The following is a 106621-nucleotide window of genomic DNA, read 5'->3' as shown; positions in this document are numbered from 1 at the left end:
GTGCATCAGAACCACCAATTGGAAGGTTGGTGGTTCAATCCGTGTCTGCTCCAGTCTGCATGCAAAGAGTATAATCTTGGCTAAGATATTAACCCCAGGTTTCTCTCCAGTCTGTCTATAAGAGTATAAATGCACGCAAATGTTGGACAGAAAGCACTTGCATAGAAAGAGCATAGAAAAAAGTCCTTGGGTGAATGAGGCAAGTTGTGTAAAGTGATCTGAGTGCTCAGAAAGAGTAGAAAAGCGCTATATAAGAACCAGTCCATTTAACATTTTCCATAGCTAACTAGCTGCTCTTTTTATGAACTTGTCTTGTACACATATATGAAATACAAAACCTATATGCAAAATAGTGTCAGACTTGAATGACACTGACCACTTTAAAAAACAAAACAAAACATCTACTTAAAAAAATGCAATTAAATGAACAAAAACGATAGAAGCAGAAGTAGAATATTTACTACCTCAAACTAGAAAGAACTGACAATGATGTGAAGTGTTTTGGGCCAATCTATAAAAAAAAAGACCAGCGAGTTAAAGGATGTCCTTGCCCCAAAATGTAGAATAGTGAGAGCATAGCCTGAAGCTGTGTCATGATGTATATTGTATAAAATAGACAGCTGTGTATTGTGACAGGGCATTCTTTAACTCCCTAGAGTGAGTGACAAAGCCATAGATTTCTCACAGGAACCTGCTGCTTAGGAGGGATGACAGCTACATGTTGTTGATAAAGCATGTGGAAGGGATCGCTAATAAGCTCCTCCAGATCAATAAATGACTGCATGCTGCAAATGAAACTGTAAATCTCATCAATGGTAGTTCATAATTCTTATGTCAAGCGCACATACTAGCTAACGTGCTTGCTGCTTATCGTAACCTCATGCATGTTAAATATGGGCCAAGGCTAAGGGTAGTATAATAACACAATTCTAACTTATATGATTGTATTAAAATGACAAAATATGGTACAAGTTTGTGCTGAAGTTTTCCCCGGGGAAGCTTTGACAAATAAATGAATAGTCACTTTATTTAGGGAAACTCTATCTTGATAGCAGGGCATGGCGTCTATTAGCTGAAGCATGAAAAACAGATTCTATGGCAAGCAGAAAAGCAAGATGCTTGATACATGAGTCTGATTAATCAAGCGCTACTCGCCTCGCTATATATGAAAAGAGAAAGAGTCCCATATTGAATGACAATGAGAGTTGTGTATTAAACTATCAGAACATGTTCTAACAAGGCGAAAACTTTAAAGTCACTCTGACACACATGGAGCTTACCCTTAAGACAGCACTGACATTGCGGTTTTACTTGTTATGTACTGACTTAATTGTGACTGGAAAGGAAACAAAAAAGTTTTAGGTTTCTACTATACCTTTGGTGGTACATATTAAATACTGACATGAAGCAGGCTCTCATTTTGCAAGATATCCATGCTGAGAGGGACTTTAATCCATTTTTTGCTCTTCCTAGAAAGACAAAAATTCCCTTTCAAGGATTTGAAAAACCTTTATTTAGGAAAAATCCGACCGAAAAGAATAAAGTGGAAGAAATCATGTTTTTTAAACCATCTTTAACCACTGTTACTCAGAGCTGTCCCACTTGGGACTATCCCTATGAGCTGTGGTCATGAAGTCTCAGAAGAACATCTCTGCCCTGTGGCTTTGTACTGACCAGCAGACCACGAACACAGCCAGGCAGTGGCTGGTCAGAACCCAGCCTTTCTGCATTTGACCACGCTAAGTTAGAACAATTATACCGCATGAAGCTTACCGCACTGTAGCAGTGCATATGTCATGCATTGTCCTTTCTTTGGTAATGCAGTATTTGTGATAAAACTTCTTTTGGCTTTCTGTTTTGTGGTGTAGGTCCTGGGTCCAAAGGCCAAATCTCTGGTGGGTAGCCATAAGTCACGTCTGGGTTTAGCACATTGCTGAGGCTGGCTGAGGTTTGCTGAGGAACCACAGCCTAATTCACCCAGCGCTGCGAGGAGACGGTCCGTCTGCAGCCCAGAGCCATGACCAGCCAGTGGCTTTACTGAGGGGCTGCACGCCAGAGATATTATCCCCTTTCCCTTATTATTATATCACCCCTCGTTTAGCCACCACCCCTCGTTCTTTTCGCTCTCATTTATGTCGGGGTTTTTTTTCCAGGTTAATTTGTTATTTAATATTCTATTTTTAAATTAAATGTAGTAGCACCTATAAACCTCCAGATCTCTTTGCTATCCAGGCACACTTTCTAGGTTGTGCTTTATCTAGTGCTGTAATAACACATCTGGCAGAGTTTCACTGCCAAATGGCAAGTGAGATAAATGTGTGTGTGAATATTTCACTCAAGTGCTTTACAATACTTGAAAAGATAATCCATTTTTAAGGAGAAAGGAGTGGGTGGGAGAGTTTAGGGTTTAAACAGCACAATAATCTCTCCATATCTGCCTCTCTACACGACACACTTTTTCCCCTGCCACTTACTGGAGATGTGGGGATGTGATAACTAAGAGTAAACATACTCGGGCTGCATGTTCCAGCACACACATGCAGACAGACACGCGCACACACACACACACACACACACACACACACACACACACACACACACACACACACACACACACACACACACACACACGAGCTACTTTCAAATCATTCCCTGGTGCCACCGCAGCTACTTTACAAATAATGGCCCCCATGTGTGCTCAGGGCTCCAAGCCTGTGTGAGGCAGGGGTCTGGGCTCTGTGCCCAGTCTGAAGCCCTGTCAAGATCACTGTAAATTTCTCCCTTTTTTCAGCAGCTGTAATTTAAGGGCCAGATGTACAGGAGACTGAGGACAGAGCCAGATAAACAGCTTGTTACATATTTCTTTACCATGTATACTGTTTTACATGGATATCCATATACCACAGTGAATTTGTTTTGGTAGTAGCAAATTTCTCTTCTGTCCAGATCTCGTGTTGACATGCAGTACCCACAGGACAGTCTGCTATGTAATATAATGCATGTCGTATTTATCTTGCATTATATCACTTGATGTCTGAGTTAGTGCCTTTTTACAAAGCAAAATCCATGCTCTGCCTGATTTAGCTGGTGATATTTATTTATGGATCTAAGCATCTAGAGATTTTTTTAACTTGCTGGAAAATACATAGTTTCGCACGTGTTGGGACTTAAAGCACACCACTGACATGTCAATAGGACAACACAAACTTTCACTAACAAAATCTTGTGTCATGACTATTATTAAAGAGGCCCCTTCACTGACAGAGCATTCTCCTTCCACTAATGGTCTCAGTTTCCTAGATCTGACAAATGCCCTGTGACATCCATAGAGACACTGGTATTGTAAACAGTGGGTGTTACCAGGGAAAATATTGTTAAATCCAGAAACTCCACCCTAATTGGGAATATAATGGAGAATGAAGGGACACCGCTGAACTAAGTGGGAGGCCTGACGAATGTGTGTAGACTGAATATGTAGGGGAATCTTTCATGTGTTTTGGCAAGGAGAGACAGCATACTGTTCAGGCCTTGTGTGAAAAGTCACATTTTATAAGTTAGTGTGATGAGGTCAGGTCATGGTGCTGCAGGTTATGGAACATTGTGGATCTGAGCAAGTAAACACAGGGGGAAGGTATACATATTTCTCAGCTCTAAAGTATGCTAATATGAAAATACATATAAATTTCTATTTATTTTTTAGACTTTATTAAAAGTTGGATGACTGACAAGTCCTTGATTGTTCACCCGACAGATTTGTGCTTAAGGCAATGAAAATGCTACCTAAATCATCCTTGAGCAGTGGGCTACCTTTTGACTGAGCTTTCACTTTGCTTGGTACCGTTAAATCTCTGGTTTGCTCTTACTTTTATCACACGTCACATCTTTGCTAATTCAGTTGCACTGGATTAGCACTGACAAACATTCTGATTCTGATTCTGATTATGAGACTTATTGAGTGCTGCAAGGACAAGCACCAGTATACCAGTAAAATCTGTGCAAATATTTCATGCTTTAAAAATATTTTCTGGATTCACCTATTCCTAATGCAGCTATTCACACTGACCACATAATTTCGCTGGAGTAATTTTCCCAGTTTATTTTTTGGCTCAATTTTTCATCTTTTATGGCAGTGTCTGTGTGTGACACATTTTTGCTTTGGGTCAATCAGCTCTCTAAAATTCTTTCTCTGCATCCTCAGATGTGGTCCCAACTGTGTTGACAAGAGCTCAAATTGCCCCCTTGACATCCTGAAATATGAAAGCGGTGGTGATACAGCTTCAACTCTGGGATCAAACCATCAAATCTTCCCTGCTGCGCCTTCTTGTAAGAATTCCATGGAAACCAGAATCTCTGTTTCCTTTTTTTTCTTGTTTAGAAACATCAGGATCAGCTCGTCATGACTTGACATCAATTTCATTTTTTTCACAGGGCAGTTTTTAAGAACACATTTTCAGCAAAAGCGCAACATTTTCAGCATGTGCACACTGTGCATGACAAGTTTGAATCAGAAAAATTCTGAATTTCGGTCGTGTTTCGTTTGCAACACGCTCAGTGTATAATGGCTTTGACTCAGAAAAATAAGCAGCTCTTCTGCCAATAGACATGTTTATGTTTAGGATGGTCATATGCTGCCAGTACCGCCCCTTTATCTGAATGTTCTTATAGCTAGATTGGGGTTGACTCATCAAATTTGTAGCCACCTTCAAGTGACTGCTTAGCTTTATTGACCATGTTAGGGTAAGTGAAGCCACATAAGGAAAATACATTCTGGGAATGATGAACTTGTTTCGTACAGGCCCCAACCATAGACATACGTAAAAACTGATCAATATTTCACATAGTGACTCACCCCTAGCGATTATGACAATAATCATAATGCTGTGTTGATATGTTAGTGTTGTTGGCAGTCAAACACTTTCTTATCCCAGGCTATCAAATGCTGATTTTTTTGTCGGATGCCTCTGGCATTGTACATACATGAAAGGTCTTTTTTAGCAATAATGGACTCAGAGAGCCAACTTTTTTTTTTCTTGGAAAGAGCACAAGTGCGCATAACAAGGTAGTGGTGTTGGCATAAATAAGAAGCATGTTAATGAGGCTCTTGGTGCCTTGAACTTTGTTTTCTGTTTTTTAGAGTTATGTTCATCGGCCGTTATGTTGCCTTCACTAACTAACTCAATTCACTAGCAAAAGCTAACTGGTTAGCTTATGAAATTATTATGACTAAGGTTAAAGGAGAACCATTACCAATATAAACTCTGCCTTTTGAAAAATTAGACACTAGAGTACACTCTTTGTTAAAAGGTGTCCCATCCAACCAACTAGTAATTTGGATATAAATGTAATCTTTAGAGCTTCTTTACCCTGAATGTGGAGTTTTGAAGTTTATGAAAATCCTTTCCACAGTCTCACATTACATACACAGAGTACACTTTCAAACATGATGATACAAACCCATTTGTAGTGTTCATCTGTGAATGTAATTGGCTGGCAGTTTTCCAGTTTTGAATATAATGGCAAACTTGCTTTAAACCAGATTCGTGCAAATAAAATCTTGGTATAAGTGAGTCATTATGATACCGTCAGTAGCAATTAGCTGCAGTTTCTGTAGTATAAACTTTACACACACACACACACACACACACATGCAGTAAAGCCACTGTCTTTCTGTCCAGTGTGTGCCATTCATAACATATTGCGTCCTTACAAACTACTCTGAGTGTGTCTTTGTGCATCCTGTAAAAATGGCCAGGCAGTCTGTGACCACACAGAGAGTAACAGCAGGAAGCCTACACGTCGCTGCCTAACAGATTTCGGAGAAAGGGAGCCTCATTTTCTCCTGATGTTGGCTTCACTCTTTATTTTTCTCTTTTTAGTATGGGCACTAATATTAGATCAGCCAAGACTGCTGCTCGATAGAAAATGCTTTATGCTTGTTAAAATAATTGCCCTCAGTTTTCCAACTCATAAAATTGCCTTTGTAATTTGGTGGGGAATGTATCTTCTGAAACAATCACTCTAATGCTAGAGCAATGGCAACAGTTTTAATTAGTAGCATTGAGTTTCCACAGAAATGAATCCTGGGTGCTGCACAGAGCAGTAATTGTTGAGGTAATAGTCTTATTAATTCTGCCACACTTACAGGGGCAAACAGCAGCTAGCCTCACCACACCAACACACACACACACACACACACACACACACAAATACCACCTTAGGGTTAATTTTTGGCATTACAAGTTGAGGGAATTCAAATTTGCTGAATACATGGATAATCATTTTTATAATCAGTTGCTGTTATTCTCACTATTGGGCCACTATGGAAACTTGCCATCAGATGCTGGCAGAGGTGCTTTAGTGCTTACAAAGGCCACGGCTCTGTTAGTCGTCCTGAAGAATTCCACCTAGAATTCCTTTGTGCCACAGGGCTTCTAGCTGTACACTAGTTGCTACAGAGGGCTTTCACAAGCTAGGACCCTATTGATGTAATCCCATAATCCTCCTGCACAGGGGTCTCGGGACTGCAGGAAGGAAGTAGGGTAGGGTGGTGTGCTTTAATTAAAATCTGAAAAGGCAAGTTGAGAAATTTAAGTAACTTGATAAAAGGAATATGTTTATGAGAAAAGTTGCCAGTGCTCGCACACTGAAATTTATAACAGCATATACATACAATGGTTGAGATGCATTTATGTAATACCTTTATACAAAGTAAATTTCTTACTGCGGATGTAAAACACACAGCTAAATTCTTAATGATTTGCTTATTTTCCTGAGAGAAATAGCAATAATGAAATAGTGCTGACACAGAATATTTAATTTAGGGTCGGGATTTAAAAGAATACTTGGTCCAGAATTGAATGTTGCAGGCCAACACTCAGAAGGTCTGTGTTTAATGAAAAGCCTACTCTTCAATACAAATCACCTTATTTACTTCTTCTGTCCCCTCTTGTTTTGTCTGATTTCATTCCTTTCACTTAGTCTGCATTATTGCCCCTTCTCCTGAGCTATTGATTTTGGTGAACATAGTTATTGCAACATGAAAACCTCCGAGTCTCCATCTAGTCATTGTGTTGTAGGCAGCAGACTGAAGAAAGAGTAACCAGTAACATCTCCAATTTACATTCACTTAGTTGGAAAACATTAATTTCTGTGTAGACAATCAATATCACTTACAGGATAATTGGAATGTTATTAATCTAGCAATATTCCTGTATAAATGTACTATAGCCTACTATGGTGCACGCAGAAAGGAAAGTAGTTTATTGTTTGGCCTTACTTTATGTTTGATGAAATATCTGCATGAAAACACATTAAAAATATAAAACTTTTACAGATCCATTTTGTGTGTTTTTAGTGCATTTGTTCTTAAGTCTGTACAGATTTTCCTTGATCCCTGCGATTCAGATAACGGAAAAATAAATAAATCCTGGTCCATAAAAAAATACAAATGTCAAAGAACTCCAAGAGCAGGCCACAGGAGCAAACTGGGGTTTTCTTGTAGCTGGAAGGAATGTTGGACCAACTCTAATCCACTCACAAAGGGACAGCAGGGTGAACATTGGATATTGCTTCTGTGGACCCCAGATTCACTTCCACTGTTATTTTTTTGGACTGGCTTACTTGTTGTTTTTCAATGAACAATATGTTTGTCTGTGTGTTAAGTCATGTAGAAGGAGGAATTTCACATGAGTACAGACCTCAAGTGTTCATGACAACATGAAACTTTATTTAAAAAGGCCTACAATGACAATAAAGTCTACAATGACAAATAATCTTCTGATCATTAAATTAACCCCATGCAACTTAGACGAAAAAAAGCCACACCACAAAATCTATCCCTTAGCAATCAGAATGGCTTCTGCACATGTTTTAAAATGAATAATATTGATAATCTGTTAATATATGGATTTAAATATGTATATATGTGAAGAAACTTGTATTTTATATGATACACACTACCTACTCAAGGCCAAATGCCACATCTTCATTCAGACTGAAATGCATCTTATCAGTGTACAGTGCATTTATCACATGATGCACACACTTGACCCGGACAAGAAGTTTTTTTTATTGACTGATAAAATCTAATTACATTTCAAAGGTTCCCAAAGCAGGTACAGCACGAGGAAACACCCCATTACAATCATGATATTGCAGCGTGTAGCTGCCTTTCAGTAGACAGTTCATAAGCAGGGATGACAGATTAAAGGAAAAACCACCAACTACTGTTAGAAAAGCTTCACTGTGTTTCACACAATTTGTCTCTGGAGCTCTACTGAGAATTAAACATGATCCTTTAATGATATTCTTTAATGTAATATTTTGGTGATGGTGAAGGAAAGCACTGTCTAACACATCTGCAAATTCTTGCATTGATGTTCACCTGTGTTGAAAGCTAATAAAAAAAAAACACTATACAGGGAGTACAGAATTATTAGGCAAATGAGTATTTTGTCCACTTCATCCTCTTCATGCATGTTGTCTTACTCCAAGCTGTATAGGCTCGAAAGCCTACTACCAATTAAGCATATTAGGTGATGTGCATCGCTGTAATGAGAAGGGGTGTGGTCTAATGACATCAACACCCTATATCAGGTGTGCATAATTATTAGGCAACTTCCTTTCCTTTGGCAAAATGGGTCAAAAGAAGGACTTGACAGGCTCAGAAAAGTCAAAAATAGTGAGATATCTTGCAGAGGGATGCAGCAGTCTCAAAATTGCAAAGCTTCTGAAGCGTGATCATCGAACAATCAAGCGTTTCATTCAAAATAGTCAACAGGGTCGCAAGAAGCGTGTGGAAAAACCAAGGCGCAAAATAACTGCCCATGAACTGAGAAAAGTCAAGCGTGCAGCTGCCAAGATGCCACTTGCCACCAGTTTGGCCATATTTCAGAGCTGCAACATCACTGGAGTGCCCAAAAGCACAAGGTGTGCAATACTCAGAGACATGGCCAAGGTAAGAAAGGCTGAAAGACGACCACCACTGAACAAGACACACAAGCTGAAACGTCAAGACTGGGCCAAGAAATATCTCAAGACTGATTTTTCTAAGGTTTTATGGACTGATGAAATGAGAGTGAGTCTTGATGGGCCAGATGGATGGGCCCGTGGCTGGATTGGTAAAGGGCAGAGAGCTCCAGTCCGACTCAGACGCCAGCAAGGTGGAGGTGGAGTACTGGTTTGGGCTGGTATCATCAAAGATGAGCTTGTGGGGCCTTTTCGGGTTGAGGATGGAGTCAAGCTCAACTCCCAGTCCTACTGCCAGTTTCTGGAAGACACCTTCTTCAAGCAGTGGTACAGGAAGAAGTCTGCATCCTTCAAGAAAAACATGATTTTCATGCAGGACAATGCTCCATCACACGCGTCCAAGTACTCCACAGCGTGGGTGGCAAGAAAGGGTATAAAAGAAGAAAAACTAATGACATGGCCACCTTGTTCACCTGATCTGAACCCCATTGAGAACCTGTGGTCCATCATCAAATGTGAGATTTACAAGGAGGGAAAACAGTACACCTCTCTGAACAGTGTCTGGGAGGCTGTGGTTGCTGCTGCACGCAATGTTGATGGTGAACAGATCAAAACACTGACAGAATCCATGGATGGCAGGCTTTTGAGTGTCCTTGCAAAGAAAGGTGGCTATATTGGTCGCTGATTTGTTTTTGTTTTGTTTTTGAATGTCAGAAATGTATATTTGTGAATGTGGAGATGTTATATTGGTTTCACTGGTAAAAATAAATAATTGAAATGGGTATATATTTGTTTTTTGTTAAGTTGCCTAATAATTATGCACAGTAATAGTCACCTGCACACACAGATATCCCCCTAAAATAGCTAAAACTAAAAACAAACTGAAAACTACTTTCAAAAACATTCAGCTTTGATATTAATGAGTTTTTTGGGTTCATTGAGAACATGGTTGTTGTTCAATAATAAAATTATTCCTCAAAAATACAACTTGCCTAATAATTCTGCACTCCCTGTAGTATATGATCATTTTTGCCCCATGGAAGTCCCATGGCATCACCATATTAGAAGAAACTGCACTGATAAGAAAAGAAATGTTTCACCCTACCATAAATCATTCTTCATATCAGTTTTCAGAGAACATTCCCTTCCTTTAATTTGTAAGCTTAAATACTTTTGTCTAGCATCATAAATTATTGATATATCTGGACTGTTGCCAAGCATCTCCCAACCACCATAGACAGTAGGGCCAGTGTCATCAGTTCAAACACTTAAGACAAGCTCTTTGTGGATGAAAGGCCACAATGGCCAAAAGAAATGTATCAGCAAAATGTGGCCTCAAATCTGACATATGAATGTCTCATTGAAACATTTTGGCTAACGTTTTATTGTAACACTGCCTAATGAGTCTATGGGGTAAAGAACCTTTGACTTAGCCAGGAACCCTTGTAATTACGTGTACTGCTGGATAGGTCTATTGTAATACAAAACTACATGACTACTTATTCCAAAGTCTATCAAACCAACAGCTAAAAGGATAATAGCTCGGCCTTAGAATGAAACATAGCTTAGCCATGGAATAAAAGATATTTAGTCCAATTGCTCTGCTGAATACAGAAACTACGTAAATCAAAAAGGTGTAAATTAAGAGATTTCTTAATTAACTGTGAATGTGAACCAGTTAATAAGACCAAGATGATTCCCCGGTGAGCAGGCTGGATTACTGCTGTAATCTCTTCTGTCACATATTGTGAAGCCCCAAATCTCCCCTTGCTCTAAGGAGCATTCAACCCGTCAGTTGAAATGAAAGAAGCCTTAACGAACACCTCTCCCACTCATGGAGCACTCACATCCACTTACTGTTTAACATGGGCTGTGTAGCTCATGCTGATGGCGTGTGCACTAAAACTGGGAAATCTGAGTCCGCTGAGGTGTAGAGTGATTCTTGTATTCCTTTAAAGAAAAGAAAAAAAACTTGCATTATTTTGCTTTTTATGTGTGTCTCTGTGTGTTAGGCACACTCTCAATGAGTAGAGTGTAAGTTCCTCTATTGAAATGGCACTCTCAAGTGGTTGCATTAAATTTACCATATTGGATAGTATATGCAAAACATGTGAAATAGCTTCAGAAAAAATTGCCATAATGAAAGATTACAGTTAGGTTTATTGTGAATTGAAGAAATACTGGCAGTATATTATTCCAAACCCCCAATGAAGTTGAGGGACTAAGGTTAGGCACCCTGTTTTTCTTTTGTATTATCATAAATCATAGTAGGCCTATTTAGTCATTCAGTACCACACTGTCCCCTGGGACCATAATCTGTTTACAGGAACACTACAGCTTTGCATAGTACTTTCAAATCCATACCAAATGCATTTTTAATTGGTAAATAAATGCAAAACGCATGCTAACAGGCAATTGTAGCAGTGCTCCTGAATGCTTAAATATGGTTCTAACCATGATGTTCACATTATGGATTTTGCATCACTGTGTGTTTCCAAGGTGATTTATAATCAGCCAAGCATCCAATCTCCATTGTAGCATAATGGAAGGTCTTGAACCAAGCTATGACTTCATCACATTTCCACATGAATATTGAAGATTTCACAGAGTCTCCAAATGAGAACCAGTTTAAGATTGTAATAACACATTGTACAGTAATTTTTAGCTATTACAATTACAATTTTTACTTCTTACAATAAAGTCCTTACTTTATCTTTGGTACATTGGAAAAAATGACTCACATGTGTAGTAAGTACATAGTAGTGCACTATACATGTGAGTGCTTTCTCTTTGTAGACAAATTCTTTAAAATACGCAACAATTACAAGAAGCAGAGCTTCATTCATAGGTAAGTATTTCCAGGTCTTAAATTAAAATAATATACTAATTAGGAAGTAAGCTCAAGTAGGTTATTGTTTTCTATGCTACTTAAGCAAATGCCATTAACCATCACCATTTCCATTCTCCCTTATGCACATTTTGTCCCCCCCATGCTTCTTTTATTCATGACATTGTCCACTGCTTTTCAATTAGGTGTTTTCTAGTTAGAGGATGATTTCTCATGCAGTCTGTCCTTCTTTTTTTTTTTTCTGTTGTGACTTAGTTAATTATTTTTAGCAGGACCAAGAGCATGGCTTAAAATGTGACTGCTGTTCCAGAGCCACCCAGTGATCAAAGGCCAAGGCACATCACCATGTGGTTGAGCACATGATTCTATTGCAGGTAAGGGAGTAAAGAACATAAACATCCATGTGATTGCACAGCAGTTAAAGCACTTGATAGCTAGATTGTGTTAAGGAAAAGGACATCAAGATATGTTTTTGTTTCTGGGTGTGAAAACCATGTCAGTCAATCTTCATTTAAACTGAAAAAGAAAAGCAAAGGAAAACATTTTGAGTTACTACAACTTTATACCTGTGATTTTAATGACGTTACTCTATCCATGGTTTTTAACCATCGCCAATTATATTGTGTAATGAGGGAACAATTTAGCAGTAAATTTCTTTGCAGGATTCAACAGCTCTGGCAGTCATCGAAGAGGATACTGTTTCTACGAATTAAGTCCAAAGGTGAAACATCCCCTTTTATCAACATAATTGAGGGTAATTAAGATAGGTATTTATATCATTGCAGCAATGGACAGTAGTTACCCAGACTTTATAGTTTAATGTCTTGCTTTGTTATTTAGACAATCAGATTTACAGTTAAAAAAAAAAACTCCAAAAATACCTTAGTGTACAGTTTCTTAGAAACTTTTAAAGAAGATTTGATAAGAAACTCCCATCAACCTTTGTCTCTGAGCATCAAAATTTTCAATCACTGAAAAAGGCTGATGGATTAGTTGTATGGACTTGTTGAGGTGTGTAGCCTTCATGGAGGAGCAGATGTTACAGGGTGGTACCCAACTTTTACAGATTGTTTCAACCCCTATTTATGTAACCTAAAGTGTATGATATTTGAAACATGGGTTTTGTGAGCTTTTGAGACCTCTACATCATCACTGTGGTTTTATTTCCCAAAAAACTAAATATATATTGTACAATAAAATGCACTTAGGCTACTTCTTTCCATCCTAACTCTTTCTTGGTGCTTTCATCCAGGCCCATGACAGCAACCAACATGTTGAAAACTTCTGCGGCAGTCTTTTGCAGTAAACACCCATGCCTGGCATCCCTTTTCCTTATACTCATGAACTGAGACTGTCAAATTGTCAAAGAGTTCTCACAGTATTCCTGGAGGCCAAAGTAATGCTATCTAGACTAAGTATCTGGTTAGATATTATATTTCCGATGGTCAGATGTTTAGGACAATAACCTGAGTTTTATCTGAATTTAAAAGCAGGAAATTAGACGTCACCCAGGTCTTTATGTCTTCCCTGCAGTTTAACTAATTGGTATGTGTTATCTGGCTTCATGGATAGATAAATTTGGGTATCATCTGCATGAAAATGTATGCTATGCCTTCAAATGATCCTGTCTAAGGAAATCACGAATAATGTAAACAGAATCGGTCCTAGCACGTAACCCTGTGGAACTCCATAATTAACTTATGTGAAGAGTACTTTTCTTTTATATGAGCAAATTGGAATCTATTAGATAGATATGATTCAAATAACTGCAGCACAGTACCTGTAATACCTACAGCATGCCCTAATTGCTGTAATAAAATATTATGGTTAACAGTGTCGAACGCGCTGAGGTCTAGCAGGACAAGCACAGAGATAACTTCACTGTCAGAGGCCATAAGAGTATCATTTGTAACCCTCATTACAGCCAATTAATAGAGATAGTTTGATCATATTTAAGAATGAAGCATTAATTAATGATAGGAGTTAGTTGAGCAGTCTTGTAGGAATGGGGTCTAAAAGACACACTGGTTGTTTAGAGGAAGCAATTATTGAAGTTAACTCATGAACATCAATTGGAGAGAAAGAGTCTAAATAAATGTAAATGGTATTGAAAGTAGCTGTACATAATGTTATAGCTGTGAGATGAGTAATTGTCTAAGCATTAAAATTTTATTTGTGAAGAAATGTATGAGTTAAGGTTAAAAGAATGCTTGGCCCAACACACCTGTGACTTTTTGTCAGCATGTCTACAGTACTAAAGAGAAACCTGGGGTCATTTTTTTTCTTTCAAAATGTTTTAGCTTTACAGAGGGCTTTTTTTAAGTGAGCAACAAACTATTTACCAGGCAAAATGAAGATTTTCGAATTAGTGTGATGCCATTTCCTCTTACAAGTTATCTGCTTTCCACAGTATCCAGAGTTATGTACAGTGAAGAAGTAAAATTATTAACAAGATAATCAACCTCTGTGGGAGTAGAGTTCATGTAGCTACTCTGCACTATGTTGTTGCATGGCATTGAAGAAAATAATAGTGAAGGAATTATATCCTTACACCTAGTTACAGCACTTTCTTAAAGACATCTACTATGATGAAATGTATCCCCCACTGCATAGCCCATTATTCTAAATTTAAATGTTATTAGGAAATTATCAGACAAAGGAGGGTTTTTGGGCTATACTGTTAAATGTTCATTTTTTACACTCTCAGCTTACCCAGAATTTTCCCACATTCCAAAATATGTATGGGTTTAGGTTAACTCGCAATTCCAAATTGACCATAGATGTGAATGTGAGCATAAATGGTTGTCTGTCTTTATGTTGTGATAAATTACAGACATGTCCAAGGTGTCACAGTTCACCCTGTGATATTTGGGATAGGCAGTATTGAATTGGATGGGTCAGAAAAGATGATGGAAGGACGGAAATTCTTTCATAGCAGATGAAAGACACAGACTACTTCAAGTGGATGTTGAGACACAATGTAGACAAACTTAGCAAGTCGGAGAAACTCAAAGTTCTCTGAAGCAGTTTATTGTTGTTGTTTTTGTTTGGGGGGATTTTTTTGTCCTAATATAGGACTGTTCAAGAACTTCGGTATTTAAGAACTGAAAAGATACAATATTCTTGATTTTCCTAACCTTAAGGACATGCTTATCTGAGTGCCTGTGATGGCTACGGTTTACATCATCTATGAACTCTTGCTGTTGACTGGAATCTAGTTCATCTGGTTGGTTCACCTAAACCAACAGTTGGCTAATTATTACAGACTTTCTGGATGGATAAATTAATACAGTACTTTTGCATCATAAGGGTGCCTTATTGTGAGCACAGGAAAAAATATTTTACATTCTAAATCCAGCAGGGAGATTGTCCTAAATTGAGTGATTATGAAGAAACCATTTCCTATCTATAAACATTTTATACGGTATTAAACTTGGAGCTGGAAGCTAAGGCTTTGGTTTTGCAAATCATGTTTTGGATTTCCTGCAATGTGGGTTCTTTTCTATTCAGATCTGTTTAGGGTTTCAACGTTTTTCTTATTCCAATTGACTTCTTATCTCTGAACCCTAGATGGGTTCCTGTGTACACTGTAAAAATCAATTTGTTGACTCGAGTTGACAAGGGGAAAAGGACAGTTCCTTTCCTGATCACAGTGCTTCAGTTTGCAATGGACAATTTGAGTGCGTTGACGCACAGCATCTACCATGTATGGTAGATGCTGTGCATCTACCATACATGGTAGATACACAGCAGTGACTGCGCTACACAGCCATCACTGAAGTGATTCTGTGAAGAAATAAGAAAAACAAAACCTTTCATTTGTATGGTTATCACCACAAAAAACAGTAAAAATACTTTTTGCTAAGGATAAAAAGATATTTGCTTTCCAGATTTAAATGTAAGCAGACATGGAGACACTATTAGAAAGGACACTGAATGACATTGCAAAGAAAGGAGAAAAACTAATGGATCTTTACTCAAGAAAAAAAATTATGTGTGAACAGAAAAAAATGAATATAAAGTAAATTTCGATTTCAATTTTAGCTTCAGCTCAGTAGCTTTTGGTTGTGTGTGATGAGGGCAGCTTGGCTTCTTAAAAAGAAAACAATAAAAATTGTGCTTTAAACATGTAAATGAACCAACTACTAGCTGATGAATCAGAATGGCTAACTGAAGGCTGAACAGTCAAGCTCCTGTCAGGTATCATAGCGGCTAAGATGAATAGGCACATGGCTCAATATATGAAAGGGCACACAAAGGAATTGGCCAGAATACCAGAGGAGCGAAACACTAGCTCCTGATAGACAGAACAGTCACCCAAGACTGCAAGGCCAGACTGACCAGTCTGTCCACTGCCTGGATTGATTACAAAAAGGCCTATGACTTAATGCCCCGGAATGCCTACAATTGTAAAAGACCAACAGGACCTTAAGAGCTTTCATCAGGAACTCAATGGGGATGTGGCGTACAACACAAGAGGCCAACTTCAAGCCAATAGCACAAGTCACCAGCAAGTGCGGGATTTAACAAGAAGATGCTCTGTTCCCACTACTGTTCTGCATAGGCCAGAACCCCCTCAGTGAGATTATTGAAAAGACTGGCTGTGGATACCAACTACAGAATGGAGCAATTGTCAGCCACCTTCTCTACATGGATGACATCAAGCTGTATGCCAAGAGTGAATGAGACATTAATTCACTAATCCACACCACCAGGATATACCGCAATGACTTCGGAATGTCATTTGGACAAGAGGTGTGTAATCGGATGATAGCAAAGAGCGCACTGCCAGAAGGCAACATTGCAGACATCGAGAACAGCTACAAGTACCTGGGAATTCCACAGGCAAATGGCAACCACAAAGAGGCTACTAGGAATGCTGCAATGACTAAGTACCTGCAGCGGTACCTAGCTGGGTCAGGCAAGTCCTTAAGAATCAGCTGAATGGGAAGAACAAGATCCGGGCTACCAACACCTATGCCCTGTCCATGATCAGGTACCTTGCTCTGAGCACAAGATCTGTAAAGGCCGGGATCTATCACACCAGGCAAGACCCCAGGTGCAGGCTGTGTAAAGATGCCTCTGAGACAATCCAGCACATAACAGCAGGGTGCAAGATGCTAGCAGGCAGGGCATACATGGAACGCCATAACCAGGTGGCCAGCGTAGTATACAGAAACATCTGTGCCGAATATGGCCTAGAAGTGCTGAGGTCAAAATGGGAGACGCCCCCTAGGGTGGTCGAAAATGACCGAGCTGAGATCCTGTGGGATTCAGATGGAGAAAATGGTCATGGCTAACCAACCAGACATAGTGGTGGTAGAGAGCAGAGGAAGATGACCGTAGTGATAGACGTAGCGATACTGAATGACAGCAACATCTGGAAGAAGGAACACGAGAAGATGGCAAGATATCAAGGGCTCACAGAAGAGCTTGAGAGATGTGGAGGGTGAAGACAACAGTGGTCTCAGTGGTAATTGGAGCACTAGGCCTCCTAGGACCTAGGACTCCCAAGGTAGGCGAGTGGCTCCAGCAGATCCCAGGAATAACATCGGAGATCTCTGTCCAGAAGAGTGCAGTCCTAGGAACAGCTAAGATACTGTGCAGGGCCCTCAAGCTCCCAGGCCTCTGGTAGAGGACCCAAGTGTGAAGCATACACCGCTTGCAGGGGGCAAGTGGAGAATGTTTTTAAAAATATAAATTGCTTTAGGAAATACAGTATAATATTTTGTGTATTTGGTTACATTTATATAATGTATAAGTCTTTTTGACATAATGTATTGACAAAAAACTAAGGTAAAATATTTCTGTTACTATTTAATATCATTGTTTATAAAAAAGTAAAATAACTATCACTTCACCATTTATTAACCGGGCATATAGTCTTATGTCATGAAACGGCTGTGGCAGGCAGGAGGAAGGACCCAAAAGCAGAACTCAAAACACGGGGATGAACTGAAGGAGGCTGCTTTATTGCAGTGGCATAACTTACATAAAAAATACTTACACAACCAAACCAAAACCTAGAAACATTGAACCAGTCACAACACACTGGGAAACTAGAGACAGCGAGCTCAGGGAGCACAACAAGAGAAACCCACACAGCATGAGGGGATGCCGCGACACTGACAGAGAGAAACACAGGGCTAAAATACACTAAGGGATAACGAGGGAATGGGACACAGGAGGAGAGCACAGCTGGGACTAATCACACTTGACCAGACTAAGGGGAGACAAGGCTAGAGATACAGACATGAGACAAGGGACCGTCAAATTAAAATGACATGAACACAAGGGGAGCACAGAGGACACGCAAACACTGGAAGAAAAATAACAAAAAAAAAAATCAGAAAACTCTAAAAATGAATAAACACAAAACATAAATACGCAGTCACAAGACTATGACATCTTATTTGAATTATCTCGCATAATGCAGTTTAGAAGTTTTTAAAGCAGTGGACAAAAACAAAGCTTCACCATTACCATTGGGACATTCACTTTCGTTCACCAGAATGTCACTCGGTGACAGGTCGCTGGCTCAGCGACCTGTCACCACAGACAGATTCTTGTCAAAATTCATGGACTGGGAAGAGAAATCCAGTTTTGCTGTGAAGTGAGCAAAAACCAGATACATTTACAACAATTGCATTTCAGCTGACTTTTGCTGGCTCAAAATGCAAAAGAACAATTTCTGCGGCACGAGGTGGAGTAGCAATGGTGTATGTAAGCTAAATATCTGCTGACGTTGGCTAAGTCGAAGGTTTTCGCAACTCAAAGCTAGCTTAGTAGCACTCAAATCTGTATTACCGATAATCCCATGTACCAGTGGCTGGGTACTCTTCTGAAGAGTACCCAGCCACTGGTACAGATATGTGGACGACACCTGGGTCAAAATCAAGACACAAGAAGTGGAATCCTTCACTGCGCACATTAACGCTGTGGATAAAAACATCAAGTTCACCAGGGAAGACACAAAGGACAACTGTTTGCCTTTCCTGGACTGCGCTGTGCACATTGAAGAGAACGGCAAACTCAACATCGAAGTTTACCGGAAGCCCACACACACGGACCAGTACCTCCTCTTTGACTCCCATCACCCTTTGGAACACAAACTTGGAGTAATTAGGACCCTACAACACCGGGCAGAACATGTTCCCTCTAAGCCTGAAGGAAAAATGAAGGAACACACACATGTAAAGGAAGCACTCAAAACGTGCGGCTATCCTAAATGGGCGTTCTTAAAGTCAGCAAAGAGGCACAGAAAAGAAGACCAGACACCAACGAGGGAGGATAAGAAGGACAGACGCAACAACATTGTCATCCCCTATGTAGCCGGTGTATCAGAAAAACTTAGGAGAGTTTTCTCCAAGCATGACATCCCGGTGCATTTCAGACCCAGCAACACGCTCAGACAAAAATTGGTTCACCCGAAAGACAAAACGCCAAAACACAGACTTAACAATGTGGTGTATGCTGTACAGTGCAGCGAGGAATGCCCAGACCTCTACATTGGAGAGACCAAACAGCCACTTCACAAGCGCATGGCACAACACAGAAGAGCCACCTCCACAGGACAAGACTCAGCAGTCCATCTGCATCTTAAGGATAAAGGACACTCTTTCGAGGATGCCAATGTTCACATTTTGGACAGAGAGGACAGATGGTTTGAAAGAGGAGTGAAAGAAGCCATCTATGTCCACTGTGAGCGACCATCTTTGAACAGAGGCGGGGGTTTACGACACCAACTCTCTGCCATCTATAATCCAGTTTTGAGATCCCTTCCCAGACGCCTTAACGCCCACTCACATCCTGGGCCATCTGACCTCAGGAATTCGCATGATAAGGTGGGGCCAGGTTTCACAATGAACACACCCGAAACTCTGGCTGATTGGGACCCACACCCAGTTTCACACCTTGGCTCAGGCGATTAGAAGATCATCAGGGGGTCCTTTTGTCCCTCTGTGGGGGGATACTCCCACTAGGTTTATATCTGGGACTCTCCACCATTTGACCTTAGAACTGAAGAAGCTTCTCGGATGAGAGGTGAAATGTCTTCAAGTAAACTTAAAGAAGTCCAGACGCTTTTCTTTGCAAGCTCCTTTGACTACGATGACCTGGATGACTGAGAACCTTCACAGACATATGTTACTCTGATTTATCTGACCACAGAACCATTTTCCAGTTTTTTTTTTCAGTCTATTTTAAATTTGGCTCAGAGAATCCGGTGACATTTTTGGATTATGTTCATATATGGTTTATTCTTTGCATGATACAGCTTTAACATCCATGTGTGGATAGCATGGTGAATTGTGTTTTTAGGCACAGGCATGTGCCATGTCCCATGCACACAGAGATTTCTCCAGATTCTCAAAATCCTTTGAAGATATTATGTTCTATAGATGACGAACTATCCAAAGTGTTTACAGTTTTATGTTAAGGAATATATTATTCTGAATTTGTTCCACAATCTGTAGACAGCGTTTTTGCAGATTGGCGAACCACTGCCCATCTTTATTTCTGAGGAACTGCCTAGTCTCGTTATATCCAGTCCTGTTACTGACCTGATCTAATCAGCTGCAAAATGTTCCTCCAGCTGTTTCTTTTCAGTACCACTTTTTGCTGTCACATCCCAACTGTTGCTGTCATCAATATAAGCTAATATTCTTTATGAAACAGTAAAATGTCTCAGTTTAAAAATTTGCTATTTAAACATCTGATACATTTTTCTGTGTTCTATTGTGAATAAACTATGGATTTGTGAGATTTGAAAATCATTACATTCTGTTTTATGTACATTTTGCGTCCTAGCTTTTGGAGGAATTGCGGTTATATCTAATTAAATCATATAGAATCAACAAAAATGTTTTAATATATTTATGCGCATTATATGTATTTGTAATTCCAGTCTTATGCAGATTACAAATGAGTGTGTTGTTTAGGTATGAAGGAGATAGTGATATGTCATGTGTAGACTGGCCAGCCGTAAATTAATGCAGCCCAAGATTTAAGATACTCTCCTTATCATGCTTTTATCACATTCTTATCAAAATATGAGCTCCTAAAGCCTCATGGGTGATCAATGAACATCCTTACTGCTACTGAAATAAACACAAGGGCATTCTGTGTTCTTTCTGCTGTTATCTTAACAAGTTATCACATGGTCATTAACCATTTATTTGGTCAGCAATCAAAAAGAAATGCTGTCTTTGAACTGGAAAACCCTGACATTTTTCTGAAATATTAATGACCAGTATTATTAACGCAAGTAACATTGCAATTAAATCAAGCTATTGCTAGCAGTGATAAAAAATTAGGCACAAAAACTGTACTAAATATTTGTACTCCATACACTGTATTATCACTGCACTACACTATACTGTACTCTATGACACCGTTCTGCGAAGAACCTGTTTGTGTCTTATCTGAAGCTATTTAAAGCTGATGTCAATCATGGGATTCTGGTAAATGATCAACCAGAGGGAGTGGACAGTGTAGTCAAACTGGTAAACAACCATAGAGAAACTTTTATTTTATGTAAATGTATTAAAATTCTGTGAAATCAAACCATCTATGTTGTACTTTTATTTTATGATATGCTTCTTACTACAGCCTATGTATATAAATCAGTTCACCCAAGTGTCTGAATGAATGCATATATATTTTAATTAAAAAGCTATTAGTTGTACTCAAGAGCAACTAGTACCTGCACCAATACCAAGAAATTAATTCAGTGATTAGACCTCATTTGTCAGAATATATATAGTATATACTTTTGACAAACCAGAGTAAACATATTCTCTTAATCTTTTTTAGTACATAATACTATACTAATAACTATAATGTCACAGATATAACTGCAAGAACTCCAGTGTCATGTTTACTTGCAAAGGGCAAATCTTCTTTGCTCTCGCTTTCTCTCTCTCTCTCTCTCTCTCTCTCTTTGTGCATGCATACATGCACGTGTGCGTGCGCGTGTGCCTGCATGCGTGTGTTTGTAGCAAAAAGGGTGGTAGGCAGCTTACACAGACCCAACAGCATATCACCTCATCTGTCAATCAAGCCACAGGGGAGGTGAAGGGTAAGGAGGAGACAGTCACGCTGCCTAATCATTTTGTAATCAAGCGTCAAAACAAAACAAAACAAAAAAAAATGTTTATCTGAACAATGCAGGCTGCTACCAGAGTTGACATGAATGTTTTTTTCTCCTGTGTCATTATGTCAGGGCTAATGGACAGCGGTAAGGAGGAGAGTTAATTACTTTTGACGACACTCCCTGCTAATTTACAATTTATATGAAGTCCCTTTTCTCCTCTGCTATCAGTTGACCAGTCAAGCTACAATGCTGCTGCTTGTATCAGAGTAATCAGAATATCTACAATATCTCTGTGCATATTGGAGCATTGTGGACACTTTTGCATTCTTTCTTATGAGTTTTTTAAGCTCTAACAGCGAGGTAGGAAGTGTGGCATTGTTCCATAGCAGAGGACAAAAATATTTGCATATTTACCCAACTTCACATCTTGTTCTCCTTACAATAAAACAGTCAGTTGTACCTAGCTGGACTCAAATAAATCTCCCAAGCAGTCACTGTTTATTTTATTTTATTTTATTTTTTTACCAACATGTTTTTGCCTTCTACCTTAAGCGGTGGCTCTTTCTCCCAGCACATCTTGGGAACACATCTGGTAATAACAGTGAAAGGACTGCTTATCAAAAACCAAACTGACCAACACACTAAGGCTGGTCTTCAGCTGCAGCACTGGGTTTCTTGCACCTAAGAAAAGCCTTTGATTGACAGACAGGCATTGAAAAGGTTCCTTCTGTGAAGAGAGGAATACTTTATTTCACTGTATGCGAGTGACACTTTTTCATCTAAGGATCAGTCGCAGCCTCTGTCACTTCTCTTTGCTTCTACTGTACTCGTGTTGACACTAGATGTTGAGAAGCCCAGGCCACTAATTTCCATTTCACGTCCACAACTTTTTCCTCACTCGGGACTTTGAACTCTGGACTCTCAGCGTAGCACTCACCGCAACCTTGGTTAAATGTTAATTTATCCTGCTTAAAACTTGTAAGAAATATTAACAAGTTAACTACTAGGTTAGGTCCTCTTGTATGCTCAGTACGTAGTGCATTACATCCTTTTAAATCCTTCTTACATTATTATATGTTATCATAATGGTAGCAGTCAACATACCTAATAGTAGTACTGGGCCTGATAAACGATGGCTCTCCTGACTGATAGATGTGGAAAGGCCAAAAGTGAAGAGGGACATTTTATTCTTGACCATCAATCTTACCAGGATCTGTGAACACTAAGGAGATGGTGGTAATTCATTTTAAAAGTGTCTCAACAGGGGTAAGAAAAGCCCTGAGGGGTGGTGATGGGTCCTCGCTCAATGATTGAGATCCTGAAAATGGAGCTGTTTTATGGGACTCTTAATGTAAAGAGGCAGGCAGTGCCACAGACACCTTGTTAGAGAAAAAAGAGGCAGGGGGTATTTAGTGGCTAACCTCTAAGGGGGCTTTAATTAACCACAGAGTAAATAATTTCAGTTTTCTATGTATGTATGCATGCATCTTTGAAAAAGGTGTGAAAAATAAATTCAACATATAAATGACAAATAAGTCATATATTTAGGTCTTCGTTTGAATGGTGACATCCATGAATTTTATAGGTCATAAATGATTACACAAGAAAGTTCCTAATATCTTCTCATAGACCACATGACAACTAATATTTGATCTTTGAGTCACAGAGAGACTAGAAAACCATTTGTTTTTTAAGTTGACATCACCTTATTGCCATGAGCAGTCAGTCAATCAGGTGTTGGTTCTTTCAGAAAAGGTTCTTAGAAATCAAGAGATTGATGGGCATTTGAGCATGACACCAATCAATCAGAAACGCAAGTCCTCTGTGTCACACTGTGCCATGTGCTTTTCTATGGGAGACAGGCAATCTCCCTGCATGCAAACAATGTCCCCAATTTGTCAGGAACACAATAACAGTCCTGGCAGACCCATTTGCATCACTGTGTGAACAACAAATGTCATTGATCACAATATTGATTATTTTGTTTTGAGAAAAGAGATGTCCCCAGAGAGCTTCTTAAGCAGTTGAATAATTGCATCCTTAAATTTATCTTATTTGACCTTTCTGAAGATATATACATTTTTAAAGCAGAACTGAGTAGCAGGAGGAGTGAAAATTGACATGGCTCTGAAGTAATAGCAAGTCATTTTTTATAAGAAGAAGGATTATGTTGAAATTGCAATTGAATTATTTCATTAGGACAATAGTTAACACCCGTTGCCATTGTGGATGACACATCTTTTATCTTATCACACAAGTCCTAAACCAACAAGGAAACTGGTTACCACTAAACATTTATGTAATACATTTGACTTCTTTAACCGTATACTGGCATAATAAAGAACAAGATTATACTGTGATCATATAAAGATTGAAGTTAGATAGAAGAAGTTAAAGATAAGCAGGTGCAGACTATGTCCTCTGGGCACTGGCTGACTGGCTAGATGGATGTAGGACTGTGTTTTGAGGAGGACATTGTTATATCCCTTTCTAGTTGAAATTGAAGTTGAAGAAGTTATATCTTGTGGCCTCATCAGTTCTGTAACCAGTCAGCAGAACAAATGATGCAGTCACACCACTTGTTTGAGTCAGCCAGCACTTAGGGTAACTCTCTAATTGAAGATGTACATCACACTGCAACAGTTGCATATCATTAACACACAGAACAAGGGCCAATTGATCATTAGTGCATCAATATGTAGTTTGCATAAAATTATTTCCTTTAAATAGTCTGTGTTTGAGGTGACGCAGGGTTGCCTCATCAATAATGTAAATGAGCCATTAGGGCATTAAGAGGCTGTCTGTGGGATAGACAGACCACCAGGCGTCAGTGAGTTAATATCCGATATAGCACTTCCTGCCACACAGGCCAGTGGCCAGCGGCTGGTCTGATTATACACAACGATTATACCTACCTAAAGCCTTGCCTTTTCTGGGCTAGAAACATGCTTTTTGGATTGTTACAGTTATATTTGGCAGTCCAGTTGGATTATGAAAGACAAAATATATTTTAACTTTGTAGACAAAGGAGCTTGCAAAGAAAACTTTGTAACTTTGTACTTCAGTTTCTTGATACCACTTTATCAAGCTTTAGCATAAGTGACTGTGTTACTTGTAACACAATCTGACACTGTTGCAAATAGAAAGCAATTAAAGATTATTATAGATGTGATAAACACCTGAAGAGAATTCCAACTGAAATATACAGAGCTCATCGCAGACCATGCACTTTGTGCTAGTGGCTGCCACCTGGTACTTTGAGACTCCCGGTTTTCTTCCCTGTCACTCTCCTTACTTTTCAATGTTTGCCAATAATAAGAAGTCAGATGATGTGAAGGGTGGGAGGAAATTTTAGAGTAGAAAAGGTTGTGTTGACTTTAGAATCTGTAGACACTGATATCAAAGTAATTCATGATATTATTGAGTGTTGCAGAGACATACTGTCAAAGTCTTTGTGGATTCAAAGCTGTGGCAACAGACAAAAAAATTAAACCTTTAGAAGTTTAAACTGTAAAGGACATGGTTAATGTATGGCATACTCCAAGGACAATAGTAGCAGGAAAAAAGAAAAGCCATTTGTTTTCACACTTGGGAAATTTCATCAGATGTGTAAATATTGAAGCAGATATTACTGTGTCAAAGTTACTGAGACTGGAACACAGAAAAAGTAAGTCGATTTTTATCCTCGCCTATTTATTTATTTATTTTTTAAATTTTTAGCATATAACCCTTTTAAAAATATGCCTCGGATCATATTTGGTTCCAGAAATCCAGTAACCAACATATAAGCATCATCTGTGCAAAGATTTATGTTTCTAAAGTGAAACAGTGAAAAACTACAGCCCTGTCAATACATGAATATCCAGACGTTGTACAAAAATGTCCAATTTTGGCACACAATTGGACACCATGCCAGTTGATTTTTTTAGGTATTAAAGAGCAGAAATTAATAAATGTTATTAACAGGCCTAATAATGCTTTTTTTAAAATATATTTTTGAAGAATTAACCACACATTTACATGGTAATGGCCCTTTTCTGCCGTGCGCATAGAGCGTTTGATTGGCCTCTGGCCCTTTAAACTCCGAGGGGCTGTAACTTTGGTTTCTTTTGGTCAATTTGCGTGATTGACACCTCTTTTTAATCGTTTGAGCCAATAGATTCAAAGTAACGATGCCACGTCACTTCAACCAATCAGACGTTGTAATGCCAAAACCCACGTGGGCCCAAATTTACTGCACGTGGCGTCTGTCCAGCCACGTGTCTGTAGGTGGGTCTAAAATGGAGGTTGTTGACGGAAAACGGCTCTGATGCGGCTAGGTAGGCATGGTAACTACTGGTAATCACGTGGCTACCGGCTACCAGTGAAAATAACGGAGGAAATCGGGACGGTAAGCCAGTTTCTGTCTTAGCGCATTTGTGCCGCTGTGTGTTTTTGTGGTCTTCTCTTGCGGCTCATTCAGTGAATTTTGGTCTAATCGTGGTGAAACTTGGTGTGTGGAGTCAGTGATAGCCCTGGAAGCTTATCTTATTAGCTTATCTTTAACCGGTTACATGAAGTCTGAAGAATTTCTGGTTCGGTTTTGTTTGTTTAGCGGACTTCTGCGCATTTACGTAACTGCTCATTTAATCACGACTTGTTTTCGGTGTGTTTGGTGGTTGTAGAAATGGTTTGTATGACATTTTAGCTGAGATTCTGAGGTTTCTGTGGATACCACACATGTCTGGACTTATATTTCTCATCCGTGTTATAACCGATTAAACGTGATCTCCTCCTTTTTGCCCCCGATACCGGGGGCGTGGGGCTTAAGTGGTTAACTTGTTGTGTGATTATTAACCAGAGACTGGTTATGTGCTACCAATGTTTATTAACAATGTGTGTGTTCAACATTAAACCTTGTATAGTTTTGCATACATTATTTTTAGTAATTCATATCATTTAGATGATAAACTCATGCACAACCATGCATCCATCTATATCAGTCTGCATCAGACTAATATAAATGTGGATGGTAATAACTAAAACAATTCGATCTTATGTCTTAGCTTGATTGAGCCACATCTTTACCTGCCATGCCACTCAGTGCCAATGCTCTGCCATCATCTCTGAATGCTAGCCCACGAGGGGGCTCGTTAGCCTACTATTACAGATGTGACAAGCACACCATAATAGCCCAATTATCCCAAAATGCCAAATTTCGCTCCAAAGGAGGAGTGTGTAGTGATTAATGGTGAACACTTAAGGGGAAGAGTTAGACAACGCTGATGGGTAGGAGAAAATATGTATCAGGCTGCCACCACTACAGATGCTTCCTCCCTCTTGACAACTGCAATTCATTTGAGATGCTATTAACATGCATAATTATGCTAATCAAGCAGTAATTAAGTGCCAATTCATCAGAGACCATTTTTTGTCTGTAATTTCATCAAGCTTGGCTGTTGGGGTTTGTTTTTTCCTGCATATATCTTTATACAATATTTCCCAAATGAGGCTCTCTCATTTTATCTAACAACCCCTTTGCTGTTTTTGAAGTTTGTAAACAGGAAGGATGTAATGTATCTTATTTCTAATGACACGGCTACATTACAAAGACATTTTTCTTTTTTTAATTAATGAAAATAATTTTATTATGTTAAGTGATAGTAGATGATTTTTGTTATGTGTTAATGTATAGGATTTTATGTAGTGACTGGCTGGCACACGGATTTTCTTTTTTAATCAGATTATCCTGATGATAACGTCCACCCCACCTGAAAACTGATACTTGTAGGCAGCAAGTGTGGGACTTTCCTCAAACTGCAGCGCTCCAATTTCAACAGCTTGCACCATAACATAAATCATATCAACCCTACAGCTACGGTTCCTAGATCTGAACGTAAAAACTCAAAGCATAATGAAAACTCACGCACAAATAGAAAACAAATGCAGTTGTGGCTCTAACCACCACATTCATAATAAAAGATGATGATGTTGTATGTGAAACCCTCCTACACAAAGGAGATTATCTTGTCACTGACAAGATAAGCAGTTTACGTGAAGCGCTAACTGGTATAGAGATTGCAAGAATCCCAGTGGGATGTCAAAACTTCCACTCAATGTTTTTTTAAGAAGTGGTTCGCTGATGAAATCTTAAAGCATTGAGAAGTTTGGTTTATTCAACCATTGACATGGTTGTTGATAATGTGAGCATTAAACCCATTCAAAAAACGTTTCTATAGTTACTACATCCTCATGAATTCATCCAGCATGAATTAGGCAGTCAGGCTTGCATATGTCTATGTGGCATGTTTTGTTTTTTTGTTTTTGAAAAAAACATGCCATGTACATAGAGTTGTATTAAATTGTATTTTTACATTTACAAAAAAAAATAACTCTAAATATGTCCCCTGTTGAATCTGGGTGACTCACTGTAATTAAAATGTGTTCATGTCAGTTAAATTTGAATTATATGTTGCTTCAACTCACTAAAATGTAAAGTTAGATTTTTGAACAACTTCTGCTGAGTTTCATAAATCTGAATTTCACAGTTGAGCGTACTCAGCATTGTACAATACATACCGTACATACTTTGTTACTGACATGACACTTTCAGTTCGCAACACTTCCAAGAGTGTTTACTGTCATTCCTTTCAGCACATTGTCAGCATTAACCTCCGGTGACTGATTTTTTTTCTTTGTGTCCTTGTTATTGGCCACTATGTACAAGAATAAATCAGTTTGCATAACTTCTAAGACAGCTCCCTGAAATGGGGAATCCCAGCTTGTGTACAGCTCATTTGCTCTGAACCAGTTTGCTTTTTTCAGAAGCTTTGAACAACAGATGAAAAGATGTAACTAACCATAAGAGTTTCAAAATATGATCCAGAGATTGTCTTGTACATCTATAGCAACAATTTAGTCTCAAGTAATTGTTTAATTGTTCACTAAACAAGATCCTCTCCTGAATTATTTTCTGTGTCTCTGTCCCTGCTTTGGAACACATTATCATTATGTCGTCTGAAGTACATGTGAAAGGTTATTTGCCATGGCATTCCTCTGTCTAGTTTCACCCTAAGAGTCAGACAGGTGTTCTCATTGGACATGAAAGCCTCTGGTGATGCATGTCAGTCTTGATCACCCATGATGATGGCTGGAGGTTAGGAAACTGTGTCTGTTCCCCTGTCATGGGAAGTCTTCTGAGTTTCAGCACTTTTATAACAGTTTTGAACAAAGATTTAGAAACTGAATGGTTTCTAAACGCTCCCTTTTCGGTCTCTTTTAAATCATTTGTTTAACCTCCGATTTACCTGGTTCATTTTTGCTCACACTCTCTCTGTCTTTGTGTGTGGGTGTGTGAGAGAGAGTGACAGAAAGAGAGAAAGATAGCAAGAGACAGAGAGAAGGGGGCGACTATTTCTAAAATGCTCGATTCTTTTTCTCTGCAGTCATTTATTTGAACCTACATGTTGACCCTTGTGTCATTCATGTCATCATCCCACAGGTTCTGACGTTTATTTGTACCAATGTGCAATGTTTATAGAACATGGAATAAATGAGAGTAGTCATTATGATATGATTCTAGAGTGTATTGCAAAACAAATGTTATATTGCTGATGTTATGTTTTAACAAAACTGGTATATTTTGTCCTTTACTCTCATATCTTCAGGCCAATAGAAATTGATATGAAACTTGGTCACATATATCTGCAGTATTTAGGTTAACAACAATCAATTAATGTAATAAAAATGATTTCAACTTTATCTAACAGTGCAACATAATCCATGCTTAATTGGTCTTAGGTCTTATCTTTATAATTGCCTAATATCATTGTCTAATCTTTCTTCTTTCTCTCAATGGGCCAGCCATATTTTTCAGGGAATGAAAATATAGTCCACCAACTAGGTATGACGTTCTGTGGGGGCTGGGTGGGGGGTGGGTGGGGAGGAATGGGCAGTGGGTGTCTTGGCTACCAATAAAAAGGCTCCTTTGGCGCCAAGGGGGCTGATCATAACCAAGCTCTTCTACTTCAGCTCCCCAAATCACATCCCATCATGTTTGTTTTGGACCACTACTGTCATAATTTCTTTGTGGTAAGTTCAGATCGTCTGCAGATAATTCAAGAAGATTTATAGCCACTGAAATTTGGGAGTAAATATTATAAAGAAAAATATAAGCCACATAGGACTCTTCCATGGGATGTACTCAGCATGGAAAGCAAACAGAGAGAAACAGCCTAGTTGATGGTGACTGGCTGTACAGGATGAGATGGGCTCTGAGGTTTGATGGGGCAGAAGAAGGCTCATGTAGACGGCTGGCTGCTCCTTTTGACGGCGTGTCATGGTTGGCTCGCAAGCTGCTCTGCCTCGTCTGGATGATGTAGTCATCATTGTGGCAGGCCTGTCAGAACAAACTGGTATGCTGGAGACAAATACAGCTTTAGTGGCTGGATGGAGAGTATACAACACATGCACCACCCTACTATTGAATATGTTCCCCAAACTGGCAAGCTGGTGGCAAGTTAATGACAGGAACGACCAGTGACATCACATAAAAACATGATTATGTTCCACTAAAGAGATCTTAGTGAGTCCATAGATCAAACAGACAGGGTGATGACTTAAAGCACTAATACGCTGGCTACTGGCATTACTTTTAGCAGGGGACTTGGCAACAGAATAAAAGTTTGCCTCTCTAATTTCAATGTTAAATGTTACCACAAAAGGGGCACAGAATAAATAAACCTTACTCGGAGCCACTCACACACAGAAATAAGCTGAGATGGATGACTGAAGGCTCAGGCATTGCCAAGGAGGAGTTCCATCACCAGTGCAGTGTTATATTTGTGATGTATTCAGATAACTTAACAGTCACAGTGGGAGAATAATGTGTAATCATTAGCAAAGGGTTTGCAAATTATTTATGTAATGTAAACCATGATAATTTACTAACACTTTTTTCCCCCCGCACTGCCATTAACAAGTAACTTGGAAACCAATAAATGTCGCAGATGCTTTCACTTAATTAAAACAATAGATATCATATTGCAAGGTAAGATGTCAGTCATACCACAGTCTCCTGCACATGGCAATTTACTGCTAACACATTATGAGGGAGGGTGACACAAATAATAGCTATTAAACTGTCAGCTAGTGCGGGCTGGATCACATTACTGAAATTAGCCTAAGATGCTCTATTATAAACAATGCCACCCTCTCTTAACACATGAATGCATACCACAGATAAGCTCACACGCATGCACGCACACTATACTGTGGAGAAAGTAGCATAAAATGACTGACGTAAGCATTGGACAAAAACTCAGAAATTCTAACCTTCCACAGGACACCAGGTCTGGTATTTGATTGATGAGGTGATATCCTCTCATGTTATTTGGATTGGTATAACAATTCATACAACTTTACATGCCATCCCCAGTGTAGGGAAGTACAGACATACTATAGCTCTTATAGTAAACTATCACCTGAGGCAGTGTCACTGAATTAATAAAAACAATATCAACCTTGAGAAATCCCTATAGCTCAAAATGTGAAAACTGAATGCAGTTTTCTTTCTGAATTCTTCTGAATCCTCTGTGCTGCACCTCACTGAGTCAACGTGAAGTTTCAGCGCTGCCAAGTTTGCCACATTGCAGCATGCACAGGCAACACTGACATCTGCTGGTTTTTAAAAAAAGCTAAAAAAAAAAAAATTATTTCAACATTTTCTAAGCATGAATGCTAAAAAGCTTTATGTCATAAACATTAGATACCTAATATGCATCATTATGAAAAAAAGTTTCTTTATCACTTTAACTTTAAATCTGTAATACCTGCTTTCTGAGTCCTCACTCCTGCATCCCTCTAATTTCCATTTAACATGGATCAATTGAGTGGTGTTACACTCTTGTCAGCAGGATTAATTTATTTATGAACCTGTCATTTATAATCATTGATCAGGGTGTTCTCTGTTAGAGAACTAATGATATGCAAAGGTAAAAGATTCACTAATTATTGTGTTTGGTCTAATTGAGGCTGTGTGCTTCTGCAGGAAGGTTAAGAGGGAAACTGACTGCTGCTCTGACTGCCAGCTCCAGAAATGCTGGCAGAATCCTAGTGAATTCCCTAGCTCTGCAACCGTGTGCAAACACACCAACACTGAGTCAGTTATTTAGCCTTTATTTGGAACTCTGACCAGCACTGTCACTTTCTAGGTCTCATTTAGAAAAAAGCAAGACAGAATTAGATGAATTTAGGCAGTTACTCATCACCTGTGAGCTGCTATATCACCACAGCCTTAGTTTGGTTGAACCTACAGATGAAGGCATAAATGTTGTTTAGTCATATAGCCATCGATGCATTCAATTCAATTTTATTCCATCAAAGTCAAACATTGTTAGCATCTTGATCTTCAAGATTAATAGACAATGGATTTCCCTTTTCCTAAGGTATTATTACAATTGTTTTGGGATGGGTGGTTCGTGAATCGGGGCGGGTCAGAAATAGTTGCCATGGAAACTTTACAGAGTTTCCATTTTATTTTATTCTGACTTTACAATAAAGCCACAGAACATTTTTCTGCGGATAACAGTTACTTCACAATGACTGCATATATTTACCCCTATATATGCTTTAGAGGATGCTTTAGAAAAAATACTTTAACTGTGTGAAAACTATAAAACTACTCCAATATAGAGAACATTAGTTCTTTGATGAATTTATTAAATCGTCAACAAAATCAAAACATACACTATTGCACCATTATCAGCTCCATTAAAACAAATATTCAGACTTTCTCCTGATATCAATTGTTTGTTTCTTATTAAAGTTTGACTGTTACTGGGCAGTCTTTAGTGTCTTTAAGTCTTTAAGTATCAGATGGCATCACAAATTATTGGAAACTGTGTGTGTTATGGATTTTTTTTTAAATTTTTTTTAAATATAATACAAGTTTTAATTACTGCAAATGAGGACAAAATTGGGGTTCTAGGTTCCCATAAACCAACAAGCCTTATTTGAAGCTGCAAAAAAATGTTTAATCAGATTTATGCAGAAGCCTTAAAGGTAACTTTAAACATTTTGAAGGTATCCGTTATTACACTGTACAAAAAAATCCACATGTGCAGCAAGAAAAGGTCATCATTATTCTTACTAAGTCTAAAGAAGTCTACATACAAAATAGTTGATAAAATGCTTAAAAGCAAAATTGTAAGCCTTGGAATTCCACTGTATAAGGAATGCAGAGTAGCTTTATTAAAACAATTCAAACACTGTCATTAATCATCACCTTCTTAAGATGAATATTATCTAATTAGATAAACAATTAACAATTGCTAAATACTGCATCACAGCCCTTTCAGCAAATCACAACGCAGATGCATCATGGGTAAATGTCTGCATTAGAATTTCCGCTGGATTTATGAAGTCACTTAGATATATGTGGAGTGGACAGCACGGCGTTCCATGCTTTATTTTAATTATTGTTTGGGGCCATTAGTTTGAGCTTTGATCCCCACTTGTTCCTCCCTCTCAGCCTGTCTGTCCAACCTGGGGCTGAGGCCCCTTTGTGCTGAAGATGGCAGGTGAGAAACTCCGTTTACTGTTAGTGCTCCACTGTCTATCGGGCAGATATAGTCCGCAGATTCATCAGGCTTCCTCTTTCTGAGGTGACTGAATTGAGTGAAGCCCAGCTTCTTCGGCTAAAAACACACAAAAAGGCCAATGTATTAACAAATAATGTTCATTATAGGCTGCATAGTATTTCACTGATTTAAATAGTGATCTTACCTTTACTTTTGCGGTTGTAGTGAGGGGCACATGGCCCGTAGCATTGCCATATTCTCGTTTCTCCTGCATGGCCTGAAGCCCAACCAGAGCAGAAAATGCAGTTGCGAGATGACGACGGAGCAAAGTCTTTTGCGGAGGAATATTTAAAAGCAGGGCCAAAGTCTCTGAGCTGAAGCGAGGCTCCAGAATCTATGTTTGCCAAAGATAAAGGCAACATAATGAACTCTCTGCTCACATCTAGTATAAGCACATACAACTGGTACGATCGCAAAGAAACGAATCACAAATTTACATGACTTACAATCAGTCCACCATGAACACCGCTGCCCCGTAGATTAGGAGCATACTCAGCTAGGTCAACTGCTCTCAGCCACTCCATCACACAATGGTTAGACCACTGCACTACTTCTGAAGGAGGAGGATGTTTCTAAAAGCAAAATTAAAAAAGAAAGTTAAAAAAAACACCTTCTATTATACATGTACGTGTGTAAAACTCATTCTAAGCAAATTAAAGAAATACATAAACAAATAGTCTTGAAGGCTTTTGAAAGCAGATATAAAATTAAATGCTTTATCTTGACAAATATTTGACAACTATTTGTCGCCATCTTGTGGGAAATGGATGCGATTACATCAGCCAGAGCATCACCTCCTAAATGTCTATAGAAGCTTGTTATATCTGAGCTTCAGCTGTTAAGGTTTCAACTGTTTTTTTGCAAAGAATACTGGATAACATGAAAAAGTAGAGTAATTGTTACATAAACTCAGGTGACAAAGGAAAGTGAAAAACAAAACAACACAATGTGTTGATTCTACAGCGCTCTGGAACTCTATTTGAGGGACACAGCTTTCAAAAGTCCTACCTCCTCCACAGGCCTACGTCGAAGACAGTTTGGGTTGAATTTATTGGCATGAAGCACATGAATTGCACACTTAATACTAAGATGGTGGAGTTGGCTGGTAACCTTTAGAGTCAAGAGATCATTCTGTCCGAACAGGAAAACAAAAAAGAAATATCAGCATGAGCACAGTAGAAAATCTGTCAATTCATTATAATGCACTTTTTAGGGTTTTAAGTTATATTAAAGCCAGATGAATGCATTTGCAGGCCACAAATTACAGAAAATCTAAAGCAGTATGTGTAAGAGTAATCCTTACCACTGTGAGATATTGTATCATCCGACCATCTATTCGAGCTTCATGGAACTGGTCTTTATACTGTGGCAATCCAATATCATCCAGCCAGCCTGAATTGGTGTGTAAAATTCAAAAAAGAATCCGTCAACTTCATTCATTCACTTTAATGTTTCTTCACATGTTTAAAGCATGTCCACTGGAACTGCTTAGTTAGAAGACATTTAAGAGTTTAGAGGGAAGGTTAAAATTGCATTTACAGTTACAGTTGTTTTTGTTTTCTTTGGTTTAATATTCTTGTTGGTATGGTATTTGTAGATCTGATTTACATGTGAACACATAAGCCTGAGAATTTGAAATAATTCCACACAAATAGTCTTACGGGTGACCCAGATGTGGTCCAGCTCTGAGGACTTCTCTATAACTTTAGTGGTGAATGCCCGCAGAGCGAGCTGCAACTTCTTCCTGTGCAGTGGATTCTTCATACCCATCTCCTGAGGTTACAAAGAACAGTTTGTCTTATCACACAAATACTGAGGTATTTTCATTTTTTCTACACGTGCAATTCTGATGAAGTCTAATATTTAGACATAAAAATGAATTTTAATTTATGATATGGAGTGTAACTGATTTCAAATTTTGAGATTTGTTTTTTTTATGTAAATAGCTTGTAAGGGGTTTATATTCTGACCTTCTCAAAATCCTGAGGTGTGGCAGACAGAAGTGTTTGTCCATTTTCAACCCACTGTCTGGAGAGACTAACGTACTGGCCCAATCCATAATCCTCTAGCCAGCCACACACCTGCTCCTTGGTCCACTGGCTGAATGGAATATTCATATCACTGATAGGAAAGAAGTTTTAAAAATGAACATTAAAAATTGTTATTTTATTAGGAGAAGTTTTTTTTTAATTGCCATATTTTCAAGTATTTATGGTAATTTTATTAAACAACGAATTAGCCAATAGTCGTGTTTCATTGTAGCCATTTGGGAAATGGTGATGAAGAGGATGTGGCATGAAAACCACAGCAGAATATTTTAAAACAGCAAATTACAAGGGTCAATTCAGAGATACATAACCCTTAAAATACTGTATTACAAGATCAGATAGAGTTTTACCGTGCTGAGTCAAATGACTCAGGGGTTCGGGTCAGTCTGGGACCAGCAGTCGCACGCAGTCCCCCTCTTCTAAATTGCCCAGAATCTGGATCTGTAGCGGGAAGGCCTCCAGACTGTGTTCTTCGAAGTCTGTGTGGAGAAGAGAAAATTATGTGACTAGAAACACTGCCAGTTATTAATTCTCAAAGTAATGTTTTTAAAATATACAGTTATGTTGAAAAGAAAGCTTTCAAGGTACTCTCTGCAGTCCTATGAAAGAGTAAGTACATCTCAACTGCTTCCATAGAAATTAAGAGGGCCAGTAACAGCCAGATGCTGTTTATCAAATGGATTGGACTAGCCGATCATCAACAAGTGTGAGCACCTCTGTAAAAGGGAAAAGTTTAGGTAGTTTGCTGGTCTACAGCAGTCATGTGCATTGATCACAAAATCTTCCCAGGAGTAGATGACCCAGCAATGGGTCAGACAATGCAATGTTACAGTCCTCCGTTCATAATATTCATATCAAAATTGTTAGAAGCAAGTGTCTTCTTTCTAAAAAGAACATGGAAACCAGCTTAGGTTTGCAAAGTTTCATCTGAACAAACCAAAAGAGCTGTGTTCTTTGGACAGACCCGAACAAAGTGGAGATGTTTGGTCAATGTTAAAGCCAAATACAGCATATCAGCACAAACAGCTCATAAAAACTGTCAAGCATTATTTTACCTTTGTAACCACAAGACCTGAGGAACTTGCATTTATTGAACTCCTCTGTACCGTAGGTATTCTACAGACAAATGTAATGGCATCTGTCTGAGACCTAAAGCTAAACCAAAAGTGAGTCATGCAACAGGACAATGACCCAACCACAGCAGCAAATTTCCAACAAAATGGCTGGAAAAAGAACAACAAATCAAGTTGCTGCAGTGGCCCAGCCAAAGTGCAGACCTTAACCTGACTAAACTACTGTGGTAAGACCTTTAGAGAGCTGTGCCCACAGGACTCAATGAACTAAAGCAACATTGTAAAGAAGAATGTGCCAAAATTCCTCAACAACAATGTGAAGTTATTGTTTCTTGTTTCAAATAATATACCAAATCACAGGGTGTACTTAGTTTCACAGGACTGCGAGAGTTTGATAAATCTTTTTTATGTGACTGGAAACAGTTATCATGTATTTTTTTTTAATCCAAAAAAGAAAACAGAATAGCAAAAACAGAATATATTGTAAATTTAATTGATCAATTCATTAACATCTTTTTCCAGTAACAGCTAAAAAAGTCTAAGTCTAAAAGTAAAGAAATAAGGCAGAGTGCATACAAGTATTTTTTTTATAAATATATGTACATTTAAGACATACATCCTATAAACCATTGGGTATATGCCATGTTCACATAATTTAATGTGTTAATATATCAATCAATCAATCATAAATGTCCAAATCAATCAAACTTTTTTTGCATTTCTTAGTTGTTGGTTTTTTTCCGACTATCTGGCAGTCATTTAGGTTAATGCACTGTGTATTTGATGTATTTATGTATGCTCCCAAACTCACTTTCCCCAGAGTCTCTTGAAGCTCCTGTTATTTTTCATGTATTCTGGTGAACCCACAGCTCGCTGGCCAGAATGAACAGGGGAAGTGTCACTTGAGGTGCTGTCATCACCTTTCTCTGGCTTTCCTTTGGGAGGATACAAAAACCACAGTAAATGTTATGTAAATTACAAAGTAAAAATATGATCCAAAGTGTCTTCTACATGGCCAGTTAAACCATAAAAAAATTAAAGATACATTTGAAAATTTGAGTTTATTCCGATAATATAAGCAGACAAAGCTCCACTGTAGTCCTGCCAAATAAATCACATTTGATTGATTGCCTCTATGGATGATTAAGCTGTTTCCTGTAATTTTTTCACGATCAGCGTTGAACTCCTGATGATGATGGTGGTGACTGAGTAAAAACCCATAAAAAGCTTTTTGTTTTTTTCCTACATTTTCATAGCAAAGAGGACATTAAGAGCAAAGTGGTGCCGGCTGCTACACAGTGGTCTATTCAGTAGAGAGACTCAGGATACAGGCCATTGAGTTCAGCAAATAATTCATCAGTTAATGCCCCATGAAAAAGAAAGGGATTAGAGGCTAAATTTTACAAGGTCTGATCTTTATGGTAGAGGTAGAGGCTACAGACAGCCATCTCACTCCAGCAGACTGCAGCAAAGAGAAATCAGGGTGGGGCTCAAGTTAAAATTGGTCAGTCGCGCTGTGGACGGGTGGAGCTGGGATGAATGTGGTCAATCAGAGCAAGAGAGAGGGCGTGCTCAGTATGAAAGTCTATACCATGATCCATCTGCTCTGTCAGGAGGCTCTGCAATTAGCTATGATCAAAAGTAGCCTGGTCGACATAAAGTGGTTTCCTCCAAATATGAATACCGCCTTTACTCATGGGAATTACAAGGCTATCGCCTTTTCCATAGAAATGGAGAACGGATTCTGCAGTACACCAAGGTTCATTACAGAACACCAGCCATTATATAATAAATAACCATAAGCAGCAGTCAGGAAAACTTGATTTAATATGCTGGGATTTACTTTGGCTTGAGTCTCCGTCTTCACTCCCAGCTGGAGACCTTTGACTCTGTATTTCACTGCTGCTGTCTCCGATCCCATTTTGTTCTGACAGAGAGGAATTCACAGGCAGCGTGTGACTTCTCATTTCACTCGGGCCAGTCTGGATGAACAGAGTAGATACAACCAGAAAAGACAGTGACTTTTCTAAATGATAAAAGAAATCTGTGAATATAGAGTAAATATAATTATAAATACATCTGTAAATGTATAATTAATTGTGATTCTCTTATGCGTTCATCAGAAACAGTATAGCAGATCTTAAACTATAAAAGAACTAAGCAGGGAAGCATTGTGAGCTAAAACATTGTTCATATGAATTGTATCACATTTTAAGAAATATACCTTTTGCGCAGTTCCATTTGTTATGTCATTCATGCTGCTTGATAAAGTCTGTACTTCTGATCTGTGAAGACAATCACAATCGATAAATTCAGTCCTCCTAAGAAATATGGGAATGATCCTTTAATGAAAAGCTGCTGCACTACCTGGAATCACTGTCTTTCTGGACTGATGAAATCGATGTCTGCTGGGATGCAGAACTGTTTGTCGAAGCCTGCGGTTAATAAACATTTTAATATACAATTAAAATAATTAGGCTGTGCTTATATTGAAATATTTAAGGAACTAATCGATCAGCTCTTTTGAGACCAGCAGATTTATTTTTTTGCACCCACTTCAGACTTCACATCCTCCGATTTTGCACTCGAGGTGTCACCATTCTTCATCAGACCCTGCTCTTCTTCTTCACTGCTGCTTGACAGGCTCCTGCCATTCGACAATGTGCGGACAGCAGATGGTGCTACAGTAGCAAAGAGAAGGATTTTGTATTCCACTCAAGCAGTAGAATCCATTTCTCTTTAAAACAATAACGCATGATGGGCTTCATCACACTGAAACGTCATAATATAAGCACAGCAAGGGAATGATAAAGCACAGAGTAAGCTGATTACCTTGCCTTGCGTTACTAGAGACCTCTCTGAACTGTCTGCACTGGTTCAGGAGCAGAGTGAGCTCTTCAATACGTCGGTCCTGCAGAAAACACGGTAACAAGTGTCCAAAGTCCATAAAACACAATTAAGATGTTTATTTAAGGTTAGGAAACACCCATATGGACTACCTGCTTCATCCAGTTACTGACCGATATACTGCACAAATGTTTTTCCTCCACCATATGGCCTTTAGATCAAAGTAATGGATAGAGATTGTGGTAACCAGCTGCATGGAGTGTGTGTTTTTTTGAAGTGGTGCCCATGCCCAGTTTTGCTATGGTTCTCTTAATGTAGCTCACTCCAAAATTAGGCTTGGCAGAATGAGGCCTGCTTAAGTGTGGCTTTTCCTGAAATGGCCTGCCTTAGGGTGTGGGTACGTGTGTGTCTTCGCTGGTGTGCCACATGTAAGTCAATGTCTGTGGGTCTTTAAAGTCGAAAATACACTTGGAGGGAGAATACAAAAGCCCCTCTGTGCTATAAATGGTTGAAGGGGTGTTGCCTCTTCAAATGACACAGCCCAAAAACTGTTACACTATAAGCTTAGAAGAAGCAGTGATGTTAGCATATCCATATACAGGCCAGTAGGACAGTAAACTGATGACAATGCAGATGGTAGCTTTTACGCTATAATCACAGCTGGGAAAGGACAGGTTTACAGGTCACCAGTAACATACCTTTTCATCATTGGCAGCTGCCAGTGATTTCATACCACTCCTAAGCCTCTGCAGTTCTTGATCTATAAGGAGAAACCCCAACACTGATTATAAATCTGTATAGGCTTCTGCTCGTGTCATATAAATTTTGATATGAATAGATCTTTTTAGTAGCATATAGTTATTTAGAAAACAAGGAAAGGCGCAAACACATAAATCAATGATTTATTCATCACGAGAGTTCTCCCAGCCATTTATTTTTAAATTCATCAAAGACTTTTTTAGCCATCAATCATAGTTTGAGTCTGTGACCACCTATTGTGAGAATATGATTAATACTGAGTTTTAGTGACATTCAGACTATCATTCATGTTTTTATTTCCTCTTGGATCTTTTTACTGTATTGGTCTTTTAACAGGTTTCAGTCAGAAAGCATTAAATAGACTTCAGATAGTGCAAAATGCAGCAGCCACACCTCTTGCAAGCACCCAGAAAACTGAACATATTGCATAAGTCTTAATGACTCCACACTACTGCCCAGTATTGATTTTAAGATTTTACTTATTAGCTTTAAAGCCCTTCATGGCCTGACCCCAGAATCTATACTCAAATTGCTCTTCCCATGCCGACCGGTGTGCAGCCTCAGATCCTCAGGCAGAACCTGTTTCCACCACACGCTCAAAGACAAAAAGCTATCAAGCGTGTCTTCTTTTAAATCACTTCTAAAGACTCATTTATAGCATAAGGCTTTTTCATAAATTTTATGCCTTTCGGGTCCCGTTCAAGAAAGGCATCAAGTGTAAAAACTCTGCCAAATTAAAAACTGCAGAGCCCCCCATTGTGTCACCCACTTGTGAATAATGGAGAAATAAAGTAGCTTCTTCTTAGTATAGAGTTTATATTTTTTTGATAATCAGTGGTTAGCTGCATCTTATTCTTTCAACTTCTGTTTTTTTTATGTTGCATTTGAAGTTATTTTTTTTACACTAGAATCACACTATTTCCTATTCTTATTTTTGATGTTGCACATTAATAAGTAAATTGTTATTGATATAATTATTGTTGCTGTTGTTGTTATTATTAGTTACAGACACATCTGGGCACGCAAACAAAGGCACTTTTGCTGCAGCGTTTGCAATCATATGGACAAGACTGCTAGTAAGTGACCATGATTGTACCAAGCACGTAGCCCAGAGAAGCAGTTATCTATGACAGACAAAAATATTATTTCTTCAGGAATCGATAAAGACAACAAAGAAGTGAAAGGGAGGAGAGATGCATCAAGTTATTGAGGAAACAAGCTGGTGATTGTCAAAACTGCCCCTCAGAGCAGAAGGAAATGAAAGATAATGAAACAGAGAAGCATGTCTGAAGAAGGGAAATAAATGAGAGATCAAAAGTAGACATGGCCAGTGGGTTTAGAACAATTTTCATTATGTACTGCTCAGGCTTACATTTGGTGTTTAGTCTCTTCCTGTACAACTCCTCTGAGAGAGAGAGAGACAGAAACTCATAAGACAGTTTACTTAGGGCTGAGACTGGCTTTTTCCATAGTTGTTACTTTAACTGAAAGTGCAAACAAGAGTCATTAACTGTGTCACCTATCAGGTTGGGTAACTTTGAGTGAGACGCTGTTGTTGGCAGGTTGGCTGAGGGCTTGAGGCTGGCAGCTTTGCTTACCTCTCTCTGTGCTCTCTGTGGTTAAAGAGGGTCTGGCCAGCAGCTGAGAGTGCAAGCTCTCAATCTCAGCGTTCTTACTGTGCAGGAGCTGCTGAAGGCTGCTGATCTCTGCCTGTGGGTAACACACAGCGAGAAATAAATGCCAGTAGATGACGTGTACTGTATGTGCTCTTTAAAGATTAACACCTAAAAATATTTCCACATTCATAAAAATAAGATGTATGTATGCATTTCAAGTTTAAGTGTCAGCACATGTCCTCGAGTGAAGCCCAAAACTTTTTTCCACCATTGCTTATATATGAAAACCCACAAGAAGGCACGTAAATATCACTTCTCTGATGTTTAGAGTACCAAATGTTAGGTCATTGCTATCTGGAGTTTATAGGTTGTTTTGAAGCAAGTTACAGAAGGAACACACAGATGGCAATAAAATTAACTCAGGCTGATCTGTTTGCCTGTGTTTTCTATCAGCATGCGTGTGGAAGCAAATGAGCAGTGGAAAATAAACTTCATATCTCAAATACTGATCAGGACATTTGGCCCAGATGCTAGTAACCAAAGATTCCACCTGAGAACTGCAAGGAAAAATGTTTCTATAAAATGTAGCATTTATTCATTATGCTATTCGGCAGGTTGCAATATGTTTTTGAATAAGAGAGTATATTAAATTACAATAATTATTGTCAGCCTCCCTTGAGAAATAAATGCTCTAAAGCCAGTCAAGGTGTAACTATACAGCTTGCCAATTACCATTTACAGCAGCTTGTCTGTTGTGAACAAATAGATCTATAAGGGAATTAGCAGACGTGCCCTTTGAAACCAGATTTGCAAGGAGAGCAAACAAGTTGACACCATAACAAGGCATATTTAGCATTTAGACGTGTATAGTTATTGTACCACAAACATAGCAAAAAAACACAGGGAGAGATGTAAAAATAATGGGAGTGGTAGAGATTTTATCATAATAGAGGACAAATGGTGAGAGCAAGTAAAAATGGGAAAAGTCTAAAAAGTTAATATCATTAAATCACTCCAAATTACAACAATAATGATTAAAGAGCTATTATTAGCTATATTTCTATCATGCTTTAACTTAGAAAGTAAAATAGCTTGCAGAGTTCCCAAATAAACATAGGTGTCTGAGAATGGGAGAACATGTGCAAAAAGGAATGACTCACTTAACTGGCAGGAACATCAGATTGGACAGCTTTTAGGAAAGCTGAGTGGATAGTTAGTGGTGGAATTTGGGCAGTGATGGTGTAGTGCAACGTCCACACAGCACATAAACCTGAACTTTCTTTTACCTTTGTTGCTTTGAGTTTCTTCTCGTACTGTAACTTCTGATCCTCCAGGTGTTCGACTTTGTCCTTGAGAATCCTGAGTTCCTTAAGCAAGCCCTGTAACAGAATGTGTGAGAAAATGAAAAAAAATTATTTTACTTTTTAAAAAGGATTTATTTATTTATTTTTTGTTTGTTTGTTTTTTTTCACACAAGACACAGCACACTAAATGCAGCTCTTAACCGTGTCAGGCACTTATTAGTTTTGCTGGTTTTTCTATAGCGACATAAATGCTGTTGAGGATGTTTGCTGAGCGGTTGTTTCATTTGCACCTAAACCTAAGGATCCCACACACCAGAGTAAGACAACGCATGCTGTACGCAACAAGTCATGCAAGTAAGCTATGCCTACACTTTCTCCTCCACAGTAGTACTTTTGCTCTGCATCTGAACTGCCCTCTTCCAGGGTAGTTGTGTTTCCATCGGCCCCGTTTGGAGCGTCCTCCAGTTTGTTCATTATCCCCGAGGTTTTGTCACAAGGCACCCACAGGTTTGAATCCTGGCTTTCAGAAGACTCAGCGGGGCACTCCACAGGAAGTCTGCTGTCATTTGGGATCTCCAGGGCCTTTTTCTCCTGGATCTTGCTATTGATTTCCTTCTGAAACTGATATATTTGCTCCTGCAGCTCACTAATGAAATTCACTACAGTCTGCCAGATGCAGTGGGAGAGAAAAAGATTGAGAGAAATGTTTAGAAAGAAAAGATTAACCTTTTCAACATTTTTTGATGTATTTCAGGTAGATATGTAGTCTTCAATAAATACATGTTTAAACCTTTGAAAAACATACGTCATTGGTTGGTTTCCCAGTGTCAGTCTCTTTTCAAACGGGCATTGCTAAGCAGTTGTGTATGAACATGGGCAGCTATTTATGTTGATCATAACTATATCGCCATTTTAAAAAAAATTGTTATTTGCAATGATACATTTCAGTAGGGGTGAATAATTCAGAGGTGATGCCTGTCAGTGTTCCTTCAGAAAGCAGCCAAGCAGCCAAGTTATGCTGGGACTGTGGACAGAGGAAGTCTCATTTGAGGTCCAGTACAGCGGATATGACAGATGATCCAGAGCGCCTTGATGGCTAAATTTAACTGTGAGCTTGCTGGCTCTACAGCAAGGAGGCATGTGTGGAAGCATGAATATGTGTGGGCATGTTTGTGTAGTAGAGGCAGCACGTGGGAGACCATTAAAGTACATTTTTTTCTACTCTATTTATTCTAAGCAGCTGGGAACGTTGGATTTAGAAAAGCAAGTGAGAATTAAAAACGTAACTGTAAATTAGTTAAAAACTGCAATCTGCTAAAACACATAGTGCTTTACTGTGGGTTTTTTTCCTGCTCAGAAATAACAACCTTTACAAAATTCAAAAGTCGTCAAATGATCTTTTTTCCAATATGGGGAGAAGGACCTACTCAACCAGTAGACACCACTAAGAATAAAATTCTCTGGGCCGAAGCCTACACACACTCATATTTGGCCTGTCATCCACCATGCCTGAAGTCTTCTAACCTGAGGACACAAAGAGTCTTTGACCAGGAGTGTTTTGACAGTAACTACATACATTACAGTATCCTGTCTAGTAACAGTCCTGCTTTCCCTGCTTTCTCTTTCTAAAGTCGACACTGAATGCTCAGAGGTCTATTGGTAACCTAACACAGTAGCCTTAAGCAAATACAGGATTCAGTTGAGACTGACAAAAAACATTAAACTCCTTGGATACTTTTTTTCCTGTAGACCTTTCCCAGGAACAACAGAGCTGGGCTTTGGTTAAATGTTTCCTTTCATCTGTCCAGAATGTGTTTACGGTCTTCCATAAAATCAGCAGCAGACTTCAAGGCTAGATCCATCAGAACACAAAGCAGATTTTTGTGTTTACCTCGTTATACCAGGAAGAGTTCAAGTTTCCAGGGACTGAAGTAAAGTAGAAGCTGATGAAGATTTTAGATAATCTAATTTCTCCTGTCCCCACCATTTACAAGGTGAAATGATTGATAGCCTACCAATTAAATTGAACAAGTGAATCAACTTTTGGTAGTGCTTAATATGGCTGCTTTTTACTTTTGGATATATATTATCCAAGAGAAAATGACAAAGTGTTACATTGCTGACTTAAAAAAGTACATTTAATTGGAGTGTAAATATCTGGTGATAGGAATTGTCCTGTTTAATTTAGTGAGAAGCCGTACCTCTGCTTTGTGCTGCCTTTCACCCCCATGGCCCTGTTTTCCTTCCATGTCTGCCAGCTTTAGTTTCAGGTAGGACACCTCCCCCATAAGACTCAGCTTCTGGTTCTCCAGTGATGCCCTATGCAGGAGTTCCTGTCATCAACAACATTCAGCAAGAGCATGAAGCAACACAAACAGACATACACAAATACATTATCCCCTTAATACTTACTGAACAAAGCCAACATTAAGCATGAGACACAGCGAACTACCAGCTCTGTAATGACAGTCCCTTCTGGTTTTAGAAGCTGTTTGAGAGGCTAAATATACACAACCCATGACCACTATTTATAATGCCCATTTCACAGCTCACTCAAAACACACAGCACTGGTGGAGAGAGTGTGAGAGAGAGAGAGGTGGCAAAAGCATGCCAAACATCCTTGAACAACATCAAAATAACTTAATATCTTCAACAGGTGCTTTTGTCCTGTAAACAGCTGCCTATCAAACCCAGTGCTAAGAGAGGCTGCCACTAAATGGTTCTGCGAAAGTCTGTGCTGAATGGCTGACAGGCTTGAGAGTCAAGCCAGACTATGCGGGCAGATGTATAACTAATTTGGTTGATGTCACGCAGGTGCTAAATCACTTAAAGCCTAGAAATAATCATCGGAGGCAGGCAAACTGTACGTATGGATACATCCATTTAAAAGGCTGACTTTGGAAAGTATCTGAAATTCTTCCAGAGTGCACATGGAAAATATTAGAGCTTTGTCACCAGAAAGAGATTTGCGGCTCAGGTCCAAAGCCTCATAATGACCATGTCTCCAAGAAACCATTCCCAGCTGCCCTTTGGTACTCTGCACACTCAGGCAGCATGGCACAGACAAGTAGACATTGCAAATCAAATTCACAGCTAATCAGGTAACTAAGAAACACTTCTGGCACTCTTGAAATTTGTCAGAACTGACTGAAACAGTAGAATGGAACTTGCACTGCATTATAAGAATAAAACATACTACCTTGTTCATTTTCCAGTGACTGCATGAAGTAAAGGAAACCAAAGTGTATTTCTTTCATGGATGCTGTGGTTTCAGTAAATTTTCATACGTCTATTCCATTCAGCGTTCTCTGCACTGTTTAAAAAGTCCTTGAAAGTATACACACTTGTACACTTGTAACTCTTAAAGGAGCACCACCTCATTTTCTTTTTTCTCCAGCCCATCTCTCCACCTTTTTCAGCTGTTCCTCCTTCCTCATTTGTTCCTTTCTTCGTCCCTTCCACCCTCCCTCTGTTGTTTTCTCTCTCTCTCTCTCTCTCTCTCTCTCTCTCTCTCTCTCTCTCTCTCTCTCTCTCTCTCTCTCTCTCGTCTCCTCTCCCTTTGTTTCTTTGTCTTTTAATGCCTGTTTGCAAGCAGTTCTGGTGGTTATAGATTAGGGGTGTGGCTACTCATGCTATGATCACCTGCCCAGCCAGACTAGTCTGGCCCTGCATGAACCAGACAGACATTCTGAGACGCTGTCCTGGAATGAGTCTGAGCGTCCTAAATATTTTGGTTGCTGGGGTAATCTGCAGCCAGATGCACTGGAATCTGAGCAAGGAATTTCTTTCCATGATGCTGAACTCATCCCAAATAACATTCTGAAGTTTATGAGAAAAAATTAATTAAATGATAGAGGGACAGTCTGAGGCCCTGTCCCAGTTAATTATATAGGGGTAACAGTATTGAAATAATAACTTTTCATACCTTATTTTGTTCCAGCAATAAAAGTCAAGTATTTAGTACAGAGAAGGATTTGACAAAAATGAGCATGATTTAAGGCCAGTTGAATACCTGCTGTAACATTTCCTCTGTGGAGTTGAGTTTGTGCCGATGCTCCATCAAAGAACTCTCTAAATCGCTGATCTTCACCCCCTGCGCTTCCACCTGGTCTGTCAGCACACTCACCTGTGTGTTTTTGTGAAGGTGGATGGAAAGATATTAGACATGAGGATGTGTTTTCTAAGCAAAGGCTGGAGAATAAAATGGTTTTAACATCGCTTAGATGCGAACTTTATCACACAAATACAGCCTGGGCCTAGCATTCTTCAGGATTCACATTTTCTCTTTTACTACAAAGTTTCTCACAGTGCACTATTTATTAATATCAGCTTTTCTCAGTTAATGACTGCTGCTCATTTTTGTTGACATTTCCACATCTGTGCCAGATCAAACTGTGTAAACATTTCCTTTTCAAAGAAATGAAGGTTTTTTTGTGCCGGGGTAGGTGCTTGCCACACTTCAGTGACTCCAGCAATTTCAGCAGAAACCAGGTTAAATTTAAATCTGCAGAGAAACTATTAAGGCCACATAATAGCTAATCATATGCCAAAAAGCTGGCCCAACCAGCCAACTAGAACGGATTTTCCAAAGAAATGTTTCATGCGCGGGCTGAAGAAACAAACAGGGCATCTGACTTCTCTCACACACACAACTACAGCACACGAAGGTGCTAGCCTCAACCTGTCTAAGACACACTTGCCGAGCAGTCTTGAGTGCTAAACACACCTACACATACACTGACAAACAGATCACACAGAACAAGACATTCAAGTGTTGTAACAGCACCAAACCCACTTTGAAACTGTTACTTCACCCACAAGTTGAACAAAAACAGAATTACGCAACATTTCCAACACAATGCTGAGACCTACCTTTGTCCTTTCACCTTCCTTCTCTCACCTCTCTTCTCTAACACTGCTATCTGATACGAGCGCTGATTAGATTTACTTCCTACTGAATGTGCGGTATCATGTGCCCATTTTCTTTTCTTTTTTTATGCAGAATCATACAGTGTGTAAGTGATTCAACTTTATTGTTAAATATGTTGCCAGTGCAACAACCTTTTCATAGGTCATATACATTTTATAAACAGAACCCAATGGAGATGTGTTCAAGATGCATGAAACAAGTGAAAAGCATCCAGAGAAATGCCTGTACCTGTAGAATTAGTGATTCTTTGTCTCCTTCCAGACGGGACAAACGCTCCTGGTAAGACTCACTGTTAGCGTTTGAATGGAGGTTTACCTTCAGAATAGAGGGCAGCAGTTAGGCTCACTAGTTACACTGCTAACTGAGAGTAGCAGCACAGTGGGTCAAATCTGTCTTCCAGCACACAACACACACACACACACACACACATACTTTGTATTGTGTCTAATGTGTGTAATGTGTGCAAAGACTGTAATAGGTTTAAAAGTTCTTATCTAGCATTAACATTTGTGTAGAACATTTTTTACCAGCTGATTACTGGGGGGAAGTGTTGGCTGACGCTGAGTTCTGTTTAGTCAGGGATAATTCAGAATATTTAGTGTACAAGGGCGGTAAAGAGCAAACAAGTGAACTCAAATTTCTCAAAGATCAAGCCTTTCAACAATACTCATAGGGACATTATATACTCCAGTTTAAAAAATCTGTACAAATAAACTCAAGCAGTTTGTGATAATTTATTTTTAAAAAAGTATAGTCTTTCAAATAGTCCATGCATCATATTTTTTTTAAACTATTTTAGCAGTATAATATTCGAATGTATTTAAATGTATTTACAGACTTCTTTTTTCTTTACCTGAAAGGATAATATATCAAAATAACATGTTGCTTACAGTCTTCTTGCTTCCTGGCCTGATTAATTGTGTTAAGTTAAAACAATACAACCCTGACATTTAGGTCATTCTCCTAATATATGTGTTGGGACAGGAACAAATTGTTAGGGTGCCTGGGTCGTCAACCCAGTGTTTTGTGTTTTTGGTTCTTTGATTTTGTTTATTTCATTATATTCTAGTTTTGTCTTATGGGTTATAGGATTATTCTTAGTTTAGGTTCTCTGTGTAGGTTTTGTTAGAGTTTTAGTGTTCTGATTTTCTGTCTGTGATCCATAGTTGCTGTCTCCCCTTCTGCTGTATCCCCATGTAAAGTCTGCGTCTCTGTGTTATGTTTCCTGTTTTACTTTGAAAGTCTGCATCTCTGTGTTATGTTTCCTGTTTTACTTTGAAAGTCTGTGTCTCATGTTATTGTATCAGGTTTTGCTTCCTTGGTCTCGTTAGCCCTGATTTGGCCCAGGTGTGTTTCCCTCCTGTTTCCCATTCCCTGATTGCTCCCTCTGTGTATTTAAGCCTTGTGTTTCTCTGTGTCAGTGTTGTGATCTACCCACATTTCATGCTGTTTGTTCTAGCCATCTGTCTGCCAGTTTAGGTTATTGTTATTTTCAGTTTAGTATTTGTATTCTCAGTTTTGGCAGTTCTCTGTTTGCCATCTAGCAATAAATCTGAGTTTGAGCTAACTTTCTTCCCCGAGTGTCTGCACATTGGATCCTCCTTGCCATCACTACTGCCTGCACACAGCCTCAACATGATACAAATAATGCCATGATAATGATATGAATGGTCTCCGTGTTGTTTAGATCTATACACAGCATTGAAACTTATCTCCAGGTGTTAAAAGTCCATATATGTTCTTTAAAAAATAGCATTACTGAAGCTATCTAAAGCTTCAAATCAGGATTATAGTTGATACATTCAGAAAAAAAAGACTTTTTGAGGCTATCTTGGGAGTAACTGGAAGAATAATAATTTCTTTTAACAGTGTTCAAAAGTGAGCAGTCATTTCTAGTTTTTGAATCTTTATGTTTTCATAGTTTTGATACAAATGTTATGTTGTTTTTTTATGCAAAAACAAGCTGAAAGTAACATTGCATTTTCACACAGTATTATGAACGTTAGTAATATCTATGCAAACATTTTTAGATCACCAATTTTCCCCTTGCAGATTCTTAAAAAATACCAAACATATGATTAGCTTGTAGGATTGGCATGAAAAGGATTCCTATAAGAATTCAGTAAGAATTCACCAAATGGGGGCAGTGATAAGTAATGACTTTAATGGAAGCAAGATGGTATGTGCTATCCAAAGACTCTATAGGTTAAAGAGTCAGGAAATGATCTCACCCTGTTTGTCCATTTATTATTCTCAAATAGTTTAACATATGACACAGAAGTAAGCTCACTAGTCAACCTCAGTTTGCTTCACTGTTAAAGATTGTGTAAAAGTGTTTTTTAGCTTCTTAAAAACACTTTTTGCAACCAACTTTTTTTAAACGGAACATTGAAAAATTGGAAGATTTTTTAACAGTCACACTTAAACTAAATGGAAAACATTTTTCTAATCACATACCAGATAAAGACATTTGGTATTTTTAATGCTTCATAGTCATTGCCCCCTTTTCTGCTCCACAAGGGACCTGTGTGTTTAAGACGGCATGTGTTCTGCAGCACACCTCCTTAGTTCAAAAACTAAACACATCTTCCCTCAAATTATCTACCATGGCAACGGCAATTATACTGTAAAAGCAACAACACTGCAAGAAAATAAACAAACAAGACCCTGCAATTTTGGTTCAGTATGAAAGTAAGAAGAGTGGACATGCAAGTGGAAAACATCTTACCTTTCTGAGCCAGGCAAAATGTTTGTAGAAATCAATATCATACTCCATTCTGCAGGCCCATTACACTGCAGGTCTGACTTTTAATGTTAAAAACTGAAAAAATTCAGCCCCTGGTAGAAACCAGAACACAAAATCCATAGCGTTTTAAAAGAATGGCTCTTTACTGTGCTGCACTCTCTATCTCCTACTTTTATAGAGTCTCCACATTGCAGTTGCAGAGTGTGCAGAGAGGATCTAGGTCCGTGTGGTTTGGAGTCTGGGCTGCCTGAGACTTTTAGAGCTGAGCTGAATAAGTCAAACTATGCCAGTTGGCTGTACTCCCTTTCTTTCTTCTTTTCCCTTTTTGTACTTCTTTTTAACTGCCCCTCTTTCCTTCTCCTGTTTCTCTAACACATGTACTCAAACTGCTACAGTGTTTACCACAACTCAGCATTTCTTCTGCATCTCATGTATGATCATTCATCTTTTTCTGCCCTGACTTCCTTTCTCTGGACTTCTCTCTGCTTGTCTCCAGTATTCTCTTGCACTGTCTTAAGTACCTTCCAGCCTAGCTAATTTTGTGGGGCTTCCTAAAGGGGAACAGGGGAGAGGAAACTTTTTGCCACACATGCTTGTCAGATGTGGTGGAGAGAAAGAAGTCAGTACAGGCAAAGCAGAAGGGGAGGGGGCGCTATAAGACACTGAAGGGGAACAAGAGCATAAAGTTTACAATATCGAACTTGAGCAGAAGCATAGTAAAAGAGGGCAAAAACTGTTGAAGGACAACTCAGACAACTACTGCAGAAAAGGAAATGAAGGAGATAAGGGAGAATTAAAAAAGAAAACAACAACAACCAAAAAACGTGAGCAGCTGCTTGTGCTTTAACCAGTAGCTCTGGATCTCATTAACAGTGCCATTTGCTAAAGATCCTGCTTCCAGCTCACTACTTCTTCACAGACAGGAAAAAGCCCTCCAGGTACTGATGGCCAGGATCAAAGACAGCCAAATCATGTAGCTAATAAAATCCATGTTCTTTGTAGCGCTAGTCCATGCCAAAATATTAGTATATTTATCAATGCAGTTCTCTTGTTGGACTAGAATTAGACATTAGCTTGTAAATATTTCATACTGAGGTATGGATTTGCATGCTAGGTGAGGTGTTATATAACTGTTATAGATGGGTTACAAACCTGGGAATCAGTACTCACCCCACCTCTTCCCAACCATTTTAATATAATATCTGCAGTATCATCAGATACTTGTTTCCTGAGAGCATCCTGTCCTTCCTCATTCCCCTGCCCCTCCAGCACTGCCCTGAGGGCCTCAGTCAGCTGAAGAGCCTTGAGGGCAGGATCCAAGGGTGGGGGAAGGGTCAACTGTTGACTGCATTCTGGAGACTGATAATCTTTGACATCTAACTGCATACGAGCACTGAACAGGCCTTCCCCCATTTTCCCTAGGGACACATGAAATCAATACTGTAACATTCACACAGCTTAATTATTTAACCATCCTACTAACTTCTTACAACTTCTTGGGTATTTGTCTTAGTACACAACTGATTAAGTCAAAGTTTCTAGGAAGCGCAAGTAAGAATAGTTCCAGAAATGACCTCTTGAGGGCACTAATATGCTCTCATGCAGCTTGCTGAATGTAAATAGCATCATACTTTGACTATGGCCACAAATTAGAGGTTCAGCATGTAGTAGCAGTTAGTGTAATCACCATGTCTAAACTGCAGAAAGTTGCTTTCCACATATAATATCTGAAGTTAAATTAAAGGGCAATAATACACTCAGGACATATGGCGGACGTGGGCAGATGTATACTTTGTAAATATTGGTTTCTGCTGACAGAGTGTGATTATTAGTTATTGCACGTGAAATGGTTTTTCGCTGAAGCATGATAATGATCGAGCCGTCACCTCTATTAATAGAGCCTTATTTTTTGACCCTTTGCAACAGCACCACTATGGCTGTGACAAAGAGCAGCGACTCAAATGTATCACCTCTGCTAGAAAACACAGTTGGGAAGAAGCCAAAATGTAAGTTGTGGTGTTTGAATTTAGTATGCTGTGAGATTTTCAAACCAAAGAGAAATATTAAAATTGCAAAAGTATGAGAAAGAATTAGCAAGACAATTGCAAAAAGAGGCAAAGCTGTTATCTCATAAAAATTAAAACTGTTTTCACTTTCTCTAGACTTGTCTCTCATGCTCTACAAATGCTTTAAAACTCTTTTATCTTTATCTTTAACTTGTTTTTCTACTTACTATGCAGAGATGTGAAGAACTCACACTCAAATCATGTGAATATATCTGGTTTTATGCAAGCCTGCAATTACAAACTGGGCAGTCTTTTGAATTTCAGATAACATAAGCAGGGACCTCTTACCAGCAATAATGTCATCCATTTGCTCCAGGGCAGCCTCCAACATATGGCTGGCATTCGATGCCATGGCAACACAGCGTCTTATAAAGAAGCAGGAGATCCTCACTCACTGGTATGACTGGAATGACTGAGGGTGAGAGATGATCAGCAGTATGGCAGAATGCTGCAGACTACTCCTCTTCCTTGTTGCACTTAGATCTTTTTACAGCAAACAGCTGAGTGACTTCCAAGTAAATAACCTCCTGAATGTGGCTTTTGGGTTTAAACTTTCCTCTCATTTTGTGACCAGAGCCTTACCCATTGTCAGTTCTGTTATCCACAAAAAGGCAGAGCTCATATTTAGAATAGTTCGTTGCTCTGTTTTCAGTGTTTGTTTGTGTATATTTTTGCTCTACAAAAGATATCTTTGAATTATTTCAATCGTGCTATAAAAAGTATAAAATCACCAATATTTGAATAAGTTCAAATTCAAACAGTTTTTTTTGTTTTGTTTTTTTAGCCACAGCTGAGCACATCAGCAATTTGGATCATAGTGACTAGTTTTGATTGACATTAATAACAGACGATATGATTCACAATTACACACATGGCCCAATGAAGCCAGTGAATCTGGAAAAAGCAGCAGCTGAGTGAGCAATTGCACCATTTGGAGTTTCAGTTTTGGTTATATTTCATTTAACTATTTGATGTCAGAGAGTTTTGACTGTCCCGTGGGATATCTGACATGTAATATTAGGATTTATTGCCACTCTCATCTAGCAAACCAGCATCAACAGCACAAGCCTGTTAAAAATATGTGCTCATAACCACATATATTATGATGAAGTGACAGGTTTTACTGGGGTAATGACACCCAAAGAAAACATGACTTTGTGCAGGAATGCTATTGCATGCATGTGACCCGATTTTATATTTTAAAATAATGTTCCTTTGTTTCAGTTTTACTAAACTCTATAAATAACAATGTTAAAGTCAAGTGCGCTAAGTTATTTATGAGCCTCTTACAGCTGAATTCAGAGAAAACAGGGGAAATTACACTGATTACATATATTGCAGCGTTTATTTTATTATATTTTATTTGATATTGCCACAAATCATGTTGTTCTTCCTTAGCTATTTTTCGTCTATGGTCGGTAACTACATCATTACCACCATAATTATATCGGATATAATCTAGCTTATTCAGATACTACGATTTACTTACTACCTGCCTTTCATATTTTATTTCTGTTTTTAAACTGTGCAATGTTATATACAAAATGGCCAACAGGGTGCATCACTAGGCAAGGAAAATATCTTTATATGGAGACATTCAGCACTTAAAAATGAAAAGAAAACGCTGAAATAACAAATCAAATTGAATTGGTTGAATTGAAGAGTTGTTGCACTGAATGTAACACAAATCCAGATCTAAGTCTCCTGTGGAACCAGCTCCCAGTCTGGGTTCAGGAGACAGACACTTTCTATACTTTTGAGAATATTTTCAAAGCTTACCCTGTGATGAAGCTTATTGTGATGTCTGGATTAGTTGACCCTGTAATGTTGCTATAGGCTTCTTGGGGAGTTTCTATAATGCACTAAGCATTTGTTTGCCACTCTTGTCTTTTCACTCTTGGTGCTTTTATATACCATAATTGCATGTCTTTGACTTTTGTGTCACTCCTGCAGTCTGTAGTCTGTTGTCCATGGTCTGTGTATGCTCGCTTCTTTTTCCACTCTCTCTCCAACAAAGCAGATGGCTACCCCTCCCTGAGCCTGGTTCTGCTGGAGTTCTTCTTTCCCACCATCTTTGCTCATGGGATCATTGGATCACTGGAGTTCTTTCTTAAATATTGTTGGAGGTTTACTTTAAAATATAAAACAGATAGCTATTGTTGTGAACTGATGCTGTATAAATAAAATTAAACTGATTGCAAGTATTCTGAAATTTGTGTATTTTATCATTTGCGATACAAAAATGCTCTTTTCAGCTCACAGACAAACCTCTATTCGTCTTACCACCTAATTAATCTATTCATCTATCTTGAGAAAACACATGCCCACTAAACAGTTGTTTTATCTCTTTTATTCACAGTGTAGGACTACATAGTTTCTAAGTTCCCAGACCTCAGGTAGATATTAGATGCTTGGAGATTTGAAAAACTTGCCTTAGGTTGCAAAACCTAACAAACCATGTTAATGCCCCTGGTCAAAAACACCATCCAAGTCCACAAAGAAATACAGAAATAAGGAACAAATTGAAATTTAAGTTTCTATTTTATTTTTTCACACAGATCTTAATGATTTCTACACTCACACTGTTATTTCTTATGAATCTGTTATGAAGGCAAAGACCTAAAAGTAATTTGTTTCATGATTTCGAATGGGCATCAAGACCTTGCCAAATAATAGAAAGCTTTCTTTTGGAGGACAAAGTCATCACTTGCTGAGCTTTGAAGTATTATCATGTAATTTCACAGCAAATTAAGTGAAAACTTCTCATTTCTAAACCTTCTAGTTTGTCTGCATCTTAAATTTTTTTGTAGGGTATGCAAACAGAATGTAAAGCTATAGCTAAGGTATGAAATTTTGTCCATTTTCTACAATGCATTTCTACAAATGATAGATCATTTTGTATTTTCTGTGTAGATAAAAACAATTAATTTCAGATTTCATTGATGATAAACGATTATTGGTTTCTATGTGCCTTAACAGGTCAGTTGTATAAGAAACCCTGGAATATACAGATTGTTTATTCCCAGCTTTGGTAACAAGAACACTGGAATGGGTTTTAAATAATTGCTTCACAGAAATTTGACTTGAGTCCAAATTTTATGCTTAATTTGCCAGTTATTAGACAATAACAAAGAGATGCAGAGGAGCTGCAGCACTGAATTTGTGCTGTGGACTCACTTAACCAAGTGAAAAACACCAGTCAGGTTTCAGTTTCTCTTTCACAGCGCAGAGAATTGATTGCCTTAAAGATCAACTACAAAGCCGTAGTCAGCTTGTGGGGTTTCATTGAGCAGGTCTTAACCCAGGAGATGAGCACAATTATTGCACTGAGGAAGATGGGAAATTCACAGAATAAAAGCTTGCACTAGAGCTTTGTTTATACGTATCTATCCCAGTCTTAAAACACAAACAGAACACAAAACTGAAAATGTTTCCTGAGGGCGAGATCATGACATTTTCTCTCAGTAACCCAAACTTCTATCTTTCAGGTTTATTGTTTTTGTTTTTTATCATCTCTCTGCTCAGTTGTTCCATATTTCTCCCTTTATGTTAATTACTTACCAGCAATGCAGTTGTGATCAAAGAGGATTAAGGAGCAGAAACTATGATAACTTACTAGATGTAGGTTGCATATATGGATAACCTGCACTGAACCTGCAATGAAAAAATATTTGCAATATCTATGTTTTTCCATAAATATTCTTTTTCTTTGCTATTACTGTGACTGTGCTATTTTATAATGTTTTACCCCACTTTTGTTATCAATCCCAATATTTCTGCAGTATTTTGTCTGTCCTGTCTCTTTCTTATTTTTCTCAGTGATTTAAAAATACAAATTATGTACATGTGATTTCAAATTAAAATGAAGTTTTGATCCTACAATCAATCCCGGACTCCAAGCATCCAGAATCAGGACAGACTGAGAAACCTACTGCTCCAAATCAGCTGTGGTGTGACTCTGAGGAAGAGGTTTCCAAACCTGGTGACAAATCTGTGCAAATCCAGCAGTGTGTAAGAAAGAGGGGAGGAGAGATGAGTCAGAAAGCACCAGATAAGAAATGTCAAGGAGAACAGCTGGAGAATAGATGGACTGTTCTGTCTTCTTAAGGGACTGGTAGGTTTAAAAGTTTCAAATAACTAGTTATCTATCCATAATCCAATTTTTAGTTATTTTTAAAGTAATGTCATGAAACTGATATTGTATCATTTTCAGTGGTAGAATAAGCACTCGGGTCCTATTTAAAAGCTTCAAGTATAAAGGGCACTGAAAAGTTGTACATTTAAACTGGTGGAAAAGTGTGTAAATGTTATTAGCAACATGCACTTGAAAAAAAAGTTATCATTCTGATCTTATTAGTTGTTAAGTTTTTCTTGTCTTCCTATATTCACCATGCTTAGTCTGTGTTTCTGTGATGTCTCCTGCATTTAGTTAGTTTTGTCTTTGTGTTTACTTTGGCCTACCAAGCTCATGTATCGTAGCCTCTGTCTCAGTGCTAGTTTCCTGTCTTATTTTGATAGTCTCTTGTTCTGTGTGTGTGCCCAAGTGTTTATCTTGTGTATTACCTGCTTAGATTACTTTTGAAACCTGCTTTTTTTCAGTCAACTGAATTTGCGGCCTCATATAATATAGGTTTGTTCAAGTCTATTAAATCTTGTCCTGGAGTCTGAATTTTGGGTCCAGATTTCCCACAACTATGACAATACACGTAAAATTTCTTAAAATGTGACAAAAGGCTGGTAATTTAAAGTTTTGTAAATTATATAATTTGACTTCGAATCTCTTTTTTCCTATTGTATGTTATTTCCTATGTATAAAAAAATCATAACTTTTTCACATATTTTAAAGTAAAATTTCTAAAAGAAAACAATTAGAAACTAAAAAATGTGTAATAACTTTGTTTGCCTTTTATAAAACATGGGTTTTTATTTATGCCTTATCTTTGCCTCAAAGCTTTAGATCCCTTACCCATACTGTCAGTGATGTGAAACACCCGCTTACCTCCTCTAAACTATTAGCATATGCACAGCATTGTTATTCAACTATGTTCACAAAACAAGTTCAAATTATCTTTTATTCCACAAGCCATCAAATTTCTAAACGTGAGTGACACATACGTTGCCAAATAGGTGAAAATCCTCCCTAAGATCCAAGGAGAGTGAAAGTCTCTGCACATTGTGTGCCTGTCTTTTTATGTTGATGTGCTTGTTTTTATGTGGTTGTATGAATGTCAGGTGACTTCTCTTGCAAGCCAAATTCCCTACTGGGGACAAATAAATGTATCTGTCTTTCTGTACTCAAAAATACAGTGTATCCATATTCTGAATGCATTTCTATCTTCACCTTGAGATCTTATGGTAACACAGGTTTTTATTAAAGGGTTAATGTGTTTCCTTTGTCCTCAAACAAAATACACAGTTTATATGTTTGGATTTACTTTTGTTCTTGGAAATTCACATAAAATAAAGAGTTTCTCAAGCTTTTGATGTCTGAGTACCAGTTTAGGGAGCCAGAATACGATTCAGGGTCACACAAGAAAAGTGCACACACTCAAGGCTTCCATTTAGCTCTTAATAAATTCTGTTCAGAAAGTGTCTGTATGTGTTGTCATTTTTGTGTTTAGAGTGTTTTAATCACTTGAGAGATCAGCTGTTACTTTTCTGTGGCTGTATTTTTTTAGTGTTAAAAAATTTTAGTCAGTTGTGATTGCTTCATTCTGTATCACCGATTCTCTACCATAGCATGACATAAACTGTGGATGAATGAGCTGCACAGTACTACATTCTTTCCCTTTCATGCTCAGAGACTGCATAAAATGTTATCAAAGGCTGCCACTGGACACAAGCAGTACTGAGGTAAGCTGCCTAGCTATAGAATAAAGATGGGGAAAAAGGCTGTGATTGTATGTAACAATCTTTTGAATATTTGTGGATTAGAATATGAAGGCTTTGAAGAGTCGAACCGCAGTAATTTAAATGTATATTTTTTTTAAGTGACTTAAGCAAACTGTACAAATGTTTTAATTATATAAAAATAAAAAAATAAATATGAAGCTAGATAGAAAATGAGTTTAGCAACCCTAAAAATCAAGACAACATCAGATATGGGATTTTTCAACTGAATCGCTTTTTATTCTGCTACAACATACTTTTAAATGCATGAACCAGCTGGGAGGATGACACTGTGTAGTTACTCGATTTCCTCTCAAATCCAAACAAATGCATTATAGGTTCATTGTTAATGTGTGTAGGTGTATACTCGGTTATCATCTATTTGTACAAAATGAAGCATCTTACCATATGAAGATAAGTAAAGATCAGGTTTTCTATCAGGCTGAACTTGTTTTCTAGTCAGTAGTTTGTAGTATGTAACATGCACTTGTAAGCCTCTTATTAAGTTTGTTTTTTAAACTTCTTCTATACATTTGGATGTAGTAGGAGGACTGACTTCAAGTGAAGGTTTCCATACTTTAGATGAAGCTGAAGTTTATTTTTGAATTTTGTTTTTAATTTACTGTCCTCGCATCTTGAAAAAGAAACAATAACAATATATGTCTAATATGACAGCTTTAGTTGACCAGGTGCAGCCAGAACCTTTGGATTAACATCTATGAAAAATATCCTGTTGAAATATTTTGAATCTGCCCTGTTGATATGGTTATTGACAGTTTACCATGCCACACGCAAGTCTTTGATGGCCTGTCTTGGTCTGTGATGTATGACTGTCTTTTTTTGTTTTTGAGATACTGTTCTCAGGGGCGCTACAAACCATCCATTTAATCCGGATGGGAAACATTATTATTATTAATACTCGATGCACAATTTTCCATGAATACAGTTTTGCATGTTTTGTAGTATTTTATTACTGCTTCTCCTAAGGGAATAGTTTGAGAAACTCTTTTCAAAAGACCACTCATGATTGTCAGCTAATAGTAAATACACAAAAACAAGAGGAATTTCATTAAAGGAGAAAAAAGAAAAACATGCTCACTCTCTCACTCTCACATCTACCTACCAACCTACTTACCAAAAATCCCCCCCCCCTTTTTTTTTTTTCTTTCTCATGTGGCTGTAATATTTTGATAAAATATTAATGTCCTTTCCTTCTGGCTGTTTTGAAATTAAAAATGCTTTGAGGATTATGCCTACCACTTTGATTTCTCTATTAAAACTGTGTTTTGCTCTATACAGCCTGAAGAATATATTCAGTGCATGTAATAATAAGGATACATAATAATAAAAGACAATAAAAGATTGTTTATTTGCTCTTAGAAATATTTCTTGTAATTTCTGTTGACTGGCAGAGCTAACCTTTTACCAGTGCGTGAAGTAAAGAAAATAACCGAAGCACTTTGGATACAGTGCCAGTCATAAGCCATTTAAGCAAATGAAATGAGAAAGGAGCTTAAGGGGACTGTCTGGAAACTGGTAATTATGTTTCCTTTGATTTTCAAGTTCCAGCTCACCGAGTGAGTCAGGCAACTTCCTGGATGCAGTTTACTGTTGTTTACTTCTCACCGATAAGTTATGGTACTAAATTGTGACAACACATCCGGTGAATATTGTAAAATTAAATCAGCTTTTCACTACAAAGCGAACAACATCAGATGTGCTTTGTGAAAAACATATTTTCAGTAGATTTCAGTAGATTCATAGTAGTTAGAAATCTGGCAAAGATGAACTACGAAACATGTCATTATTTATTTAATAAGAAATAAGACAAAATGCAGAAGCAGTGTGTGAAAAACTAAATACATGCTTTGTGCTTCCATAGGAATTAAGAAAAAAGTAGAAGTCAGGTGCACCTCTATATAGTTTTGACAGCTTTCTAGTCATCATCATGGGTGAAATCAGCAGTGATCTTAAGAGCTACATCATCCATTAGCATTGTAACTTTTACATAGAGGAAATCTATCTACAAAGAACATAGCATGGCTTAAGCTGCATCTGAACAAACTACAAGCGCTTTGGAAAAATGTTCTTTGGACAGATGAGACCAAATTGGAGACAGCATATCAGCGCAAACACTGCATACCAGCTGTCAATAGGAAAAAACAGATTTCCAAAAGTACAAGGGAAGTGTTTCTGGGGAGACAATAAGCCGACGGACCAGTTGCAGGAACCAATATGCTACCTATATGCTAAGAATTGTGCTGGGAGACACTTAAAAGAAGTGGAGGATCTATCGGTTTTGTGAGGAAAGAAAATATGAGAGGTAAGTGTGTTAGCCTAACTACTAATAGATAAACAAGGTTCAAGGTTCTTTATTTGTCACATGCATAGTTATACAAGTATAACACACAGTGAAATGTAACCTGACACGCTCCTCGACATGTGCAAAAACAGGGGGGGGGGGGGGTAGAGGAAGAACATTATACACTGTAAAATTCAAGTTTTTTGTATATGTTTATGTACATGTATATACCCCCCCCCCTCGAATGTCTCCCTAATTCTGAGGTCTCAAGGTTGGCAAGTATGGCCACCGTATCTTTGGAACCTTGTGTCATTAACTTGACCATGAACTCCTATGTATACGATAGTATTTTACAGCAAATGTCAGGTCATCACTCTGAAAGCCAAAACATAGCCAAAACTAAAACATTAATTAAGCCAAACATAAAAAAATCAGAAAATATAGAAAATGATTACTTACTACAAGTTATTGCTGTTAAAGGTGGTTCCATATGCTTCTAATTCATGGAGTGAACTATGTTTTTTATGTGCTGCATCTTCATTTTGGCTTCATTTTTGTTATAAATGATGAATGATAATAAACAATCTAATTGATTGTTGGTTGCCTTTATCTACTATTAAGACCCGATGAGGACTAGATATTTGTTTATTATGTCCTGATATGTAAAACCTTAAAAATAAAATAATATCCAAAACTTTAATGTGTTTGCATTAGCTTTTTGTCTTATATTTAGTGCTCTAAAACACTAATCTTAAACAGTAATAAAAAAGATATTCTACAAATAATATATTTTACTGTATACTGTTTAACACAGTTTTGCTCTTAATTTCATTATTTTGTTGTTTAACATATTAACCAGATGTGTTTTTTTTTTTTTTTTTTTTTAACCTTTTGTACTGTCTATATTGTCTATTTTGGTACTTAACGTTCTGTTTATTTCAACCTTCGTGTACAGCACTTTGTGACTGCCTGTCTCCGAAAAGCGCTTAATAAATAAACTTTACTTACTTACTTTATCTTGAAGAGCTAGTGTTGTGTACTATAGTTGCTAAAATGATAGAAATCTAGCATATTATGAAATTCTAATTCACATTCAAATTAACTGAATTGAAACTGATGAACATTTTTCTATGGAATAATTTTTATTCGTAACATTTAACATACTTTTACTTACAGGTATTTTGCCTAAAAATGAACTGTCACTGCACATCAACTGACAGAACAATACATCCTATTCAAAAAATAGAAACAAAAACCAACAAACAAATAGAAGATATCCCATCAAAACATGACCTCATGCACCAATTCACAACCAAAAAAAAGAACAGTATGGCAGCTCAACTGGTTGTAAGTACATTGTACAATTACAGACTCATCTCATTAAAACAAGTAACAAGACTATTAAAAAAAAAGAGCAATGAGTTTATAAACTCAGGAACAGCTCAGACCTAAAATATCTGCCTGTGCTGGTTCTTTTTCTTATGGAACATCATAGAAAAAAAACATCCATCTTTGCAGTCATTCAACATGCAACTGATCCAAAAGAGCAGAGCTCAAGACAGTTTGTGTCTTTCTTTTCCATAGGTATTAATGCATGTGTTTATTTTTTTATGCTAGGACCATATATGAGCAAAATTCAGTATCACATCTGCCCAAAGGTACATATAGCACAGCCTTCGGCTTATTTGAATTGTTGCTCATGGCTACGGAGAAGGAGGTGTCTTCAGAGAATTACAGGATCCTCCCTGGCTACTACCTGTGGTCCCCTGGTACTGCAAGAGAATAAAGCAGAAAGATTGCAATGATAGTTAGTGTAAAAGAAACAAACAAACAAAAAAAACCTCCATCTCTATTAGTCATATAAACAGATGTACGATGATATCAAATAAATCTAGAGCCAATCCTACCTTTTTATCTTGGAACAAATGTACTCACCACCTACAGAGCGATGAATTGGGCAGTGAAACAAACACTGTATGTCTGCCATTTCATTTTTTGATTTTTGGGAGGTCAGTTTATTTATGCATTCACTAAATTTTATTAGCATAGACGTATTTTCTATTGCACCCTTTTCTTGCCAAGTCCAAGTGAAAGGATAAAAGCTTTTATAGATAAAGTGGTTCATTTGGCATAGAAACACATAAACAGACCTGCATTTGAAACCTCACAGCATAAAAGTACAGTACTGTTTTGTGAGTAGCATGAGAATAAACTGACTCAAAATTGGGCAGGATAACTATGGTTTCTTTAGCATTCAGTGAATTTGGCATAGATACTTATTAGGTTGACCATCATTGTAAATGAACAAACTGAAGACTGATCATTAACTAAGAGCAATAAATGTTACATCGAAAGCAAAAAATAGAATTTTTGCCAGACACCATATTTCAGAAATCTGCTTATTGGCACTTGGGGAGTTTCATCCCTTGGGAAAACCAATCTTACTCCCCTTGCTGTTACCAGCTAAGGGAATGCTGCAAATCAGACATTTAAATGCTGTTTATTAACTTTTTATAACCCTTTGATCTCAGCTACAATGTCTATCTCCTCTGGAGAGGGCACAGAGTGTCATTTGCATGGAGGTTGGCCAAAGATTCTCAGTTGAGGTATGTATTTGTAACCTGTAAAACACAGTTTTGTCAAAGCAGTATTACTATCTGAGAAAATATTGTCAGATAACCTCAACAACTACATCATATTCAGTTTGTGAAAGGTAAACAGGTCTTACCACTGGGATATTCAAGAAATAATGTGTATCCATAGAGAGAAGGTTCAGTGTGCAGAAACTGATGGGTACATGAATACTTACCTTTGCTGCAGAAGAGGCAAAAGTGAAACGAAGAAGGAAAAATATAAAGCCTGGAGATATTTTTGTCAAAATTGAACCTACTGCCCCACAATGGCTCATGCACATTTTCAAGAGGCTTGGAGACTTTCCAAGTAAAGGACTTGTATGTTGAGTGCATCCACAGATGATGACTAATGTCACTGAAAAGCCTGTGACTAAACTTCGGCTGCTATTGGAACTTGAAAATTCATAGGTCATCCCAATCATTCTGTAGATGTAAAGGAATACCTAAAATGTATAGTAAATTCTAGTCACTATTACACTGTGTAAATACTCTTAACTTCCATGGGTTAAAATGGTCACGTCTGTTAATTATTATGACTTGAACAAGGGTTCAGTAGGTGTTTTGATATTGCTGGATAGAGGAGCACTGAACTTGCAGTGTGAATGTATGTATGAATGTAGTGAACTATCTTGGTTTATGAAGCTCTATGGATAAGTTCACATATAAGAAACTGAACACCCTTACCATTCACTCAATAGAAGTAGCTTAGACATTTCAAACTCACAATAGTTTCACTCCACACTAGAATAAAGTACGGCAATTAGTGCATGAGTTTTATCGGTGGCTTTAACCTGAAGGATATCTATTTTGCCATTCACAAAACATGCTGTATTGTGTCAGTGCTTTGTCCGCTATGTCTACCTTCCCTCTTCAACAGCTAAAACAAAAAAAGATTTGGGATAAATATTAGGAATATCATAATCTCAGAGACAATGGTATAAGGCCAAGTCATACTGGTAAATTACAAAGATGACTACAAGTTCTAAACTAGCTTGTATTTGTAGAAAAATAAACAATTTTACAGAAGGCGCTACATAGCTATGGAAACTTTGGCAGCCAATTTGATCTCTGGTGGAGCAGGTTATATTTTAGCCATCACACACAGATATGCAGTTTCACATAAAATAGCATCACCATCTGTGGACTTTTTGGAGAGAGCCACTTTCTTTTTCACTGAAAATGATTAAATCAGATATATAATGTTTTTGAGCTTTCTAGGCTTCTTGTCAATTCTGGCAATAAAGTGATTTCCATGAAATGGCAGACATCCTCTCTTTTTTTTACTTTGTTATAGCTTACAACCATATTCCCTTTACCACTGACCAAAAATCTTTTCACAGCCGCATTGTAACAACACACTTCAGTATCAGTGAATAGTAATGAGCTCAGTGTGCCTTAATAACTGGACAGTGATAAGCTTCCTACCCACTTACACTTTCTTTTTCTTTCATCTGTCAACTCTAACCTCAATTAATGATAAATATTTTTTTATCATTATGTTTATGTTATAAATATTTTATACTGCTTAAACTTCAGGAAGATGGCCCAACCGACCTGAATACCTCAAGCACCAGAAACCCAAGAAAGAGGAGGAACAGGAGGAACCATCAATGAAGGACAGGCCCCTGAATGGTATGTACCACTGGCACATAGATGAAGTGGCTGACATCCAGAAATCCTACCAATGGCTAGACAAAGCTGGACTGAAAGACAGCACAGAGGCAGTAATCATGGCAGCACAGGAACAGTCTCTAAGCACAAGATCCATAGAGGCTGGGGTCTACCACACCAGGCAAGACCACAGGTGCAGGCTGTGTAAAGATGCCCCTCAAACAATCCAGCATATAACAGCAGGGTGCAAGATGGAGAAGTATCAAGGGCTCAGAGAAGAGGGTGAAGGTAACAGTGGTCCCAGTGGTAATCGGAGCACTAGGTGCAGTGAGTCCCAAGTAGGATCTCTGTCCAGAAGAGGGCAGTCCTAGGAACAGCTAAGATACTGCGCAGGACCCTCAAGCTCCCAGGCCTCTGGTACAGGACCTGAGCGTGAAGCATAGACCCCCCTCAGGGGCGAGAGGGGAATTTTATCTATCTATCTATCTATCTATCTATCTATCTATCTATCTATCTATCTATCTATCTAATTAATCCATCTTATCTATCTAATTAATCCATCTTATCTATCTATTAGGGGTGCAACAATACATGTATTGATATTGAACCGTTCGATACAGTGCTTTCGGTACGCATATGTATCGGACAATACAAAAACTTTTATCTATTTTATCAACTTTTCTTCTGACGATGCTGTCTGTGTTGAGCGCTCAGTGGATCTGCATTCGACTTCTCCGCCTAGGCTGCACTGTTGAGCGCAGATCCACTGAGTGCAGCGCAAGCTAGCAAGACAGAAGCTAAGCTCGTTGCAACATGGCAACTGCCTCAACGCTACCCGAAATTGAACCTCCCCCACCCTCATTCAGATCTGGCGTTTGGAACTATTTTGGTTTTCATGTGAAGCATGATCCTGATGGTAAGCGCGTTATGGACAAAAGTAAAACAGTATGTCGGATGTGCCACGCAATGCTCAATTGGTGGGAACTAGTGCGTTAGTACAGTTAGCTCGTTAACGTGTTGACGCCGTCCAGCCCCACGCACGGGGCGATCCGCGGTAACTTGTTAACGGAGATTTGCTGCGTTATGGCGTTAATGTCATTTTAACAAGATTAACGCTGACAGCACTAGTGGGAACACAACGAATATGACTGCACGTTTACGCTGACATCATCCTAGTGCAAAGACAAGTGGAAGCAGACAAAAACAACAAGCACGCATGCTACAAACTTTACCCGAGTCATCCGTTAGCACATGATTCTCCTTATGGGACCTGATATGTTTAATATGCTGCTGAGAATATAGCCCAGAAGAAGCGTATAGTATAGCTTTTATTTTGGAAAGAACCATTTCTCTGTAATAAACTCTCTTTTCCAAAGATGAGTGATTTCTCGATCAGATAGATTTATTTATTTTTATTATTTTGTTGTTTCAGCAACATTAAATTTAAAAACTGTACTTTTGAGTTAAAATATATATTTATAATTTTAATAAATGACAAATTAAAAAGGCATGAACATTTTTTTGTATCAAAAAAATATCGAACCGTGACACCAAAGTATCGAACCAAACTGAACCGTAAATTTTGTGTATCGTTGCACCCCTAATATGTGTGTGTGTGTGTGTCAACACATGCCATCTCACCTCAACGAGAGGATGCCAGTGGGCGACAGGTTTTCGGGGATATGTAAGCATTTCACTCCAGTGATCTCGACCGAGGCTGTCAGCATCATTGCCAACTCGACACACACCAATGACCTCATTATGGCCTACTCTGTAGACCCAGGAGGATAAGGGAGAAAGAAAAAAATATTATAAGTCCTCCCATGCTTTCCAAAAATAATAATGTCTTACATATTGTGTGTGAAAAGCAAACCACCCAAGACAATGTGTTACAGAGACAAAGAGTTTGAGGAAATATTTGCAAATGTTCTTTGAATATATTTTATCCGCTTTTGCCATGCAGCAAGTATAAATTAAACATTGACTCATGCAAAAGATGTAGAAACTACTCTATAGAAACTCTCGAACCGGTCATAATCCATCACAGCAATCAAAAGGCTGATCTGCTCTATGTTTTCTGGAGGGACATCAAACACAATGGCCTCATTATAGACTGGATTCAGAGTGTTCCTCTTTGTTGACGTCTTCCTCTTCTTCAATCTGCGACCGTCACACATCAGTGAAACTTTCACATATGGATCTATAAAAAATGACACAAACAAGAAAAATTAACTTGATTTACATTTGGGATACCAGTGGGGTGCTGCAGTCACAGTCAGTATCAGATTTTAATTACCAGATGCACCAGTGATATCCATGGCCTTGAGGTTGCGAGCCTTTATCATGGTAATGGTCAGTCTGCCCGCAGTAGGCAAGTAACAAAGTGAAAACATCAGATCCCCAAGGTCCACATTATCCTAAAAGACACAAAAATATTTACTCTAAAATGAGTTTGATTGTGTATTATTCTGGTCATTTATTTACAGTGTACAACTTTTCTACAAATACTATTTTCTGTCATATTGCTCTAATTAAAGCCTCCCATATTTCACCCGGCGCAGAGGCTTCAGTTCAGCTGCTGCTCACTTATCGCTAGTGCTTAAAATAACTCCACAAAAGAAGTGCAAACCAGGAAAGCACACAAATATGTGTGGTAAAGACACCTACAGTAGAATCTCTTGCTGATCTGCTGCTATGTTGGTGAGATTGTGCTGGTATTTCAAAGCACGTGTCATCAACTCATCATCATCTGATCATTTACAAAGGTAAGCTTAGTAAATTCAACTGAAGTGCAAAAACAACAACACTGAAAACTTAGGATCAACTGACTTTGCTGCTCCATTAATTGTGATAATGACATCATATTACTCAACTGCACTGAGAAATCTAAGACTGAGATTTGCCCCATATTGTTATGAAACTCTCATACTAAAAGTAACAAAGACCAAGTAGGAATGTTTTTTGCAGCAGCAGGGCAATGAAAAAAACAACTCAAAACAACTCTTATGTATGCTAAGATGCCTTTTAAATTAAGATATTCAAAATAACTAATTTGGTATCCAAAGTATAATGTATGTTAAGTGCTAGTTTTAGAAGTATCTGTGAAAAGGGAGATGCCGAAATCTATCAAGAGGGACATCCAAACAATTGGTAACAATTTCTACAGCATGTCTTAGGAATGTCACACACACTTGGACACTATTGAGTTATTATTATTATTTTTGGTTAAGCTAGAGAAACTCTGTGATTTGGCATTTTGTGAGTGTGTATTTCTGTGTTGTTTTTTGTTTTTTTCTGAGAGAGAGAGAGAGAGATCACCCATGAATTGCACTTGTATATTTTGCTACAATCGTGATCAAGTACTCATCATGGCTTTTAAATGTGAAGGATGAATTAACTCAAAAAACCCTCCAGAAAATGCATCCCACATCCCAGAACTATCTGTTTTACATGCTTCATGGTCTAATAGTTGTGATACAGGTGGGAAAGAGATTAGCACTGTGTTTTACGTGCTCCGCAAAACCTCTTAGGCATCAAATAGCATGTAACATCTGCAGGTTGAATGTCATGCTCAGCGTTTCTGATAATCAGGCTGGTATGCCACAAGTATATTCTGTATTTAAAAGCTCAAACCATCAAATGTATTATACAGCTTTTGTTCATACTGAGACTGTCATTCTTAAATCCAGTAAAAATAACACATGTTCTTCATTAATCTACAATCTGCTTCTATTGCAGAGCTAAACAAGCTAAAATCTAGCAATGACACATCAATATGGCCAGTCCCACTGGAAATCAAGACTTAACTAGAAAAATTTGCATTTCCTGCGAAAATGCTGTGTGGATGCCTTAACGCGTAAGATGTCTGCTGAAAAAAGCTGAAAAAGTTGAAAAGTTGCAAAAAGTTGTATGGCGGTGAAGAAACTGAAAATTTTGCAGAAAACAGGTGAAGAAGCAGAAATTTTTTGCTGAAAAGTGGTGAAAAGCAAAAAATTCTACTGAAAGGGGTAAAGACGGAGAAATTTTTGCTGAAAAGTGGTAAAAAAAAAATGTTGTCTTGAGCAAGATTCGAACCTGGCCCTCCTGGTTTCAAGGCAGTCACTTGACTGACTAAGCCAATCTCATTCTCTCAGAGAAGAGGTGGAGAGACTGACAATTTTGCTGAAATGAGCAGAAGCTGCTGAGAATTGTGCTGATAAGAGGTGAAAAGGCTGAAATTTTTGCAGAAAAGAGGTCAATCAGCAGAATTTCTGCTGAAAAGAGGTAAAGAAGAAGAAAGTTGCGCTGAAAAGAGATGAATAAGCAGAATTTCTGCTCAAAAGTGTTTTTTTCTGAAAACAGCTGGGATTTGTGCTGATATGAGGTGAAAAGGCTGAAATTTTTTCAGAAGAGGTGAATAAGCAGAATTTGGGCAGAAAAGAGGTGAAAATTCTGCTGGAAAGAGTTCAATCAGCAGAATTTCTGCTGAAAAGAGGTGAATGAGCAGAATTTCTGCTGAAAGGAGTTTTTTTCTGAAAACAGCAGAAAAAAACTGAAAATTTTGCTGAAAAGAGTTGAATGAGCAGAATTTCTGCTGAAAAGAGTTGAATGAGCAGAATTCTGCAGAAAAGAGGTTTTTGCTGAAAACAGCTGAAAAAGCTGGTATTTGTGCTGAAAAGTGGTGAAAAAACTTAAAATTCTGCTGAAAAGGGTTGAAAAAGCTGAAATTTGTGTTGAAAAGAGTTAAAAAAGTTTAACTGTTAACTGAAAGAAATGTTGCCATAAGCGGGATTTGAACCCTGGCCTCCCAGTCTGAGAACGGATGCTCATCTCACTGAGCTAAAACACAGCTCAACCCGGCATGCAAAATCAGTGACCACATTGATAATGTCTTCCATTCATTTCAATGGTCAAAAGTCATAACACACATTAGCAGAAATAGTTTAAAGTTTAAACATAGTATTTCTGCTAAAACTTAGTATTTATACTAAATAATATTTTTTTCCTGCCAAATCATAGCATTTGTGCTGAAACACAGAAAATTCGGCCAAATCATAGTATTTGAGCCAAATCACACAATTTGTGCTAAAACATTATTTATGATTTAGCAGAAACACTGGGACTTGGTAGAAATACTATGATTTACATGGTCGCTATGTCCACTGTGAGCGACCATCTTTGAACAGAGGCGGGGGTTTACGACACCAACTCTCTGCCATCTATAATCCAGTTTTGAGATCCTTTCCCAGACGCCTTAACGCCCACTCACATCCTGGGCCATCTGACCTCAGGAATTCGCATGATAAGGTGGGGCCAGGTTTCACAATGAACACACCCGAAACTCTGGCTGATTGGGACCCACACCCAGTTTCACACCTTGGCTCAGGCGATTAGAGGATCATCAGGGGGTCCTTTTGTCCCTCTGTGGGGGGATACTCCCACTAGGTTTATATCTGGGACTCTCCACCATTTGACCTTAGAACTGAAGAAGCTTCTCGGATGAGAGGTGAAACGTCTTCAAGTAACTTAAAGAAGTCCAGACGCTTTTCTTTGCAAGCTCCTTTGACCCATTTACACTGTTGCACTTAGTAAACAGTCAGCCCCCTACTTAGCCACTACATAATACAAATTCACATAAATTGGCAGAGGGAACAAACAAAGCTGTAACAAGCCCAAAACAATCAAATAACTGGGCTGCCATAGCTATCGCTAACTAGCACATATGCTAAAGGTAACTAAAACCAATACACACAAGTAACAGTGTAACCATCTTAAGCACACCATCCCCAACAAATACAGGATGGGCTATTTGTTTCCCTTCCCAGCAGCTCTCTCAATCGTTAGCCCAGGAACAAACGAAGACCATCTAGCTCAGATGTCCCATGAATCCCATCACTGCTCAGAGGCTGCTGGGTAATGTAGTTCACACTAACACAGGCTTTTCTACAACTATGATTTGGCAGAAATACTATGACTTAGTAGTAATACTATAACATAACAGATTTCCTCAAAATACTATGAAATTGCAGTAATTCTATGACTTGGAAGAGATACTACGTTTTAGCACAAATACTATAACAAAGCAAAAATACTATGACTTAGTAGTAATACTATAACATAACAGTTCAATGTTCTTGCACAAATACCACAATATGGCAGAAATACTATGTTTTAGCAAAAATACTGTGATTTGGTATGAATACTATGATTTGGCACATATACTATATTCCGCAGATACACTATAACATAACAGATATTCTACGACTTAGTAGTAATACTATAACATAACAGAATTATTAATTGGGCCCAAATAACACGATTTGGCACAAATACCACGATTCGGCACAAATACGATGACATGGCAAAAATACTATGATTGGGTACAAATACTATGAATTGGCAGAAATACTGTGACTTAGTAGTAATACTATAAAATAACAGATATACTGTGATTTTGCAGACATAGTATGTTTTTGCACATATAGTATGATTTCGCTCAAATACTATGAAATTGCAGTAGTACTGTGATTTTGAAGGAACACTATGATTTGGCAGAAATACTATGATTTCGCAATGATACTGTGTTTTAACACAACTACTGAGATTTGATTGAAATACTATGATTTAGAAGAAATACTATGACTCCATACAAATACGATGCTTTGGTACAAAAACTATGATTTGGCACAAGTACTATCATTTAGTACAAATACTATGATTGGGCAGAAGTACAATGTTTCAGTACAAATACTATGATTTGGCAGAAATACTCTGATTTAGCAGAAATACAATCTTTTGGTAGAAATTCCTGCTAAAAGGTACTATTTCTGCTTTTTAGCAGAAATACTGTAATTTGGCACAAGTACTATGATTTAGTACAAATACTGTGATTGGGCAGAAGTACAATGTTTCAGTACAAATACTATGATTTGGCAGAAATACTCTGATTTAGCAGAAATACTATCTGTTGGTAGAAATTCCTGCTAATAGTACTATTTCTGCTTTTTAGCAGAAATACTGTAATTTGGCATAAATACTATGATTTGGGATAAATACTATGATTTGGGATAAATACTATGATTTGGCACATATACTATATTCAGCACATATACTATAACATAACAGAAATTCCTCCACTTAGTAGTAATACTATAACATAACAGAAACATTATGATTTGGCACAAATACCATGATTTGGCAAAAATACTATGATTTAGCAGAAATACTATGATTGAGCAGAAGTACTAAGTTGTAGTAGAAGTACTTTGATTTAGCACAAATACTATGATTGAGGAGTAATACTTTAACATAGGAGAAATATTAATTGGGCACAAATACTATAATTTGGCACAAATACGATGATATGGCAGAAATACTATGATTGGGTACAAATACTATGATACGGCAGAAGTACTGCGTTTTACCACAACTACTGAGATTTGATCGAAATACTATGATTTAGAAGAAATACTATGACTCCATACAAATACAATGCTTTGGCACAAATACTATGATTTGGCACAAGTACTATGATTTAGTACAAATACTACAATTGGGCAGAAATACTATGTTTCAGTACAAATACTATGATTTGGCAGGGGTACTATGATTTAGCAAGAAATATTATGTTTTAACATAAATACTATTTTTTGGCAGAAATTTCTGCTAAAAGGTACTATTTCTGCTTTTTGGCAGAAATACTGTAATTTGGCATAAATACTATGATTTGGGATAAATACTATGAATTGGCACATATACTATATTCAGCACATATACTATAACATAACAGAAATTCCTCCACTTAGTAGTAATACTATAACATAACAGATATATTATGATTTGGCCCCAAAACCATGATTTGGCACAAATACTATGATTGAGCAGAAGTACTAATATGTAGTAGAAGTGTTTTGAAATACTATGATCGAGAAGTAATACTTTAACATAGGAGAAATACTGATACACACACACATACACAGAGAGTAAAGGGAACAGGAGCTGTTAAGAGTGTGGGCTTGGTATATCTAGGTCAGTTGAATTAGCTGCACCTGCTGTAATCAGCCCTTACACACACAGACACCTAGAGAGATATGAGTTTTCTTCAGTGTATTTCTGACATTCAGGATTCCCCTCGAACAAATGGCCATAATTTCCTAACCGTAGGGGCTAGAACGGTCATTCAGACATCGTTTTGTTCAGAACAGATGGGGGAATCTTCGAGTCTTCATAATTCAGAGAAAAAATATAAATTATTAAAGATATATGACTTGTAACACACTGCAACTGAGAAGAGGCGAAGCAAAAACTGCCTTGACTTGCCCTCAAACAACCTTTGGTAACTCTAAATCTCTATGGAGCATCAAAATCATTCTTTCACCGTAAGAAACAGCAGGCTTTGGTGAACAGTCATGGAAATTTTCAGGGCTCTGTGGAAATCCATCAAAAAGATATGACGAGAGAAAAAAGTGCCTCATTTCCAGAGATTGAAATCTGAAGAAATCTGAGTGAGGGACAAATTTCCTACCCTGAAACAAATGTAATTCATTGCCAAACGGTAATAGGTGAGGAAATTTTTTTTGAATTGTGAGCATCAGGAGAGTCTGAAGATATATTGGCACAAGCCTCATGTCTCAACTTTGCTTTGTTAAGGAGATATGACAATTTGAAAATGCCCCTCATTAGAGAAATCCAGCGGTGATTTTGAATAAACTCTCCATTGACTGTCTATGGAGAGTTTTCAGACATAGTGTTGCTCTGAGGAGATTTGCAAAAAATATGCAACTCCCACAACAATGATAGTGACATTTTCTGAAAGCCAGCAAAAATACCTACGTTTTGATGTATAATTTGTGGGGGTTGAGTGGAAATTGAGCGAGTAGCAAGAAGTTGTTCAGACATGAAGAGAAAACTGAAAAAGGACAAGTGCTCACTCTGAGTTAATTGCAAGCAACCATAACAACGCATGTATTTTCTGAAAAATCACAATTTTGCAACTGAAAACTTAAAGAGGCATTAAATGAAAACGGTAATAGATCTGAAAAAGCTGAATCACACAGGAATAGCCCAATCATTTGAGAACGTTTTAAAGTTTGAATTGAGTTTCTACGTGAAAGTATGAGCATGTAGTTAAGTTTCAAAGAAGAGAAAGTTTTAGCAGAATTGTGGAAGTTTCCCATTCATTTCAATGGGACAAATTAAAGGAAAAAAGTGTAATATTTTAAAAAGTATAATAGCAATAAACACCAAAAGTCATAGCGCACATTAGCAGAAAGAGCAGAACAGTTTAGAGTTTGAACGGAGAAAATCGGCTGAAAACTGAGGGAGTAGTTAAGTGCCAAAAAGTGTACGGAAGCAACTAGAATAAAATAGTGGAATAAAGAATAAAGAGAAACAGGAACTCAATAGTGTGGATGCCCTTGAGGGCATCCACACAATGATAATTCTTTATTTTCTATCATTATTATTATTCTATCAAATAAGCTCTGTGCACTAGTTACAGAATATCATGTCTATGTACTGGTGTCCAAAGATAATTAGCTCATTTATGAGGATATATGTGTGGGGCATCTGTGTCAATCTCTGAGAACAAGCATTTGTACAAGTGTAAGAGTCTGTGTGTACTCTGTGTTTTTTTTCTGTTTGTGTGCATTAGCTGAGTGCTGTGAAACTGACAAAAACTGAACAGTGTGAAAATGTGAGAATTCCAGATTCCGTTAATCACTGGTTCCCATCAACCAGCCGTCACACACCATTCTGTTCCAACCAAGCAACATTGATTAGCAATCAGTTAAACAGGGAAAAAGTGCACTGATCCAGTAAACATCCATATGTTGATGGATCAAAACAATCCCAATACTTTTTGTGAGCATTTTCCCCCGAAGGCTCTATCTGGCATGCTCGTGTATCGTCATGCTGTTTTCTCGGCATCTCCTCCCTCCTCTTCATTTCTCACTTTTATGTTTTCCAGTATCTTCTGCCTCAAAAGCTGTTATTTTACTGTCTGTGAATATCTCAGCCATTCTGAGCACTCTATAGAACCCATTAGCACTACATTCAGAATGCATATAATATGCATTCACATCTAGTTACTTTTTCTGGGTAAGCTACTTCTTTTTAGTTTTACTTTAAACAATTTGTTTGCGTACTAAAAGTTGGACACAGCTGATGACTTCGTCACAGCTGGGTTAAAACAGGTGTGTCCGTGTCTGTTTATGCATTTGTGCGTGTGATGAAGAAAGACCGAGACATGTTGAGAAAAAAAAGGCAGGCAGAGATAGATAAAGAGAGAGAGACAGAGTAAAGACAGAAAGAAGACACAGATTCTGTCAGTATTTTTAGAGGCCATGAGTAGGAAGCCGTTAATGGTCTTTGGCACACTGTATGTGAGACTTTATGCACTAAAACCTTAGCTGCTATCAGTAGCCTGCAAATTAGACAGGCGTGGACTATGCCACAAATTTGAGCTCTGCGTTGTCATAATTTAAACTGACACAGCAATAAAAAGCACAAAATAACACCACATATCTAAATTTCGATGAGGTGAAACAGATGAGATCAAAAAGGCAAAAGAAAACTGATTACTGTGCCTTTACCATAGACAATAAAATGCATGGATAAATGTGGCAGCTTTGATGAGAAGAATATAAAAGCATGCTAGCCATACAGCAAAGTGAACATTATAAAATACATTTAATCACTTTTTTGAAATAATACCAGGGATTATGAGTATATATGCAGTAATACTCACTTAATTACATATTGCTGTTGTGAATAAACAATAAATATGTGTGATAATGCAATCTTAAGTTGCATGTAATGAAGTTCTAACAAAGAATGAGCATTAAAAAACAAACAAATAAAAACAACCACAACAAGTGTGTGGTGTTCGATTTAATATTTAGTTGATTCTCTCCCATCTGTATTACTGTTCTTAATCTGAATGAAAGTATAATTGTGAAATGAAAATCTAAATTCAGCGATGAATCTCCTTATACTAGAGGTGAAAGCATAACAATTTGTTTTACATTACTAATGGCCAGTGCATCAGGCACACAAACTCTAACTAATGTGCTCTCCTTATTAAAAATGATATGGCTGCAGTGCAGACATTTGCAAAAGATGTAGCGATGTAGCAGACAAGCCTGGACACCAACAGAGGCAGATGATGATTCGCTTATTAGATAAACAAGAGACAGACATATGCACAACATAGACATACAGCTGCTCAGTCAAATACTCCCATGCTTTTTTTTGTCTGCTGTTGAACTGGCTTCATGTTTTGCTCAAAAGTCAATTCTTAAGATGAGAAGAATTAACTGAGTTGAGATGAGTCTGTAAAACAGTTCATTCTTAAAGGTCGGCAGTGGTCAAAATATTGTTTTAAAGAAAAGCGCAGTACATTTGGTTATAGCAACACTGTGCTTTCTGAAAGATTTCAGAAAGCTGCAGCACTGCTAAAGTAAGCCCAGTTGCAAAAACACTCCACATCTTATTAAAATCTTTTTGATGAGAAGGTTAGCTATGTTCCACAGTAAACATTTATTACAGTTTCCAGACTGACTCACCACGGCTGTTCCTGTTGGACTGTCTTATTGCTTATTAAGCAATGTTGCAATGTTTTAACTAAGATTTATGCCCTTACACAAGTAAAATCATAACTAACACAGTGACTGGGAATTGATCTAATCTAAATTCAACCAATAGTTTTCCTTTACACAGCTGTGCTTTACTGATCTTGTTTCATTGAGTTCTGTTGCCTAAACTGTTTCCTGCAATCAACTGCAAACAGAATATAGGGATCAGTTGCATGTTACAGCTGTTTAAGCTCAATAAATGAAATGCCTGTAAATAAAACAGGCCAACATATAAATACAAATGCTGTATTGTAGTATCTGAGATCTTTCACCTCTAAAGGAGATGAGCAGGAACAGTGAAAAACATTATAAAGATCTTAAATAGCTAATAATGTAAGAAAGAAAAATGGCACGTATGTCTTGTTCCCAAACCAGTTTTCTCAGTTTTTTTTAAATATTTTTTTCTCCTGTTCTCCGTTTCTTTCTCTCTCACACACATTTGGTCTTATAAGGATGTACATACACTGACAGACACTCTCTGTGCAACTGTATGCTCACTTTATAGGTCTAACAGAAACTGGTCCTAACAAAATGAGATTTACTAGCACGCAGTCAGTAAGGTAACATGGCAAGAGGCCTGTAATCCTGTTGACCTTAAAAACTCTCAAAGGATTTAATTTACTCATGGTAAACAGGTTGTTCCAGCAGAGCAAACTGACTTTAGATAGGTGGGAGCAGATGCAGTAAAAGTAATTGCTAATAAAATGCCTCAGTCCTTCACTTGTGTCATCTATTTGTAATATGTGCAGCATCAAGGATTGTTAAAGAAAAAGGAAGGTATAGTATTAAACACTATTCTAAATGCATATTTTTTAAATTAGTATTCCTTCCAAAAACCATATTTAATGAAAAATCTATTGTTAATCATTCTCCGGGCATGTAAAAGCAATTTTAAAAAGCATATAATATCAATACAGATACCATAGATGTCTTGTGTAGTAAAATTTTACGCTCGGGGTCACTACATCTGTTATTAAACAGATGCTTTTTTAAAGTCTTTTCATCTCGACAGCAGAGAGAGACAGCAAAGTAAAAGAAAACATCAGTTTTCAAACACAGGCCTGATCACCTTAACTAATTTTTGTCCTGTTTTTTCAGACCTGACAAGTGATAAAAGAAAAAAAATTCAGTACTTTGTACTGCCAGTGGGAGACAGAGGGACAAATTTTGAACTCTCCACACAGCTGTCACACACAGCCTTTGTGGGAAAAAGTTAAATATAACCTGGCAGATCTAAGTAAATATGACATCGTTTTGAGTGAACGTTCTAACTCACCGAGGAGACATACTGGATGTCTCGACAGAGTTTTGTCTCCCTGGGGAAATCTGCCAGATCCAGGAAGTTGTCCACCACCACTTGACCAATAATGTCATGCCGTGAAAAGCGGTCGAAGTCATAGACACTGAAGTGTAGCTTTCGTGTAGGAAGCTCAGAGTATGCCACAGGAAACAGGAAGACCTCATCAAACACAGGGTTGAGTGTCTTGCGGTGCACCTTTGTCTGGTGCTTGGTCTTTCGATCGGGCAACAGGTAGATCTTAACATAAGGGTCAGAGGTACCGGAGAAGTCCTTGGCCGGGAGGTCCTCTGCTTTGTGGATTTTAACTATTAACTGTTCTAGATCACAGTCATATTTGAGGATAAAATGGAGGCGCCCACAACCTCCGTCTCTTCGACTTCCTTCGTCCCCCTCAAGGGAGCGCTGTTTGTAGAGCTCGGGTTTGAGGCGGCCCAGGCCCAGGCCCATTCCGGTGAGGGAGTCCTGCCTTTGGAACTGGGCCACGTTGAAGTCTGGGTTAGAGAGGTTCATGTGTCTACGAATGGACCCTTGACTGTGCACAGAGGAAATCAACAGAAAACAAAATCATACAACATTAACACAATGAAAAGAAGGAATGTTAAAACATCAGCTGCATATTTTTTGAAGCAACCTGCATAATGGATTGTTCTGCATATCATAATTTATATCTAGCGCCAACGCTGCTTTTCACTTCAAGAACATAGTGTACACATAGTGTGCTGTATTATACATTTTATAGTCTAGCAGAAAGAAATTGTTGTTTTGGTTTCATTATTGCCTTATAATGTCTCTGTTTTTCATACTCACATCTGCACATGACATTTAGTCATGTTTCAGACACCCACACTTAACAAAATCCTCATTTCAACCAAGCCTCTGAACTACCTAACCCTAATCATAAATAAGGTGTAAGTTGTTTTCCTTTACCAAAATCATTAAATGTATTATAGTTGATGCACAAATAGAAAGTAAAAATGTGAAACATGTTGCCAGGAGTCATAACTAAAGTCAAGTCCAAGTCATTTTGTCTTTCATCTCTCTTGTCCTATTGGGAAAAGTAGCAGAAACAATTAGTAGTTTGAATGTTAGCGTTTTTAACAGAGATCATAATTGTTAGGGGATTTTTAGAAAATAAGGCCAGCATATCTTATGGGAGCACATAAATCAACAAATACCTCATACTGACCCTATTTCAGACATTGAGCATCCAGAAGGTGGGGGTTCAGTGGTCTGTCTCTGCATTCGGGGGTTAGTGTGAACTCCATTTTCCCTGCTTTTACTCTGGGCATCCAGTGGTATATCTGGAGATGTGTGGCTGATCTTCATAGCTGCCTCTGGTGTGGCCATGACCACAGGTGGTGGTGATACAGGAGTCACCGGAGCCTCCACTGAAACAACAGATGCCACGGGAGTAGGCTCTCTGGCCATGGAACAATGTGATGATTCACGGCGGTTGTGCATCGGGGGGTCCACAGCTGTGTAAACTGGCTGCCTGGGTGCAGGCTGTGATAGCAGAGGGCTCATAGTCGGGTTGAGGTGCCCATGGGCTTCCTTGGTGGTGGGGGAAAGCCCACGCTCCCTCCATGGAATCCAGCAGAGCTTCCATGAAACAAAGAGGGAGACCCCAAAGAGGGCCAAGCCACAGGCAGTCACTACCAATGACAGCAGACTCACAGATATGTCTGGAAAGAGAGAACAAGATCTGACAGTGAATAAGTCTTCTTTTTTACTTTGTTGCACTCTGATTTTTGATATCACCATCATATATAACCATTTCATGATTAAGTTACTCAGTAAATGTTTTAAAAATACTGCATGAGGAACATGTCAGGTACACAGCTATAGGTCCTGTTGGATTTATTTTTTTCTTTTCTAACAGATTCTCATAAAGAATAAAATCAAAATTATGAACAGTAGTAGTAGCAGTATTTAACTATCCAATGGAGGCTCATATCTGCACTCTAAGGGTAGTGTGCCCCCCATGTTTCAATTTCATTTCCTTTGCTGATAATTATGGTGAAAAAATGAAACTTTAAAAATTATTTTTCCACAAAAGAGGTGCAAATACAACAAAACCAAATATAGAAATGCAGCATTACAACCACAGATGGCCACAGTTCTTGGTTTGTTGTTGTTGTTGTTTTCAGAAAATAAGTTAAAATATTTTTGTTGCATTTTAACATGACAATTCAGAAATTCTTTTCAAGCATGCACATGGCATTTGACTTTTGCTTTGTGGTTTTTCTTGTGTGTATTTGCAAAGCAGCTATTGTCATACTGATTAAGGTCATTTTTTTTTTAACTTGGATTTGTCTGTTTGTAGATGTTTATTTGAGTCTGGTGAGCTCTCCTGGCTTCCGTAGGAATAACCGATGAAGAACGTTGAAAAGAAATGGTAAATGGCCTGCATTTGTATAGCGCTTTACTCAGTCCCTAAGGACCCCAAAGCGCTTTACACTACATTCAGTCATTCACACACACATTCACACACTGACAATAGCAAGCTACATTGTAGCCACAGCTGCCCTGGGGCGCACTGACAGAGGCGAGGCTGCCGGACACTGGCGCCACCGGGCCCTCTGACCACCACCAGTAGGCAAACATGGGGTTAGTATCTTGCCCAAGGATATTTGGCATGCAGCCAGGAGGCAGCCTGGGATCGAACCACTGCAGGTCAGCCACTGACTGCAGGTCATTGGCTGACCTGCTCTGCCACCTGAGCTATAGCCACAAGAAAGCAGAATTAACTCTCTTCCGTGAGTATAATTTATAGTGTGAAACTGTCAGTGAGGTACATTAATTGCAAGAATTTAAAATGTTCCCAGTAGTTTGATGAAGTGCTAAACCCGAGGCGCTTCATGCTGCCTGTATGGTTAATGTATATTATCATGTAAATAAATGAGAGGGTATAAAAAACAGCTTGCAAGAAAAATATTTACAGGCTGTTATATATGGTCTGTGGTAAAAAACAAACAATTTGACAAATGGGGAGGGAAGGCGTGAAAGTCACAATTTATACAAAACAGAAAAAAAAACAGTCTGAAAACAGATGAGTTTATAAGAGAAATACTATCAAATCCCAAAATTCAAGGACAAGATCACTCATGAAGCTGCTCTACACTGGTACATGTAGGAGTTTAAAGGGCTCCTAACAGCTACTCTATCTCTCCTGTTAAATCTGTGGATCCACAAAAACACGTATAAACAAACTGAAGATGTCACTCTAAAGATAACAGCTTTGCAAAATTAAAGTTACTACTCGGTTGCTGTTCCTACATGTGCATCATAAACTGTGTGATTATATATAAGCAGTACTTGTGGGCAACACCAGGAGTAATGGCCGTGGGAGTATAAAAAGTTTTACCAGCATATCAATCCAGGTCTTCATCTATCAAGTTCATAGTTTCAAAGCATGACACTGAATAATTCTTCAGTGCATTGCATTTGTTTACACCAGCCCAGGGTGTGCAAGTCACCATGGAAAGGGAGATGAGGTGTGAAGCAACAGAGTCATCAAGGGCATCTGAATCATCTCTGCTCTCAAGAAGCAAAAGAACTAAAAAAAAATAGAAACTGCTGCAATGACTCTGAAATAATTACATGAACTTTGCAACTTTATTGCAAGTAAAAGGAAACAACATCCAAACAGTGATAATATACTAAGTTACATTACTATTACCAGTCTTTTCTTAAATGATCTTTACTTTTCTGTTTTCACTGTTCTGCTTTCCCTCTTTGCAGAAGCTGCAAATGTCCCCGAGCCTCTTTCTGGCTGTTAAAGGGAGGTTCTTCTTCTCCACCTTCACCAAGTGCTTGCTTGTTTCCTTCTCTCTAATATTGTTAAGGTCTTCTACCTCATACAATATAAAGCACCATAAGACAACTGTTGTTATAAGCAAATAAAATTTACCTGAAGTCTTGTTTTGGATCATAAGGACCCCATGGAGTATTAACCATATTAACCATACCTCAAATTGAGGTAAGGGTATGTATGTATTCACATATATTAGATGTATTAACCCCAGAAATTTGTTAATTCTACTGATATTTAAAAACATGTAATAATGTTGTGCCTTTTTAAAAAGTGCTGTTAATGTCAATCAAGACCATGGAAGATATGAAAAAAGGTTGCATTTAACCATGTTTTACAGCTGGAGTCTCTGAGATACCAAACTGGAGAAATGTGGCTCTGTAGGGAACTTTAAATGTCACAAGTTCAAACACAGCATGTGTAATTTTCATAAAAATTAATTGAGGCTTTAATTAAAGTTTAAAGTTGTTAAAACAGGCTTGAGATGGTTTGCATCCTAATTGTTGTTACAGATATGCACACTATTTTGCTTTGAAAATTCCATGTCATGTTTTTGAGATACTGTTTGATATCTGAATTTGAACAGTGTGTTTTTATGCACCGTTATTTGATGATGTAATGTCACTGAAGCAGACCAGAACAATCTTATAAACTCCTTATGTCGGCTAATGTCTTAGTAGTAGATATTAAGTTAGGATGGGTCTGTCATGAAGGAAGCGGTGACGAGGATCCAGATGCTGGACTGGCTGAGAATTAGACACAAATTTAAAAAAAAAAAGAAAAACAAAAAACCCCCAATTAAAACAACCAATGAAAACTATCAAAGTAAAACAGGAAACAATCCAGAACACCTACTCAACATGGACACAAGAAAACAGTGAGGAAACAAAAATGATAATCAGCTCCAGACAGAAACTAAAAAGGCAATAATATCTCATAACTGAAATAAATCACAAGTATATTAAATCCAAAGTAGGAACCAAAAACACAAACATTTAAAAACAGCAGCAGTGAAAGCAGAAAAGAAACCAGCATTATATAATATTTAACAAGAATCCAAACCTTCAAAACGAACCAATCCCAGGGGCAATGACAAGGTCAAAATAAAATAAGGATGGAGTACGCATCTGGGATTGTGTAGATTTTAAAGCTGTTATGCATGTGTAATTATGGAAATATCAAAGGCTTACACTTTCTATATGCTGAATTCCCTCATTCCCTAAGCTCTTATCCATCCTTGAGCTTTTGTGAGGCAAAAAATGATTAAGTGGTAATTACTTTAATTGTTCATCATCAAGATAACAGAAGAAATAAATGCTGTTCATAACGTGGCCAAGTGTACTGACTGTTAAAAAAATACTACACATACTGACATGGTGCTTTACCACTGCATTGTTAACAACCGTCTCCAGTGCATCATTAATGGTCATCACTTTTTTTTTCCCTTTTACTCTTATATTTTGTATTATCAGGGCTACCAAGACTCATCATTCAGTTATTTCTTCATGTCTTGTATGTGACGATTTTGACCAGCTATGCACCCCTGTCACCATAGTTTCAAAAATCACATTAAATAAGAATTAGAAAATCTTGATCACAACCATTCAGGTTATGCATGCCTTACAAGACATATAGTTTTGAAGTCCCTTTTTTCCCTATTAGTTGCAGAAAACCTGCTATTAATGCTGTATCTCATACTATTATCGACTAATTTAAGTGTCTGCTTTCACAACCATCTCATGGCCTGTAATTATAAGAATTACATAAGAATTGGCAAAACATTATATCATATGTTAAAAATGGAAGTGGCCACTTATATAAGTATATCATGTCCTTATACACACGACCTTATAAAATATGTGCTGTATGTTTGATTTAACCAATAGAGATAATGGGTAATTAGATGCAGTTTTTGTATTTTTATTCCATATGGTTTTCTACACTGCCACGCTTCAGTGAGCTCCCAGCACCGCAGTCACCTGTCTTGCACCCCTTTCCAAATGCCATCCTCTCATTGGCCAGGACTGAGGATTCTTCTGGTTTCCCTTAACTAAAGATGACTCTGGTTTCCAGCAACCATCCTGTCTAGCACCTTAGCCGACAGCCAGAACCATCTGAACTCTTCTGCAACGTCAGTCTCCATTGCTCAGTCCATCTGCCTGACCTCTTCTGTTCTGGCCCACCAGCAGAGGTCTCTTGTTTCTACCCTTTAAGTCCCCAGGGTGTCCACCTGAGCTTCCCTGCTCTGCCACTGTCCACTGCTTCCTCTAAGCTTTGATACCAGCTAAACTGACTCCTAAATCCCTCTTCTAACCAGTTCCCCATCGTCTCTCTTTAACACATGACTTCTATTTATTTAATGTAACGGTCTTTCATCTTTGAGGTAATTTTGCTTATTGAAAAGCCCAAGCTCTTGCACAGTGTTTTGAATAGAACCAGTCTGCTGTATCCACCTGACTGTATCTATTTTTGGCTATGCGAGGGCAGCGATACAGATTATTCCCAGTTTATGTGCTGACTATGCAACAGGCTATTATTTGCCCATAGTATTATAGCAGACATATCCTTTGTCCCTTCATGTATGCGAAGACAAGTCAGGCTTGAGAAGACTGGAATAAAATTTTCAAAAGATAAAAACTCAAAAGTGTAATATTGGTGTAATCTGTATTAAGTACATTAGTCATAACAATGAGTGAAGTTTTTAGAAAAAGCAGTGATTGTTTTCTTGATTAACCTATTACTGTTAAGCAGAGCATGTTACTTTATTAGCCTATAAAACCTCCAGGAAATCAAGTGATTGGTATGTTGATACATTTAACAAAAGGGTAATAATCATGATGTGTGTCACATCAAGGAGACTTTCTCCTCATGAATACCTGAACAGAGAATCTGCTTAGACACTAGCAACAAATGTACAACTAATGCACAATTAAATGAAACAGAGAGTGGATTAATGAGATACAGGATTATCATTATAATTTATTTATCATTAATGGCTCTACAATAAGTTTAAATTTCATTGCAACACAAGGCATTTGATTAGATGTAGCATTTGAAATCGACTTGTTGGATATGTTTGCTGTTACACAGTTTGACTGAATGCATTATTTTATTTTGGCAGCAGCTAAGTAAAAGTAGCTTATATTAGAAATGTTAAAGCTGTACACTAATCCGAATTGTAGCTGACAGATATCATGTTACGTTTAGTAGAAGCAAACGATTTCCTGAACTCATCACATTTAATCCTCTCATTTTGTTTCTTTTTAATTGCACGCTATAGCAACAGAACACCGTGCCTGTCATTATCCACTTTGTTTCTGCTTTTGTTTTTAATGAGTGAGATTAATAATCATGAACTTTAGAATTTTTGCATATAAACTTCTGCTCCCACTTACAGAGCTGGGCATAGATTTAGAGCTGATTTCAGTCTGTCTTAAGTGTTTGGTCTGACTGATACTACGAAGAAGAGCTGCTTTTAAAAATATGAGAGGACTCGTGATGAGCTGAATCACACCTGACACATCTAATGTAAAGATCACACTTGTAATTAAGAGTCTGAGGCTGACTTTTTGTCATGGTAAGAGTATTAGATAAAAGTTAATGAGACTACACATCAATTGCATGACTGTTTTAGTCCAAACAGCCAAAAGTGTACTTATTTGGCAATAAAGGTTTTTGCACTTTTCACTATATGCTGTTGGTAAGGTAACCCATCCTCCAAATCCCACAGTCCTGCAATTAGGACTGGCTCTGTGTGTGGGAGCTGTCATAAGACCTTGCACAGGAACACAGACCAACTGTCCTTTCTGTGAAATTCTGTGAATACCAGAGTATGTGTGATTTGAGAGAATAATGTGGAGAAATTGAGGGACTTGCCATCTGAGGACGCTGAGCCCACAGTCGGTTTGGCAGGCCGCCCAAATGCTGCCTGGTGGAGAAGAAGCTATAGACATCTGGAGGGATTTAAAGACTACATTGGAACAAAGAGGGTGGACCAATTTTAGTGCACAGGACCTTCAAAGGTGCAAAAGTGTAGGAGGCAAGCAAGTGCTGAAAAGGCAATATATGTAATGTCTACTTCTGGGATGTTATTTTCCCTAAGAATACCTCTCTGTAAGTAAAAACTATTGGAAATGTAATATGTTACACATGTACAGTAGGTGGTTCCAACTGGTTGTCCCCAATGTTGTAAAGGATGAAGCATTCGATTGCATTTGCATTTCTGCAAATATGTTTTTGTTTTTTTGTTTTTTTTTACTTGCTTATTGACAGATGAAAAGACTAAATCCACTCTTATACATATCTGTTAAATATAAAGCTGCACTCATAAACTCTGAAACCTGACTCTGTTCCAAGGTAACTTAATCCTCCTACCCGTATCTCTAAAGCTGATTAATTGCCACAGTCTGTTAAATAATCATGCTAGTTTTAAAGTGTAAAAATTAGAAGCTGTGATATGTGCTTTGAACAGTGGAAGACACATTTTCTGTTCCTGCTAAAGCTAAGCTAATTGGCATTTGGCTTCAGCAGGACAGGCATTGATTGATTGACTACAGTCATTGAGATTGATATTAAACTTCTCAACATACTCTCTGTAAGAGTGTCAAGAAAGGTATCTTTCCAAGTGGGTGACTAATCCATTAAAAGACATGTTACACATCTTTATTTTTCTTTCATGTTCCAGTTCTTATTTCATTGATCCTTGATGTTTTATGATCTTTTGAGAAAATAGTTGTAAATATGTTTACGTAATTGATTTAAGTCAAATCTGAAGTCAAAATGATGTTTTATGTTTAGCATATTTGTAAAAAAAATATATATATATATGAACGGTACACCCCCAGCTTCAACTCTAGCTGAAAGAGTATCTGTCCTCTGCCTTGTACTTATTTCCTTTGTTATTCTCTTATGGCTTTCTTCCATCACGCTGAGTGATATATGCCAGCTGGAACAGAAATTAAACCTGTAAGCCCTCTTGATAGCTAGCCCCACGGGCTACCCACATAATTTCACTTTTGAAAGTGTCAGTGTAAAAGACAAGAGAAGATCGGCCTATATGATGAATGAGGAAGCAAGAAGAGAGCTGGGACTTTGGGGGATAGTTGAAGTAAAGTGGAAAGGAACAGAAGGGAGAGCTTGGGGGTTGGAGGAGACTGACAATTCACAAAGTCCTGTCACGTGATGAATAATCATTGATGCAAACTATGGAAGCAGAATGAATGCAGTGGAAATGTGCAGGAATTACGCTTTCTCGCGCCTCCAAATAACGCTTTCTCGCTCGCTCCTTCTCTCCTCCGCACACATGCACACAGACACTAATTTCTGCATGCCATTTAGGCGAATGTGTTTACCCTAAGTGTTGATAATTATGAAGCGAGAGTGGCTAATTCTAAATCTAATTATAAAAAGCAAATGCTTCACGTCGCGCTGAGGTTTTAGGTAAGAATTTTTTTAAAAAAGAGGCAAAGTTTCAAAGTAGTATGACTGAATGTTTGTGACACGTCAGTAAATACACGATGCAGGGCAACTCATCCAGTGAAACATATCTGATGAGTGTTCAGAGACTAGCCTACACGATGTCACGCCAACCTCGTGTGATAGAAATGGGAAAATGGACTTCCTCGAAAAAGGCATAGTTTAACCGGATCGGTGAGCTAACTAATGTGAAAAAATAATGTACAAGTCTAATTTTTCTTTGATATTATAGACTAATCTTCGTCGTGAAGTAGTCGAGCCAAGCTTGGACCACCTATAGTGTGTTTTATGCGTGCGACTTTCAGTGAAAGAAGTCATATGCGACTTCACTTCCATTGAATTTAGTGCAACCATTGAATCAAGCGTGCAAATGATGCCTCACCTGAATCCGTGTAGCGTGGTCTGGCGAGATCTCGGAAATAGTAGATAAAATCCCGACAGTTTTCATTCTGCACTTCCCCCTTAGAACAAAGATCTGACAAGAGTTCGAGCGCCTTTTGACAAATCTCGTCATCTCTGTCTCCAGGCATTTCCCACCAGCATCCTTATAAAGGGAAGGTTTCTTAGGCACCACCACACCACTCCTCCCGCCTGACAGTCACCTATTCCACGCTACTCAGCACACAGCTTCAAGAGTCAGCCACTCTCGGCACGCCTTCCCACACGATGGAATCGACAAAGACACCGTGTATTAGGAAGAACGAGAAAAACACTAGTCCAAGTGCAGAAAGCAAAAAAATCCTATCAGACATGTGACGTAAAAAGAGTTTTTGTACAGCATTTAATCAAACGGTCCACTCTGGTCCTCACTCTGCCCGTTGAAAGCCACCGGTTGAATCCGCGCACCGCCTCTGCGGCGCCGTGCGCTGTCCAACGTGCTGAAAATGTGTGCACGGAGTGTCTTTGCACAAGGCGGTCCGGTTGGCCGTAATCCGTTATCTTTAAGGTTTCGAACAGTATCGATCGCCGGGAAAGTTGAGCAGCACTTCACTACAGTGAGAAATAGCTGGATTCGCCAGCACTAATACCGATAGCATGCCTCTATTCTTTGCTCCGATGAGGCTGGTGTGGTTTTACGTGCCCGCACATGGCCAATCAGAGGATGACATGTTTTGTTTTTTGTTTTTTTCCCCTCCACTTTGTGAAATCACTTTACCCTTTTACATTTTAAATGTTTTATAAAGCCTACAAGTTTGGTAAATTAACTCAAGCAACGCACCATTCACTTGGAGTTCCTGCTGCAGGTAATTTAAAATTCGTCCCCCCCGGTGCCATCTTATCTTTATCAAGATAACTGCTACAATGACATCTACAATTTGTTTTGTCAAAGACTGGACGTATAATTAGGAAATACAGGGGACCAAGCAGTTTAGTTACCATGCCAACTTGAATGACCACTTTAAAAGCTGGGTTATTGGCCCTCATTTTTACGACTAGTTATTGCAACCTCTGAATGACGTGAAACAGCTGTTAATGTAAGTTCGAATTACCCGATTTATGGATTTCATGGCGATTTCAGTTGGCTGTGACAGATTCTGTAAAATAAATAAATAAAGGTTTTTTGACCTTATATATATTGCCCATTTCTGCACTCGTTGAACTCCCCGATCCGGTCTAGGCATTTTCTGAAGTTTCTCACACGTCGCTCAGTAGATTCTCCAGGTCAGGTGTAAGTACTGGAAACACATAGTGCGGTTTTGTTCAGTGGTCGAGCAGCATGCAGGAGGCAGGATGCATTATGCTCACTCATTCCTGCGAATTCTCTGGACAGTTGCCTGAGCTATTAACACATGGGATGGATCGTATAGTACAATGATTAGGGAGCTGGGGTAAAAACCGTTTAATGTCCGTTCCAGCTGTTTGATCCTCACATACAACTCTTTGGGGTACTGCTCGGGGTAGAAGCAAGCTTTTTTTTTCTTTTTGCACGTAACAGTGAGTTGAACGGAAGCTGTGTTGTTGTGACCGTTGGGGATTTGTCAGGAGCCCAAGCACTACATAAAGTTTTAGAAAAAAAATGTTTGAAACTCCAAAGTGAAAACTAGGTACTTCTCATATTCAGAAAACAAAAAACAAATAGTGGAAAAGAAACTCTAAAACCCATTACCACAGAGAGGCTACCACAGACTATAAGACAGGAACAGTATGGGTGCCCACACATTCAAGTATACTTGAATGTGTGGGCACCTTCCTATAGGATGTGTTTATGTATCGCCCTGTCTTTGTTTTATATTATTTTTAATCCTTTCCGTGTTGCTTAATTTTAAATTACAATCAACAGCAAAACATACTATATTTCTCATGGGACAGCTAATGTCAATATTGATTATCCACAAACCAAAAAAGAACATCTGTTGCACAACATTGTTTCTCTCCTAGCTGTCAACTTGCATAGGATAAGCAAAATGTAAAAAAAAACAAAAAATTATTAAACAACTGACACTTTTATAACTTTGGAGTGTAGTTCTCTTTGGATAACCTGTGATGTGCTGTCACTCATGTATTTCATTAACTATACTCTTTCGTGATATGGTGTTAGTTTCACCTTTGCTGAGTTTATTTCAACAAAAGACAAGCTGACTTATTATGGTATATAATCCTTGTGGTTATACAATTCACATCATTACACTTGAGTAGATAAAGTAATGACCTGACACAAAGTCACAGAAGACATATATGCTAATGACATTTAATGAAAAATAATCTCCTCTATGATATGAAATGATCCACTGATGTATGGGGAGAACTCATAAATGGGAATGTGGAGGTGGGGGGATAGTAGTTAGGAAATAGTGTTTTCTTATATACATAGTTTTTTATTTATATATTATAGCTTCGAGATCTCAAACACGCTGATAGCTATAATTTTAAAAGGGACAAAGGAAAAAGAAATTCTGAAGGAAAAGGATGACAGGGTGAGAGAAATGACAGATAAATGGGCTTGCTGTGTTGATGATTTTCTTGCTTGTTCCACCAAGAATAAAGAGCCCAGCAGTCAGCTCTCATCAAAGATAAACACAACTTCTTAACGAGTGCATTTATCCTGTTGCACTGCTGTCTTGCAAATGATGTGCTGCGCTCATCCCTTTTTTCCCTCTCAGTGATTTTTTTTGTGGTGTTTGTGTTGTTAGTTTTACCTCATTTGAATTGAGGACCCAGCTCAGCAGATGTATGCTGAGTTCACTTGACCTGCCCCAAATGCCTTGTGATAACAGGCATTTATGTGAAATCCTTTCTTTTTCTTCTTTAACTCAAGAAGGTGGGAGTTTTAGGAGTGGAGAGACATAGGTGATGACAATTATGATGGCATTTTATTGTGCATATGTGTTTTTCATTGTAAAAGGTTCACACAGCAGTAACTCAGCTTTCTTGGTGTCCATGGCAACTGTAAAAGAAAGAAGGCACACTTCACCCATTTCTTCTCTCAGCTTATTTCGTTTGTCTCTCCCCTCCATGCCATCCATTAATTCTCTGTTTTTCTCAGACCTCCCCCAATGCTGTTTTCTGCTTGTCTACTTGCTCTTTTCTTTTGTTGTAAACTAGTTCACCTTTGCAAGCACCATATTTCTTATTTTGCCATGGTAAATCCCTGTAGTTGGCTCAACCAGTACAACTGCAAAATTGCTCTTTATCAGCAAGAAGAGGATGATGGTTCCAAGAAGGTATAAAATAGTCTTTTCTGAATTACCATTATGAATCAATCCAATGATTGAGTCATAGTGTTCACATAATAGTGTACACAATTAATCACAACTTGCCTCATGATTTGAATCACACACACAGTCACTTCGCTCCATCCCTTTCTGAAGAACAAGACCAGGAATTCTTGCAGTGAAATACAATGACTAGATTGGATTAACTGGTTGAGCAAACGATCCATATGCCAAAGGCAGCTGTAGAGGCCTGGGTTCAAGTCTGTCCCAAATCATTTCTTTTGTGTTATGCCCTCCCTGCTCCATCCTTGCTTTCCCATCTACTCTCTATATTATCCTGTCAAATAAATGCTAAAATGCAAGAAAGGAAATCTGTAACAAAACAGAGAGACCAGGGAACATCTTGTGATAAGAAGCATTTTGGTCCCAGTTTCAATGAGGTAAGCATGTGTAAATAGAACTATATTGGATTTTATTAGTTTCAGTGTTAGATTTTAGCATAAATGGAGTTTTCTAAATGTTATTTTTATGTACAGACTTAAGAGGGAGAACAGGAAGCATCCATGGCACATGGATTAATCAGCCGCATAAGAGGCAGCAGAACATCATATACCATGTGACTAGAAAACTGTGGAAGAGATTCATTACTTGTCATTTTCCACAAAATCTCACATCTGCTGCCCAAGCTTCTCAGCATCCTTTGAAACAAACAAAGTGTTTTCTTAGAGGAGCTGTGCAGAGAGGAGGATGGGCTGGAATTTTTTCTCATCTCAATTGCTCCATCTCTATTTTTCTGTACAGCTAACAGTGAGGCCTTAAGGGTTTGAGCAACTGGTCTCAAGAAGGAAAAAAAAAGAAAAGGCAAAGGCTCAAAGGCAAAGCCAATTCAAGATATTTTGGTTTCTGTGTGAGAGAGACAGCGTGGTTAAGAGTTAAATCATGCTGTGTATTTGAATAACAGAATAATGCTGGGTGTGAGTGTGTGAGGGAAGAAATGAGAAGGAAAAGCTGTTAAGGAGAGAAAAAAATACACAAAGGCAATTCAGGAATACATACATAGGTTTGCGAGAATGTGATTTGTGTGCCATGCATGTGTAATAACGTTGCTGTTCAAAGGGTTTAAAACTTAAACTTTCCAGTTGGGTTTTATTTAAATAGTCTGAAATATTACAAACTGATTTACAAATACAATCGACAGAAAAGATGAAATCTAGTTGGAAAGTTGACGCTTCTGAAAACCCTATAATAGTATATCACTTTCTCTGTTATTGGTTGGATTATATGAAAATGTATTCTTTGCATTGCTGCATATTTCCTTTACATTTTGCTATGTAAATGAGAATAGGTTCTGTGATTAATTGAAAAGTGCAAACATGGAAATTCAGTGTATAAGGCTTAAATATAACAAGGTTTATATTTGATATTTTGTATCACATATAATCTTCAACACAGCCTTCGGCACACTTCAGCCTTTTCTCCCTGCTTCCCTTACTTATGAATGGTTTCCTGACAGCTAACCTTCCACTGAGACCATTTCAGGTGAGGCATCAGCAAAGACAAAAATGCTAAAAAATAATGAGATATGTCTTTTTTTTGACAATATGTGTTATTTCTCTTCCTTATAATGTCTTGGGTAGTATCAGCTACACATCACTCAACTGTATCTGTAGTTATATGGACAGTATGCAATCATATAAGCAGGTGAAACATGAAAGCTAATTAGAAAGGCCAGAACACTCAAGCACGTCCCTCTGAAGAGAGGTACATGCAGTTACAGGAAACATAATGAGGCTTCGAGGGACTCGATGCAGGTAAGTAAAAGGTCACAGGGGAGAGAATACATGTGGGCAGGTAAGATACAGTCAACAACACAGATTTGCAGATGACACAAGAAAAAGAAAACATATTCAGTCTATGTGGAATAGCATATTTTTGATTTTTTAATTCTAACAAATTGTAAAAGCAGTCTTAAAATTGGATGGGAATCTCAATTTCCAAAACTTAGAACTTTCTCATAGAAATAAGCAACAAAACTGGCTTTTAAGTGACAGACAAGAAAGCACACACGAAGAAGTAAACATGGTTGTCCAGAGGGAATAGAAGAACACACTGAGTCAGTTGTGAACAGAGAACAGAATTTGAAAAGAACTAGGTAAAGTGATATTGTAACTAGCTTTAATTATATTGTAGAGAGTTTATCAGCATCTATTGTGGAGGTATATCCTCATCTTTTGTAATTATCCTTTGTACAATTTGATGGACAATAGCTTTTCCATTAAACAAGGTAGAACTGGACCATTATAACCTCACAAGGATTTTTGTTCCATATTACTGTTGGTGTGTCTGCAGTTAAGCCTTGTGCTGTAAAAAGTGGAACATTAATTCAGCTCAGCTCATATTAATGCTTCAAGCCATTCTCTTTGTTAGTGAACCGGCGACTTCATCACTGATGAAATCACTGATTTTCAATTACTGCAATGAGAACTTCAAGAATTAAAAAGAAGACTGTTTGATATAAAGTACTTTCCGTGTGGGTTAACAGTTGCTGTTGATCAGGAGGTGTATAAACCAAGAAGCTGTTACCTAAGAAAAGGAGGTTTTGTTTTTGGTAGCTTTTGCGTGAATGCGTGTGGGCATGTGTGTATCTCATTATGTGTGTAAACATGATAGCTTGAAAAATATTGAATAAATTCTGAGAAAACTATTAAGGGGTGTAGAGTGGGGTCGTGTTAACAATTCATTCAAATCTGGCTTACATCCACCAAGGTCAATCTAATAATTTATTGATTAAAAATTGCCAAAAGGTCTTATAACTTAGGAACTATGATTCTTTCAAGTGTGTTGTATATATTCAATATATATAAAGTAGCATAGAAAGATCTAGAATATCATGTGACATCTGACTTCTGACCTCTCCTTCAAGGTCAATAGCTAAAGGTCAAAGGGATAATAACACTATGGAAAGTTATTTAAAACTAATTTTCTTACTGCCATTATTTTTTACTCACAACATAAAGGCATATATCATTACTTAGGATCTCTCCTGGACTCGTCATACGAACGTTTTGATCAGAAAGTCTCATCAGCGTCATTTCCTAAGGAGGCTTAGGAGGTTTGGCATGCACGCCAACATCTCCTTAACCTTCAACAGGAGCACAAATGAGAGCTGGCTGATGGGCTGCATCAGAGTTTGGTATGAGAGTTGCTCTGCCAACAACCAGAAATCACTACAGAGACTGATGGAGGTAGCAGAGAACATTACTGGCAACAGCATTCCTGCCATTAAGGACTTCTACCTCCAGCAGTTCCTGCAAGGCCCAAAATACTATGACCGATCACAGCCATCCACCACACCAGCTATCTCCTTTTTACGGCAGATGGCACAGGGATGTGGCTGCACAGATCACGAGATTATAGAGCAGTTTTTACTCAAGCCTTCAGATTACCCAAATGCAACACCTGACACTTGACTGCTGCTTGCAACTGTCATACCATACCCACCCCCATGTTTTTTATTACTTATGTACTTACATTATGTTATATATTACTTATTATTTATCTCTTTTTTCATTTTTGTTGACCCTGTGTTAATTGAAACGTGACAAAAAAAAAGCTGACAGTTAAACTAAATTGAATGATATATGGGGATTCTAAATGTCACATTAATTTATTAGGACTTTGTTATGTACATTATGGTAACAGGTCATAACCATACTAATACATAACAATTTTAATACCATATTCGGAAATAACTGTCATTTTGTGTGTGTGTGTGTGTGTGTGTGTGTGTATGTGTGTGTGTGTGTGTGTGTGTGTAGGTGTGTGTGTGTGTGTAAAATAAATGTGTGATGAAAATTTTTTTTCACTTAAATTAAAAGAAAAGAGTGAGCTTCTTTGATGGGGGTTTGCACTCTTGGAGCACTATACCTTTACTTATACTTCTCTATAGTGACTGTAATAAATCTGTGTTTGACAGCATTTGACCTAATTAACAAACACACAAAAATGCTTCCATAATGTAAAGCAAGAATTAAACTGTTAAATTCCTTCTCAGCATAAAAATGTACAGCATGACCAATAAGCTTGGAGATTTGTAAAAGGGTGTGAAAATGTTGGAGATCAGGGCTTTATATGACTGGCTGTTTTACTATGATATACTGTAACAATAATAGTTTTACTGTATCCTTAACAACATAACCACTCACTGTCTGCTATTATTCAATATGATCACTCTTGCACTTAGCCCCAGGTATCAGCTTACTATCCCTTTGTTGCTGAGCTAAGACTAAAAGTCTCTGTTCCTCTTTTACTGTAGTTTAGGGCTTTGCTCTCCTGCAGAGAAAGAAAAAAGAAACGTGAAGCTGAGCTCAGCTTCTTCCAGTGAGTAAGCTACCGTTAGCTGTGAATTATTCCACTTACTTGCATATTCAAAAGCACAAAACCATAAAGTTCTCTCTTGGAATTAAGTGGGAAAACCATGCCAAAGGCAGATCACACTGTGAGGTGCCACATCATGCCAGTGAAAACATCAAAAGTAAGGGATTCCTGGGGGACGAAGCCACCTGGGGTAAATAAATTGAGGCATTTGTACACATATATTTCCAAGTTACAATGTGTTTAATTAACAAATAATAATGGATTTAGTAAAATATATATATAAAGATCACTTTTAATTTGAAATGTACACCAAAGCCAATGGTCTATTTTAATTTTTATATCGTATTCCCTCATTATGATTTACAGATGTACACTAATAATGCAGCCAGAACAGTGTGACAATAGTAATGTATACAGGTACAGTTATCATAGCAGCACACCACACAGCTGAATCAGTTTGCACTAATCCCATGCATATTTGCTATTATGGTTAAAACTGTCAGATCTATGGGCTCCCGAGCATGAAATAAATTGCCTTTTTACAGGAGGCACAGCTGAAGGTGGCAGAGTTAAGATGCTAAGATCTGGAGTCATGTGGATGGACAGGATTAAAAATGAGTGTATTAGAAGGACAGTTCAGGTTGAGCAGTGAAGAGAACAAGTTAAGAGTCCAGACTGAGATGCTCTGGACATGTCCAGAAGAGGGATAAATGATATACTGAAAAAGGTATATTGAATACAGAGTTGACAGGCTGGAGAAGAACAGGAAGACCACACAGAAGATTCATGAATGTAGTGAACAGCAGATGATCTATAGTGGTGACCCTAAAGAAGTTTTTTCCCCCTACTCAACTGATCTGTGGATAAGAGGTTGTATAGGTTTAGAAAAAGTAGTGGAAAACATTTGTTAATTAGACAGTTATGTTCAGCCATGAAAGCACTAGCTTTGAAAAGTTCAGCTTTAATGCCACAAACCTCTCTGCATGATTGAATGCAAAACAGTGTGTGAATGAAGCTAAAAATAGCCACAGAGGCACATGCTATTCTCTGTTACCCGAGAGAAATGGATTAGATAGAATATGAAATTAGATATTCTCTCTCTCTATCTTCTCTATCTTGATTTTTGAATTCCATTAACTGATAGTAATGTACAAAGTCTATGAACTCTTAGATTTGTATCTTGCAATGTAACTGTGGGCTGGTAGGCATTAGTTAAAACTATATATGTTTACATTATAAACCTCAATAAGGTGGTCTACTACGTTTTGTTTTAATAAAATTTACATGCTTCTCTATATCAGTCTGTGTGTTTTATTGACAGTTGTGTCTTCAGGAGAAAACAGAGCTGCTATTTTAGACATATAAATGCCTGACTGTATCAACACACAACACATAAAGAAAGAAAAAGTCCCAGGAACAGTGTAACATCCCTTGGTTTAAGTCTGGCCTTTTCTCTAACATCCAGCGTGACCATAATTATAGACCTCACCGATTCACCACAGCTGCATTGTGGTATGTGTTTTATTGCACTAAAGTAACACAACAGTGCCACGAGATGTGCTTAAAATGTGACATGCATAGCATTTCTAAACACATCAGACAATAGCATATGACAACGGATCAACTTTTAACCTCTTAAGCCCCAAGCCTAACTGATCTCCTGCCTTTTGCCCCCGTATCAGGGGGCGTTGGGGCTTAAGAGGTTAAACTACTTGCTGAAAATTGAAAAGCGGGCGTCCAACAATCCCAAAACAGTGGTTATATGTATAATTCTGGTCTTACGAAAGCTCACTACCCCAGGCCCAATAATACACGCACATTACACATACAATGTGTAGCATTTAATTATCTTTATTATTTAACCTGGGGTTAGATCTTTTCTCACATAACCAGTGTCATGACACAAGATAAATGTGCTCTAACTTTAATATCATAAAAGTGTACATTGTACAGTGTACAGTGTACAATATATATTAAATACAACAATAAATTATTATTATTTAACGTTAACATTTAACAGTTCTTTAACAGTAAAACTAAAAGAGAGAGAAGAAGAGAATGAGAGAACATGAGCACAAATCAACCCTCTACCTGAAAAAAGGTCGTGCTCAGAGCCTTGGTAGATGTTTGATTTGGTGACCCAGAAAATGATCACAAATCTGGGGTCAATCTTCTATAGAAGTCGCCATATAAGAATCAAAAAATCTTGGGACTTGAAATTAACTACCTACCACGTGAACTTTAATAAAGTTAACATATTATTTTCTCCACAGGGAGCATTATATTATTTTGAAGCTGATGGAGAGTCATCTGCCTGTCCATCATCTCTGCCCGCATGACTGGCAGACTGCAGGCTACTCTGGGAATGAGATGTGTTGCTCTGCTAGATGGTGTGTTGCCTCAAGAGGGAGTCTCCCAGAGAGAGGTTAACACCTGCTAAACCTGCTGAGGCCCGTGGGAGGATGCTCCTATAAAAAGAATTTAGTTGAGGGAGAGAAAGATAAACAGAGAAGCACTCATGGACACATACACACAAGCATGCACACACATGTGCTTTCTGGGTAAATGCATATTAAACAGGTATTAGCAGCTAGAAACCAGCACACATGTTTTTTCAATGTCTATGTGATTTTTAGAAATAAAAAACAAACAAACATGGACTTGATACCTGTCAGCGTGCACTTTTTTTTTTTTAGATTGTCCTAAGTCTGAAATTCATTACTGCTATTGCAACCACTGTATGCTGCACGCCAATGCATTATAAAATTGGCACCTGAGAACCTGTTAAGTGCATGATTACATCAAATATCCATCTTCTTTTGCATTTATATTAGCACTTTATGTAAGAAATAAATTATTTATATGGATTATTCTTCACAGTCATAAAAAGTCTGTTATTTGCACACACTAAATTTACATTTACATATGAAAGCGATGGCACCGTTTTTGAATGTTTAGATGCTTTGCATTACATTTTGCCATGGGCACTAGGAAACATTACAGTCTGAATTACTTAGAAAATGTAAAATTGCTAGTAGTCAGAAAATATTTAGTGAACCCCAGTATACTACATGGACAAAAGTATTGAGCCACACTAAGGCAGCATGCTTCTATTGCCAGTCCCAAGCCCCGATAAATGAGAAGTGTTGAATCAAGAAGGTCATGGGCCAACAGGTTGGAAACTTTGCCACTCTTTCCCAAAGGAAAAGGAAGAGGAGAGGGGTAAGGTGTGTTAGGAAGCAGCATGACAGTGAGGATTTTATATGTAGGAAGTATTATGAAAGCGAAGAGAGAGTCAGATAGGGTCACGTGTTTGTCGCTGAAACTGAAGAGGTGGTGTTGAATATTGCCAGGGCTTATTCCCCACAAGTTGGATGTCAATTAGAACAGAAAGAGGAATTCTAGGGTACCCTGGATGAAGTGGTATATATGAGGGACTGCTCAGGTTGAGCAGTTTGGAGACAAAGTTAGAAAGGCAAGACTGAGATGGGTTGGACATGTGCAGAGGATGGATAGTGGATATATATAGGTCAAGGGAAGCTGAATATCAAGCTGCCAGGCAGCAGATAAAAATGAAGACCACAGAAATTTTCATGGAGGTAGTGAAGCAGGACATGCAGAGGGTTGATGTGATAGAAGAAGACGCTAGGGATAGTGTGAAATCAAAGAAGATAATCTGTTGTGGTGACCCCTAAACGGACCTGCCAAAAGAAAAAGAAGACAACTGAGCCACACCACTTAGTCTTAGAATCCAGGTGTTTTCACAACCACTAGCTGAGGTGTATAGAGTTTTTACAAAGATTTGTGAAAGAATGGGTCACTCTAAAGAGCTCACTGAATTTGAGTGTGGCATTGTAACCACTGCAACAAGTCAATTTGTGCAATTTGTTTCCTCATGAATATTCCACGGTCAACTGTAAGCGGTATTATTGTAAAATGGAAGCATTTAGGAACCACAGCAGTTCTGCTATGAAGTGGCAGACCACATAAAGTTCCAGAGCAGGGTTGCTGAGTGCTGATGCACACAGTGTGCAAAAGTCACCAACGCTCTGCTGACTCAGTAACTGCAGAGCTCTAAAATCTCCTAGGCATTAAAATCAGCACAAAAACCGTGTGCCAGGAACTTCATGTCACGAGTTTCCATGGCTGAGCAGCTCCTATAGGTAAAATGTGTAGGCTGCCCAGTTGATTTGGCTGTAGTGCATCTTAGCAAGAGAGGGGAAAAGGAGAAAGAAAAATGATATAGTTGAGAAGCTGACACAGTTTGTTGAAAAAAAAAAGATAAAAAGCCCTTTGAGTTGTTGTTTCTTGAGGAACCAGATTTTGTATTGTTTACAGTTGTCTTTTTGTCCAAAATGCACAATAAAACATCTATTATATGTGAAGAAGCCAACATATAAATTAGTGCAAAGGAATTGAGGCTTTACAAACAGTCAGAGGATGCCTGGACCTTCTCATTAGTGAGCATGAAACCACACGTGTGACTCACATATAATAACGCTGATGAGTTTTATTTGTTGCAGGCTACTATTAATTTTGTTTGAGAGATATCCTTACCCTGAGGGCAGTCTGAGCAATGTAGTAACTATCTCTTCTGTTATTCTGACACTTTCCCAGAGCATCAACAGTCTTACTGCATTGCTGGGAAAGAGCTTTGTAAGTAGACCCAGGGGAGCAAGACAACACGAAGGTTCACAGTGTTGTGTGTGTGTGTGTGTGTGTGTGTGGAAGCATTCATGTGTTTGCGTTAGTGCGTGCATATGGTGTATATTGCATGTTTTAGTGGACTATATGATACTGAACATACAATATTCCATTAGCGAATTCACTTGTTTTGGTGACAGTCTTACCATGTCAGTAATAATTCATCAGCTAGGTTTTGTGATGTGTATACTGCATGTCTGTCTGTGAGTTGTAGGAACAACTATCATAGTTTACAGAATAAATGCTGCATACTTGGCAGCTGTCAAAGTGTAATTTTTGTATGATAAAGGAAAATTTACTTCAAGCACAATATATAAAGTTTATATTATTTTTTCTTTTATTTATAAAGTTCTAATGAATGTATTTATGCCTAATTTGTATTTGAGACTGAATGGTGAGAAACATGTGACCATATGTGATTCACACACACACGCGCGCGCACTCACACACAGATGCACAGACAAAGGATGCTTCCTTAATGGCAAAGTCTGACATGGCTTTTACATAACTGAATCATGAATTATTCTTTTCATGCTTCATGTGATTAGGCTTTAATGTGTCAATTATACAGCCTTTCCCATTTGCCCATTAGGAATTTGCTGATTGTCCACCAGATCAAGGTAGAACAAACCACTATCCGTGCCAGTCAGAGGGCAGAACAACCAACTGAGCTGAACCATTGCACCATAGCACCAACAGCCAATCTCAGAGAGCTGATGATGATGCCCACCCCACCCCCCCAGTGTTGCCATGGTAACAGAGCAGCGAGTACCTCTATAGCTCTTATATCTGTGGTTATGGTTGTCCGTTTCCATTTTTAGGTGCAGGGATTGATCACTATTCTGCTCACCAATCATCGAATCAGGGTGGCACTGGGGCAGAACATCTGAGGATGGCCAAAGCTGAGACTGACTACCTGCTTCTTACATGAGAAATCACATAAGAGGGAAAATCTGATGGAACCTAGGAGAGATGAAATTTGTTCCATCCACCACAGGTGGAAACAGCTAACCTAATGTATTTGTGACCATTATCACTACAAACTTCTAAAACCCTCATTAACTTGCAATCTAAATATTTAAACACATTTTACATTAATACGCAGAAAATAGTTGCAACCTATTGACATCACACGTTGATGATGTAGAAAAACTGGTGTCTCTCTGAACCTAACCTGAGTATGATGGAGTAAGTGTTGATTAAAATGGTTTCTTTCTGGCTCCTGTATCTGCTGGTACAGTTGAAATTGCTTAGCAACACTGAAGAAACTAATTAAGAAATTATGTGTTTGGAGTATGGCTGTGAACCACAATGTTATCACATGATAACAGTGTTAGTCACAAGGGTGGTGGAACCTGTTAAGATGCAAATAACCATGACAATCCACACAACTTTGTGTCTTAACAAAACCTGCAACAACATATTATTTTGACATGTGGCAGCATATCAGAACTGCTCAGCTGTATTAATTCACAATTAACTACATCAGCTACAGTATTATTTTACTCTATTCTTTCCCTTTTATTACTGTAGACTTTAACATGGAATGTTTCTGTCTGCAATTTTTGATTTATGCAGGTATTTTTGTTGTGGAGAAAGCACTTACGATTTGTTTAATCTACAAAACAAACAAACAAACAAACAAAAAAACCAAAGGTTTTCTTCAGCACCAAAGATTTTCTTATAAGACAACAGAAAGAAAATCCTACACAGTTACTTCTAGCATGCTCAGGAGATGCTCTGTATCTAAATAATTTATTTCTCTAAGTCTGATGAAATCTTCTGGATCTGACATCATCATCTGAAGTTTCATTAGGTTCCTCTTATGCTTCATTTACATCTGCTATCTTTTATTTTCATCATGAAATATTTTCAGAGAACATAAAATTAAAAAAAAAATGTTTGTGTGCTAATAGGCCTGAAACACCTGGTTGGTTTTCTTTGACTATGGTTATCCTATAGACACCAATAACATTATGTATGATTTTGTTGTAATTTCATAAACTTATTATATACCACAGCGAGCATTTTGCACTCAAAGAATATGGTAGATGGCCTGTATTTATATCTTCAAGGATTGACTTCTGGAACATTTAACACATATTATTAAATTATTACTCCCCTTAAAAAATGTACTGAAACCGATTAATATTCTAACATCATTTTAGGAGTGACAGTAAGGTCTAATCAAGCTTCCTTTTTTCTTTCAGACCTATCTTCTGTGGAACCAGCTCCCAGTTTACATTTGGGAAACAAATACCCTCTGCATTTAAGATTAGCCTTAAAACTATCCTTCTCGACAAAGCACATAGTCAGGGCTGGATCAGGTGACTAAATCCTCGCTTAGTTATGCTGCCTCACTTAGGCCTAGACTGCTGTGGGATTCCTGCGAGTGTTTCTTTTTCACTCACTCACTTTTTTCACACACTATGTGTTTATACACAACTCTTAATCATCAGTTATTATTAATCTCTGGCTCTCTTCCATAGTGTGTCTTTTTCCTGTCTTTCTCCTTTCGCTCCCTACTGGTTGTGGCAGATGGCTCCCTGAGCCTGGTTCTGCCAGAGGTCTCTTCCTGTTAAAAGGAAGTTTTTCCTTCCCACTGTCGCCAAGTGCTTCAGGGACTTTTGATTTTTATGGGGTTTTCTCTTTATTATTGTAGAGTCTTTACCTTACAATATAACGCTCATTGAGGTAACTGTTGTTGTGATTTCATGCTATGTGAATAAAATATAATTTCATTTAACTTAATTTTAAATTTTTCTTATTTGACTTCTGTGTTAAAACAGGAAAAAAAATGTCTATTTTTTATCATATTTCTGTAAAGACCTAGGCTAATACTGAATATATACATTTCCTGTAGATTTTCTATGCTAGTATACATATTAATACATATTAGGTCATCATGCTGGCCTATAATGTCAAAGTAAAGTTGTCTGAAGCCACTGAAGAAGCCAGAGTTATATTGCCTGTGATAAAGATTTCCTTTGGGAGAGGTGGAAGAAGAGAGAGAGAAATTAAATGGTATAAGGAAGACATTACTGGGACCTATTACATGAACTGACACTGCTCTGGGAGCCATTAGCTTGCATAAACAGGTCATTCCTTTACTGAGCTGTACTCATTGATCTACCTTTGCTCCTCCTTTCACTAAATGAGCACAGCCAGTTCAGTACAAATGTTGTGGCAACCAAAGATTTTGAGGCTGACCTACAAGGTCTTTCAGATGATTTAGTGGCTTCAATTAAGGTAGACATTATGGTGTGTTTAAATTTATGCATGCTGTACCATCTGTACTAGTAGTATGTATATCTGTTTCATGTTTTTTTTTAAAAAAGGTTCTTTGATAAACTACTCCATGCCATAAACAACTACTAGGTGTACAATCTCTTTTTGCAATCATCCACATGACAATGTGCCAGAAGCCACGTTTTTAACTGCCAGTCTCACATGAATCCACAGAGACTTAAAGAACAGTTCATATAAGCTTGTTGGAGCCTTTATGTTTACACTGAGGCATTTGTTCTAAGGCCATGTCCCTTTACACCCTCTAGGCAGAAATACACTCTGGGAGATGAGTTGATGTTGTAAAGCAGCATAATGCAAGACACAGAGTGTATGCTGAAAGACATACATTTTTTGTTGTATAAATTGGAAGTGCAAGAGGCCTTTGCATTTTTAGATATATTTTTTAATATAACAGAAATCCTTCAGCAACATTTATGCAGAGTTCTTTTAAAATTAATAACATTTAAGCAAGGTAAAAAAAAAAAACAACAATGTCAACAAGTGTTAACATTGTGTTTTCACAGTCCATCAAATGTTTTAAATGTTAAACTAGGAAATGTTTTTATTTGTTTTTTTTAACTTGATGCCAGTAACACAAGCCAATTGACTTGAAATAGTTATGCAACTATGTTGGCATATTGGTACATATGCATTGGTGCACATCTCATATGTAGATTGCACACCAGGCACTACTAATGCTTAACAATATAGACCGATTTTTCAGTAGCTTTACTAAACAAAAAACTAGGCATGCTAAACCCAGACAGATTTAAACAGTCTAATGGGTGCTGACCCACTAAAAACTGCTTCAGATCATCAGCACTAACAATTAGAGTGGTAATAATAAATATTACATGGAAAGAAATATTACATGCAGAAAGAAACAGATGAATTTCATACTGTGGTTTTTCCAGTGTATGGTGGATACAGGTCACAATAGTTCTTCACTCATCACCATCGCTATGCTAAGTAGGACAATTTGCCACATGCTTACAGAGATTATCTAAGTACATTATATGTATCAAAAAGTACACATAACATTTATATACAAGAGTCTGAAGAATGATTTGATAGTAATGAAAAATAATCCATGTCCACTGTGAGAAAAATAGAAAATATTTGATTTTCGTTGTTATTTTTGTTATATGCATATACAACTACTATAAAGCCTCATTCATATAGCCCTCTAAGCTTTTCCTCCATAGTTAAAGGGGAAACCCTGAATTTTAACATTTTAGCATTTGGTTATTTTGGAGGTGTCCTGAGGGTCACCTATTTTGATCAATAAATCAGCAAAAAATTGTTCCCATTGGAATGTTAAGTGCTTTACTCAATGAAAATGACAGAGTTGTTTGGGGAAGAAAGATTTGTCACCACACAAAATAACCTTTGTGTTACCTTTAAAAAATCTGTCATGTTTAACACACTTTCTATTTATGCAGTCCTTATGGGAATATTGCGAAACTATAGAGTGGAGAAACTAGGCTTTATATAACAACATCAATATCTCAAAGCTTTTGCCAAGTCTTGTTAACAACACTGAGTGAGAACTGCCAGAGATAGTTGACTAAATTTGCCTACAGTCAACCTTACAGCTTCACAAAATCCTTTGATATCCATAACAAGCACCCACTAAAATAATTAACTCTGCAGAAGGGGGTCATTTATTGTGTCTGATAGTCTGCAATGCTACTAAAAAAAACCAAAAACGTACAGATTTCCATGAAATTCGTTAGACAGACAATCCTCAGGCGGTTGAATAATTGATTCAGTTTTGGTGGCGATCTAGATTTGGGATTTCTTTCCTGAGACAATTACCCCATTTAGCCATGACTATCAAAACTGTTTTCAGCCATCAAACTAACCGAGATACAGACAAATCCAAATCCTAAGGGTATGTTTCCAATAGGAGCAAACTGTTAAGCCCAGTTAATTAAAAATAGGAATGCTATCTTTTGATTTAACCTCAAGAACTGTCTTGCATTTGTTGAAGGAATCAACAGCCATGCTGAGAGAAGGAGGTTTAAGCTCTCTCAGGATGTAGCCAAAGAAACATATTGTGTACACACCCACATATAGACACATCGACAAATAACAACGTATTTTCTATTCAAAAGCAGTTGTGAGGGTAAAACACGAGGGGTGTTTAATTATAAACTATTGCGGATTAAAGAACTAACTCACAAACAACAAAGGAAAAAGGGTAGCACTTTCTATTTCAGCCAAGTATTAATGTGCTGTTAGTGGGGTAGGGTGGAAACGAGAAGGTAATAGCAAGTTATTAAAGCTTAATTTCCAAAATAATATCCAAAGCTCAGTGATATTATATTAAAATTTATGTAACTGGTTAATAACAGATCAGAACCCGGGGGTAATAATGTAGTAACAAGCATGTTGTTTGTTTGGTTAATGTTTCATTTAAGGTTTAACCCTGGAGAACCCATGGGGTCAAATTTGACCCCATGGTTTCCCTAGAAACGGCTCTGACCCCATGGGTTCTCCAGGGTTAAATGTTTGATACTTTTATTTTGAAAGACAAAAGTGGCAGTAATAAAAACGATGGCAGAACGATGTATTTCCAGCCTAAATTCGGCATTCCTATTTTAATAATGCAAACTCTTTGGTCAAGTAAATAAATTTAAAACCTTAATGAGTTTGGGAGTAAGGTCCAAATGCTTGAAAGTAAAATTCTCAAGCATTATCCAAAAACATGCCATATCAGCAATGAATCCAAATTTAACATTTCTGGTGTCTGCAGTCATCTAACATGATGAAAGATCTCTCATGGTTTGGAGGAGCATTTCGGCTAGAGGTTTGGGGGATCTTGTCAAATCTGATGAAATTGTGAATACAGAAAAGGACCTTGAAGTTTTTATGCACCATTCATCTGGAAATGTTCAGTCTGTCTGAAATGTGCAAAAGTGCTTTTGCACATTTCAACAAATCACTCCACATATTTACCATTTTCTTGGCAAAATATAAAGAAGTGATGGATGCGTAGTACTGTAAATGTTAAACTATTTACTAAACAGCTACCCATTTCCAGTCAA

At 38.0% G+C, this 106621-nt stretch overlaps 3 protein-coding genes across 5 annotated transcripts; 1 reads left to right on the top strand and 2 right to left on the bottom strand.

Annotated features, from left to right (window-relative positions):
* Nucleotides 1-32266: 32266 nt before the first annotated feature.
* On the bottom strand, nucleotides 32267-53307 carry ppfibp2a (PPFIA binding protein 2a). Of its 3 annotated transcripts, XM_084932301.1 has the most exons (24): nucleotides 53205-53307; nucleotides 52021-52268; nucleotides 48333-48419; nucleotides 47187-47300; nucleotides 45375-45506; nucleotides 43543-43839; nucleotides 43156-43248; nucleotides 41852-41963; nucleotides 41626-41658; nucleotides 40193-40254; nucleotides 39480-39558; nucleotides 39204-39328; nucleotides 39015-39082; nucleotides 38872-38932; nucleotides 38491-38629; nucleotides 37459-37582; nucleotides 35925-36053; nucleotides 35497-35647; nucleotides 35188-35299; nucleotides 34830-34918; nucleotides 34535-34657; nucleotides 33973-34098; nucleotides 33672-33860; nucleotides 32267-33583 (listed from the first exon to the last, which is right to left on the bottom strand). In XM_084932301.1, the coding sequence occupies exons 1-24, from the start codon at nucleotides 53266-53268 to the stop codon at nucleotides 33362-33364; spliced, it is 2979 nt and encodes a 992-aa protein (XP_084788427.1). In that variant the 5' UTR covers nucleotides 53269-53307; the 3' UTR covers nucleotides 32267-33361. The 3 variants fall into 3 exon arrangements, with proteins under 3 accessions (XP_084788427.1, XP_084788411.1, XP_084788420.1); XM_084932285.1 differs by lacking the exons at nucleotides 43543-43839; nucleotides 52021-52268; nucleotides 53205-53307 and adding an exon at nucleotides 50833-51951 and having other exon boundaries at nucleotides 32296-33583; XM_084932294.1 differs by lacking the exons at nucleotides 41626-41658; nucleotides 43543-43839; nucleotides 52021-52268; nucleotides 53205-53307 and adding an exon at nucleotides 50833-51951 and having other exon boundaries at nucleotides 32296-33583.
* A 7681-nt stretch (nucleotides 53308-60988) lies between these two features.
* Nucleotides 60989-65938, top strand: LOC146393637 (uncharacterized). The gene is made up of 2 exons (XM_084932273.1): nucleotides 60989-61128; nucleotides 65277-65938. Exons 1-2 carry the CDS (start codon nucleotides 61122-61124, stop codon nucleotides 65720-65722), a joined length of 453 nt encoding a protein of 150 aa, XP_084788399.1. The 5' UTR covers nucleotides 60989-61121; the 3' UTR covers nucleotides 65723-65938.
* Nucleotides 62227-88625, bottom strand: syt9a (synaptotagmin IXa). The gene is made up of 7 exons (XM_084932261.1): nucleotides 87932-88625; nucleotides 79450-79945; nucleotides 78240-78795; nucleotides 67648-67768; nucleotides 67380-67551; nucleotides 66993-67122; nucleotides 62227-62879 (listed from the first exon to the last, which is right to left on the bottom strand). The coding sequence occupies exons 1-7, from the start codon at nucleotides 88077-88079 to the stop codon at nucleotides 62811-62813; spliced, it is 1692 nt and encodes a 563-aa protein (XP_084788387.1). The 5' UTR covers nucleotides 88080-88625; the 3' UTR covers nucleotides 62227-62810.
* Nucleotides 88626-106621: the final 17996 nt, after the last annotated feature.

The sequence above is a fragment of the Perissodus microlepis genome, chromosome 1 (genome assembly GCF_051167445.1).
Source record: "Perissodus microlepis isolate ML-2025 ecotype Zambia chromosome 1, ASM5116744v1, whole genome shotgun sequence".
Classification (NCBI taxonomy): Eukaryota; Metazoa; Chordata; class Actinopteri; order Cichliformes; family Cichlidae; genus Perissodus; species Perissodus microlepis.
This window is presented reverse-complemented; position numbering and strand designations above follow the sequence as displayed.

Bases quoted from the DNA above. Each gene is read 5' to 3' on its own strand.
- ppfibp2a (XM_084932301.1), bottom strand. From the start codon at position 53,268: ATGGCATCGAATGCCAGCCATATGTTGGAGGCTGCCCTGGAGCAAATG. The intron at 48,420-52,020 runs GTGAGTACTGAT...TCTATTCTGAAG, and splicing joins AATGGTTGGGAAGAGGTGGG to GTAAACCTCCATTCAAACGC. The intron at 36,054-37,458 runs GTGAGTTTGGGA...TTCTCCACACAG, and splicing joins TTCAAGAGACTCTGGGGAAA to ACTTCGAAGAACACAGTCTG.
- syt9a (XM_084932261.1), bottom strand. From the start codon at position 88,079: ATGCCTGGAGACAGAGATGACGAGATTTGTCAAAAGGCGCTCGAACTC. The intron at 78,796-79,449 runs GTCAGTATGAGG...CTCTGTGCACAG, and splicing joins TGCTCAATGTCTGAAATAGG to TCAAGGGTCCATTCGTAGAC. The intron at 67,123-67,379 runs GTTCGAGAGTTT...CTGGGTCTACAG, and splicing joins GCTGTGATGGATTATGACCG to AGTAGGCCATAATGAGGTCA.